Source organism: Leptonotus elevatus, chromosome 1 (assembly GCF_054856555.1).
Source record: "Leptonotus elevatus isolate MCC_2025b chromosome 1, RoL_Lele_1.0, whole genome shotgun sequence".
Taxonomy (NCBI): domain Eukaryota; kingdom Metazoa; phylum Chordata; class Actinopteri; order Syngnathiformes; family Syngnathidae; genus Leptonotus; species Leptonotus elevatus.
This window is the reverse complement of record NC_141239.1, coordinates 33,207,421-33,325,366: the sequence shown is the minus strand read 5'-3', so window position 1 is coordinate 33,325,366 and position 117,946 is coordinate 33,207,421. Positions and strand designations below refer to the sequence as shown.

General features: G+C 39.3%; 10 protein-coding genes, 1 long non-coding RNA gene and 2 pseudogenes across 21 annotated transcripts; 5 read left to right on the top strand and 8 right to left on the bottom strand.

Annotated features, from left to right (window-relative positions):
• Positions 1–422: 422 nt before the first annotated feature.
• Positions 423–30,333, bottom strand: depdc5 (DEP domain containing 5, GATOR1 subcomplex subunit). 5 transcript variants are annotated; one of them, XM_086093602.1, is made up of 44 exons: positions 28,835–30,333; positions 27,828–27,895; positions 27,663–27,750; positions 27,495–27,541; positions 26,272–26,357; positions 25,322–25,405; positions 25,200–25,249; positions 24,220–24,289; positions 22,761–22,839; positions 22,611–22,672; positions 22,439–22,508; positions 22,293–22,365; positions 22,116–22,219; positions 21,959–22,033; positions 21,660–21,794; positions 20,727–20,788; positions 20,575–20,645; positions 20,411–20,480; positions 20,288–20,324; positions 20,094–20,214; positions 19,790–20,013; positions 19,510–19,710; positions 18,850–18,985; positions 17,342–17,430; positions 17,125–17,178; positions 16,889–16,954; positions 16,659–16,697; positions 16,126–16,282; positions 15,797–15,957; positions 13,114–13,234; positions 12,797–12,964; positions 11,722–11,944; positions 10,917–11,041; positions 10,421–10,499; positions 9,892–10,004; positions 9,294–9,389; positions 8,806–8,938; positions 7,352–7,451; positions 7,036–7,275; positions 2,115–2,284; positions 1,618–1,789; positions 1,467–1,527; positions 1,201–1,283; positions 423–1,121 (listed from the first exon to the last, which is right to left on the bottom strand). In XM_086093602.1, exons 2-44 carry the CDS (start codon positions 27,883–27,885, stop codon positions 823–825), a joined length of 4,752 nt encoding a protein of 1,583 aa, XP_085949728.1. In that variant the 5' UTR covers positions 27,886–27,895; positions 28,835–30,333; the 3' UTR covers positions 423–822. The 5 variants fall into 5 exon arrangements, with proteins under 5 accessions (XP_085949728.1, XP_085949720.1, XP_085949737.1 ...); XM_086093594.1 differs by having other exon boundaries at positions 7,036–7,278; positions 28,835–30,328; XM_086093611.1 differs by lacking the exon at positions 16,659–16,697 and having other exon boundaries at positions 7,036–7,278; positions 28,835–30,327.
• A 422-nt stretch (positions 30,334–30,755) lies between these two features.
• mrpl37 (mitochondrial ribosomal protein L37) lies at positions 30,756–39,384 on the bottom strand. Its single transcript, XM_086093521.1, has 8 exons — positions 38,920–39,384; positions 38,248–38,425; positions 35,403–35,518; positions 33,087–33,275; positions 32,752–32,906; positions 32,393–32,524; positions 31,982–32,056; positions 30,756–31,261 (listed from the first exon to the last, which is right to left on the bottom strand). The coding sequence occupies exons 1-8, from the start codon at positions 39,305–39,307 to the stop codon at positions 31,178–31,180; spliced, it is 1,317 nt and encodes a 438-aa protein (XP_085949647.1). The 5' UTR covers positions 39,308–39,384; the 3' UTR covers positions 30,756–31,177.
• A 311-nt stretch (positions 39,385–39,695) lies between these two features.
• Positions 39,696–44,028, top strand: LOC147181769 (uncharacterized). Of its 2 annotated transcripts, none has more exons than XM_086093564.1 (2): positions 39,696–40,003; positions 41,214–44,028. In XM_086093564.1, the coding sequence occupies exons 1-2, from the start codon at positions 39,835–39,837 to the stop codon at positions 42,020–42,022; spliced, it is 978 nt and encodes a 325-aa protein (XP_085949690.1). In that variant the 5' UTR covers positions 39,696–39,834; the 3' UTR covers positions 42,023–44,028. The 2 variants fall into 2 exon arrangements, with proteins under 2 accessions (XP_085949690.1, XP_085949681.1); XM_086093555.1 differs by having other exon boundaries at positions 39,706–40,003; positions 41,211–44,028.
• A 3,501-nt stretch (positions 44,029–47,529) lies between these two features.
• On the bottom strand, positions 47,530–59,005 carry LOC147181768 (glycosyltransferase family 92 protein BAH-4-like). 2 transcript variants are annotated; one of them, XM_086093512.1, is made up of 6 exons: positions 58,841–59,005; positions 55,510–55,681; positions 55,055–55,356; positions 51,047–51,377; positions 50,796–50,971; positions 47,530–49,800 (listed from the first exon to the last, which is right to left on the bottom strand). In XM_086093512.1, the coding sequence occupies exons 2-6, from the start codon at positions 55,678–55,680 to the stop codon at positions 49,581–49,583; spliced, it is 1,200 nt and encodes a 399-aa protein (XP_085949638.1). In that variant the 5' UTR covers position 55,681; positions 58,841–59,005; the 3' UTR covers positions 47,530–49,580. The 2 variants fall into 2 exon arrangements, with proteins under 2 accessions (XP_085949638.1, XP_085949630.1); XM_086093504.1 differs by having other exon boundaries at positions 55,055–55,681.
• Positions 59,006–67,800: 8,795 nt separating this feature from the next.
• Positions 67,801–70,016, bottom strand: LOC147181767 (uncharacterized). The gene is made up of 2 exons (XR_015096949.1): positions 69,339–70,016; positions 67,801–68,872 (listed from the first exon to the last, which is right to left on the bottom strand). It is a non-coding gene; the product is annotated as an uncharacterized LOC147181767 (long non-coding RNA).
• Positions 70,017–71,356: 1,340 nt separating this feature from the next.
• On the top strand, positions 71,357–74,166 carry LOC147181766 (E3 ubiquitin-protein ligase TRIM35-like). 2 transcript variants are annotated; one of them, XM_086093492.1, is made up of 2 exons: positions 71,357–71,371; positions 71,626–74,166. In XM_086093492.1, exon 2 carries the CDS (start codon positions 71,696–71,698, stop codon positions 73,073–73,075), a length of 1,380 nt encoding a protein of 459 aa, XP_085949618.1. In that variant the 5' UTR covers positions 71,357–71,371; positions 71,626–71,695; the 3' UTR covers positions 73,076–74,166. The 2 variants fall into 2 exon arrangements, with proteins under 2 accessions (XP_085949618.1, XP_085949613.1); XM_086093487.1 differs by having other exon boundaries at positions 71,363–71,504.
• Positions 74,167–74,822: 656 nt separating this feature from the next.
• On the bottom strand, positions 74,823–77,789 carry LOC147181765 (uncharacterized; annotated as a pseudogene). Its single transcript, XR_015096944.1, has 2 exons — positions 77,378–77,789; positions 74,823–76,080 (listed from the first exon to the last, which is right to left on the bottom strand). The product of XR_015096944.1 is annotated as an uncharacterized LOC147181765 (transcript).
• Positions 77,790–78,603: 814 nt separating this feature from the next.
• On the top strand, positions 78,604–83,470 carry LOC147181764 (uncharacterized). Its single transcript, XM_086093474.1, has 2 exons — positions 78,604–78,939; positions 81,046–83,470. The coding sequence occupies exons 1-2, from the start codon at positions 78,909–78,911 to the stop codon at positions 82,464–82,466; spliced, it is 1,452 nt and encodes a 483-aa protein (XP_085949600.1). The 5' UTR covers positions 78,604–78,908; the 3' UTR covers positions 82,467–83,470.
• A 3,297-nt stretch (positions 83,471–86,767) lies between these two features.
• On the bottom strand, positions 86,768–93,301 carry LOC147181762 (uncharacterized). Of its 2 annotated transcripts, none has more exons than XM_086093462.1 (2): positions 93,186–93,301; positions 86,768–88,969 (listed from the first exon to the last, which is right to left on the bottom strand). In XM_086093462.1, exons 1-2 carry the CDS (start codon positions 93,199–93,201, stop codon positions 87,558–87,560), a joined length of 1,428 nt encoding a protein of 475 aa, XP_085949588.1. In that variant the 5' UTR covers positions 93,202–93,301; the 3' UTR covers positions 86,768–87,557. The 2 variants fall into 2 exon arrangements, with proteins under 2 accessions (XP_085949588.1, XP_085949579.1); XM_086093453.1 differs by lacking the exon at positions 93,186–93,301 and adding an exon at positions 90,047–90,420.
• On the top strand, positions 90,670–93,066 carry LOC147181763 (uncharacterized; annotated as a pseudogene). The gene is made up of 2 exons (XR_015096945.1): positions 90,670–91,074; positions 91,836–93,066. The product of XR_015096945.1 is annotated as an uncharacterized LOC147181763 (transcript).
• Positions 93,302–96,197: 2,896 nt separating the features above from the next.
• Positions 96,198–101,998, bottom strand: LOC147181761 (ER lumen protein-retaining receptor 2). The gene is made up of 5 exons (XM_086093578.1): positions 101,730–101,998; positions 100,406–100,506; positions 100,021–100,179; positions 99,250–99,502; positions 96,198–96,332 (listed from the first exon to the last, which is right to left on the bottom strand). Exons 1-5 carry the CDS (start codon positions 101,818–101,820, stop codon positions 96,298–96,300), a joined length of 639 nt encoding a protein of 212 aa, XP_085949704.1. The 5' UTR covers positions 101,821–101,998; the 3' UTR covers positions 96,198–96,297.
• A 2,476-nt stretch (positions 101,999–104,474) lies between these two features.
• LOC147181760 (immunoglobulin superfamily member 6-like) lies at positions 104,475–108,285 on the top strand. The gene is made up of 6 exons (XM_086094302.1): positions 104,475–104,706; positions 104,783–105,109; positions 106,453–106,553; positions 106,635–106,682; positions 107,527–107,637; positions 107,717–108,285. The coding sequence occupies exons 1-6, from the start codon at positions 104,652–104,654 to the stop codon at positions 107,765–107,767; spliced, it is 693 nt and encodes a 230-aa protein (XP_085950428.1). The 5' UTR covers positions 104,475–104,651; the 3' UTR covers positions 107,768–108,285.
• On the bottom strand, positions 107,660–116,604 carry mfsd13al (major facilitator superfamily domain containing 13a-like). The gene is made up of 7 exons (XM_086094291.1): positions 116,149–116,604; positions 115,579–115,893; positions 114,890–115,306; positions 114,634–114,788; positions 114,462–114,545; positions 111,298–111,441; positions 107,660–109,085 (listed from the first exon to the last, which is right to left on the bottom strand). The coding sequence occupies exons 1-7, from the start codon at positions 116,347–116,349 to the stop codon at positions 108,944–108,946; spliced, it is 1,458 nt and encodes a 485-aa protein (XP_085950417.1). The 5' UTR covers positions 116,350–116,604; the 3' UTR covers positions 107,660–108,943.
• Positions 116,605–117,946: the final 1,342 nt, after the last annotated feature.

The following is a 117,946-nucleotide window of genomic DNA, read 5'->3' as shown; positions in this document are numbered from 1 at the left end:
TATGGCAACACTGGCAACAGCAGAACACTGTATTCTGCTACTGCTATCTTTTGCAGTTTAAACGTATATGCCATCCACTGGTTAACGGCATTACATAATTATGTTTTCGACAGTTCTTAATATTGTTGAATATCCAGTAATCCTTTGACATACAAAATAAATGCTTTTGAATTCAGAATTGTTTGTGGAACCCCCATTAGCCAAGCAAAACTTGGAACTGACAGCAATTGCCATTGTGATCAGGAAAAATAAAAAAAAATATGATTGTTAATTAAATGTGTTGGTATGTTGAGCAATTACCGAGGCATGGAAGCAGTCTATTCCAAAGTGTGGCAAATACTGTACAAGAAAAATATTGTGCCATGGTGGACACATGAATGTAATACAGTAATTAAATCCAAAAATAAAGATTCCAAGAGAGATCAGTTTCCAGAATTTAATTATTGGAGAGAGCGGCGTAAGATGCCCCCTTAAGAAAAATGCCTTTAATTTGAACATGTAAATTGTACTTCTGTTCTGGACAATATGTGACGGCATATATACAATAAGTGAGCAAACCTCAAAGGCTATACGTAATATCGTAATAAATCAGGCTTTGCTGGATGTTTAAAACGTTACACGATCATTAGGAAATTATACACTTATATGGGTTCAAAGTGATAACCAGCTCTCAGAGAGCAACCATAATTTAGTATGGCCCACATGTGCCTAGCGTCATCAGTGATTCCAAAGAAATGATTGTTTGGAACTACTATGATGCAAGCAAATGTAGCAACCAGGCACTTAAATTACACAAAAATATGAAATTAGTAGTTATTGCCTTTAGGGGGCGCTGGTATTAATTTTCTCCAGGCAACTGTCCCAGAAGTTCAGCAGTCTGTTGTCTTTATTGGCACAGAAGTCTGTTAAGTCTTTGAGCAGGCGGTCGACCAGCCTCTCGTCACCCAGAACACCAGTCCTCCAGGCCTTTGTCAACATGGTGTTGTAGGCCCAATAGTAGCCAATCCGATCTTCACCACTGAATGACCCCTGGTTGTTAGATGTGGTGGAGTTCCTGCGTCGACGCTGTTGTCCACTGGTATACTTTCGTTTTGAGTATGGCAGTTGGAGCAGAACAGTGCCTGAAAGGAAAGGGGTAGAATGACGCTTTACACTTACAATATATACATTCTGCATGTCTAAGTTGTGAGACCAATCAACCTGTTACGTGGATGTACTGGGGCCTGTTCTCAGATGGGAAATTAAAGGCTGATGCAGAAAACTTGTCCAGTACGAACCCAAATCTGTAAGAAGATTTATGTTGTAATGTCAGACATTTAATTAGGAAGTTCAGAAAAAAATACTTATTTTTAATGGCTAATATACATCAGAATTGGAATGCCTTTTATCGTCATTGCACGTGTTAAAAAATGAACATTTAGGAGAACGGTATATAGACATTGAGAGAAGAGAGAGAAAAAAACAACCTGCTCAATATGGCCTCTTGAAAGAGCTGCATCCTGTCCCAGTAGGTCTCTGGTTCAAAACCTGTTTGATGAACAAATATGACAAAGGTTAAAAATAAAAATAAAAAAAATATGAAGAAAAACAAACCTGTCATCCATTAGGACTGTGTACCTTCAAACAGGTTTTCGCTACCATTCTTCATCAAACAATTAATATTAAGACTAATGAAGAGTTGAGCTCTCAGAGGATCTCCATACAGGTGTGATGTCAGTGCGAATGGACCCTCCAACACCGGAACCAATAAGAAACCACAGGATGCTGCTTTCCTGTGCCAACCTTGAACCTAATAAAAATAAAGAGAGACTTGAAAAAGGGACAATACTGTCTCACCGATAAATGGATTACAGAGATTACAGTAGATAGCTAGCTAGCAGGCTAGCAATTAAACAAAATGTGCTGTCCTCGTTGACTAAACACATCTAGATGTAAATAAGCTGGAATTCTGAACTTTTGTCTCATATTCATCTTTTGATCTGAATCGTAATATTTTAAGTGAATAGTACAACAAAATGAATTGACCATGCTGTTCCAGTACTTTTGGAGGGGACAATTGGACAGTAAACAGAAATGCTAGAGGACATCATGAAGAAACAAAAAACAAGAGTTACAATCTCAAAGAGAACTGCCGCAGTGATAGCCATCCAATGAAGTTTGATCTCAAAGGCAGAATTCATGGAGAAGTTGCCGTGGTAGTAACAGGTGCACCATTCATTTCGACCCCGGCGATTACTAGCATCCACATCCAGAGTGACTGTCTTCTGCTCCGGAACTGTGGTAGCTAGAGGATAAACAAAGAGAATAAGTGACACAGCATCACTTACAAGAGAGACACTGAGCATAAACAAATGAGATGAAACAATTCCCCATAGGATACCGCATCCTACAAATACATCGTAGCATAAAGTTGCAACAGTTTTGTCAGTGGATAGTGGACCTTTCTTCTTTACACACACGCACACAGTATGTAAATTCTGTGTCAAGATACTTGATAAAATAAATAAGGACAAATGAGATTGGGACTAAATTCACCAGATTGGCACTGTTCGCTACTTGAGTTGACAAAACTTTGAGGCTTCGCTTTGATTTGGGTGTTATTGACCTTTTGCACGTGACGTCACAGCCCTCATGGGAACGCTCCCTCGGGGTCACTGGACGGCAAAAGAACCACTTGCCTGTATTGTAACCATTGAATCTCATACAGCGTTAAGTCCTTTATTTAATCGATTATCTTATAAAATGGTAATTTCTTGCTTTGTGGTCGGTTGTACAGACAGACAAAGGAGTAAACCAAATGTTGCTTTTTTCGCATACCTACTAATGAAGACAAAAGACGTGGATGGATAGCAGCAATCAACAGAAAGGACTGGCAGCCCCCAAAGTATTCGCGGCAATAATTTTTTTGCAAGGTTAGTAGATAAATGTTTATACATTTTACTAGTAAACGTACACTGTAACAAAGATTGTAGCAGAGGTGTCGAATTGCGTGTTTCAAATCACATTAACGAGCAAGATAGTTAGCGTCCACTCCAACTGCACGAACACACAGCTTAGTTTTAAAATGCACCTTCTTCAAAACTATTAAGTGCATTTGACTGTTTAATAATGGGGTATTTGTCTTTGTAGTTTTTCACTCTGGAGCCGGAGTCATATTCATGAAATGACTGCATAGCTTGCCGCTAGTCATTTGTTCCATGCTAGTAAACATAGTAACATAACATCATCACAGCGTTTCAATAAAGAACGGACTGTGTAAAAAATAAGTCTGTTAGCATGATAAACAAGTTTTACCTTTACAGGGCTAACAGACACAGAGCGTGGAGCTCCCCCCACCCGCTTAGCGGATGCAACTGCTTGCAGAAACGCCGCTTTACGAGACAACAACTAACTTTGGTCAGTGGCTCAAAAGGGGACCTGCAAAGCGCATCAAGCACCAAGTGAAGGACCCAAGCGGGGGCGGGTTCTTGGAACAAAGACGAGGGAGGAGGAAGGAGGCCACAAGTCTGTGGCATCCTACAAATTTTCCATCCACAGCAACAAGGTGAGCCGAAATGGCCGCCACGTAAACCTTGAGCGTAGAAGGGGTACGGCCCTTATTCAAAACAGACTGAAGGAACTCCAAAACAGCAGTAACTGTGCACGCTACGGGGTCCAACCCGCAGCCGGCACACCATTCCGCAAACAACTTCCACCTGTTAGCATACTGCAAAAGAGTGGAAGTAGCCCTGGCATTAAGGATCATATGCCTGACAAGAGGACGAGCACTCTGTCAGTAAAGGGTTGTGACATTCAGCAGCCAAGCTCACAGGCGAAAATCCGACCCTGCCGCTGGGACACCAGATCCAATCAAACGGGCAGAGGCCACGGGTTGGAGGAGCAGAGACTGTGGAAGAGGGAAACACGTTCGGGCTGGGCAAAAAGGGGCCACCAACAGCATTGTGTGGTTCTCCGGAAGGACCCTCTGAAGGGTCAGGTGACTGAGGGGGAGAGGCGGAAAGGCATACAGAAGACACCCCGGCCAAGGGTGAGCCAGAGCACCATGGGAGAGAGTAACAAGCCGAACGGGAGCGTCCGGAATTGCCAGTGACGGCCCCGGTAGGCAAAGCAAAGAAACCGCCTGTGATGAGGAGCAATAGGCACGTGGAAGTAAGCGTCTTTCAGATCGTGCGATCGTTTGCAACATGTCGGACGTAGTCAGCATGCGTAAGGATAACAATCCGAGGGAACGGTTGAGACCCCTCAGATCTAGGATAGTGCGGAATCCCCGTCTTTTTTTGGAACTTGGCAAGGAGGGTCGTTAGCTCTTGATCTAGAGCCAGTACTCTCTCCGGGTTGTCAATGACGGTCTCTCTGACCCGGTTGGAAAGAGGGGGCCGGCGTCGGAACTGACTCCTGTACCCATGGGTTAAGGTCGAGATCACCCATGGGTCCAAAGCAAGAGCAGCCCACTAGTTAAGCTGCTGACAGGAGAAGTATCCGCCGGCCGGCCGAACGGCCTCAATTCCTAGAACTCAGAGATTTAGGAGTACAGGAGGGAAGATGTGTAGAGTGGGGAGCCCAAGGCTGCCCGTGAGGCACGCGGACAGATGGACGGACGTCTTGGGCGTCCGCAATAGATCTCCGCGAGGGTCGACAAGCCCCAGAGCCCCAAGTGGGCCGAAAGTGCTGCACAGTATGCGACCGAGGGGCAGCCGGGAGAGCATCTCCCGTAGAGCTTGGAGGAGCAGAGGGCCTGAGAAGGCTAGCGAACTTCAAACTCATGTCATTAGCACGGACTGTACGTTCTAGCACCGCTATCGCGGCTGAACTAAAAAGTTGCCCGGGAATCACAGGGAGGATACGCAGTTGCCTCTGGGAAGTCTCTACCAAGGGGGACTGAGACAGCCAGACCTGACGGCGCGCCTGGATCAGAAATGACATACACCGGTCATGCTCCCGAGACAAGAGGGCAAAGTCCCTCAAAGCTATGTTACCAAAGGACAAAGCCTCCTCCACATCGTTATACTGCAAAGCTGCGGAGAGTGCAAGCAGAAGATGAGACAGTGAGTTGCCCAGGCGCGCTGCAACCGCCCCTGCATTATACGACCTAGTGAGCAGGTTGCCCGTCAAGCGACACTGAGTGCGAGGACACCTCACAGACTGTCTAAGGGCTTCCTCAGGGAAGACGATGAGGGATGCCACAGCGGCCTCCACATTAGGCATACGGTCTAAACAGATAGCCCGCAGCACCCCACATGGATGCCAGGGCACGGCCATCGGCCGGGAGCCGATAAAGAGACCCTGAATCAAACCAGCAGGAATGAAGGTCCGCCAAATAGTGACGAGACTCAGGGACCAAAAAAGGAGAGTGAAGAGAGGCCACACTCAGGAGGAGGCTGAGAAAGGTCAGACGATTCCAACCGTAAACGCCGGAAAGCACTAAGCAAAACAGCTTGCAACAAATCCACTCCAACTGAACCAAAGTCAGAGGGAGCAGAAGGCGTGGCAGAGGAAGGAGAGCCTGTTTTCGAAGGCGCAGCAGCACACACAGGCCCTGAGTCACAACCAGACTCGCAGGAAGAGCGCACAGGCCGACAGGAGGGAGAGGATGAGGCCACAAGCACCTTCACCAGCGAAGCTTTGTGTGGAGAGGAGGCGGCAACCACCAGCGAGTCAAAACAAAGCCTATAAAGCAATCAAGGGCGTAACATGCTTGATGCCACAAGCTAGTAGAGGGTACAAGAAAACAATACCATAGCTAGTAAGGGCTCATCAAGACAACTGCTGACAAAAGGGCAGCACCAGCAGCTTATGTTGCGTGTCGCTACAATCTAGGAGAGGGTACGAATAACAGTACCGTTGCTAGCAAGTTTTCATGCGTCGCGGTTGACACCATAAGCTAGGAGAGGGTACGAGGCACAATACCATCACTAGCAAAAATTAAGTCAATGCAACCGCTGGCAAGATGGCAACGATTGCTGACGTACACAATACGCACCATCAAACGTGAAGCGGCACTCAGGACAAGGCACTGTAAATCGGGAAGAGGGAGAGGGAGCTCTAGCGTCCACATAACCAAGTCCAACAAAACAAAAAAACACAGCACCATCACAGCGGGGGGCGGAGAATTAACCTGACGATAGCCAGATTGATAATTGTGATTCACTCAAGAGGAACTGCTCCACAGTGATTTGCTTGGGAAAGGTGGGACATTCTGTACAATACTTCGAGCAGATTGGACGATGCATCTTATTCACGTTTGTTTTGACCAATCACGGCAATGGATGAAAACATTGTCTTTGGTCTCGTCGCAAGAACATCTTTACCAGATAAAAATGCACAAAGCACCACTGTTCAACGATCAGCAAGGAAACTGTGAGTAATTCTGCAAGAACAGAATGAATTGCAGCATCCATCCGTCCATGTTAGATTAGTTTGTTTCCCACGGTGTCGGTGCTTCCTGGTTTTGTCACAGCTGCATATCCAGCCCCCCAAACACAATGTCGCTCTGTGATTGGTCATTACCATCGATGCAAATCAACGGGCTTGGTACTAAATGTATTCTCCGGAGTTTGAGAACTCACAAATACCGCGAGAAGGTTAGCGGAGGAAACCCGCAACCGCGATCGACAAGATCACAGGCCACCAGCGACGGACAAGAAGAGTAGCGGTATGCAAAACACAAGTAAACCAAGCGCACGAGAAGGTTCAAAGAGACTTTTTTCCGGGTTCCATGCCCTTTTTATACACAGGGCATTCGTCACTCGGATTAAAGGTATGCATTTTGGTATGCAGACTCGTTTTCTCGTGTGCAAAGTCTATTTCCATGCTGTTTCAGCGCCGCCACCTGGCGGTCGAGAGGTACGAAATAGAACTCATCATCATTTGTCTTGGCAAAGAGCACGTTGCCACGGCAACAGCGTTCAACCAGATAAAGAGCTTTGCTCAACTTTTCATCTTAAATTTAGGATTAAGTTGACAAAGATAGTCTGCATCAACTAAATTAGAGAAAAGACTCTTAAAAGCAACATGGGCTGAATTGGCTGGATGTACCTAGCATTGCAGCTGATTGGCTGCGTCCTCCAAAGCTGCGACTGAAGGAGCTATGCCTGCTTGCATAAGAGGCTGGTCGGCTAGGCAACCAGGGCAGGAGGAACGCCGGGAGGTCGGATGGTTGTTGCTCCTCCAACACAAAGGCCACCTCAAACCATTTTCTCTGAAACAGGGCAAAGTCTTCCAAGCCGGCAGTGGACCAGCCACAAGCCACTGTTGGGGGGAGCTGTGAGGTCTGGCCTGCTGAATGAGAAAGGAAATGATGTAACCTATTTAATTGTGGACCACTTTTGAAAGTGATTTTTAACCCATTTACCATCTTTCTCTGCCACAATTCTATAGATGTAGAACCCATAAACAAAGGTCCGCATAGCATCTCCTGATGCATGGGCTACCAAACCTTCCTCCAGCATTTTCTAAAAAGACAAATAGAAAAAAAGTTTCAGCAGATGTACACTTCAGAAGGAATCTCCAATTTTTTCTATCAGCTCTTAATAACTAAAGATGGCAGACAGTTATTATTAAATCAATGTTAATGTTTTACAGTTCCCTGAAACTAAACTGTTAAATCATCTCTCTGTCATCACTATCAATCATCACTCTATATTTAAGGATGTGAGCCCTCTGTTTATTAACAAAAAGTAACCCACAGCCAACTTTAAAAATCACATAGTATTGACTCTACATGGGCAGTTATGGCATTAATATCAGATTAAAATGGCCAATAAGCTTGTCATTATTGACGTGTGCAAGCAACATAATTGGAGGACACTAATAGTCATAGCTACTGTACCTCAAAGGATAACAATTCTTCAATGGTCTATGTCTTCAAATGATCTTCAATTGTTAGCCAAGTGCCACAATTTCATTAAAGGGGAAGTCCACCTTAAACATTTCTTGACAATAATGTTATATGTGACCTCACTAGTCTAAATATGGCATTGTGATTAATATTACATTTGTGGAATATGAGTTACGAAGCAAAATCTAGCCGTTTTTAGTCATCTCGGGGCAGCCATTTTGCCACTTGCTGTAGACTAAAGATGACATCACAGCTGCTCAGGGCTCAGGCAAGGACCAATCACAGCTCACCTGTTTTCTCAAGCTGAGCTATGATTGGTTGTTACCTCAGACCTGAGCAACTGTGATGTAATTTTCACTCAATAGCAAGTGGCAAAATGGCCGCCTTCTGATATTGATGGCTGCATAGAACATATTGCCAAGAATTTTTTTGGGGGGTGGGGGTGGGGGGTGGACTTTCCCTTAAACTCATTCACTGCCATTGACGGCTGTAGACGTCAAAAATTCATTTGAACTAGTCATATTAGTTTTTTAATTTTTTTTAATTTTTTTCCACTTTTGTTAAGAGTATGAAAACCTAGAAAAAAAATTGTACATTTAGAACAGATATAAAATGTGTGATTAAGCGTGAGTTAACTATTGAAGTCATGTGATTAATTACAATTAAAAATTTAAATTTTTAGTAATCTTTTGGTTTAAATTTTTTTATTAAAAAATGTCTAGGTTTTCATATTCTTGTTAATAAAAGTGGGGAAAAATGTTAAACTAATAGAAATAGTTAAAAATAATTTTTGACGTTTATAGGCGTCAATGAGTTAATTTACTTTCTAATATAATTTCCTAAACACACCGTCTAAAACATGATACCACTCTTACACCACACAGCTGGGGAAATATTGGTACTTGGCGAAGGGATTTCGGCACAGACAACAACCAAAACCTTTTAGGCCACAGACGGACAACTTTTACCTGCATAACATCAACAGCCATGCTCTGCGTGGTGACACCCTCAACATTGGTGACTAACCAGTGGATGACCTCAGCGCTTATGAAGCAGTTGATTGGCAGGCCCCTCTGTTCTGGGAGCAGGAGTACACCTGTCCTATGTTATCAGAGACCACACAAATCGTTCACATAAAAACAAGACGCATGACCGAGGCATTTTGTCAGTCATTTGCCATGCACATACATCGCTGGGCACATAAAGCAGCCTTGCGGCCAGTTGAGTAGAAGCACCTGTGGCTCAAGCCAAATTGTGGCAGGCTTTTTTACTTTCTGGACTTGGAATTGCCATCTCTGCATAACTTATTCATGATGGAGTGTAATGTTGCTACCCTCGTTTTGTCTCAAGAGCTGTCAGTTTCAGTTGCCATTTTAGGGGGGAAACGTTGGCCGATTATAATAACAAGATTACTGTGCATGCTCCCACGTCAACAGTTTTATACAAACACACTTACGTGGGATTTTTAATGGCCTCCAGGAGTTCCGAGAGTGTTGACGAAGAGGACAGAGAAAAGTCATCCACTGCTAACTGCCTATTGCATAGCGCTAATCTGCAAAAGATAATCAATTGATAAGAGATAGTTTGACATGGTGAGAACATAGAACGTTTGAAAAGTAATCATTCAATCTTTAGTTTATACAGCACATTTCACCAAAAACCAAACACACACACACACAAACTGCTTGCTAAATTCCGAATCAATTTGTTAGGTTTTGTTAGCGTGGTTTTGGTGTTAAAGAGGTGAATTTGAGTATGATTACAGTTTAGGTTCAGAACATTGGACGAGGATGTGGATTCACACATGCACTCTCCACTATATCAGTCTTCAGATACAGTATCTTGCAGTGTATTCATTTGGACCCTCAGAAGATTTTCAATATGCATTTATTAAACAATTTAAGGTGGAAAACACAAATGTTTGTTATGTTTTTATTTCAAACACTCGACAAAAAAAATCCTAACAGAAAATGCAGTTATGAACCAGATCGTTAAAAAAGAAAAAAGAAAAGATACAGCTGTCAAAAATATCACAGCATTGAATTGAGTGTTACCTGGGATCAATGCTAACACCAGTTGCAGTATCTCCTGCAGACTGTACTGACGTTCCAGCTGTCAGTCCCACTTGGAATCCCTTGTCCACAGCTTCAATGCATTCAGCAGCGAACTATACAAACAAAAACATCAGTAATATCATCATCATAATCATCATCAATTGCATCAATGTCATTTCTCCCACTGTTGTGCGCCAAAATAAAATAATGATTATACAGTGAACCAGGACAAACAGGTCCTAAACAGTGTTTTTTCTCGGCCGGATGCAAGTCATCGGGACCCCACTCTGGAGTGGGGCTCAATGGTGAGTGCCCGGTGGACAGGTCTGCACCCATGAGACGTGGACAGGCATAGCCCGGTTTAACAATATGGGTCACCCTTCCCATGGGCTCATCACCTGTGCGAGGAGCCACGACGGTGGACTTGGCGATCCAATGCCCCTACAAGTGCTTGCATGCTGATGCCAAAACGTGTTCACAAGCAGGTGCTGGGGTGTGAACTTTCAGACATTGGGGGAAGACATTTTACCTTGCGTGGACTTTCTGCACTTGAGAGTTCAGAAACAGGTGTTATGGGCTTGACCTTTTGCTGTTGCTCCTCCAATGTCCTTAAAGAAGTAAACAAAAATAAAATAAAAAGAGCCCCAACTCATCAAGATGAAAATCCCCGACTATAGTGTGAATATGTTTGGTTACATGTCCACTTTAATATAGAGTTGTTATGATCTATTTCTACAAATGTTATGGGATCGTTTCAAAAATTATTTTATTTTCACAGACCCACTGCAATTACACCATGGACCACAGTTGAGATACATTGCTTTCAGACACTTGGGAATTGTTTAATTTTGTGACAAATGTTGCGCAGTATTGTTTGTCTTTTGATTTAAAGTCAAAAGCTACATATGCATTCATGTCAAATCAATTGCGCTAGTTTATAAAAGCAAAATAATTTTAAAAAAATGCCATTGTCCAAATGCTTCTACAGCTAAATTTGTGTGACCACATGCACCGAGCGCACTTACCTATGGTTTTGATCCATCTCCAGTAAAGCTGATAAAGCTGATGTTCCTTTTTTGCCTTGCAGCGGCACCATTGGTTCGGAAGGATATGAAAGGAGAGAATTCATGGCCTTCAGTGGAGTTCCTTTCTGTGGTGTAAAAATATGAATACAGACACCAAGGTCAAGGTTAGCGCATACACACATAGTAAACATTTTCCAATTTTAGTTTTTTGCACATTTTCAACTTAAAATACCACTAATTGTCACACCCACCTAAGTGGGGTGATATTCGCTCTCTGCATTTGACCCATCCCTTGAGGGAGCAGTGAGCAGTAGCACGGGCCGCGCTCGGGAATCATTTGGTGATCTAACCCCCCAGCCCTTAATGCTGAGTGTCAAGCAGGGAGGAAAATGGGTCCCATTTTTTATAGCCTTTGGTATGACATAGCCAGGGATTGAACCCATGACCTCCCAGTCTCTGTGCGGACACTAGTCCACTGAGCTGCTACTTATCAGAGTGCTGAAAATTTACCATTTAAAAGAAGTATCAAATTTTCTTAATTTGCTTATTATTATTATCATCATCATCATCATCATCATCATCATCACAATCACATAATTATTATCATTATCACCATCATCATCATTATTATTATTATTATTATTACGTGAGATTTATCTCCTAGTAGCCCCGTATGCATAAGAGGTTGGGTAGATGGCAGAAGAGGAGTAATCAACTGGTTCTTCTGGTTGGGGGTTGAGCACAGGGCTAACAACTACAGTACCTCTGAAGCAATTGTGAGGCACACACAGACACACACACTCACTCTGATAATCCTGTCGGAACGATGACGTCGTCGAATGCGGTTGACTCCCTCAAGGAAGCGGATGAAGCCATCCAGCAGAACCCAGTCCCCGCTAGCGCCCACTCCTGTATTTGTTCCATCTCCATAAACATCCCAGTGCCCATCTCCATCAGCCACACGCCGAGACCCTCCAGCTGGAAGCAAGAGGAACCTTGTCCTCCAGAACTTAAGTGAGTCGATCAAACTGGCACGCATAGGCAGAGGAGAGGAAAGTCCATACTCAACATAAGATGGTGATCACATATGGAGTTTGAATACAATCAAATTAATTACAATTATTTCCCCCCAAATGTTTGTACAATTAAATGATAAACTCCAGTGACTGTCCTAGGCTATGTTTAAAATAAAACTAAACATTTTATAATTTTAAGGTTATCTGACTTTAGAGTGTCCACTGTTGGAATCTTAGTAAATCAGGCCCATAACTTTGCATTTAGGGAGAAAAATTGAAAAATGGCAAACGTCATTGTTGTGACAAAGCTTTGAAGGAAAATGGTTGCAACTAGATTTTATATAAGGGTATAAGAGTACAGTAATTTCTGGACTATAAGGTGCACCTGACTATAAGTCGCGCTAGCTAAATTTATGGAATACTTGAGTATGTTACACATATAAGCCGCACCCGACTGTATGCCGCAGGTGTTTTAATGTTACCGCACCGGGTTCCCCTCGGTTTTCTTTTCCATAATGAGGGCGCAAATTGTCTCGCTCTCGTTCCGTCTCTCCTACCGTATTTGGGCTCCCTTGTGATCTGATGGATAAGCCGCACCTTTGTATTAGCCGCAGGGTCGAATGCAAGTGAAAAAAGTAGCGGCTTGCAGTCCAGAAATTACTGTAATGCAGACTGAACACTTTTGCATACCACACATTATGTTTAGTGAAACAACGTTAGACAACCATATTTTTAACAATATTATTTGTGTGACTGAAATGAAAATAAAATAGATTTTTGCTTTTGGTTTTAACCCCCCCAAAAAAAAGTGTATGAATACTTTTGCAAGCCACTGTATATTTATGGTACATAAATGAAATATACCTGAAGTCCTCCGAGCCTGCAGAGCAGATATACTGGTCCAGGTAATTCCATTTATATTCCTCTGGTCTTTCATGGCCAAACTCAACCCAACAGGACACAAACTGAGCATCCACATGTGGAGGACAAAGGCTGTAGCTGTACTGGATATGACGTGACTCATATGGGTACCTGAAACACACAATCATTTCTTTTGTGCCATTTTAAAATAAATAAATAAATAAATAAATTATATATATATATATATATATATACTGCATATATGCTGTAATGCTGATTCTAATTATGATATAGCGTACAATATTTGCCAATGAACTCACTTTGGCAAATAACGAGTAACAGTGAGCATCTTGTCTTTGAGGCAAACTTTATGGAAGGTCCTTCCCATACTGATCCAATAAACTGTCTCTTCTTCCTCTCCTCGTCGCATTGATATCAAACCTGAAAAAAAGAAAACAAATTGTTTCAATATATAAAACAATATTTAGAAGACAAATGAACACTATTGGTTTCTTCTATACCCAAGAGGACAACTGTGCCAGGCATTGAACAATTGTGTTCGGAAAAAGGTATTAACAGTTATATTGGTTTGTGGTAAGAAGCTATAGTTAATCACTCCAACTCGATAGTCTGAACCGAAACCACCCTTTCCAATGTTGACACCTTCATCCTCACAATCGATAATTCGTCAATCACCTCTTCCCTTCAGGTTAAGAATCTGGGTGTCATTCTCAACAGCTCTATTTCGTCCCATGCTTATACAAATAACATTATCCGGTCATCATAATATCCCCTTCGCAACATCAATCGGCTTTGTGCCTCCCTCATCCCCCACACTGCCACTATTCTTGGCCAGTTTCATCCCTTCCCACATCCACGTTTGTAACTCTCTTCTGTTTCAAAAGTTCTTTCCTGAACTGTAGCTGGTTCTGCAGCCTGTCTGATTACCAAAACCTCCCAGTACCAGTAACATTTTACAGAAACTTTATTGGCCCACAGTTTCATACAGAAGACATTCATGGCAATACACAAAATAGGTCTTCCTAATTTGTTCATTCTTCCACATATTGCCACTCCTGTTTGCTACCTCTGATCCTCCTCGATGTGTGTATTATGTTAGTGTCTTTTCTTTCTTTCTTTTTTGTTAGTTTAGTTGACCTCTTTTGGTGTTATCTGTGGATTAGGCAATAAACAATGTGCATAACGTATTAAGAACTATTGTGTATCGTGGGTGTTTGAAAGATTTCAGCCTCTATATTGGAGAACAAATTCAAAGTGTAGCAAACCATACAAATAAGACTGATTTGAAGATTTTGTTTTACCACCTTATCTTAAAACGGCAATGTTGCCCCCTTTTAACTGGCAGTAGCCGAGGATAATGCCAGCATTATCCTTCTAGCTCACAAATAACTAATTACTCTCGTTACGCGAAGTGATACTTGCGACACTTCTACATACAATGCAGTTCAAAAGTTTGTGAACCCTGCAGGCATGGTCAGATTTTTTGTATAAAATATTAAAATAACCTTATTAGATGTTTAGCCATACCCCAATCTACAATGCTGACATTGAAAATAATGGACTTGAACAAAAAGAATGATAATATTGTCATTCATTAGTGAGTAAAAGTTGTTGATTTAAGAAAAACTCAGATTTCATGGGTGCAAAAGTATGTGAACCTCTCACCCCCTCACCAATCAGACATTGCACCTCCTTTTTTGCAATGAGAACTTCATCCAAAAACTTTCTTTAGTGACTTATCAGTCTTTCTTTCATCTAATTTGGGGGATTTTTTCCACTCTTCCTTGCAAAATGCAGCCAGTTGAGAGAGGTTGGATGGGCGTCTAGCATAAGCTTCCCGCTTCAGGTCCCGCCACAGTATTTTGAAAAAAATTAAGTCAGGATTTTAACTGGGCACATCCAGAATATGAATCTTGTTGTTCTTCAGCCATTCCTTGGTTGTATTGCTGAGATGCTTTGGATGATTGTCATGTTGCATGATCCATCTTCTACCAGGCTGTAACTTCACAAAGGACTGCTTCAGGTTATGATCCAGGTTTTAACAATATTCCTCTGAATTCATGATTCCCTGGATTATGTGGAGTTGTCCAGGTCCTGAGGATGAAAAGCCAGCCCAGAATAGAACATACTCACCCCCATGCTTCACTCTAGGGTGAAGGTTATTTTGCTGGTATGCAGCGTTGACTTATTAGTTGTGACCAAACAGTTCAATTTTGGACTCATATGTTCACAGAAGGGACTTCCAAAAAGCTTCAGGTTTGTCCAGGTACTCGCTGGCAAAGTTGAGAAGGGCAGTTTTGATCTTTTTTTGTGAGCAGAGGCTTCTACCTAGCAAGCCTTCCATGAAAGCCTTGTCGATTGACTTTTTTTCTGATTGTTGAAGCATGCACGTGTTCCCGACGCAGCAAATCCTTCGATGTTATGCACAGGTTGTCTTTCACCTGAATTATCATTTTTCTTGTGGTTCTTGCTGATATTTTAGAAGGTCATCCAGTTCTAGGATGGATTGTCGTCATTTTCAGTGTTCTCTAGTTGCAGATGATCTGCTTCACAGTGGAATGATGAAGCTATTTTTTTTTTTAGATGACTTTATAGCTTTCCCCAGACAGATGTGCTGTCACTATGTGCTGGTTCAGATTGAACAACAAAATCAGGTTGAAACAATTGGAAAATCCATAATTGCTCAAAAGGTTCACAAACTTTTGAGCAGGACTGTATATAATTTGGAACACAGTATACCTGTAGTCAAAGTACAAAAACAGAGAAATGGCAATAAGAGAGCATAAACATCCACTAGCAAAAGATGTTCGTTGTACAGTAACTGATAAATTACTGATATGATAAAAAATACAGTAAGCCAGTAATATCTTGTTACTAATCATTAACGGTCATGTGGCAAACTGATATTAATAACAGACACTAATTGTGACTAGCCTATACAAGTTTATTTTAATGGACAACATTTATGAAACTGGGAATTACCTCTGGTGTATAAAGGACTGCTACCAAGGGTAGTAGGCACAGAGGGTTGCCGTCTCCTCTTATTAGACTGGACAATGATTTGGTAGCCTTGCATCAACCTCTGACAGATAAATTCTTCAAACACTTGAGTAGCATTCATCCCCGGCGATTCATCTTCTCGCCTAAAAAGAATTGAGTCTTATAATAACAGTCACATACGATATTCGTACTGTATAAAAGTACATTTGTAAAATGTATGAAATTGTTCTCATTCATTGAACTTTTGCACACAAATAGTAAGTAACGGTGTTTTATGTATGATTGGACCCCCAAAAAAGTCGTGCAAACACCTCTCAAGGTCACTGTGTGGCAGTAAGTAATAGCATCCTTCCGTGTAGTCATTTTGCAGCATTTGCTGGTCAGGGAAGTAATCAGTGGTGAGGGGCAAGCAGGCCGGTGTGGTCAGAGATTTCCAGTCAACCCCCACAGCACAGCAGAAGCTGGGAACTGTCAGGCATACAGAAAGTATCAATATCATTATATAAAAACAAAAAATAAGCAGATGAACCCAGCAACACACACATAAAAAATCAAGAAAGTTGAAGAAAATAAATGTATAGACAGTTGAATAGGGTAATTTCATAAACAATGAGTATGAAAGCATGGAAAGGAAAGAATACTGTATGAATTATTGTCTAAAAGTGCGGCCACACCACACGGCAAGACAAAGAATGAGCCCCAGGAGGTGGTGGACCGGAACGGTCCTCGGGTACAGCACCCACTTGACCATTCCCAACGACAACCAGGCACCACTAGCACACAAAACATCATCTAGAGAGAACTACCCATGGGACGAGTGTACTTTCCATCAGGTTTCACATACCAAGTCCCAGATTGGCAAAAATGTCCTTTGGCAATCTTCCTGTGAGTACCACAGAAAAAGTGTATGTATACGATAAATGAATAGATTAAAAAATATCACGGCACACAGCTTCCCCGCAACAACACCACCACCACCACCACCACCACCACCACCACCACCACCAACCCACCGCCCAAACCTGAAGTAAAAGCTAATGTTTTTTTGCGTATTGGCTTGAAAAGCTGCTTTACTCTGTTGTCTGTTGTCTCTTGGACGGCTTGTCATTGCAAATGAGAATCTGCTCTCAAATGCCTTACCTGGTTAAATAGAATAAATTATGAACATTTTTGAGGGGCAACATACTCAAACATTTATTTTTTTTAACAATATTTTTATTACAATTTTACACTTTAATACACCCACAAATTCTGTCCCCCTCAAACCACAAAAAGGGGTTCAATGTACTTAATTTAGTTGAATAACTTACTTGGATTGACACCATTTCGGGATGAGTCATCAAATTCAGAAGCATTGCTGGTCCCTATACAAATGACAAATTTTAGGCCAGATGACACAGCACCGTTATATAAATGAAAGACCAGGCACATTTGATGATTAACTGAGGCAAAGCACTGTGGAATGTTTTTGGAAAAAAAAAATTAAAAGTCGTTTTTCCATCATGGCAGGATTTTGAGTAAGCTTACCACCACTGTTGCCTGGACTTGAAGTGCATTCTTCCATCCCTCCGCTAATGTAAAGAACATTCTCATCTGCTTGCGGGTAGTTTGTTTTCCTGAAACAGAAGGCATTCAGTGTTGTCATGTACGTGTGTGTTTTTTCCCAGTGTTCTGAAAATTCTCTCTTTCAGATCCGTCTTTAGGAATAAATTCATTGCTATTAGCTGATTACAGACTGCTTTTCCATTGGTGCATTAGAGGTGTAACAATAGAGCTGCCATTCACTGTATTTACTTACATTCTATATTGCACATAGCTGATTTGACTCTACGCATTCAGACAATTCAAATCAATTTTATTCCAGACGCAGGGTCCAATCTTAAAAAATACATAAATTGATACTATTGCTATCAATATAAAACTGTGTGGGGGCAATGATTACATCAGAAGCTTGCAAATTCACATACAGTGGAACATCAGAGTTTGAACGTCTCGGAACTCGTACAATTCGGACTTCAACCAAAAAAATCTGAGTAAAAAATGCAGCCCCACTCGACTAAACACGGTCTTTTGATTAATATTGTGTTTGTGGAAAATGAATAAAGCAGCAAAATCCAGCCGTTTTTATTCATCTCAGGGGGCGGCCATTTTGCCACTTGCTGTCAACTGAAAATGGCATCACAGTAGCTCAGGGCTAATGCTGCATTTGAGGATGGTCTGAAGTCGGATTTATCCCAGTTGGCTTTTCCCAATTCCGACCTGAAAGCATTTGAGGTAAACAACCAAAATGGCGGATACTGCATAGTAATAAATTGTTTTTTATTTTGTTCCTCAAAACACATTTTGACCTACAGCAAACTTGCCTTCTTGCAATTTAGCTTCATTTATTGTTTTTATCTAATTTCATAAGCATTCTATTCAGTTGAGTAGTTCACCGTATAATTTCATGCAGGAAGATAGCGGCATCCTGTCACGTACGTTGCGCTGCGTGAAGTTATGGCAAATATTTATGAATGAAGAAAGCCATTTAGTTATATACTCGAGTAAATTGTGTTACACCATTCACGGTCTGTTTCCAAATGAGTTGCCATTGTAGAGTGATGTCACATCAAAGTCAGTCAGTGAAGTCGGGGTACTTTTTTTCTTCCGACTTCGCAAGTGGGATTTCCAAGTTCTTGTACACACTTTCTGGTTTGAAGTCGTAAAAGTCAGACTTTCCGCTTTCCTCGAATGCAGCATAAGGTAATGACCAATCACGGCTCAGCTTGCGAACATCACATGACAAAACTCACAAAACACCTGCTTCCTTGTTTTTTGTCTCTGGAGAATGGTCCGGTAGATTACATGAACCAGTTACTATTGAGTGAGAATAGTCCCTGCTGAGTTTCACATACTATGCATGTGAAAAGTGAACACCAATCATTCTGAATAAGTTTGTGTCTTAAAACAGGTAATTATTTACATTACAGTATTTAATTTTAAGACATTACCCTCAACTGTGATTTAGTGTATGCCAATTTGCAAGTGTATCTAACCTTCCTGTGGCCTCCTGATATGCGAGTTCCAGCAGCTCAGCTGAGGTGTGGGCATGATCTCTCTGGTAGCTGTCTTGCAAATCAGCAATGTTTTGCCTGGTCTGGTGATGAATTTGAATAGCTTCTCCAAAAGGATCTGAAGATCAAAATAGGAATTCTTAGACATACAGTGGATACAAAATGTCTCCACAAACCTGTGCAACGGCTAGGTTTTTGTGATACAAAAAAAAGAAAACCAGGTAAATAATTTCAATTTTTTTTCTACCATTAATATCATTCCTTGAATTTTTACAACTCAACTGAAAATAAAAATAATTGAATGTTTTTTTAGAGGGGAAGTAAACACCTGAGATAATGTTGCACAAGTGGGCACACCTTCTTACAAATAGGTTAAGGTTATTATTATTTGCGAAATGCAACAACAATGGGAGTGGGATGGCAATATTTGAGATCATTAGAGCTACACCTGTGAATGTGTATCTAAACTTAAGGGCACACATGAACCACACTTCATGGCAAAATAAATGGACTTCTGAAGTCTGGTTCATACTTTTCAGAGAAGTCAGAAAATACTCAAGGGCAGAGATATTTAAATAATGACAACAGAGTGATGAGCAATTTAAAACTAAATTTGAGTATGCTAAAGAAAGTACAGCTCACCAACAGGGAATGTGTGCATCCAGCGCCTGCGGTTGGATGTGAGCTTCATGGGCATCCTGGTTGGTGTGAAGGGATTTATAAGCGCTCTATGCGGTGTATAACCTCCCGGCTGTATGTACAGGGTGGACTCAGCACTTCCCACTGTGAACCTAGCAGGGGCACTTGAGTCTCGCTGTGAATCTGCCGTCTTCTCAAACAACTCTGAATAAAGAATAAGCATTAAAGGGAAGGAAATTGTCAATTACAGAGTTGTGTGTTCCCTCTATAATATGCAACCTACCTTTGGCACTTGTGTATCCTAGAGAGCTACTGACTTCATAAGCCATAAAGGGCATCCGAGGTATCAGAAACATGTTGGATACAGGGCCCAGACTATCATCAGACGCCAGGCTATGCTGTTCATCACCACCAGCAAAACACAAAGTTGGAGATGTGCCCACGCCAGATGCAACATCCACTGATCCACAGCTTTTCTTCACGCTTCTTTCTTTACCTCGAGCCACCCTGCAGGATAGACTTGCAGTATTTCTGGCAAACATGGATGCAAGAGTTGAATCTAAATTGACAAACATCGATTAACACACCTCGAACTGGGACTTTTCTGAATCAGTGAAGGACCAGGGAGTCTAAAAACCTGAGAATCATATGCATCATAGTCCACCTGTATTGGCAGGCCGTTGTCACACTCCTTTTGTATACATAAAGCTATATCAAATAATAAAAAGAGGGTTTGAGCACAAGAAAAAAAAAAGTAAATTGATGCATTTTTACAACTTACTTTGTTCTGTGCCTTTCTTTAGTTTCTCACAATGGCGCTAAAGGAAAAAAATATGTAGATAAGATTTGGAGACTTGTTTTAATTGATAATTTTACATTGCACAACATAAATGCATGATCTCACCTTGTGACTGGCAAGTTTCATTCGGGGAATGAAGGTATTACAAGAATTTTGACTTTTGGAAGTGTAGAAGCTGAAAAGGCACAAAACATACATAAGCAAAATTATTTCAGTCCATTTTTAAAGTTTACAAACAATTTGATGAATTGATCAAAATACATTCTTGCCTGTGGTTGATCCAGTGAGGTAGATTATAGTCATTCCCAGCAGAAGAGTCAGGTGCCGATTTATTGTGCAACTACGGAGTAAATGTGAAACTCATCATTAATAAATACTTTATTTTATGCAGCTGCAGTGACTTTGTGGGTTTGCGTTTTACCTTAAAGAGCGGTACTACATGTAATGGCTGTTCTCCCATACACACCAAGTCAACACCAATACCTAAGAATAATATTTGGGGGATTTGTAAGATACTTTACATTGTAGTACCAACAAGAGCGTTAAATGATTTAAAGAGAAACATTGAAAATCAGATAGTTTGGAAAAGAAGACAAATTGTAAAACGTTACCTTTAATGAGGATTCATTGATAATGTATAACAACATTATCAATGAATCCTCATTAAGGGTAATTAAAGAAAGAGGCCAGCTATATATATATATATATATATATATATATAGCTATTACATGTCTGTACATGTAAATATGCGTTATTTGATGGGATATAAATCCCGGAAGTGAGTGTCAATTTCCATTAGCATTTCAGTGGGATTTTACATTGACTTTAGCATTAGCACAGGCAATGTTTCTAAATAGAAACATATCTTGTATTTGAATATGCAATGTTTGTAACTGTTTATGTTGCATGTTTAGTTTTGCTGTAAACTTCAACTGGGGTGTCATTAAAAAGCTTAAATACGATCAGGGAGGGCAGAGTAACATATACGTAACACGCTTGCTGAAAACACGATGCTTTCAAAAAGTAGGAACTTCAAAACATTGACGTTTATCATCTATTATAACGTTTTTATGATTGCGAGAAGCCAAAACATTTGAAATCAAGATTCAATTTCGATTAATTTCCCTGCCCTAATGGATTGGAAATTTTCTTTAAAATATATTGGAATCATACATAAGAATGCAGCAACCGCAAAGAATAATTTTGCTTGCGCAATTTTCCATCATGTCCCTCCAATCAGCAGAGTATTTAGTTTTTATTTATTTATTCAACTTGGTTTTAGGCATCTAATTCAATAATTGAAAATGTGACAGAATCGCAACCAAGTATGTTTGCTTGCACATTTGCACTTACCATTGTCAATCATTCGTTGCTTGGTCAAAATCATTAGCAGGCGGTCAACTTCAAACACCCCCACATCCGGCGTGATGACAACGGACATCTGACCGGTCCGGTCAAAGTTACGATTGATATAATGCTTGTCAAAAACTAAAAGAAAATGGAAGAACATTAGCTTTGTAGATCTGAAAGCTTGACAAATCTTTCAAAAGAACCGTCAAGAGTCAAACAGCCACCATCATAGTCCCATGTTAATTGAATGGTCATTGGTCAATATTCCGGTACTTCTGTTATTCTCTATTTAAACTACTAACCATTAAAAGAAAGGTTGATGGCTTCCAAGTAGTTTCCCTGAGCAGAAGTTGAATTATATCCAACAGGAAAGCCATCTGCCATGAGAAAAGACAAAGTTCCGATTAAATACACAACATCCAGAACAAAGTTCCAGCCAAAGTCATCCAAAAGTTGCACCTGCTTCTTTAAGTCGCACCAGGACAGGATACTGAATGAAGAGATTCTTGACAGTGACTAATAAGCCAGTCCACTCATCACGCCTTTCATTCTGAGCCACGACTCTAATCACAAAAGAAAACAGAATTTTCTGTGCTATTTTGCCACCACCTCATTGAATTGAACTGTGTAAAATACCTATAGAAGTCCTCATAAAAACGTCCTTCGTGATCTTGTTGGATTGATGCTCTCAGACTCTCGGGGAATTCATCTGTAAAAGATGATTACTCATAATCCGTTAATGCAATATTGATGTGCAAACATTAAGATGATGAATGGTTCACCTTTTGATTTGGCATTGTAGAATGTACGCGAAAAAAGCACAACTGTCACTTCATGACTGCAATTCTTATCCTATTCAAAACAGAAATAAATTACAAATGATTAAATTTTCCATAAAGTTATATACAACATATTATGGATGAAAATGGCCAAACCACAAGACAATTCACAAACCTTCCACTTTCCAAACAGGTCGGAAAGGAAACCATTCACAGCCTTTTCAAAGTATAGATCACCTATAAGAGAAATTCTGAGATGAGACCAAAAAAAAAAAATCGATAAAAAAAAACATGTGACGTGTATGGGAAAAGTTGACTAACTAACCATAAATGTCAAAGTCCCACATCTCACAGCTCATTTGGATGAAGATGTAAACCATTGCAGATGTGGACCTGAACACAACCTGCATCACAAGGTTACAATGTTTAATGTATAAAGATTTGCTGTGTTGAATGTGCTTGTATTAAACATGAAATTTATGAGAACAAATAGAAACAGTGAGTTGTAGAATCATTTGATTTATTTACACATCAACACGATTACGCCCGGCCTCTAATTTGAGTACAAGTCACACCTGAGTATAAGTCGCAGGATCAGCCAAAAATGTAAACAATTGTAACTTCCCAAAAAATTTAAATAATAAAACAGGAGGTCGTTTTGGCTCAATGACATGCATACAACACATTTGGGTTTTCATTTTCTACAGTTTACGCATTTTAAATTACAATACAGTAATCAATCATTTGAAATTTGATTCTATATACGAAATTGGATCAAACATTTGAAAATGAAGACAATGGTTGGGGAGACAAATGCTATTTGATTTCTTTTTTTAAGCGTATGTATTGTAAATTACTGATAAAGGGAAGGCCCAATATAAACGCCGGATAGGTAAAAAGTGTCTGTATAAAGTGGCCTTCACTTGCCCAAAGTTAATATGTGATTCCAGTGGATCCCTTAAATAACGACAAATTGTTAGTTACTTATAAAAATAACCACTGTAATAACTAATTTCTATTAAGGCTAAACAATTTTGGAAAATAAGGATTACGACTTAATTTGCAATAATTTTTTCTATGTCTTTTTGTAGTATATTCTCCAGCAAACAAGCAATTAATCTTTATTACAACAAACAATATCTGATCTATCAAGATAAAGGCAAATGAAGCAATAATTAATATGAAAGACAGTTTATCTATTACAGTTACTGAACATAAGTATAACTTCTGCCCTGCGACAGCTTTACAGACGACACTGACATTGTTTGTTGTCTTAATTAAAAAGATGCTACAATTCAATAAATAATATACTAAACAGTATTTTCTGAGTAAAATAAAATGGTTTTTGGACTTCTTTTAAGCTACCACGTCAATAATTTGTGATTGGATGATCGAGGATGTCGAGGCGGAACTTCCCCCTACAATGTGCTTTCCCACCTTACATTGCGGAGGGACGCAACTCGTTTCCAGTTTATAACGACGCCTCATGCACAGAGCCAATAATGGTTACAAACTGCAGGAACAAGCACAACATCCGTGCATCCGTGCCAAGACTGTTCGTACATAGAAAATAGTACGTAAATAGAGGTATTGTTTCTACAAAAATGTTGTGAGTGACCCGAATAGTTCGTAAGCTCGTTCATAACTCGAGGTTCCGCTGTACTTGATCATGAACATATTTGTCCTCAGAAGTACCTATCTATTAAATCGGTGGAGCTCCATCCATTTCGTTTCTTAATTACATACGGTGTCCTGTTTTATCTTAAATTGAGCCTCTGTCTTACCCTGGTGTCTTCACTGATGTATCCACAGGTCACTTTCTCTCCCTTCACCCACAGTTCACTTGCCTGGGATCTAGCACAACAAACACACATGTGGAAACAACTATTAGCACACTTCCCTGAAAGAAAGAAAAACACAGTGGTCAGTTTTTTTTTTTTTAACAAATCCCCAAGATTCTTCAAAATTGCTATGTTATTCATGACCCAGCTCAATTTTTCACTGAGCTTGGGCTCAGAGAAGGCGGTGGTGTTTCTAGGTGTTGAATTTTCAGGAGACCCCAAAACAGCATGTTTGTTCAACCATTAACATTGCATCGTCAAAATGATTTTCAACACTTTAGATTGGTTAATAATTTGTAAAAATAACACCCATATGTGTTGAACAAGGTTATAGTAGTTTTGGAATTTTCATCAAGCCTCCATCACACTGAATGGCGAACGTTTGCGTGGGTAGCGGATGTTAATTTTTTGTCACGATTTGTTCAAAGTCGCAAATGGTCGCAAAGACATTCGCCAAGTTTCAATGATCGTAAACAGTTTTTCTTGTCGCCAAGACATTTTGAACATGTTTAAAACGTGCAGAAGATTTCAGCCTGACGCCTGCGATATGATCTTGCCCCACTTCTGCCGGGTGCCTCAGGTCAGCTAACCAGCTGCTCCTGGGCATGCCGAAGTCAGAGCAGAAGCTCAGAGTTGATAGAAAATGTTCGGTTGCTGAATCCAAACTTGAGAATGACCTCAAAGTGCATTATTTTTCAACTCTTCATAAAACCAAATGTTCTTCCTTACTTTGAACTTGGCATGAGGGCCCATCCTTGTTTTTAGTGTTTTACTCATTTCAACATTGTTGTTGTATGTTTATGTTCGATATTTACTATGTACAGCACTTTTTCCAGCTTTGGTTGAATTTTAAAGTGCTCTACAAATAAAATTGAATTGAAATCAACACATTTGAAATCATGAAATATATAGGATTAACATACCTGATTCCAGCATACTCCACTTTTTGTGACAAATAGGCACAGGTCCTCACCTACAATAAAAAGAAAACTAAATAAAATGCACCAAGGACCGAAAACCAGATGAATATTTTTGCAACCCTTACCAAACTCTTTTTTAGTCTCCACATGTCACCCCTGCCGATGTACTGGTCCTTAAATGTCAGTTCTATCAAGTCCAGGGTGACGTCCTTTTAATGGAAAAAATACTTGGCATAGATTATACAGCGGTTTCCAAAATACAGCACCAATACCCCTTGAAGTTTTTTGTATTATGCCACATTACACTCACAAATACGAATGTTATTTTATTGGAATTGAATGTGGTAGACCAATAGGAATAGGACTTTTGTGGCCACACTTGAGAGATTTTCATTTGTCAAAATAAAGTTCCAGACCACCTCCCCAATAAGTGAAATCTGCAATATAGAAATACCCTATTTTTATATACTCCCTAGTCCCATGTTTTTATAGCATTTTTTATACTTATTTTTTCAAGGGTTTTAAACGCACGGTAAAATAATAAAAACTGATTAAAAAACATTTAATAAATTGTTAGAGACAAAAAAATATTGTAACAGTGTAACAATCCCTATGTTAACAATTAGCAAATTTGTTTTTTCTAAATTAAACTTAACTCATCTCACAATGCCTAAGGACATACATTTTAAAATAAACCTACAGCGCTTGCTTTCTGTATGCTTAAAATGCAGGATGAGAGAGGATTGAGGCATTCAATAATCTCTTTCTAAAATCTTCAGCAAAGATTTTTTAGGCTGGCATTTCTCTTTTCTCTTCTTTCAAAATATACACAATTAATACATGATACTGTGCCGCCACCTAGTGGTCCAACGTGGCAATACACTCCAAAATAGAGAAGAAAAAAAGGCAATAAAAGAAAGTGTAAGAGAAAATAAAGGATAAAAGTAAGTGAGACACCAGGACAACAAAAAAATTCTGAAATAGCGGGACTGTGAACCCGGAACCCTTGATGGAGTAGGGTCGACAGTACTGCAATACTGAAGCTATCGTAGATTGAGAAAATAAGTTAACAAACCTTTGGATCAACAATGTTAACAACGACATCTTGGTATGCACGGAGTCTGAAGGCTTGTGCCACAGCCTGATCCACACTGATAGTCTCTAAAGAGAAATGGAAAAGGAAGAAGCATAAGGAATTGGAATTTGGAACGTTAGACTTTGAAAATGAAATTTAGGATACCTCCTGCTCCTTTGGCATTTTGTTTGTCTCCCTTTTATATTAATTGGTTGAGCCCTTTTTTGGTGGAGGTTGATGGGGCATTATATTACTGACAGTCTAATTTCCCCCAAACGATGAATACATAAATCTGTATCAATTCATTATTCTTTCTATTTACAACCCAAAAGTTAGATGCAGCATTAATGTTAAAAGGGAAATAGGGAAAATTGACTTGTATAGTAATAGTGGGGGATCTCTGGGGTGCCTGCCGACCCATCAAGTGTGAAATTACACAAGTAAATCTTATCTAGCTGTTTCTGAAAATATCTGTGTGCCATTTGTTTTTCTCTTGCACCACAGATTCTACGGGTGCTTCGATAAGGGTTTTATTCTGCTGATTCTGATACCGATCATCAACAAGTGAGATTGGTCAGTACTGAATCTGAAAGCAATCACATGGATTAGCTGCATATTTATAATTATAGAACAGCTGTCTAACGACTATTTATTTAATAATCTGTCAATTATATTTTCGATTAAGTGATCAATCTGATTTACAAAAAACAACAACATTTCATCTAAATTCCCATCACTTTAATATACAAAAACAGGGCATTATTTTAAAACAGACAATAAATAATATCATGACTCCATTTCTAGATTGATCTTTCTTTGTTAAAGTTAAGGGAAGGGGGAGGGGGCACTAAACCGCAGACAACCTGATGTCTTGTTGGCTGCAGGCTGCAAGGTACAAGTTCCAGGTGATTGTTTTTTGTTTTTGTTTTTTTTAAAGGCATTGACGACATGCCGATCACGTACATTTCCACAGAAATTGGCTGATTGTTCGGAGCACTACTAATTGATTCTATGATTTATTTTGTAACTTGAATTGTTTATTTGTTCAGTGCTTTCGTTTCAGAGTACAATGAGACAATGAACTGCTTGAATTTCAACTTTAAAAAGCTGGGGGGGAATTGGGGTGTTCTAAACCTTTTTAAACTGACAGCATACAAACACACATACTTTTTTTCCCCCTGCTCCACATGAATTGCAGAAAAGGGTTGATAAGATAGACATACCTTTCTGAAGATCTTCTTTTAAGCTCTTCACTTGCAGCAAAAGGGGACTGTATATTTTAAGCACGTGAAAGGGGGTAAGAATAAGTTAATTTAAAATATGTTGAATAATAGCAAATAAACACCGCCTACTCTCTCTATAGTAACTTTCTTCCTATGGTACAAGCTCACCTGAACTCATCTGTGGGATGTGCAATTTCAATTACATCTCCAAGGCAGATTTGAGGGAAAACTTTTGGATTGACCACCACCTCATCATCTAAACAAAATAAAAGATTTATTACAAAATGATTTCAAAGAAAAAATATTGAAATTTATGTGACGTTTTTAACTTACCATTTCCACCAAAACCTTTTTTGTGCAGCACAAGCTTATAAGATTTATTGGTCTTCATTATGTAACAGCTAATAAGACAACCATCACAAGTAAATTAGTAATTTATTTTTAGCACATTACATCACATACATACAAAAACGTGATTCCACTAAGCCGCGAGGGAGAGAATATCAGTCATAACAAAAATTGATAAACCACAGTGCCCCATCTTTTTTCAACACTGCAATACATTTTGAAAAACATACCAGGTTCTAGATGCCCTATTCCTATTGGCTCTCGAGAGCCCCTATCCAGCTTGTTTGAAATGTTTCCCCCCTCCAACACACTTGATTCATTTGATCAGGATCGTTATCGGGCTTCTGCAAAACTTGCTGATGAGTTGATCATTTGATTCAGGTGTGTTGGAGGAGGGAGATATCTAAAATAGTCTACTCTAGATAGGGACTCTCAAACACCGAGCTTGGGCACGTCTGTTCTAGATGAAAGCTGTGATGATAGAAAAATAAAAACTTAATTAATGGCGTCGGATTTAAAAATGTCGTACTTCCTTTATTTGTTGACAGATTATAATGCTGTGCAATTCACATTTCGATTCGACCATTCGGACATTGATTTAGAGTGGACAGAGAACACTTGCATTGTAAACAATAGTCCGCTAGCCTTCAAATAATACCCCTCTTCATTAAAGTGTTGGGAGTGCAATATGCTTTTGTTACCTCTGCATAGACTTGTTTGCCAATGGTGTTAAAATGACTGAAAATGTTGTACAGTTGACAACGATTTCATGAAGGTGACAGGTTGCCTACGTGAACTTCGAAACGATTCAAGGTAGCCTACAATTAATCTGAAAAGGCAATGTACAGTATATGACATGCAAGGAAGGCATACACAACACAGTGCTACCTGTTCAGAATAGATCACGTGTTTGAGTCAGCGCAAAGGCAATCTGCGTAATATTGTACTCAAAAACATATAATTGAGGATAACGTGATTATTTGATAGCTTACCAGTTGTTACACGTACTCAAAGTCAAGTCTTTAGTCGCTTTTTAAAACCTTGGCAAGTTGCAAGAATAAATAATGCTTCCTCTTCATCTTCTTCTGGTGTTTTATGGCAGTTGCAAGAAATGTGTAGCTGCATTACCGCCATCTACTGGTAATAAGTGTGAACCCGAGATGCCTACTAAACTATTTCCCAGCAAAATATAACGGGGAAAAATAACACATGCTAGTCATACTGTACACCCTGACACAAAATTTCCAATATTCTTGACTTGAAGTGTATTGTTGATGCCTGTGTCCAAATCTAATCTTGATTTTAGCGCTTGTTTTCTGTCACTTCCAATCCAATCACTCCTCTCCAACTTTTCTTGTGATTCTGTAAAAGTGTCTTTCTTTTTTTTCCATTATTGATTCCTTAATACTTCTGTCACTGATACCAACATTTACCGGTAGCCTACATGTCCTTCTGCAAACCCGACCGAGCATTTCGTTACTTTTTTTGTTTGTTTGTTGCTATTCCATCTGGCCTCCGATTTTCCAACATGAGCCACCCAAAGCCAAAAAAAAAAACGATTTAATCTAATCGTTTGTATTGTATTTTATACATGTATACATGTTGAATTTCAAGTACTGTACTACAGTATATCTGGTCTGCTTTCTGACTGCTTTTAATTTTTTTAAACTAGTAACTAGTATATTATTCTACTAGGTGGAGCTATATGCATAACAAAATGTTGTCATTTATAGATTGTTACTGTACATCAGATGTAGGCTACATGCGAAGTTAGGGATTCTTTGAGCATATACACTGAAGTTAAGCATTTTTTCTCTTTTGAGGCAAAAGAAATATGAAACGCAAAATGTGATGCCCCGTCATGTCAAAAACTTGAGATTTTTACCCGTTATTGTCCTAGTCCTAAAATGGGCCATTGAGAACAGATTATCATTTACAATGCTAATCTGTCTGCCGACATCTGATTAAAAAAAAAAATTTAAAAAAAAAAATAAGCCAGCACAAATAAAACAAACAGCAAACAGAACAATGTGATGTAAACAACTGTTCACATAAGCATTCAACATAAAACGTACAATACCATCACAAATAATCAGATAAAATCTTCCTCGTCAATCAAAACATAGTCTTACTGCTGAAAGTTGAATAGTCATGGCCAACTCTCCCTAAAAGCACAACACGTATGTGTTGGGCCTCATCGACCAGCGCGCTTTGCGCTCCCAAAGCAGAGGCTCGGGTTCGATCCCCAAATTAGGTCAACGTCGCAAGAGTAGAAAGTGAAAACGCCCCCACATGTGAAATGGTTGTCCGTGTTTGTTACCACAAAATCTTGGTATTAAACAGGGATCTGTAGATTTGTTGTAGCCACTGTAAGTAAGCATTTCTCATATCTCAAGTGAGCTAATTACGGAAGCGTGGAGCTGTCAATGTGGAGTAAACATTTTTGGCTGGCGAGTACGTTCGAACGTGCTTGCAAGTATGTTAAAACATACTCGCAAATACGTTCGAACGTATTTCAATACGTTCAAACGTACTCGTAAATACGTTCAAACACTTAGTAGCATTTAGCCTACAAGTATGTTCGAACGTATTTGTGAGTACGTTCGAACGTATTTCCGAGTACGTTTGAACATATTTAAATATGTTTGAATGTATTTGTGAGTACATTCTAACATATTCGCAAGTACGTTCGAACGTACTCACCAGCCAAAAATGTTTACTCCACTTGGCAGCTCTACGCTTTCGTATTTAATAGTCATGCATGCAACATAAAAAATAAAACATGTTGTCCCCCATGCAATCTAATCAAATTGGACAGAAAGTGTTACCGCGATTCAAATTTTTTCTGCTGTTGATTTTTTTCAGTGATGTATTGTAAACTACCTGTGACTAAAACTCTACTGGGACAGGTGCAACCCTTGATTGAAACAGTCATTTATTTAAACAAGTTGATGTTACATAACTTGGTGAAGGGGGGAAAAAAAATCAAAACAAATAAGCATAGCGCTGGTGTTAGGCCAAAACCTTGTATTTCCAAAATTGTCACTTTTCAAGAGACCCCAAAATTGCCATGTTTGTTCAACCATTAACATTGCATCATCAAAATTCAGCAGGCCATTTTCAACACTTTAAAATAACACCCACACGTGTGGACTAATCAACAGATTTTTGAAAAAAATATTAAAATTTACCAAATTGTGACTTAAGAGGTTTTGGCCCGACAACAGCTTTTTTCACTTAACATTAAGGGAGTCTTGAAACGTAATTTCCCCCAACCTTTCTCAAACTTGCACACAGAATCACTGATTTGTAGTTCACAAGAATGCATTGGGTCTTTAGTGCTCCACAGCGCCGTGAAGGTATAGGGCTAGGAATTTGCTGAATGTCTCTGGCTTGTATCCTGCAAGACCAGCTGGTACCTAGACAGAAATATGAAAAATACAAAACTTTAAACATTTTAGTTACACCACGACTACTACAACAACAAAATCACCTGGGATTGTACATCAAATCATGTGTGCCACAATTATTAGCACCCCCGATGTTAATACTTTGTACAACATGCCCTTTGCCAACAAAACAGCACCTAATCTTCTTCTGTAATGTTTGATATATGGTTGCCCCTTGCCTATGTGAGTGAAATGAAGAGGGAACTGGTGAGAGAGCTGAACCATTTAGCTTAGCATGCTAGTGTTAGCAGTATGCTTGTAGCCACAAATGAGCGATATTGGGAATGGGATTTAGTAGCCGTTGTAGTGCTACCGCTAACAACACTTGTTGTAGAGTATTGATCTATTTCGGATTCCTACATGTTAATTATCAAGTGCCATTTTCATGTTCCAAATTATTGTGACGAATTGTCATTGAATAAAGGCACCCTGATTTTGCTGTTATCCAATTAAGCAGTCATTTATTTATTTACTAGCTATTTAGCACTTGAAATGAACATACACTTTTACTGTTACAAAAAAAAAGAAAAAAAGTACGGTAGAACCATCAGAAATGTTTTATTTTCTTTGATTGATGCCATTCTAATTATTACTTTTGTTGTGTGGTAAGCACGAGCCAGTGTAAATAAATATCTATTAAATTCTACCTCCTTTAAAACAGACTCAACAAAATAGTTAGGGAGCAGTTACCTTCACTTCCTTCCGGTACATGATTGGTTTGAGGTTTGCAGAATCGTAGAGCTCAGCGTCTTCAACCAACCACACCTAAAACAAGTGAATTTAATAGCGCTGACTTACAAAAAGCATATACAATGTATGAATTAATTGGTAGAATATTTGCACATAGGTCTATCCCACACTGGAGCACATTAAAAGGCCCGAAAAACCTTGACATTTATGAAATCAAATACCAGATTTTTCCATACTTATTTTTAGATCTGGCCCTGGGTGGAGTTGAAATAAAAATAAAAATAAAAATAACGCAGTTTGTTTGCAAGCTGATGGAGCTATACCTCAAAGTTATTTTAGTCTTTTCAAACTTTGAGGTTCTAGTGCATCATTACCCCTTACAGAAAGACTACAAATCATCAGATTAAAAACCTGGTTTTTGATGCCATCGTTTCCACTAAGATCTGTGGTGTTGAGTTGAAAAACAATGAACTGGAAAAGTCTGCCGTTGGTCCCGACTGCCTGTATCGTGATAGGATGATCCAAGACACTGTTTGTCTTGGCCTGGGCGTATGCATGCATGCATGTATGAACAGATCCAGAAATGATGATGAGAGGATGAGGGGGAAAAAAAGAGAAGAAAATGGAAAGCAATTAGTCAAATTCACAAAGATCCGACAAAAGCAATTTTGGCGAATGGTTTTCTTTCAAAAAAGATCAAACAAATGTTATAACACTACTGTATCACCAAATGACTGACTGAAGAAACAAGCTCACGCACACACACTTACCCCAGAGAGCATATGTGCGCGTGCCAGAGCATTTCCGAAAAGGAACATGATCATCTTGGCTCTGAACTGCTCTGGGCGAAGTTTGCAGGAACTCTCCTCTCCCTCCACAAAGTAAAGTGTGTGGGCATGAGGGTAATAGTGCTGCCCTCTGAAACCTGATTGAAAACAATTGAAAACAGTCTCAACAAAAAAAGGCAGTAAAAATGTAATTAATAATGTTGTGTGTGATACGTGATCATGTACTTCATACTCAAGATGAAGTACTGTAATAATGATTTGATCCTGTTCTAAATTTGAAGGTTCATAGAACTATAGACACAAAAGACATTCCTCACCTGTGCAGTTCACCTCCTCCTTATACACATTAAGTTTCTGCAGGTCCACCAGAGGAGACACAGGATAAAATGTTTCAAGAATATGATCTGCGGTTTCTGACACTTGCTGTTTCCCAGAAAGCCTCGGGAGAGGATCCATGCTGCTATATAATAAGCCATTTTGACCCCGAATCTGTAACAAGTTATTGTCTGGAAAAGAAACAACAAAAACAAAAACAACAAAAAACACTTTCAGTGCACAAATTATATTCAGAAGCATGAATCAAATGTTTAGATTAACTCTTGACCAAGTATGGAATAAATGTTTATAGCTATTGTGTGTCATTTTTGGACTATACTATAAGTCACATGCTGCATCTCATGCTCAGGTGCAACTTAACTCATTCACTGCCATTGACGGTTAAACACGTCAAAAAATCATTTTAACTATTTCTATTAGGTTAACTTTTTTTCTACTTTTGTTAACAAGAGTATGAAAACCTAGAATAATATTATTGTACATTTAGACCAGATATACATTTTGTGATTCATCGTGAATTAACTAGTGAAGTCATGCGATTAATTACAATAACAAATTTTAATTGCCTGACACCCCTAATTTTTAATAATCATCTTAAAATGTTTATTTTGTAATTAATCGCATGACTTCACTAGTTAATTCACGATGAATCACAAATTTTATATCTGTTCTAAATGCACGATAAAAGTTTTTTTCTAGGTTTTCATACTTTTGTTAACAAAAGTGGGAAAAAAAGTTAAACTAATAGAATTTTTTTACGTTTATAGCTGTCAATGGCAGAGTTAAAATTACAGCTTGGAATTGCACCCAAAATCCTCCTCTTAATCATGTTGACGGCAGAGGACAAGTTCTGTTTGCATTCGAATTTCTGCTCCTTAACTCCAGCAAAGATCCGCTCCCTGATGTGAGACCAAACTCTTTGAGAAAGTGGAACCCCTCAGAGATAAACATTGGCATAAACGATATCTGTGGACACACCCCTACATTTTCATGAACACACACACACAAAAACGATGGTTGGTAAAAATATTTGCAGAATGAAGCTCGTCAGCCTGTAAAAATCCATGAATTAACCGCGCCATTGTTTAAGCCGCAAAATTCAAAGTGTGTGGAAAATGTACAGGCTTGTAGACCAGAAAATATGGTACTCAAGTTGCTCTCATACATAAATTATATGCGAAGACTATGAATTCAAACATTAAATGCACACATACTGTGTAAAAAGGCTTCACAGCTGTGAAAAAAATACAATTTAAATGTGTGGTGCTAAAACTATTTAAGAACAGAGCTGACTTCGACCAAGTGTTCTCAGTTTTAAAATTATAGGACACTGGGCACGCGCGCAAAATAGACTACTGCATAGCTTCTATCCACAAGTAGTGGATAGAATGCATAAAACCTCCTTAACTTATTCACTGCCATTGACGGTTATAAACATCAAAAATCATTTTAACTATTTCTATTAGTTTAACATTTGATTTCTACTTTTGTTAACAAGAGTATGAAAACCTAGAATTGTTTATATTGTACATTTAGAACAGATGTAATATGTGTGATTAATTGTGAATTAACTATTGAAGTCGTGCGATTAATTACAATTAAAAATTGTAATCAGCTGACGCCCCTAATTTTTAATAATCATCTCGTCGGCGATTACATTTTTTTATTGTAATTAATCGCATGACTTCACTAGTTAACTCACGATTAATCACAAATTTTATATCTATTCTAAATGTACACAAAAAATATATAAGTTTTTATACTCTTGTTAACGAAAGTGGGAAAAAAATGTAACTAATAAAAATAGTTCAAATGAATTTTTGACGTTTATAGCCGTCAATGGCAGTGAATGAGTTAATAGTAAAAAATATATATTTTACGAGAAATTCTTTGTTAAATGACTAATGTTTTTGTTCTACTTTTAAATGGACTTTATTATGGCATTTGGGCTTATTTTATTATTTGTTGTGTATAAGTATGTCATTGTTGATCATTTATGTTTTTATGATGTAGTGCCGAAGGCAAGGATGCTGCTGAAATAAGTTTCATTGTGTACACAATGACAAATAAAGTTATATTCTATTCTATTCACTATGGATATGTCCGTTTGTTTATCCATCCGGTCTGTTAGTTAGCACGCAACTCCCTGGTTCATGGTAATGGCATACTGATTCCGTTCATATTGTGTTGATGTTGAACATAAATTCCGGTGTCTGCACCTTTATTCAAATCCCAATCAAAATTAAACCGCACTTGCTCATAACAGAATGCATTTGGTAATCATTTCGACAGCATACCTCTTTTCCATGAAGTTGCCAATGAGTATTTCTCGGATAGCATTCTCCTTCCAATCAACGGATGGCTGGACTGAAGCGTGGCACAAAGATGGAGCAGGTTGAAGAGGAGTGTGCTCCTAAGAAAGATACAAAAATAAACATGTTCAGCAAATCTAGAGTGAAGTTATGACTTGGTAGTACCTTAGTAGTAGTGTTTCATCAAGAAGGTGGGACTACGAGACCCAATGTTAACCAATGTTTTCGCACAAGTCATTATTTGGCTCATAACTGGAGGCAGAGTTAGTCTGGATAAAAGCATAGACAATTTGATACAAATAAATACTTTATATAAAGTTCCAGTGGTGCCTGGATATACAGATTTAATTTGATCATGCTTTTTTCTCAAAACCGATTTCTCCATTAACTCTTTGACTGCCATAAACGTTATAAAACGTTTAGCATAAACCTAGGGAAGGGCGCCGAGGACGTTAAAAGACGTCCCCTATGTTTTTTTTTTTTTTTTTCAAAAACGGGTGCAGGAAAGCCTTGGGCAGCTGTGCTGAAAGTATCAGGCATATCTGAATAGTAAAAGACTCGTTTTGGCCCCTAGAGGGCAGCGATAACTCTCTTTGCACAAGGTTGGATGGGCCGTGAGGCGGAGCTAGAGTGTTGAGGAGACAATGGCTGATCCAAGCCACAATGGCTTGACCAAGCAACCGGTTACAAGCAGCTCACGCTTGAGCATTTTTTTCAAAGACGGAAAGCATCAATCAATACTAAAAAGCGCATTGATGTCGACGATGATGATGACTCCGAGCTTGACGCCAAAGTTGGAAGCTTTGACGTGACTGTTATGATCACGTAGTAAGCCTCACCGGCTAAGCGCGGCTAGCGCGGCTAGCGCTGCTAAGGCCGGAAAACGCGCACAATAGCCGGCCGGGTACTTCTACACAATCGGACATTCGATCGGGCGATGGAGAGTTGGCATCGACCAATGCAGATTGATGATGATGATGATGATGACTCCGAGCTTGACGCCAAAGTTGGAAGCCTTGACGTGTTTACGATCACGTAGTAAGCCTCACCGGCTAAGCGCGGCTAGCGCTGCTAAGGCCGGAAAACGCGCACAATAGCCGGCCGGGTACTTCTGCACAAGCGGACATTCGATCGGACGATGGAGAGTAGTCGAAAAGCATCGACCAATGCACATTGATGATGATGATGATGGTCACTCCCGAGGTTGACGCCGGAGTTGGAAGCATTGACGCGGCCGTTATTCTCTCGTCATAAAGCCTCACCGGCTAGCGCTGCTAACGCCGGAAAACGCGGAGCTGCACAAGCGGACATTCGATCGGACAATGAAGAGTACCCCGAGTCCAATGCATATTCATCGGAGGAGCGGGTACAGTCTGATCACGGAGAAGACACTGTTTCTGGACTACGATGCCACCATGAATGGAGTGGATAAAATGGATCAGAACATCTACCACTCGGTATAGCAACCGAAGGACATGAGGAAGCCACAACGTAACATCACCGTAACGTAACCGTAGCATGATCCTGATATTAGACTTTATGGCAACACACACTGCAGCATATACTTGCTATTCCCCGGAAAAAACGGCCTGCAAGAAAGTGGAGCTTTTGCACGCGAAGAGGCAATCTGTTGTGCAAATGCTGTTGCGTCTCTTTGCACGCAGGAGAGTGTTACAAAAAGAAAAACTGTCGTTGAAACATCCACATATTTGTAAATAGCACCACAGTTGCACACATTTGTAAATAGTTTGCCAAATTGTTGTCAAATTGTTACACTGTTGAATGTAAATAAACGTATTTTGCTATCAAAAAACACTTTTTCATTCTTGGTGGTAGTGTTTTATAGAAGTAAAGCACTATTTAGGTGTTTGTGGCATCATTCATGGACAAAAAGAAGTGTAAAATTCACTAGAATGCATGAAATAATATTGTTTCACTAAAAGCTTGATTTCTCCGTATTTTGGTCCAAAACAGGCGAAATTGGGTCAAACTAACCATTTTCTATTGTTGATTACTAAAGAACGGAATAAGGTAGAAACAAACTTTTTTTTCTGATGAAAGATGAAAGTCCAATCTTTCCTTTGGTAGTACGTGTGTTTCCATAGTCCAAACAGAACATTTTCTGTGGACCTTGAAAGATCAGTCAAAATGCTTAAATCGGCTGGCACTGACGGCATCCCTTTTCTGAAAACGTCTGGCAGTCAAAGAGTTAATATGAATGAATCTGTTCCTGTCCTCACAAAACCACCATACTGTTTTAAAAGTTTTAATAAAGGAAAGTAGTGGTGTATTGCACAATATGAATAAAATCATAATACAAGAAAAAGTAAAGGAATTTCACATTAAAGGCTACGCAAAAGTCACTCGCTTACAGAGAGGAATTTGTCGATGTGTTTCGACTCAGTCTTTATCAAGGGATCACACTTAAAGCAAAAAAAGCAGTTGTGACGTGTATCACGTGAGCAATGCCATCATGAGGGAAAAAACATGCATTTGACTATATACACACACAAAAAGACAAACACATTATGCAAAAAGGTCTTATGAAATATTAATATATTGAAATATAATTTATATACAGATCAAGGAAACTATTAAAAATATTATTTTTGAATGTTATCTTAGGTGGAAAAAATCCCCAGCAGCCTATAAACTCTAAAAAAAATATATATATATAGCAAATATCTGACCAAAAATGGCCACCATGAATGCAGCGTGAAAAAAACACATGTACCCAATATCATAAAATAAGGCAGACACTCGCCCATCCTTATTTGTAACCACAAGCTCTACAGTTCTACTGATATCAGGGTATAAATTGAAAAAATACCTGTATTTTTCTGGTTGCTCCTCTGTTGTGGCCCAGAAGCGAGCATGTTTGATGGCATTCTGAACACGGTTTTCCTGATTTGGTAACTGATTGGCGGGACTCTCCGCCAGAGATTGAAGCTGAGGTGGCAAACCAGAGATTGCCATGCTTTTGGTTAACCAAAGGGCCTGTCGAACACCTGAGGGGAGAGTACAATGTCATTCTGTTATCTCCTTGTCCACTTTTGGCGATTGGCCATTTATGGCCAATAAATCAGAGCCTCTCATGGCAAAAAGCGCTAGCAGGAGCGTTGCCGGTCACGGTAAAATATCCACTGCCCGTTATTAAATTAGTAATTCATTTTACAAATAATTTAGCAGTACACTCACTGTGAAATGACAGAAATATTTTTTGTTCTAAACTGTAATAAATGAATAGAAGCAACATCAAAATCGAGGAGCCTCTTGGGAGCCTAAATTCCCGTCTGAAAGAATACGGGTGGTAACTTAATCGACTTTTATTCTGAATAAATTATTCTACAGGTTTGGATATTTCAATCGACACTTTGGACTCGAGGGCATGACAGGGTCAGCCTTTTCGGGGGTAGTTTGTTTAGAATCTGTCTTCGCATGCTTTAAGTAACCGTTTTGAAAGATGTTGAAAATCGAAGCTCATATTGAAAACTGACGATACCTTCCAGTATGCTGGTCCTCTGGTTGAATACATAACACGGTGTCTCTTGATACAACGGCATCTCATGTTTTGGGGGAGACCTGTAATGATAGGGATCCTTTAATTCCCTTTTCCACTGTGGGGGAACAGGTTTAGCTAGCCCCGGGACAAAGTGCATCTTTTCCGCATAAGTGATCTTTTCTAGTCCTGGGATATGCACATCTTCTATGGGCCGCTTTCCTACATTCGAAGCCTTCCTTGCAGAAACCCGGCTGCCAGAGAAATGTCTGGCCTGTAATCGGCTTCTGCCTCCATATGCAGAGAACCAGCTCAAGTCTCTGTTGTATACCGATTTCGAAAAACGCAAAGCCGCTGCCCCAACACAAGTCGTCTCTGGAAACATTGACATTCCTGATAGTTGCGGACCAAGCTTGAAACACACGACAATGACAAACGTGCTTCAGCTGCTTGACACTTTCTTCTTCGCCGTCTTTTACTTCTTCGTTGTGTTGAACGGCGGTTTGCAAATTGAAATGACGCATTACCGCCACCCATCGATCTGTGATTATTACTGCTTTGATTACAATCTATAATAAATTGTTTGCTTACGAAGGGGGCTGAAAAATAATTTATGCATGTATTTTGAAATATAAAATAAAATACTGAGGGGCTACAAAGATGTCTGACAGTGCTATAGCACTCCCTAGCCCCTTCTTGTGTGCGGGGCCCACAATGTCATACATATTGCGTTTTCAATACCGCTGCAAGATGGCGGCTGCATGACGTGCCTGACGTCCTTCAATTTCAACTGCCGTAAAGCAGGCGTCTGAGCCGATGAAGACGGAAGTTAGCGTGGTTTTCTTCCACGGACACCACTGAACCGAAGATTTGGAGAATTTTTGCGAGTGCGAGTGAAATCGTACGAATAGAGCTGAAATGTTGAAAGAGTTGGTGAGGGAGCGACTCATGGCGGCCGCCGACGAAATCTTCGGACTCTTTGAAAGAACAATCGCTTCGTATGAGGAGCAACTTTGCCGAGCGAGAGACGAGACCGAGCGACTCCGACGACAAGCTGAAGCTTTTTCCAGCAATACTCACTTCCAAGGTCGCTTTTCTAAGCTTCCACTTTAACAGTCAACACTGTTTCATTTCTCTAACAAACTCATGTCCACCGCGGTGTAAATAATTGTGATAAAAAATCGCTTATCGTTAAACTCATGTCGGGTTTCGATGCCCACCGTTAATGACATGATGTACACAAAGCAATGAGACGCCAACCATGCCCAGTTGAACATTCATATCTGTACAGTGCTGTGAAAAAGTAGTTGCCCCAAAACCAAAGTGGCTGGGCCGCCCTTGGCAGCAACACCAGAAATCAAGCGTTATCTACAACCGTGTGGAAAAAAATTCACATTAAACCGTGACACTTATCACGCTAAACCGTGAAACGTATTTGTGTTGTATCAAAATAAGACATTTGCAAACATCAGCTACTTTGGAAAAGACTGATCAACATTTTTGCCCATTTTTTTGACTGATGTTATAGACAAAATAAACTGGATTATAATTAGCTTGCTTGTGCATTTTCTGTACTGTTAATTTTAAACAATGTATTATTTTTTAACAAAGGTATAGATTTTTTAAAAATCGGATTCATCGATTAATTGATAAAATAATTGACAGAATAATCAATTATTATAATAATTTGCTGTTGCACTTCTAATAATGTTGAAACGTGAAAAATACCACGTTAAAGTTATGGTCCTGCGGATTTCTGTTGCTGTTTGTAAACACAACATTCAAAACTGACGCTTGAGAAAGCCGAGGACAGCAGCCAACCAGGAAGCAGGAACGAGCGTGAAACAAGTCCACCAACCAGGAGCAGTTGTTTGCACAGCTGAATTTGCATATGTAGACAAGACACAGGCATCAAACTCCTAACATTGTCTGCGGAATGAGTCCACCAATCGTGAGCAGGGGTTCGCACAGCGATATTTGCATATGCCACTGATAGTCGCCTGCTTCTGCGGCTTGGCTGAACGGAAAACGTTTAGTCTCTGTCCAGAAACGTACCTGACAAACTAAAGCAAATCCGCCGGACTATTCCTATAAAACATGAATTTATATAGTTATAACGTGAAACTTATCACATTAAAACGAGGAACTTGTCGCGTTTTAATGTGAAGCTTAAAGCGTAACGTGGCGATTTTCACGTTAAAACGTGATATCGAACAAAAAATGTTTTCTGGCATGGCAGAAATTTCCAATAATCCAATTTGCGTAAGCTAACGTCTGTGACTTGTATCCAACAGAAGACCGCCCCCCTCGGCCGCATGGGGGGCCCTCCATTTTGGAGCGTGGACAGCCCTGCCACGTTAAACAAGAGGAGGACGTCCGCAAGTTGCCGCTCACTCTCATCGTCATGAAGAGCGACGAGGACAACAACGAGGATAACGATGACTATGATGCACCCCAGTTGTCCCAACTTCATCATCATCTTCACGATCCAAGCAAAGACCCCCTCGGAAGACCCCGCCCACCACCGGACGATGTCATTGCGCCACTGTCTGACAGCGATGACAATGAAATAACCCCCGACAGCGACACCGACTGGTCCGCCGGCAACAAACCCTCGAAGAGCTCGCGGCCGGCTGGCGACCGGACCAACTCGTTCACCTGCAGCGTGTGTGCCAAAAGCTTCACGTACAAGTGCAACCTGAACACGCACATGCGTACGCACAACGCGGAGAAACCTTTCGTTTGCGCCGTTTGCGGCAAGCGCTTCTCTCAGAAGGCGCACATGTTGTCGCACATGCGGACGCACACGGGAGAGAAGCCATTCACGTGCTCCGTGTGCGGCGTCAGCTATCCGTATAAGCTGAGTCTGACCGTGCACATGCGCACGCACACGGGAGAGAAACCCTTCTTCTGCTCTGTGTGCGGCAAGCGCTTCTCTCTCAAGTCCACCATGGTGTCGCACATGAGGATACACACGGGGGAAAAACCCTTTCGCTGCGCCGTGTGCGGGAACAGTTTCTCGCGGAAGTCGTCCATGGTGTCGCACATGAGGACGCACACAGGAGAAAAAGGTTTCACTTGCTCAGACAACACTTTAGGGAAGTAATACTGTTATTCCTGGAGTATAATGTTTTTTTTCTTCTTCAAGAAAAAAAAATCCCCTTCATCTACTGATTAGCATGGGCCTTAAACGTAGGTGGCCAAAACATGACTAATTACAATTAAACGGCACTAATAAATTAAACACCAGAGGGCGCTGGAACTGCACGAATGGAAAACAACATGGTCTTTTTAACTGATGTGCTGCTGTTAATATCGTAACATGATAACAATATTGTGGCAATTTTAATACTCCGATATTGACATTTAACGTGACATCCGTAGTATAACATATATAACAGTATTACGATAACACAATTTTTGTTTCAATGGGTGCCAGGTTGAGGCAAATGCCGCACACAAAAAAAGTCTTCCGCCAATTTGTTTTTTTCCTTTGGAAAAATGGCATGCTGTGTTCAAGATGCAGATTTGTTGATACGGAAGTTGGTATCACCTTTCCCAAAATGGATGTTAACGCCGCCATTTTGGCAGTGTAAAAAAAAAACACATCCACTACTTTGAGTAAACGGCAAACGGCATACTTTAACAATGATAGACAGCTGTTTTGAACCGAGTGCCACAAGGTGAAGAGGCAAAAGAAGGAAAATTTATGTTTAAATTATGCTTGATGATTGATGCGTCTTATAGAATTCTGGGGACGGGAATCAATAAGCCATGGAATCAAAGAATAATCCGTCGACCCTTCTTTCGGATGTTGTAATTGATGTGATCGGTTGTAATGTCCGAAAGAAAAAAAAAAAAGAAAAAAAATATATATATATATATATATATATATACTACTCACAAAAAGTTGAGGATATTTGGCTTTCAGGTGAAATGTATGGAAAATGTAAAAAGTTCACTCTAGGACATTTATGTAGAATGATGCATTGGTGATTTTGTCATCTCAAACAATTAATTGAAAGAAAAGTTAACAACAATGGTGGATACACCACAACAAAAAATGTCAACGTCTCAATAACTCGTCATGTGCCCTTGAGCATCAATTACGGTTTGACAACGACGTCTCGTGCTGTTCACAAGTCGACTCATTATCTGCTGAGGCATGGCATCCCACTCTTCTTGAAGGGCAGCCCTCAGGTCATTGAGGTTCTGGGGTGCAGAGTTTCCAGCCTCTACACGGCCACTCAGCTGATCCCACAGCTTTTCAATAGGATTCAGGTCTGGAGAAAGTGCAGGCCATTCCATTTGAGGTGCACCAGTCTCTAACAGCCGTTCCCTGATGATGCCACCTCCATGAGCCCGGAGCATTGTTGTTTGTGAATTTTGCCGTTAAGCGCATCGTTAGAGAACAGCAACTTGTGCAAAAAGTACTGAAACATTTAACAGTTGGACATGTGCATTGAAAAGCTGAGAGGAGGTCACATTAAGTTCACCTGTAAAGATTTGAATGCATTTTAGGCTCGTTCTGAAATTTCACCTGAAAGCCAAATATCCCGAACTTTTTGGAGTAGTGTATAGGACTGAGAATATTTCATGTCATCAGACTAAAAACAGGATTTGGAGAATTTGAAGTTAAACTAGGTGTCGAAACAATTCATTGATTATCAAAATAGTTGTCAATTATGCTTGATAATCAATTGCAATTAATTTTTGTGCCTCTATTTCTGAACCATAAGAAATTTGCTGTGTCATTAAAAGAGGAATAGCAGCAAATTCCGTAAGCTTCCTTATGAGTCTGAAATTGTTTTGTGAGGAAACCTTTGTTTCCTCAAAAAAAAGGCAGTAAATTCTGTTTTTGTAATAGGGAAAACTCCAGAAAATGAGTCAGACTTGTTTTGTGAGGAATTGGTCGTGACGAAACATAGGGACTTCTGTTTTCGTGATGGAGACAAATCCAGAAAATGTGTCTGACTCAAAACATTTGCGGTGAGCAAAGCAGTAAAATGAAATTTGCCAGAGCCAGCCTAATGATGAACTTGACATTTTCAGTGTTTCAGCTGTATACCAATAACTTGTTAGTGTCCAAACTTGCACAATAAAATGTGAATTTTAAAAGCTTTGTAGTTTCTGCGTTTTATTGCCAAAGTATTTCTATTTTTTGGCATCCAGCTATTACTATTCGCGATTTGTTGCCGTGGGAAGAAAGTGCACACAGCGGCCGGCGACATGCGGCAATTAATATTTATCGACTGGGGCGAATGGCCACTGGCTGGAAAATGGACTGGACATGACATATTTACACTTAATAATGATCAACCGACTTCCATTTCTAGATAATCAACTTTTTTTCTTTTTTTTTTACTTAAATTGAAATGTTCTTTTCTCGAAACATTAGTGAGATTTTAGACAAATCTCTCCTCATAGATTTTGGAATGATCTTCCTTTAAATATTAGGCAGGCAGACAACCTCCCTCTCTATCCAATTTAAAACCTCTCTTCAAACACATCTTTGTTCTTTGGCATTTGACTCAGCATGAGACTTACCGTTGTTTCAATGTTTTATGTAGCCTGCTTTTGTGTTATTTATTGATATTTATTTACTTACCTACTTGTGTTATTTTATTTACTTACCCACTTATATCATGACGGATCTTTACTCCATGTGCAGCCTGTACTGTACAGCGCACTTTGTCTGCAGCGATGGCTGTTGAAAATTTGAGTGCACAATTAAGTAAGCCCAGTTTGTTAAACTGATCAGTTAGCCGCCCTTAGGCAATGGGTCACATTTTTAAAGTCTTTGATATCGGTACTCAACTCCATCCATCCATCCATCCATTTTCTGTACCGCTTGTCCTCACAAGGGTCGCGGGGTTGCTGGAGCCTATCCCAGCTGGCTTCGGGCAGTAGGCGGGGTACACCCTGTACTGGTTGCCAGCCAATCGCAGGGCACACAGAGACGAACAACCATACTCACAATCACACCTATGGACAATTTGGAGTGTCCAATTCACCTGCCATGCATGTTTTTGGAATGTGGGAGGTACCCAGAGAAAACCCACGCAAGCACGGGGAGAACATGCAAACTCCACCCAGGAAGGCCGAAGCCCGGACTTGATCTCACAACCTTTGCTGCTAATTATTGATGGATTGTGAGTAAATTATGGTTGGGGTTTTTTTACACAATAAAAAAGCGGGATTTGTTTAGTGTGATCAGTATCGCATAGGGATCGGTATGCTGTCAAGTGTGGTTAAAGATCTTTAAAAATATATAAGTACCCTAAAAAAACGTGCCTAAAGAGTACAGTATTTAATATTTTATTTAATATAGAACAATTTTATAAAATAAATACGTGGCGTTATTAATTTTACTTTTGACTCAATTTGATGCTTCGCTTGACTCCGTCCGTCGTCCATATAGTCGGTGGAGGAATTGCATATTTACGGCTCAACTAGTTTTCCCTGTAACCAGCCTGCCACGTTCAACACAGTTGATTTATATTTAAGCTCATCAGCAAGCTCTACGGGAGCCTGATAAATTTCCCTGATTATTGAATCAAGTGTGTTGGAGAAACAAAAACACGCAGGACTCATGTGAAGGAATCTTCGATACTCGCAGAGCAATGGTGCCATCTGGTGGCAGTTCATGCGTGTTAAAAAAAATGTCATCCTTGATATTTTTGAGTTTTTATTATTTAATTATTTTCCATTTCTTTTTCCAAGCTAACGGACTTATCAACTCACAATAGTCCTATATAGCAATCCCCTCTCCGTCAGGGGTTACCCTGGCATTAAGTGACATCCGCAATATATAGAACTATCTCTATATGCTCAAGACAATAGTTTGCACCGCAAGTTTGGTGCATGTACAGACAGAGTGAAGGTGGCTTTGTTCAGAGCACACTGCACCCCACTCTATACTGCACATCTGTGGTCAAATTACACCAAAACAAGCCTGCAAAAACTTCAGGTAGCTTATAATGAAGCTTTTATAATTCTGCTGAGGAGACCACGTTGGTGTATAAATGTATATGTCGGCTAAACAAATCAGAGAATCATTAAATCATGGCTTTGACTCGCATCGAGTTGAGCACTCATATTTGTCCAAGTTTTGGAAGCATTGGTAGTCTCCTCTGAGGACTTTTGATTATTATTATTATTTTTAAATCTGTGTGTGTAAGTGGTTGTCACTAATTGCAATGTAAATATGATATGTTGTGAACGGTTCTTTTGTGACTTACATGCTTTTTATGTAATGTTTTTTTTTTTACCTGAACCTTTTTTTTTTTGTCTGTAATAAAGTTTATTATTATAGGATAGCTTTAAGCTTGCAAGCCTGATGTCCGTTTTTGCTCGCAAGATAAATGTTAATTCATTACGTTTCCACCTTACAAGGCCCTCAAAGCGCTTGATATTCACGTACTCAATCACCAACTGATGACACAGCACCAGGAGGAGGGTTCATTCAGTATGTTGCTCAAGGACACTTCGACATGGTCATAATGGCATGGGATCGAATCCACAACCTCTGGGTTGGGATCGAGACAACCGCTCTATCACTGATCCACGCCGCCCACAGATAACGGTATGAACAAAATATATTTTGAGACATAAAGTTGATCAGAACTTATAAATTGCGTCACTCAGCTCATAATTATGGCCATTGTTAAGTACGGTCTTTTTTCCTCTTTGCTGCAATTCCATCGGCTATTGGTGCATTTTAATAGACAGTGGATATATGTGACCAGCAGCAGCTCACCACCAAGCGCTATTTTGACCGTGAATCGCTCGAGAACAACAAGTACATGCACTAGTGAACGTGAAACAGCGCGATTGAATTAAATTGATGCCTCTGTAGTTGTTGATGACTAAGTTTACAGTGGCATTTTCATTCATTACTTTTCATGTTGGCAGATGTTGATCTGTTTTGTGCTCACAATGTTTTCCTTCCACATCTAATAGAGGCCCTTCACGCCTTCTCAGGAATCTCGGGCAAAAATCTCGTCTGAATCGTGAACTCTTTGGGCACCAGGTTTTGGGTAACAAAGAACTCATGACCAGAACAAAGATTTGCAGGTTTGGTTAAAAAAGTTCATCTGGTCTTCAAATTTATACAGTCCTTTGATTTTTGTTTAAGACAAAAAGGTCTTTCCGTTTACCTTGACTAGTTTCGGCGTAGACTACCGCCTTCCGGATTTTCGTCTATCACAGGGTTTTTGGAAGATAAGTTTGGACAACGAACGAGGGGCGGCTGTACCAAGGCCTCGGGGAAGTTTGACTCTGCTCGAGAATGAGTGTAGGCTAAAAATATTGAAATCTAGTTTTCAGATTCACTACAAAAGTGCACAAACAGAAAAGGTTGAGTTTAGAACCACCAGACTCAAAAGTAGCTTCTACCAACAAATTGCAAAATACATATGATACTCACCCCCATCACCAAAATAAATTACAATCAGGGGCAAAATAAAAACAATTCTGCAAATCGTTTGAGTATATTTTAAACACCATATATACTGCAATGGAAATCATATTTATTAAAATATAGATTAAACATGCAACCAATATACTGTAATTAGAAGTGTACAGAACACCAGGATCATACCTTGACACTATTAATGACAAAGTAGCTGCCATGTTTAGCAATTTAAATCAAGTGCAAAAAAAAACTGTGGTGTGTATAGACTTATTAAACCCAAATGGACACCAGAAAAATAGCAGACTTTATCTACATGATGCATACAGTACAACATCACCTGATTGAAAAAAGCATTTGATACTTAATGTTGTGATAGATCAGTGGTCCCCAACTACCGGGCTGCGGAGGGCCGCAGTTGAAAGAATAAAAAACTGACTTTACTTCCGGTTAATTGATTAGCCGAGGCTTAAAAATATTTTATTTTGAAAAGTGACCGGATTCTCTTTTTACAACGGACTCCTGACGCATGTCAAGATGCTAATTATCTCAGTCGCGTAGCACTTACGCTAATCACAAGTTAGCAAAATGGGTAAAAACAGACATATTTGGAAAGTTTCTTTTACAACAGCGATACGACAACACAGGAGCCTATGACCAAGAAGAAGAAAAAAAGCTGCATGGACTTCCAGCTACAGGTGATTCCCACGCATGATGGGCTCTGCGGCGAGCGGCTCTTAATTTAGCGTTATGATCAGTGAGTTAATCATGGACTTAATATTTGTTTTGTGGTTCCTTATGTTGGCGGCACCAACATGACATTCCCTCCTTAAATCCATCTCTCTCTTAAATGCGCCAACTTGGCGCATTTAAGGAGGGCGCTGCTAATATAGTTACATAAAAATGTTGCTTCACATTTATTGTTATATCTACAAAATACCCCAGTTTTTGTGTTGCTCATGTCATTCATAAGCATTACCATAGTGACCTCACCATATTAAAGCGTTGTTACCCTTGTTATGGTGTTTCTTTGTGCTGCTAGTACAGGTACATAAAAATACATAGTGGATTTTTGTTTGTTGTTGCAGCCATTTATTAATCAGCCGCCAAACAGCCAAGCACCCCCAACCCACTGGGTTGCCGGTCCGCGAAAGTTGTGGACTTGTATGAACCGGTCCATGGTGGAAAAAAGGTTGGAGATCTCGAGATCATGATATACAAATTGAAAATTTTGAGTATAAGAGCACATAAAGGAATGAAAAGATGCATGGATGACCAATATCAATAAGTGTTCGACAATACAAAAAACATACTATTAAAGGTCACTTATGGGGTACCTCAAGGGCCTGTACAAGGTCCTAAATCATTCATATTATTTATTAATGTTTGTGATGTAATGTTTTTAAAATACTGAAATGTTATGATACAACTCTATACTGTGCTGGCAAAAAGAAGAAGAAAAAGAACAGCTTCTGAATTCTGCTGAAAGTGAAATTAATAGACCGAAAAACTGGTAAAATAAATTACAGTGGCTACATTTGAACAAGTTGTGAATTACTTTTAACTTAAATTATTATAAAACTAGGCATGTCTTAAATAACAAATCATTATATATAATTTATAGCTCACTATTACTTCCATAGATTTAGAGCAATGCATTTAAAGAGAATAATTAATTATTAGCCGAGCTAAATACAGTATATAGAACCAATTCATTATTTATGAAATTATTTCAAAACAGTGCAAATAATGCGCAATGTATACATAAAAAAATAGTAATATATAGAAAATAAAGATGTACTTTGTCAAAGTATCCATAAAGCTATTTGAAAGCTATCGGAGTAGACAATTTCTGTGTTTTGTTTACAAAAAAATATTTTTGCTTTTGGTGGAGAAAGCGCTAACTAAGCTCAAACCATTTCCCGTTTTACAATTCTTTCCATGATGTAATTTCAGTCTATGAGCTGGTAAACTTTGTGTTGGCGCGTTGATGGTTTTCTCTGTTGAAATGAAGTATGCAAATGCATTGTCTTGATAAGCTGCGTTTCAGTACCACGCCTTTACAGTTGCCTTTGTTTTCCTGTACAATTCTCAAACACCTTTCTTTCCTTGACTGATTAAATAAAATCAATCCATCAATCGGTCAGTCAATCAATCAGGCATCAGATCTGCAGCTTTAAAAACAAATACTGTACTTGCAATACAACTGATGAGTTTTTCAGGATTCCAGCTACACTGAATAAGTAATAAGTTAAGTTCTGAGCAGCCCCACTCTCTTTAAAGCGCGATCCACATTGGGGATCAGTTTTTGATGGAAGTCCCACAGTCTCACGTCCACGTGGAGGTCCTCCAGCTTCAGGGAGAGCTGCAAGGGGGAGCGCACGTGAATGATTCGGCACAGTTCCCGTGGGACTTTGTAGCTTTTCCCAAATTGCCGCAGTACTTCGTGCACCGACGTCTGCTCCACCAACCTGGCAAAAGCACAAACAACAGGCAGTGTTAGTCATTTGGCTCGTGGCGTAGTGGCTGCATCTTGAAGCAGTTTCCGTCACTCACAAAAAATGTTTCAGACAGATGCGGCAAATTCTCATTGCACTTTTAGTGGTAGGGATAGTTTTGAGAACACCCCCTTTGCACCAGTCATCTTGAAACCAAAATGGCAGACATCCTGTGTGTCTTCGTGCATGGCTACTTTCGATTTTTTTTTGTGGGTCTTCTTGTAAGATGAGCCTACCAAATTTCATGTTGCCAAGTGAAATGGTCTTTCAGGGCTGAACTTTTTAAAATAACATTTTAGAGAACAAAACCAAAACAAGAATTTTAAAAACAATTCTTCAGGAAACTACTGAGCAAAAATTGTTGCTGAAAATTCAGAATGCCCTTGTGATTAGTCACAGCACTAAGCAAAGTGCGCGTTACGTTTGTGCATGCGTGAGATAAAAAGAGAGGCTACCAACGAACAGTCATTTGAATAGCCGAGATTAGAATGGTGACAGTCTTTGCGTAACTGTACACCTTAAAGTCAATCCCCCAAGTCAGTAAACCACATGCTAAGCATGTTTAAAATACATTAAATAAAAAACAGCAACTTTCCAGCGGTTGAAATGTTAGAAATCAGAGCTCATTCCATTGGATCCAATTCATTTTCAATAACCGCTACCCATAATGCACCGTGCAGTCGAGATGCGCACTTCGCTTATTATGTCCCGCCTCCTGGAGACAAACTTTATCTTGGCTAATTTTTTCTTCTTGTTAGTTGAACAAGCCTCCAGATCAGATATTGGATTCCGCTTGAATGGAGATGGCCAAACCCATGCCTAGAACCAAGAACTGTGATCTGAGAGAAAAAAAAATCTTCTTGAGGCCTTCTCCTCTTGTTAAAAGCATTACGGGCTAACCGTTCAAACTGTCACAGAGGAGACCTTCTACGAAATGTGCAAAAAGAACCGACTTAAAAGAGGTGTACCTTGGCCGAATGATCATCTTGTATGGGTGATAACCATGCCTGTTTGGCTCCTCTCTGTAGATGTGCTGCAAGATATTTAATCCTGGCACACCTTCCCACTGAGGTAGTTTGAACCTGCCACTGGGCTCCGTGTGCGTCTTAGGGAATATGTGGTTTTCAATGCGGAACTCGCTGGTCTGGAGGATGCAATGAGATCAAAAATGAGTTACAACGTTGACACTACACTGGCGACAGTATACAAAAGACTGTACGTCAGGATGCTGCCGTTGGAGATCGCTCATTAGAGATGGCAGGTCATCGTGTTGGTATGGCATTATGATTTCATCCAAGTCGTTGAGCAGGACGTAGCGCGACCGTTGCATGGACCTGTAGATGCACTCGTTCAGCGTGGTCAGCTGGCCAAAATAGTGCAGATCGCCGCCGCTCTCGGAGTGAAGCCAGCCACTAGAGGGCGTCAGATGCCGGTCAATGGGCCATGGGACGATCTCCAGGAAGCCATCCTGGCTGTAGCTAAGCAGCAGGCGATCAAGTTCCAGGCCACTGCTGGTGTTGTAGATCACCACCTTGTTCACACCGAGCAACCTGAGGGAGCAGGGACAGGTACGACAATCCGATCAGGAATTTGAGGGCTTGGGTAGAGGACAATACTTGGAGTGGTGGTATCTATACGGGAGCAGGGAAGAAAGGCCTAGACCGAGTCAAGCCAAATAATTTGATTCTCAAGACCGAGTCTTGACAGAGAAATCGAGGAGGCGATGGTCAAAAGTCAAGACTAAGGGTTATATTTTCATGCTCAGCACATTTGTGCCATTATGGGATGGAAAGTAGCTGAGTCCCAACCAGGCTTGGGAAGTAACGGAATACATGTACCGCCGTTATGTAATCAGATTACAATTTTTTAAAAACTATTCCATTACAGTTACATGAAAAAACATGTAATCAGATTACAGGTACATTTATTAAAAATGGGAATTGCTTCGAGGCATTACAATTTCTACGATGAGAGTGCGAAAGAAAGGCGAGAGAGAGGACAGTGCAAGAGAGAGAGAGAGAGAGGGACAGCGCGACAGAGCAATAGAGAGCCCGTGCCCGCCCGCGTGAGTGGGACCGTTGCTACATGTCGGGGAGGTGGGAACAAACTAACTGACTCGTCGTGTCCTCCACACGCTGGCAGTTTGAAAAAGCTTCACGGACGGGAGGAGGAAATGGCGACCGGCATTCACTAGAACTTACTCGGAGCAAAAGTTTGAGCCAAGAGTCCAGCGGCATGCTACGCGCTGTAGCTTCTTGCTAGCTAGCCCGCTGGCCTACAACCATAATGTGAGTTACACCTTCCAAACAAATCTTCCTCCCACCAATTCACTATTTAAACATCATGCACAACATATTCACGGCTCAACTTGTGACTGGGATAAAAGTTCATTATGCAGTTCATTGGATGACTATCTATCTATCTATCTATCTATCTATCTATCAAACTGTGAGGTGTGGTTGCTTTCAGTGACAGTTCGAAAACAGCATATGGCCTTCAATCAATCAATCAATAGTCTACATGCTTTTTAATTACACAAGGATTTTTGCTATTTGTAGGCTGCCCGGGTCCCTATCACCCGCAAATAACAGGGGCACATTGTATAGAATATATATTGTGGTGATATTTATTTTTATTTTGTCTTCATGAGCATACTCAATATTGGAGTAATCCAGTTACATTACTTTAATATTATGGTACTTGGATTACGTTACTAACAAAAAAAAAATTAGCAGGTAACTGTAACGGATTACATTTTAAAAGTAACCCTCCCAACCAATAGTAGCGGCTTCCGTCATTTGCATTAAAATCAAGGCAGTCGAAGAAACAGATTCGCTGGTGTCCGTGCATGAGGCACATTGATATTGATGAGGAAAAAATAAATAAAAAATCCAGCCACGCTTGCCTGCCCTATATTTATTTTTTGTTCACATTTCTCACAATAATCACAACATTTACACACTCGATCACAGCTTAGTGATGTGTTTATAGAACAAGCTATGCTAAGCTAAGTTAGCTGGAGAAGCTTTGACATGCACCTTGACAAGTTGAACTGGTCACAACATAGTGGAAGATGGTTTGCTCCCATGAAGTACTGTGATGCTAGTTTACTTAAAAAGCACCAAAGTTGAGTTATTCCCTATAGTAGCATTGTAGGTGTCCACCAATCAGCCGGTCAACTAATTGTCACATGTACACATTCTCGTGTTCTCGTCTCCAGAGTTTTTCTGACCTCATTTGAAGTTATGTCTTCTTTTGTCAACTAACTGTGGTTGTCGCTTTAAGATCGCACTATTTCATACTATTAATTTTGACCGCAGATTATCCTTCAGCTGACAGCAGAGGATTATGTAGCACAGGTTGTGTTTGAACAATAAACATAACTACATGCATTAAAGTAAAGCATTTAATAAATGTTTGCATATGACAATATTTGTTCATGTCAAACTATTGGGCTATTTTTTTCCCCATTTTAAATTATGCAAGTAATTAACTGATTAGAAAAAGAGTATCAAAAATGTTGTAGATTAAATGTCTAAAAAATGAACACATAATAGGTGCTCTTTAAATTTGGTGGGTAAAAAAATTTATTTAAAAAAAGAAGCCTTTTTAATTAAGTGATTAATCAAAATTCTAAGATGTGATTAATCTGATTAAACAATTAATCATTTGACAGTTCTTATATACAGTGCTGCTCAAAAGTTTGTGAACCTCTTGAGCAATTTGGACTTTCCAATTGTTTCAACCTGATTTTGTTGTTCAATCTGAACCATTAAATATTATATGAAATAACAGGTGTAGGTTTATCAATTCATTGCATTGTTCTTTTTTTAAATCAATTGTGTCATCAAAACTTAATTAAAAAGAGTTTTGGGTCAATTCATGTAGGTGCAAAAGTAAGTGAACCCTGAGCTGCACTGCTTAAAACAATCAGTCAAGTCGGACCAGGTAGGACAAATTGGTGGCTAAACTAACCACTGAAATGGACCAATGAAATAAGAGGCTTAGCAAAGAAATTGTGCATCACTGACTGAAACAGAGACAAAACCACGTCACTTTAGTCTTACCCAGGTGAACCCATACAGGTCAGTCATGCTGAGAGGAAGAGAAATCTCAGGGGACCGCAGGAAGTGAATAGTGACAGCATATCTGTCTGGGGAATGCTATAAAGTCATCTAAAAAAAATTGAGCTTCATCATTCCACGGTGAAGCAGATCATCTGCAACTAGAGAACACTAAAAATTACAACAATCCTGCCTAGAAGTGGACGACCTTCTAAAATATCAGTAAGAACCACAAGAAAAATTATAAATCGGGTGAAAGACAACCTGTGCATTACATCGAGGGATTTGCAGACCTCTTTTGCTGCGTCGGGAACACGTGCATGCTTCAACAATCAGAAGAAAAGTCAATCGACAAGGCTTTCATGGAAGACTTGCTAGGTAGAAGGTTGATGTGTCTCCTCGCCTTTGGGTCCACCCTCTCCTACGCGCACCATTTCATGACAACAATATTATCATTGTTTTTGTTCAAGTCCATTATTTTCAATGTCAGCATTGTAGATTGGGGTATGACTAAACATTTAATAAGGTTATTTTCATATTTTATACAAAATATCTGACCATGCCTGCAGGGTTCACAAACTTTTGAGCAGCACGGACTATGACGACCGAACCGTGACGCTTGATGTATACGGATCATGGCTCAAAGATGAGCACTCATTAAAACATGTACTCGCGCCACAGGCTGTAAAGTTGGCAGCATTTGCGTGTGAATTGGTCGCAGCCCTGCATCGTAATGCCATGGGGTTATTTGTATCATAAATTGTGTTTCGAATAGTAATGTGTAATAATTGGAGTGTATTGTATCATAATATTGTACAGTAATTGCATCATACTGTAATTTGAATTGTATTACAGCTGTAGTAAACTGCATATCATAATTGTAGTGAATTAAATTGTAATGACTGAATTGTATAATTGTATTGGATTGTAGTTTTACTGAATTCTATCATAATTGTATTGAGTCTTTTAATTTGAGAAATCGGCATTCTAGCCTATTGCAATTGCATTGAATCACATTAACGGTGTCAACTGCAATGGAATTGTCATTCAATATCCTTTTTAATCGAATCGCAATCGTGTCATAATTGTATCAAATGTCATATCGTAATGGAGTGACCCCCTAACCGCCAAGGCCCCAAGAACCCCAAGTGCGAAATGCTGACCTGTACATCTCCAAGGTCTGCGCAGCCTGCAGGACATTGTTGAGCTTTCCGAACAGGACGGAGATGCACACTGTCAAGTTGAACGGCAGGCTTGTCTCCTCCCGTCCCGCTTCTTTCTGGTTCCTCACAAGCAGCCACGTCAGGTTTTCCATGGTACCATAATGTGGGAACGGCACCAGGGCCACGTGTGACCCTCGGCAGCCGGCCGGTGTCTGACACAGGACATCGGTGGTGACATAGGGGTAGCCGAAGTTGTCGGAATGCGGTAGAACTGTCGCTGGGCGCCGACGGGACAAGGAACCCTGGCAGCAGAAGACGCAATGCAGCTCCTGCGCCGAATTCCTCTGGAAGATGCTGATAATGCGTACGTCTTTGCCGGACACCCTATCGTCCGCGTAGGCCGACACCAGTAGATGCTTGGTGCCAGGCAGACGGGTGATGGTCTCCTCGCTTACCTGCGCAAGGCACGTGGTGGGAGGCCTCTTGAACTCGGGGAGGCCAAGCACACCAATTCCAATCCTGCTCGACCAGAAAACAAAGACGCCAACCAAAGTGGCCAAGGCGAAGAGGAACAATTTTCTTTTGAGAGTTTTGCCATTTTTCATCCAACTGTGTAGTGGACACATCCTAAGGAGAGGCACACATTGTATAGGAAACAGTTAGATTCGTTCAAATCTTTTTAATATATATATATATATATATATATATATATATATATATATATATATATATATATATATATTCTATTGTGGTCCAGGATTGCGCGGGCCAAAACAGGCACTTCAGGAGCTCCAATCTGGCACGTGGCGTAAAACAACACATTAACTGCAATCTTTCCATTGAATTAACTGTTTGTTGCTAAATTTGTCCACTGGAGGACGCTCTGACAACCACTTAAAGGACACTAGAATTGGCTGTTACTCAGGATTTGACAGCTGATATTGATTGGCTTGTTAAGGTTAAAAGATACCAAGTTTCAGGAGCAAAGGAAATGTTCTATGAGGAAGACTTCCTTTGCTCAACTCTACTCAACTTTAAAAATAACTCACTTTAAAAAGAAAGCGCTGTACTTGAAGTCAAAATCAAACATAAACATAGCTAAAACCAGAGATTAAATTTTTTTTTAAAAAACTATTCGCGCGTCACAAGCCAACTCCAAATGCCTGTGGCAAAAATATGAGGGGGGCAGGGGGGGGGGGGCAGGGGGGGGGGCACATTAGTATTGTAATTTGTAAATGATAACTGTGTATGTGCAACAATAGGCAAATGAGACAACCAAAAAACAAAATGCGTGTTACCTGAGGGCAAAGAGAGATGATTGCAAGGAGGAGCACACAGATACTGTATAGTAAATGAGCCAGGTTGCTCTAATCAACCCAATCAAGAGGGCCCTCCCCTGCTTGCCTGAGAAACAACAACATCCCCCAACTCAGCAACCCCCAGCACCTGGGAAGCAATTTAAGAGGAGGAGGAATAGAAGGCGGCCGACGGGAGCACAGAAACAACTAACGTTAACGCAATGGGACACGAGAAAGAGCTTCAGCAATAATATTGTGCTTTCAACTGATGTGTTTGATGTCAAGGTTTTAAGGCTGTAAAAAGAGCCAATAAGTTGCTCGCAGTTTAAAAAAAAGTTCCTTAGCGAGTGAGTACATCACTCCCTCTTGGGTACTTCATGCTTTTGTTTCAACATTCAACAATACTAAATAAACAGTAATAGTTTAGTTCCAATTTTGGAAAAAAAATCTATTGAGTTAGATTTCTATGCTGATTAGAACTAAAATTGGCATGCTGATTCAAAAATTGCAGCCATGTTTTTATTTTAGAACGTCAAGTTTTTCTCCACATCTTACCCTCCAGATAAGCAAAATTCTGACGAATAGCTGTAGTAAGATTAGAGCTGCTAACAATTGGGCTTATCTACAGCTACGTTGCAACTTATCACAATTGGTGTATGCAGCTCCCAATAGGTCTGTACAATCAGTATCTGCAAACAGAAAGTTAGCACGTAGTAGCAGTTAAGAGAATTAACGCTGACTTTTCTCTTAACCTTGTAACCATACTGTTGTGTAAGTTCTATTTCGATTTATGCCGTTATTTAGTTTTCAAAATTTGTAAGTTGTAACTATCCCATCTTAGTGTTTTTTATGTATTTATTTTAAAAATAAAACAGGGAACCATTTGCTCAAAAACCTGACGTGATCGTGAGAAACTGAGATCAGTTTTGGAATCGGCACCCATATATTTATTAAAAACAGCTGTCAGACCTACCTCAACAAAAATTGGGTTCCCCAGTGTAATCAGTTCTTAAGGAAGAAGAAAAAAAACATTCCCAATAAACTTTCAAAATAAAAAATAACAATTAACAAAATAATTATTCCATCAATGGAATAATCGATAGCATAATTGATTTTAAAAATTATTGATAGTTGCGATTGAGACCCACGAAGCTGAAGCTGAATTTCCGCTTTTATGAAGGTGATTGAATTCGTTGTACATCATGTAAGAATACAAATAAAAAATAAAAGCAAAAAAAGGAAATGTGAGAATTAAAACGTGTTATAATTGCATAAATTATATGCATATGGGATATTAAAAAACTTGATGGATTTTAGTTTTCCTTTCTTATTGTGTTTACAGTGGTAACAAATACAGTGTGTGTGTGGGGGGGGGGGGGACTCCACATCCTTTTGTCTTCCAATTTAATATTTTATGACATCATAAATTCAAAAAAGTTTGGATAAGCCTTCAAATGTTTATGATGATGAAGATTTGACTAGTTCTATTTCATTACTTCCTTCGGTATTTTCTTTTATTTTAATTTTTTTACATCTTTGTAGTAAGTGCATGCACAAGAATCAAAACAGCTTTGTTTAATTGGATGATCCTCAAAGTGTGGTACACTTTAGTGGCACATGAAAGAATTGCTGAATAAAATGGAAATCAGTTTGTCAGTATCTCCAGTTTGAAATGATTTCAAACATGACAATCAACCGGAATGAAGCTTATACCTATGCATACAGCCTGTTAGAACAGTTCCTTTGTTTTTAACCTTTCAGAATTGTTTGTTGTTAATTTTATATTTAGGTAAAATGTTTATATAACTCTTCTATGCCATACACTTAAGTGAATAATCTTCTTCTCTGTGATAATCTTCAAATGGCGTATGAGTGGGTTACATTAATGGACCAAGTACGCTGCTCTAGTTTAAAGCTGGTCATTATGGTGGCACTTGGGAGAGTTTAGTAAAAACAAATTAGGTGTGGGGTCAAAAGCTTGAGAACGAGTGAAAATTTTATTTATTTTTTGTTGTTTTTTAACGGTTGCATTTGCCGTTTTTGCCGTTGAGGAAGTGTTAAGTGGGTAAACAGATGCAGAGACGTTGCTTGCTTCCTGTCTCAACCCAAAACGAAAAGCACCCACCCGACTTGTTCTCCTAAACACCTAAAGCACTTTGTTTCTGGTTTTTTTTGTTTGGTTTGTTCTCGCCATTCATTCCTATATGCAAAGCCTTTGGATTGGTTCACTCTTCAAAAAAACTAAAAACTAAAGAAAAACTAACAAAATGAATAAATGGTTACTTAGCTGTCAGCCTATACAAAGGCAAATAATTCATGTTTCAAAACAATAGTGAAAAGAAGAAATCTAATTTCTGATTCATGAAAATCAGCAGTGAACAGTCAGCTTGTCAGAAACAGAAGTGTACAACTACAAAACTGACAATTTGCCATTTTCAGCGTATGTTTGGGGAATGTGTGAGGAATTCACAATAGGAGGAAAACATACCAATCTGTCGCAAAGTCTTTCGCTATAGAAATGAAACAAAGTGAACTTCAGAGTGGTCGTCCGTCAGGCAGGCTAAAAGTTGGCTGTCCTGCTCTTGTCGTCATTCCACCGTGTGTGAATGTGTCTGTGCGTGTGCATCCCCCATGTCAAGTGTCTCGCACTCCCACCGACCCTTTTACTCAAAGTGCGGGTGGGCTGGTGGGCTGGTGGGCTGGTGGGTGGGGCGTTTCTCGCGTGCGTGCGCGCTTGCATATGCATTACTGCCGTCATAAATTAATGTCACACCCCAACGACTCAATGACTATGGATGACCTACTGTAGCCTACATCAATACGTTTGCATGGAACTGTCACTCTGAACGTTCAAAAATTACGTTCAAACAAACCGTACAACTATATTTGAAAGAAAAACGGTGCTAAACCTGAACCTAATTAATGTAAATGTAGGTGCCTTTTAATTTATTTATTTTGGGTGTGTCAGACAAATTGCACATATTTCCCCCACGATCCACTCGTTTACCTGTCAAATGTTGCTCAAGCTAGGTGATGATTAACAAAAGTGGACCAGGAAGTCAGCCCTAGCAATCTTTAAAAGAGCAAATCTCACTGTGGTGCAACGTCAGCCAATTCAACGACAATATGAAAAACACCACTGAAAGGGAACACATGACGGTAATCGAAATCCAATTGGAAAAGAAAACGTCCACAACAATATCTTTCATTTAGGCTATTTGAAATGGAAAGTCACATTGAGATTAAGTGAATTACAGCGTTTGGATTTGTTCTGTAACCAACACACTTTTATCTCAAATCATCTTGCCCCACTGGAAAGAATGTAAATGAGTGACGTTAATCACTGCCAGCCTCTTCCCCCAAAACAATAATTGTTGTCATGTCAACATGAGGAAAATATAAATTAGTGGTATCCATTTTGTATTCACACAATAGCAGACAGCAAAATCATTGTTTTTTTTCCTGAGCTAGTGTATACATTTATGAAATCGTCAGATGTCGAATAGCTCTTCACTGTCATTACAAATGTATAGAGGCAAGAGTGTAATGGGTTTCATGAGGGTTTGGGATCATTTACGCACTTGCAGCCGCAGCGTTTGAAGGGCAGTGTTTCAATGTTGAAGCTGTTTTATCTTTACTGTTGTGCCAGAAGTGTATTTGAGTAAAGGTCACCGCCATTTTCTGGGGAAAGGGTTCTTTCAACAAAGCCGTGGCAAAACTGAATTCATTATCATGTGTTTTGGACCTCCCCCCCCCCCCCCCATTTTCTTATCAGACTGTCTTTTAAAAAGGTCATTTTTTGTTCTCAGTTGAGATTTATCTTTCAAGGTTTATCTTCAAAGGACAAAAGGTCACAATAAACAAAAATAAATGCAATGCTGGTGCTTACTAAATAATTAATTTCCACTACAGCACTATTGCCTATTCCTCAGTTTATCATGTATTTTTGCTCCTAGTTATTCCTTTGATACCAAGATATTTCCTGGTACTATTCACAGTCTTTCTGACATTGTTGCAATTGATCACATCTACAGTAACGCATAAAAAATGTGCATTAATTACAATCCCCAATTTTTTTTTTTACTTTGCTATAATGTTTTCATTATTTCCTGACCTTGCTCATTACTTAGCTTTTTTTTTTTTTAAAGGGAAATCAGCCTTAAACATTTCTTGACATTATGTTATATGTCACCTCACTAGTCTAAACATGACGTTCTGATTGTTACATTTGTGGAATATGAGTTAAGCAGCAAAATCCAGCATTTTTTATCCATATCATTTTGCCACTTGCTGTCAAGTGTAAATGACATCACAGCTGCTCAGTGAACAACAGTGACGTCATCTTCAGTCAACAGCAAGTGGCAAAATGACCACCTTCTGATATGGATAAAAAATGCTGGATTTTGTTGCTTAACTCATATTCCACTAATGCAATATTAACCAGAATACCATATTTACACTCGTGGAGCCATTGTTGTCAATATTCATTTCTTTTTTGGGGGGTTGACATCCCCATTAATTTCGCAACCTTTGCCGATGATACTTTTATTCCAACTTTAGCTCCACCACGATTTGCACATCTGCCTTCCTTGGCCATAGGCTGCAATATGGCCATATTTCTGACATTTGTAGCATCTTTACATTGTTGGAATATGTTATGTGACATTGCTTGTTGTTCTCTTTCATCCATTTAACTATTACCTCAGTCACTTCTCTTTTGCATACTCTTTTGTAATGGCATTGCTTTTCCACATTGTTCCTCATTTTTACGAATGACAACATGTTCCCATTATGTTGAGTGTTGTATTTTTGCCTTCATAATTTCTACAAGTTTTCCACATATACAGGATGCAGGTATCTTTATTGAACACCTGGCTTCGATATGATCCAACAACTAACATCTGGAATTCTTCCTCATTCATTTTTTTGCCTCTTATACTCGTCTTCAATACCTTGCTCAATTTCGTTATCCTGACACGTCTATAGAGCGCCAGACGTTGACATCACGCATCCCACAATGCACTGCGTACCAATGTAAAATGTAACCAACACCACTTCGGCAGGATAGGAAATGTATTGCTACTTTGAGTAAACACATACACCTCTTTTTTTCTTTTCTTTTTACAATGGTAGACAGCAGTTGTGCACCAGGGTGCCACAACAGGAGGCAAAAGATCAAGGCTAAGGTTGATTTATATAGCACATTTAAATACAGTAACACTGCCGAGTGACAGGGCGTGGCAGATTTAGGACTCAGGCGCAGAGATAGGAGTTTGCCGCTAAGGCAGATATTTATTCAACATAAAACTCCTCGTTTATAGAGAGGAAAACAAGGGCTATAAAATGTTAAACTAAAGGCGCTCTAATCTACAAACAAAACAAAATCACTCCTAAACTAAAACTATACTGTGGCTAGTGATGGCAGTGCGACACTGAAGCTTCGATACAAGCTTCAAACCCTGAACTACAATTCCATAGAACCACTGCTTCAAAGCTTGCTTTGGTGCGGAAAAAATCACGTGACATATGACGTCCGAAGCAGCGACTGATTCGTTGTCCGAATGAATCACTTGCCTGGTTCGCGGTCCAATCATGTGATTCTCGATTCTGACAGGTGACAGGTTGAAACAGTTTTGAATTTGAGCGTCAACCCTTTATAACCGCTCTAAACAATGTACTATTCGTGGGTTGTCGGTGTGTTGTTGGTGCTGTTGAATTGCCATTGCCTTGCGTTGTTACATTTGGTCATTCATGGAGTCAGCCAGGAAGAGAGGTCGTTCTGAAATGTGGGAACACTTCAATCTGATCACTCCTGATCAGGTCGGTGTGCTGGCTGTTTAAAGTTATGTATATAGATCAGAATCAGAAAAAAACTTTAATTATCCCCGGGGGACAATTATTTATTGATTTATTTTTTCAAAGGGCTTTTTTTTTTCGTGGCGCAAATTAAATAAAAAAACGTTTTGACTTGGACAGGAATGGAACCCGAGTTACCCGAGTGGCAGGTGATAATTTTAACACTGAACAACCAATGTTTGGTTGTAAAGCTTATATAAATAGGCTTTACCTTTTTTACTTTCTTCAATTGGTTTGACCTCAGTCAGGTGCACGTGTAGAAACAGTATATGTAATATGATTAGTGTACCCATTTGGCTATAGCTTTATACAATCAAATTGCATTTTTATTTAAAAATGCTTTCTCTACAGGTCCAGTCCAGTGCTTATCTTCTTATCTTTGAGTGACCATGACGCCCTGTCAGTTACACAAGCACACCCAACCTATGCCATATCTTACCAGCACTTTCTCCTCAATAACAAAATACACACATTCATCAGTCTTTATTTGTCAATGGAACATGCTATTCGGTCTTAGTGTGAGTCCATCAAAGAATTTTCAAAGCAAAGATGCTTTAAATCCACTGCAGACTTGCAGTTTACCAGTAGAGGTCACTGTAACTGAAGCTTCGAGTAATGAACCTATTTTCAAAACAATTGGCTCAAGTGGTTCAGTGCTTCACAAAAGCTTCATTTGCCCATCACTAACTGTGGCTATACAAAGTTACAAACAAAACTTCACACAGAAGACAGGAGTATGGAGGTAAATTTGGTGCAAAACTAACTTGTGCAAAAAATGTGTACCTGTAGAAAAAAGTCTAAATTTGTATCTGTAAAAGTCGTGATTTGTATCTGTAAAAAAAATGTGTGCCTGTAAAAAAAAAAATTGTGTCTGTAAAAGAAATGTGTACCTGTAAAAAAAAAAATTGTGTCTGTAAAATAAATTTGTACCTGTAAAAAGAAAAATGTGTATGTGTAAAACAAATTTGTATCTGTAAAAACAAATTTGTACCTGTAAAAGTCATGATTTGTATCTGTACAAAAATTTTTTTGTACCTGTACAAAAACTATAAATTTGTATCTGTAAAAGTTGTGATTTGTACCTGTAGAAATGACAACTTGTAGTCAAAGAAGTCGCCACTAGGAGTCACAAGTGGGTTTTCTGCTGCTGTCCAGTGACGTGAGTTTTGCCCCATTTATCTCGCTACAAAAGGTGCAAAACTGATTCGTACTTGTAGAGCGCCGTGATTTGTACTTGTAAAGAAGGGGGCGGGCTCTGGTGTAATGAAGGGTTGTTTTGACCAATCAAGTGAGAAGGATTTGAGCGGATTGGAGCGCAACCTCATTGGTTTAGCGAACGACGGTGGCGGGACTCGCGGAAGGATACAAGCAGGACACATCGTCGCCAACCAACATACATATTAAGAATACTTCTTAATATATATGTTGAGGAAGAATACTTCAGTATTCTTAATATGTATGTTGAGGAAGAATACTTCAGTCGACTGAAGTATTCTTAATATGTATGTTGGTTGGCGACGATGTGTCCTGCTTGTATCCTTCCGCGAGTCCCGTCGTTCGCTAAACCAATGAGGTTGCGCTCCAATCCGCTCAAATCCTTCTCACTTGATTGGTCAAAACAACCCTTCATTACACCAGAGCCCGCCCCCTTCTTTACAAGTACAAATCACGGCGCTCTACAAGTACAAATTAGTTTTGCTCCATTTGTAGCGCAACAAATGGGGCAAAACTCACGTCACAGAACAGCAGCAGAAAACCCACTTGTGACTCCTAGTGGCGACTTCTTTGACTACAAGTTGTCATTTCTACAGGTACAAATCACAACTTTTACAGATACAAATTTATAGTTTTTGTACAGGTACAATTTTTTTTTTGTACAGATACAAATCATGACTTTTACAGGTACAAATTTGTTTTTACAGATACAAATTTGTTTTACACATACACATTTTTTTTTTTACAGGTACAAATTTATTTTACAGACACAATTTTTTTTTTTACAGGTACACATTTCTTTTACAGACACAAATATTTTTTTTACAGGCACACATTTTTTTTACAGATACAAATCACGACTTTTACAGATACAAATTTAGACTTTTTTCTACAGGTACACATATTTTGCACAAGTTAGTTTTGCACCAAATTTACCTCCATAGTTATATATTAAAAAAAACGGAGCGCAACACACAAGAGATGTGAGCGCATGACTACGGCGCCGGTAATGTTGCAAATAAGGACGGATTCATTTATGTAGGTTATGGACTGTGAAACAAAAAGATAACTGTCCAGAAATGCCAGCGTATCTATGCATGCCCGGTCTGATAACAATCTCACAACGAATATTTAATTCTCTGCGCAATAATGCAGCACCTTCATCAATAAGGTCATTGTCAAAAGGACATGCCATGTTCGTGACAAAAGTGGACTTTACGCTATAGACTATAGGCGTATTTACGCACAAAAGTCGCCACAGCGGACTTTATGGATGAGGAAATGAAATGTCAGAATGCGGCTGAAAGGAGGCAGGGACAGAGAAAACTTCGAGGTTCATTGTGAAAAACCTGCGAACGACCAGGTTTGGTTCATGGAACATGTTACTACGGTAACCGACCTAGAGCTTAAAGGTACCGAACGTAGAATATTCCATTTTGAATCGCTACTGCCACCTGCTGACGAAAAATGAAACTGCACATATCGTTCTTCACATACACACCACGCACATTACGTCACATCCGCAGACAGGGCACGGGAAATTCTAACTTGGATCCAGTCTGAAAACTATCGGCCAGAGGCTTGCAGGAGTGCCCATTGTGAACAGCTAATGTGTTAATCTACTAATTATAAGGCATTTCACTCATAAATAAAAATCTTATTGTAAAGTTATTTTGGGGAAAAAAGTTCCATATTGCAACTTTAAATTACCTCTTTTTATGAAACAGGGTAGAGTTACTGCTTTTTCTCTAGTTTCAGTTACATCCCTTTCTGAAATGGATGACGCAGAGTTTCCCACTTTTTTGTCACTTTTTTTTTTTTTAATGCGCATGCGGAAGCTCTCAAGCTCATCCGGGGGAAATGCCTATTGAATGTCGGGAACGTGCGAGATCATCTTCATCATCTTCATCGATCTCTGCAGACTTTCATAGACGGATGTCCTCTTGCAGCTCTCAGGCATTTTCAAAGTATGCAGTGAGATCGGTGGGGTTACAACGATAAATGGCGGAATCTGAAGCTCAGCGGCTACATGCTACAAACACTCAAAGTGCACATGCGCAGCTAGGAACGAGCACGCACGACGTCGGTACGACAGATTGATTGACGGGATCGAGAACCAATCGTTAAGATGATCCATCCGGAAGACGCAGCGACAAAAGATCCTTGAATACATCTTTAAGTTGGATGTAATTCTACTTTCGACCATTAGATGGCCTCTCAGTTTGAAACAGGGTATTTTTTATTTTTTTATTTTAAAGAAGAACGAAACAGGAAATCGGTCCCAAGTCCCAGTGGATTTAGCAAGCCCCATTGTTTAGTTACACTTTTACGCAGGTCCCATCCCGGTGTCTCAGTTTTTAAGCCAATTGTTTGGGTCATGTGTATGTCAATCATACAGTTGCCATAGCAATTTATACAATAAACCAATTAAAAAGGAATTTAACGGTTATATTCCTTCCTAGTATTTACTTTCACATTCACATTTGCGTTCCTATTGCCATCCGTTAGCATGCATGTTATTGTCATACCGAACTAGAATTACTTCCAAGTTCCTGCTTCTGTGTCAACGAATCATGGGAAATATAGTCCTACTAGTCTACTACTGTATACTTGTTTAGCACTGTTGAACTGTCAACCAATAGAGCATTAGCTAAAGTAATAACACAACCACCAGTCACCAGATTGACTAGCGATTAATTAGTTTCTTATAAATAGTTCCTACCTCCTGGTGAGAATTTACTGTATATTTGATTTTCAGCAAAATTGTAATGTCCCAGTTTTTAATTTGAAAATCTGGTCACCCTGGGCATACATCACTTCCCCAAATCAAAGACAAAACTCAATTGATTGCTGCCGTCATGGCAGAAGCTGCAAAAAAAAAAAACGAATTGTTTTGTCTGAGGAGACAAAATTAAAAAAGAACAACAACAATAAATGTTCATGCAAAACTTTACTGCTTTTGTCCATATGGTGCCACTATAATTGATGAAACCTGAAAGTTCCTTTGTGTTGTTTTAATTCTACTTTTCCAGTATTGTTTTTATTTATTTTGTTTGTTTGTTTGTATTTGTTCATTTTTCCTTTCGGACAATCATTGTGACAATTTTCAACAAACAATTTACAACATACATAATTACATTACGGGATGAAGCCAAAGCTTGTTAAAGCTTATTTTGACACTCGTATGAAAGTCTAAAATGATCTAACGCCTCGTAACTAAAATACATTGAATGTTGTATTAATAAAAATTCTATGACTAAATCTCGACAACTTCCAGTGCTAATAAACGACTGTTTGACTGACTAGCTGCACCCTTACAAGCTGACTTGTGATTAAACATTAATTTTTAAGAGGACACTGCAGTAGAGTGTAATATTTGTTTTATGGCATTTATTGTGGGGGAAAAGCCATAAAGCTAACTGCTGCAGGTAATATACAGCCATGATTTGTGGCGGAAATAGGAGACCTTATCGCAAACGTCAATCATTTTCCCTTCCACAAACATGTGCTGCTTGTTTTATGGGGATAAAGTTCCTCATTCCTCTCAAGGGATTAAAACACTTCAGTGATTCGCAACCACTGAATAATTAGCAGAAATACAATACAATGTTCCACGCCCACCCGCAATAGGTGAATTTCCGCAAAGTAGAGGATGTCAAAAAAAAAGTTTTTTTTGGGGGGGGGGGGGGTGAGTTACACTTTTACTGAGCCATAATAACGCCACCACACAATTCCCACCCTTCTACTGTAAACACTTGTTAACTTTGACAATATAATAGAAAATAGCAGCATAAATAAAGAATACAGTAAATCCGGGAGGGGTTGGGGAGCGGCGTGAGTGGGATATAGTGAAGCCGCGATAAGTAAACCGCAAATTAGCGAGGGATCACTGTATATAAAGAGGCCCTTTTCACACAAAAAATTTAATGTCATGGAAAAGTTAGTTAATTTCCATAATTCCATTCAAAAAGTCAAACATTCATAGATTATAGATTCAGGGCCCACAATTTAAGTGATTTCAAGTATTTATATGTTTATTTTTACATATTTTGGGCTGCCAACTCATAAAACCCATAAAAAGAGGATTTAAAAAAAAGAAAATACTGGGGGTCCTGGAAGCCCAGACTTTATTGATGCTTGCTGTCAGCTCTTTGTTTTTGGGTCTGGTGGCCCTAATTTTCCTCTTGAAAATACTACCTACCGTGGCTCTCATTTTACTCTTGTAATACTGGCTCAAAAGTAGCTTCTACCAACAAGTTGCAAAATATCTGCCCCCAACCACCCCCATCATCACAATACATTTAAAAACAGGTGAAAAATATTGTAATGAACACAATTCTGCACGCAAATATAGTATATTTCAAAAACCATAGAAACTGCAAAGGAAAGAATATTTATTAAAATATATATTAAACAACATGCAACCAATGTACTGTAATTATAAATTTACAGAACACCAGGATTATACCTTAACAGTGCAAATAATCTGTGTTTTTAGTGCAGACTTGTTAAACCGAAATGGGCACTAAAAAAAACCTGCATACTTTATCTATACAGTCCTAACTCCTTTATAAAGCCAAGTAGAATCTCAACTGATACAGCTGTTTTTATGGATAAGAGTCTCAAAGGGCTTTACAGACCCACAGTTGACAAGTATTAACGACATCCCCTGATCTAAGATCTGAAAACTACATTTGATACGCTTAATCATATTATACTAGTGAAAAAAAATGGAGTGATGTGGTAATAGAGGGTAGGCACATTCAGTGTCAATATTGTGGAAAACACTTTACACACAAGAAAATATGAAATCTTGTGGAAAACTTTATATACACACACACAAGTTTGTTTTGCTATCTTTGTGGGGCCATCTCATTGACATAATGCATCTCCTAGCCCCTCCCCCTAACCCCAAACATAAAAAAATATTGCCTACCCCTATTCCTTACCCTAACCTCAACCATAACCCAATTCAAACCTAAACTCTAAAAGCAAGTATTGACCCTCAAAAAGAGGTCTAAACTTGTGGGGCCCAGCAAAATGGCCCCACAAGGACGGGTGGGCCCCACAACTCTGTGAAATCCTGATATATTTCAATATGTAACAAAAACAAGACCACACACACGTATACACACATTTTAAACAACCCTATTATATTCCCCCTGTTTTTCTTCCTCAAGATGCCCTTTGTAGCTGGAGCACCCCAAAAAAGGCCATGTTCCCCAGAGGAACACCAGCTTCTTCAAGTTGCCGCTGGCCAGGGTGTCGCCAGCTGTTGAGAACATCCTCTCCACGGCTAGGAAGCGGGGTGTTGTATTTTAGGAGCCACGCCTCTCTGAGGTCCCACGAGAGAGATTCCCGTCTGGGCTTCCAGACCTCGATGCTGGCCCTTAGCACCTGTTACACATTCTGGCCCGCCACTTCCTGGTTGTCATCGCCAAACATCTCCCTGTAATTAGCATTCACTGTTCAGTCTTTTTTATTTTTATTTTATTTTTTGAATAAAAGGGAATGCATAGAATGGATTAAAAAAAAACACTAGTTGTGAGGAACAGACATGTTTGAAGTAGGGGTGTCAAAATCAATCTTAATTTTGAAGACTGATATATATATATATATATATATATATATATATATATATATATATATATATATATATATATATATATATAGAGAGAGAGAGAGAGAAAGAGAGAGAGAGTTAGCCATATTGTATTACGTTAAAAAAAATGTTTACTTTAATATATTATTTAGCATATAAAATATTGAAAGTTTAAAACAAATGTAAAATATGTGATTCGTTTGTGACTAATCACGAGTTCACTATGTAAAACATGGGAATAAATAAGATTTTAAAAAATTTAATCAACTAACAGCCCTAGTTTTAAGGTTCGAATATAAACATGAATCCTTACTTGAAAACCTTGTCCTGGTGGATCTCGATGTCAAGCTGGACCTGGGTTGCCTGTTGCTCCTGCCTAAACTGGCATAAAAAAACGAAAAGAAAGAATTTAAAGAATAGTTCATGCTTCACATAATACGTGATGAACTGGTGAGTGGTGAAATAAATGTTTGCATATAAACTAAATTATGATTTTTTTTTTATCAGTAAGGCCATTAATGTCACTGAAAATAGCTTTAAAAACAAGCACACTGTTTAAATATTGCCAGTATGTTACAACTGAAAGACGTTAGGCCATTTTGAAGACTTCAGAAAGCGGGCAAATTGAGTCCTTTAGTTTCAAACTCAAAACAATACAATAACATGTGACTATTAACATTAGGAAAACCTAAGCCGGCAATCTCCCCTGCATCTACAGACCAAGTTAACTAATTTAGCAATTAGCGAAGTGTGCATTACGTTTGCGCATGCGTGGGGGGAAAAAAGCGAATGGCGCAAATTAGAGTGGTGACAGTCTTTGCGTAACTGTACACCTTAAAGCGTGCAAGTCAACCCCCCAAATCAGTAAGCCATATGCTATGCATGTTTAAAATACATTAAATAAAAAACAGCAACTTTCCAGCGGTTGAAATGTTAGAAATCGGAGCTCATTCCATTGGATCCAATTCATTTTCAATGACCGTATGGTAGTTTAGCCTACCCACAATGCACCACGCTGCTACCCATAATGCACCACGCCGCTACCCATAATGCACCGTGCAGTCGAGATGCGCACTTCGCTTATAGTTGCAGGGATATTTATGTGTTTGTTTCAATGTGTTTATTCCAGGCAGGTGGTTAGGGGACTCCGCCCACCATTTAGCCAAGGCAGACTGAGAAAAAACAAACAAAATAACATTACCAGTAAATTACCAAAATGTAGAATATGAAGTGTAGTGTGGAGACATCATTGCTCAAGCGGATGCTCATCTTTCATTTTGCTCGTGAGCCAGCTGTGTTTGAGTGGTCAAGTGTGTTTGGTGCCTTCCCCCCCCCTAATTTCTGGGGCCACTATTTCAAAACATTTAAATCCAGATTAAATTGATCCAGATTTCCAAATCCCATTTTCCTGATCCATGGATTAGAATTTTCTATCGCGGCATTTCAAAACGTTGCTGGATTGGATCAGAATAATGTTGATCGTCTCGGATTGAGATTTTCAAATCCATCCCAACCCCAGAATCACAGACAGTGGACAGAAAATGTGTTCTATAGACCTCAAGGTTTTGATCAATCAATAAACCAAATACAAAAGGAGCGGCCATTTTGTTTAGACTCGTGGAGGCACATACAACATATTGTTAAGAAAACATTTGAGTTGACTTCCACTTTAAATTTTGTGTTGAAGCAATTTATTTTTTCGTTATTTGTCTTTTTTATTTTTATTTGTCTTTTTTTCTTCTTTTTTTTTACATTTGTGGAATTTTTCAGTTAAAAACAAGTACATAATGAGGTTTTATTTATTAAGAATATCTCTTTACACTATAAATTCTGGGAAATGCAAGATATACTTTATTTATTGATGAGTATATGTGAAAGTAATACATGGGATCTGCTACCCCGAGGTGGTATTCATTTAATGTTATTTCAAATTGATGCAGATTTGGGAATGACGTTTTGAAATTCCCACCATAGGGTCAAATCTAGATTACAGGCAGGATTGGATTTCCAAATCTGGATTAGAATTTTCAAGATTAAATGTCTTTTGAAATACCCAATTTGAGATCAGATCTGGTTTTAATCTAATCCATCCAATTTAATTTTGGTGGATTATGTTTGAAATACTGGGCCGTGGTGATCTCTTTTTGTGGTGGTGTGTTTTTGTTGTTGTTGAAGTTCACATTCCTGTATTTCTATTTTTAATATCTGCTTCCAAGCATAATATCCATTTAATAGAAACGGAGTTTTGTAATGTGGTGAAGCGAGTTTGGCGGGTTTGTCTGCCGTTCAGGTGAACTCTTTGTGTTCATTTGTTGCTCCCTGCACATTGAGCACCAAGCAGGAAGTGTAAGCAGTCTTATCCTTTGAACCCCTTTTCTCCTTGTTTTCTTTCTTTCTTGCAGACTCCTCTTTTTATAATCTGAGAAAGTTTGCTCTGAGGACTACATTTTGCTTTTGTTTTCTTTCACGGTGGCTTCAGGTGAAACTTTGATTTATTCTCGTTTATTTTTATTTCACTCGGTTTTACTTGGTGTGAGTTGTTGGATAGAAATGTTCTTTTTTTCTGCAAGTGGTAATAAATTGCTTTTGTGTGATCCCAGATAACGGCGCGGTTCGCTGCTCTCTTGAGAGTGACTGTTGGAAGAGCGAGTCGGTGTCTTCACAAGAACCATGGCTAGAAGAATTGAGGATGACCTCAAATGTCCGGCCTGTTTGGAGATCTTTAGTGATCCCGTCGTGCTGCCGTGCAGTCACAGCTTCTGTCGTGTGTGTGTGCAGCAATGGTGGGAGCAGAAAGAAGATCAAACGTGTCCAGTCTGTAGGAGGAAGTGTCGATTGATCGATGTACCTTCAAACCTGGTACTGAGGAATGTGTGCGAGAACCTTTCACAAGCCTCGGTGGAGTTGAATCACATGTGCAGCTTGCACGAGGAGAAACTGAAACTCTTCTGCTTGGACCACCAGGAGCTTGTGTGCCTCATCTGCAGAGATGCAGAACTCCACGCTGGCCACAAGTTCCGTCCCGTCGATGAAGCTGTGAAAGGTCGCAAGGAGAAACTCCAGGAAGCCCTGCTGGATGCAAAGCAAAGACTGAGCGATTACAATGAGGTAAAAGACAACTGCAATGATCAGGCGGCGTACATCAAGGTCCAGAGTAAGCAGGTGGAAAGCAAGATTCAGAAGGATTTCAAGTGGCTTCATCGCTTGCTCCAGGCTGATAAGGTGGCCAGGTTGTTTGCTGTGAGGGAGGATGAGCAGAAGAAGACTCGGATGATGAAGGAGAAGATTGAGGCTCTGGACAGAGACATGGCCGCCCTCTCAGACGTGATCACAATCACAGAGGGGGAGTTGACGTCTGACCCCGTTTCCTTCATGAAGAACTTCCACACTGCGATGACAAGGATCCAAGAGCTGCCTGACAAGCCCGAGCGGCTCCCAGGAGCTCTGCTGGATGAAGCCAAGCATGTGGGCAACCTCAAGATCAACGTGTGCGAACGAATGAAGCAGGAGTTTTCCTACAGTCCCGTCATTCTGGACCCCAACACGGCCGATCCGGAACTCAGTCTGTCTGAAGATCTGACCAATGTGAGCTGTCGAGAAGGACAGGAGCGTCCAAAAAATTCTGAGAGGTTGGATTGTAACGTCGTGCTGGGTTCTGCTTTGGCCTCTGGAACACACACGTGGGATGTTGAGGTGGGAGACAACACTGACTGGGGAGTGGGGATGGCGTGGGGGGACCCTTGTTTGCCAGATACAATGTTGCAATGGAGCATCGCTTTTCGGGACGAGAAATACAGAAAGTTTTCTGACCCACTTGGATTGTGGAATCCGCCAGTGAAACTGCAGAGGATCCAAATTTATGTGGACTCTAACGAAAGATCAGTTTCGTTCTCTGAATCTCTTACAAACACTCAATTGTGCAAAAAGAATCCTCCCGCTTGGCCACATTTGTCTGGTAATATGAAATTGTTTCCGTACTTTTGGACATACGATGAAATTCCCCTGCAAATAATTCCACTTGCACGTCATATTACGACTCAGAGTCAGTGATGATGTTGGAGTTGTTTTGCTACCATAAATTTTGTTTTGAATCAGCCCTTCTCCCCCATTTTACATTGATTGAACTGTTCAATAAATATGAAATATATAAATATGAAATTAATATTGTTGATTTAGATAACTAAAAAATAAAGAAAACAATCTATCTGAACAAAATATCATTTTGTGTTTGAATTGTCTGCCGACTTGTATTGTTTTCTGTTCATCGATGACTCCATGCATAATCCTTTGTGACTCTGATTTCCAAGAGTAGATTTTGCTGTGTGCAATGGTCACCACAAGGTGTCAGAAATGATCCAGCCAACACAGAGCCGTATATGGCTTGTGTCCAAATTCACAAGGCTGTGTCCTCCGAAAGCCGAATTTGTCGGCTGCATGACGTCACTGATGGCGCGATGTGACAGCACGCACGGATTTACATACGAATGGATTGTCATTACTGCTTGTCGGTAGCACATTGACCGACAATCCATTCATGTGTAAATCAGTCATAAATCCGTGCGCGCCAGAAGTGACGTCAAATCACGCACGACAAATCCGGCCTTCGGAGGACCCAGCCTTGTGAATTTGATGATGGACCATACAAACGATGTAATATAATAGTCCCCAACCCCTCTCATTTTCCAAATGTTGGAAATCCGTCACCAAGTGGGACAACTTTAATCCATGGCATACAGACAAAATGGCATATACGCAAAAGTTTTTATACTAATTCTGAAACACTCTTTTGCATTTTTGAAAATGAAGTCCAAATCAGAAAAAATAATTTTCCATGTTGGGGATTTTAATATTGATTTGCTGAATACTCAAGAACTAATTTCTGTTTCTGAGTTTATAATTTGTAGACATCTAGTGATGGGGAAATGACAACTGTATCTTACTGAACCACTTGTGATATTTTTGTTACTCTTCTAAATGGCGCTCTTGGCCTAAAAATGAATGTAATCAAAAAGCTTGGCATCAATGATCATTCCAAGGAATTTGGTATTCTACACTCTTTCTATTGCAATAGAACGTACAGCAATGTTCATTTGTTTTGTTATGTTTTTAGTACCGAAGAAAATAAACTTAGTTTTTGTTTTTCTTCAAAATGTAGCAATCATTTATTAACCACATTTTCAGTGTGTTCAATTCACTTCAACAGTATTCAGAAGCTGTTCAAGATTTTTGCCAGCACAGTAAAGAGTGGTATCATCCGCAAAGAAGACATTTTTTCTATAATTTTTTTAGCATTGTGGGAATAAGGATGTTGGTCCGTAATAAATATTTTATATTATTTGATATGCACATCACAAAAAAACCATCGGACAAAGCAGATGTATTGCTGAGAGTTTTAGCACAAGTGCTAATTCTTAACACTTGTTCCCAGGAAGCTTTTTAAAAAGTGCAAGAGTGTAGATTTCAGACTTATAGTCATTAGTTTCACAATGAAATATTTTGACTTTGTGAATCTTCTTATTCATCCAGGTCATTTCATTGTCAGGGCATTGAATCAATCACAATCAAACTCATCTGGTTGTCTTAGAAGCTGTTGCACGTGCCTTGGGCTTGAGCTGTCCTGGACGTAGTGAATGAACTTGGGAATCCTCAGATGGAAGAGAAAGGAACACTCTTTTGAGAGGCAAGACAGATGGTTTAAGAGGAGTGAGAGAGGGCCATCTTTCATACCTGTATACCTATATTTCATAGCCTACCTGATCGAAGACATACCAGTCAAGTTGCGATCCATTCAATGCACTGAGAATGAAATGACCTGCATGGTTGGGAACAAGCATGCTCCTCGGATGACTGGGGAGATATTCATTGATCACTGCCATTCTCACCAACACACTTGTGTCTCTTAGCGGTATCCCTCCAAGAGAATCTTTGACCACAAACTGAGCAGGCAAAAGGTTTTTCACCAGTGTGGATTCTTGTGTGGGTTAATAAGTGTCCTTTCTGAGAGAATCTTTGACCACAAGCAGTGCAGGAAAAGGGTTTCTCTCCGGTGTGTTTTCTTGAGTGACTTATTAAGTATCTCTTCTGAGCAAATCGTTGACCACAAACTGAGCAGGCGAAAGGTTTCTCTCCAGTGTGTGTTTTTGTGTGTGTTGTCAAATAACTTACACAAGCAAATCTTTTGGCACAAACTGAGCAGGTAAAAGGTTTCTCTTCCGTGTGCTTTCTTAAGTGTCTTCTTAAGCTTCCCTTCTGACTGAATCTTTCATCACAAATGGAGCAGGGAAAAGGTTTCTCTCCGGTGTGACTCATCATGTGCCTTTTCAGATGAGAATTGTAGAAAAAAGTTTTGCAACAGTGAGAACATTTCCAGCGTTTGTTGTCAGTGTGACCTGTCATATCACCTTCCACCGCCTGTTCATCATCCTCATCATCATCATCGGTGTCATTATCACTGTCAGGAGAGTGTGATGTTGGGTCAGCACTATCTGACAGTGGAGGTATGAGGACGTCTGCTTTTGATCCTCCATGGGGGTCTCCATCACATGTTGTCATGTGTTGACTTGAGCTGCGACTGCCTGGAGGCTCTGCCCCTCTGCTTTCCTCACTTGGAACATCATTTTCATCTTCGCTCGTCAGAAGGACACCAGTCAATGGGACCTTGATGATTTCCTCCTCCTCTTCCACTTTAATTTGTAGGAACTCTTCCTCCTCTTTTATTATGTAGGGGGTGTGTGGTTCCTCTTCCTTTTTAATGTGGGGGGGCCGCCCATGTTGCTCTTCCTCTTTGATGTGTGGTAACTCATCTTTCTCCTCTTTGATGTTTTGAAGCCTTTTGTCTTCTTCCACTTTAATTTGTAGGACTTCTTCTTCCTTTATTTTTCTGCAAGGGGAGAGTTGTTCCTCTTCCTTATTAAGAGGGGAGAACTGTCCATGCTGCTCTTCCTCTCTGATGTGTTGTAACTTATACTTCTCCTCTTTGATGTGGTGTGGCTTTTTGTCTTCTTCCTCAATGTATGGGGACTCTGGCTGCTCAGGATGTAGCACTTTACTGAAACCTGCAAGACACAAGAAGACAAAGACAAACGGGCTAAATTTCATTTATCTCAATGCAGCCTCCTTAGTCCTCAATTTTATTTACGACAGTGCCTCCCACCAGAGATCCCTTCAAGGTGCCGAGAGTAGCAGAGGTGCTCAGAGCAAGGAGGGAAAACAATTATAGAAATGTGGTCCAACGATCGCAAAACACAGAACACCTCAGAGAAGAGAAGATTTTTTTTCAAGTCGCAGGCATGGCTTGATGGCTAACTGTATGCTGTAGTGGTAGAAATGAGGAAAGTGCGAGACAAATGCGACAGCCGATTGATTGTTGGTCACACTGGCCAATGACGGATTGGCGTATTCATCCATACAAGTCAGTGGATTTGGGTAAAAAAAGAAAGAAAAAGATCTGAACTGGACTAGAAGTAACTGAACTGGACTTGCCATGATGTGGCTTGCCGTGACGTGACTTGACTTTACTGGACAGGATGTGGCTTGGCTACGAGACGTGACTTGGCTACGAGACGCGACTTGGCTACGATACGTGGCTTGGCTTGGCTTGAACGCAGCAGGATGTGGGGAGAACAAGACGCAACACACAACAATGCACCGACGTGGACTGATCAAACAAAGGCTTTTTATTTAGCTGAAGATTGAAAGTACCGTTGAGCTGCTGATACAAAAAGTGTTTATTGCTTAGTGAGACAAATAGAAATGTGTGTTGTGAAAAAGTGCATCAATATACATCAATGAAAAATGCATAATCATTTTATAATCGAATCATAGCCCCTGATTCATAAGGTGCTCAAAGAGTCACACCCCATTTGTGATATACTTAACTTCCATATCGACACATCTTAAAAAACAACATGAGAACTTAAAAACTTTTTTTTGCGATTATTTGAGAGGTTTTTCAAAATTTCGATGTATCCACATTACCCAATTGGCAGCTATTGCTCAATTTTCATTTTGTGCATTTCTGAGGGAAATGGAAACCCAGCTACTGTTGTACTTCCTGCTGTTTTTTGTTTTTGTTTTTTGAAATCACTAGCGCAGTTTCAGTTCTTGGGTTGAGTTGGACTTGCACAAGGACATGAAAGGATGAAAACCAGTTGGTCGTTCATTATGAAGTGAAATGTTCTTCTGTATTCATAATTGTTCTTCAACAAAGGAAAACAAGTGTGTGTGTGTGTGTGTGTGCGTGTGCGTGTGTGAGAGAGAGAGAGAGAGAGAGAGAGAGAGAGAGAGAGAGAGAGAGAGAGAGAGAGAGAGAGAGAGAGAGAGAGAGAGAGAGAGAATAAAAAGTGTACAAACTTGCTGTGGGTAACACTCGGTGCTTCTTGCAATCCACATCCAGTGGTTGACGTTGTCGCTCGTTGTCCTCTTCCGCTACATAAAGTCCCTCCTCGTAATCTGCCGTCCTCCTTGCGCACATCTTCACAAAACAATCACAACACTTTTACACTCACACTTGATCTCCGCTGCGCTTTGTGTTGATCACAACGCGTCTGTGTTAGCGGTTAAAGCTAAACCACAAGCCGAGAAGCTTCCACGCACACCGCAAACGATTTACCGGCCACGAAAATTTAATGAATGCTTGTTTTGGTCCAGTAAAGTAGTGATGGACGTACTATATATCAAAGATTCGTGCGTGTACTTGTACCTTCGGTACAAACTCAAGAAGAAAGAAACACCCGTGATAGATGTGCCGAGGTAGCTCTGCGGACTCAAATGTACGGCAACTTCAGTTGGACAAACTTGTAAAACAAAAAAAAATCTTAAACAGAAGAACGGAATTATTTTTACACTTCACAAATACGTACATAATTGAACGCGTTAATGGGATTGCTTTACATAGTAACAAGATTCGTTTTATAAATACAACAAGTGTTTGTACTCCGTCAATTCGATTGACGTTTGTCCTGGTGGCGTTGCCGTAAGAATGTTATCTGCATCGGGGATTAAAAAAAAAATACATTCAAAATAAATTTGGACCAAAAAAAAAACGTATTCAACACAAGCAGAAACCTGTTTTGAGTTGGAAAAAATAACAATAAATAAATAAATAAATCACTCTTACTTTGTTCTTACTAGAAGATTTGGAGTGACATTCTTTACCTACAATTGTACGTATTAGAGATAACAAGGACGATTTCTGGACATCAAGCCCAGATCAGTTAGGATTTAAAACGCAAGCCCCAGAACAGCAGATAATATCACCATTCTGACAAAAAAAAATCTTCACAGCAAAAAAAAAAAGAAGGTACTTTTCCATCTTTAAATACTGTACCTGATCCACCCATACAATATTATTAACCAAATTGTTTATGTTTATAGAGAATGTCCTTGTTATTCCATAAGGGGAACGTGTTATTGTAAGAGATATGAGAGCAAAATAAGCTACCCAATTTGTGGTCTTGTTACAGACAATATATTTTTAAATATTGTATTCTACAAAATAATTCAGGAAATTCCTAACCAGGAGGTGGCGCAAATGCACCATTACGTTGTTTGCCAACGGCTACAAATGTACAAGAAGAAGAACAGTAAGACAACGAAAAGCGAGACGCTACTACGACGAAAGACAAATGCGCTTTGCCAATTTTTCCTGTCATTTGTAGCCATCGCGCAAAACTTCGACTTGGACCGTGATCTTTGATGCACTGGACTAAAGAATAAGTTGATGCATTCTGTGTCCGCTTAAAGCTTTGTGGGCCTAGCATGTCTTAGCTTAGCTTGCTAGCTGCTAACAACAAGACGCGTTTGTGATCAACACGCTGCAAGTGTGAGGAGGAACTTTGTGGCGCAAAAGAGGACAACGACAACTACTGGGCGTCATTGCAAGATGAAGCCAAGATTTGCGCTTCACAGAGCAGGTTGGGTCACTTAGTATCACTTGTTGATTAAATACTTTTCGTTATGCCGTCTCTGTCTCCGCTCATTGAATAGCATTGGACTTTGGATCGTTGTAATTCGATTTGTGAGGATTATTTTGTTTTGAAAATGTGATGAAATGTTGTTTGACTACTATAACAATCTGCCTGGTTTGTATGATAATCACAGGCAAAAGCAGTACAATACACCGTTTGTTTTCATTTCATAAAGGAAGCATTGCATTGCATTGTGGAAATATCAGAAATGCCTGGATGTGAGGAATTTTCAGTTATCGGCAAAAGCACACACGAGTAATTTTGATAACTTACAAGTATACAAAATGAACAACATGGGCCTGACAATTGATCCATGTGAAACTCCACGTCACTTTAAAAATGCTCATTTAACTTAATTTAACTTCTGTACATAATGTGGTAGATGCCACGGACTTCCGGGTTTCACAGATCAGCGTTGTTTCCGGCCACTGATGGCCACGTTCCAACAATCGCACCCCCACCCCTAACCCGAACCCTGCCGGTTCACGTGAAGGCAACATTATCAGTCCACATTCACTATTATGGCACCAAAGAAGTTGAAAATGCTTATGGATCACCTAAGTCGCATGTTTAGGAGTATTTTGGCAATTAGGGATGAAACAAGACGTCAAATTAATGATACAGGATTTTTTTTCTGCCTGCAGGAAACATATTCTAAGTAACACACCACCAACGCTAAGGCTAACTTCAAAATAAAGCTTACCAAATAATACATTGACGCCAATGCAATAGCCTTAGCTGACTTTTACTTTGAAGTTGACCCTCGTGGGGGCATGACGGCTAGCTTGACTTCCCATTTCGAAGTGTAGGATTTTTTTTAATCGTAGTTTTTATTGACATTACAGTTGCAACAAATATCAACACAACACTATCCTAAATTCATATTTAATCGCTAATTTAGGATGGTGGAAACTGCACAAGTCATTGGTGGCGAGCAGTTAGCTGCTAGCATTAGCAAGGAGTGGCTGGCAGACAACAGTTATTTCAGACTATTAAAAGCTGTTGTTCCTATGTTCTATTACATCCAAATGTTATTGCGAGTTGTAATTTTGCTAACTATGAATGTTAAGTTTATGTCAAAAGTGATTTAGAATTAGTATACATTATTTTTGCCTGAACATTTTACGCAGGAATTATTTTTGAATAAATGAAACCTTTAAAAATGTACATGCGCAAGACCACCTTACCTGCTCTACTGCTCCTCCCCGAGGAAACGCCTATCAAATGTCGGGAGCATGCAAAGTACGCTGTGAGACTGGTGGAGCTACAATGAATGGATGAAACCGAAGCTGACCGGCTACATAAACACTCAAAGTGCGTAAGAGCACGCACGGCCGCGTTACGTAAACATTTCTCCAGATTGATTGACAGAATGGAGGACGAACAGTTAAGATGATCCACACGGAAAACGCAGCCAAAACACATCCTACACTATACCTTTAAGTTTAAATAAGTAAATAAATGTTGACATGCTTCTTCTGTTTAAATTTTTCTTAACAAGACAGTGTCCCATCACTGGTGAGCTTTTTTTTTAAATTATTATTTAGAAAAGACTCCAGTTAGTAGTATGTACCCTTCTTTTTTTTTTATAAGGACACTGCAAACAAACTGCAAATGCACCTGTTTGTCCACCCAATTCTTTAATGTGTTACATACAACTAGGGCTGGGTGACATGGCTGAAAAATGTATCATGATATAAGTATTTCATGTCAGTCGATATTGATAATAATTATTTTTTTAACCTATTTAAAATGGAAAAAAAACCATAACCAAAACAAAATAAAACACACAACTATCCAAAGGGAAAATAGCATATTATCAGATAGGAAAACAAATTTTCAAGGATACTGCTTGTGTATACAGTACATTGTAACTAGTGATCAAATTGCATTTTTCATCTGTTGGACTTTAAAGTGCAAAGGATATGTATCAATTTGAAACTCATTCTCCAACGTCAACACAAATGGCTAATCGGGATTTTGGCTGCAAATCTGATCTCTGCTAAATATAAACCATAATACCATGTGTGTTTGTTTTCTTGTGACACGCAGACATCAGTGAAGATGTTCGTCCTGTGTGGCAGGACTCAGAGCCCCTTCACATTAAAGAGGAAGAGGAGGACGAAGAGGTCGCCCTCTTTAAAGAGGAAGAGGAGGAGCAGTCTCCTTATATCAAAAAAGAGGTGGAGGAGGAGCCAGAGCACCCGTGCACAGAGGAGAAAGTCGTCGAGCACCCCTATATCAAAGAGGAGGACGAGGAGGAGTTGCCATCAACTTGTGTCCGTTTGACTAGTGACGATGAAGGTCCAAGTGAGGCGAGCAGAGGGGTGGAGCCTCCAAGTGGCAGCTCATATCAACACATGACAACAGAAGGTGATGGAGACCACCAGGGGGGATCACAAGCAGACGACCTCTTGGCTCCACTGTCAGATAGTGACGACACATTGTCACATGGCGATGATGATGATAAGGAGGAGGAGTCTGAACGTGATATGGCATCTCACAACGACAAGCGCTGGAAATGTCCTCAGTGTGGGAAAGCTTACGTTTATAAGAGTTGTTTCAGACAACACATGAGAATACACACTGGAGAGAATCCTTTTGTCTGCTCCGTTTGTGGCAAACGATTCTTAGAGAAGGGAAGCTTAACAAAACACACAAGAACGCACACTGGTGAGAAACCTTTTGCCTGCACGGACTGTGGCCAACGATTCTCTCGAAAGGGAAGCTTAAGAAGGCACACAAGAACCCACACTGGTGAGAAACCTTTCGCCTGCTCAGTTTGTGATCAAAGATTCTCTCAGAAGGGAAGCTTAAGGAAGCACACGATAATTCACACTGGTGACAAACCTTTTACCTGTTCAGTCTGTGGCCAACGATTCTCTCAGAAGGGAAACTTGATTAATCATACTCGAACCCACACGGGTGAGAAACCTTTCGCCTGTTCATCTTGTGACCAAAAATTCTATGAGAAGGGAAGCTTAACAAGGCACACAAGAACCCACACGGGTGAGAAACCTTTTACCTGCACCGATTGTGGCCAAAGATTCTCTGAGAAGGGAAGCTTAACAAAACACACAAGAACCCACACTGGCGAGAAACCTTTTACCTGCACCGATTGTGGCCAAAGATTCTCTCGGAAGGGACACTTAAGAACTCACACAAGAACCCACACTGGTGAGAAACCCTTTGTGTGCTCAGTTTGTGGCGAAAGGTTCTCTTGGAAGGGAAGCTTAATTTATCACACAAGAACACACACTGGTGAGAAACCTTTTGTCTGCTTAGTTTGTGGCCAACGATTCTCTGACAAGAGCATTTTATTAAGACACACAAGAACACACACTGGTGAGAAACCATTTGACTGCTCAGTTTGTAGCCAAAGATTCTCCCAGAAGTATAATGTCAAGAGACACAAGTGTGCTGGTGAGGAACGTCGTAACGAAGAAGCTTTAAATGAAAATGGAAAGGTTTAATACCTAAAATAGTTACTAAGATAATTATTAACCAAAAAATGACATGATTCTATGTCTCATCGGTTATTTTATGTTGTACTTTTTGTGTTTTCTAAAAGCGTGTTGTGGCCAAGTGTTGACTATTAGCTAATTTAGCTTCACAGCTAGCGTAGCTGCATCTGACAGATAAAATCATCACATCATAGATGTGTCGTCTGTCTTCCCGTTTCAAACCTTGCCTGTCGGAATTTCGTTTGATCTGGTTTCATCAAAATCATCATCCTTGAATCCAAATGTCTTCCTCTTTAGTGACACTTTCTCACTCAGCCCTGATTTGTGGCCGGGCAAAATGGTAATTTAATTGTTGGCGCTTATTTTCTACCACACTGAAGGGAATATGCAAGTTTATAGGTGCAATCACATTTAAAAAGTCAGGGCTATTTGTACTCACCTGGGCATTGGTGGAGCATGCATGATGTAGAAAAGCTTTGATATTAACATTTTAAACTCCAGATGCATCCGTAAGCACAGTTTACATGTTCAAAAGGGAATAGGAAGAACGAAGAAGCAAAAAAGTTCTCTCGTCCTATCTTGTATATTTTGACTACGTGATCTGTAATATAACCTCTGTATTACCTAATAAACTCTGAATAATTGATGGAGACGACAGTGAAGTTCATTCTTTTGAGAGGCTCTCATTACTTCTTACAGAGATCATGACGTAAAACACGCACTGATGAGTGCTTTTAGTGAAAATCGCATTGAAGTTGTAAGAGTGCAAACGTAAAATGGCTGCCGCGAGGGGCCAATTGATAAGTCCATTCTCTCCTCCCCTCTCTCCTTACTTTGACAATATGAGTGCAGTATTTCTCTTACCTTATTTGCTGTCAATACAGTTCTTTTAATTTGAGCTTTCTAAATGACTTAAGAAACGAAATCTCTTTATTGTTCCTAGTGTTGCAGCAGAAACACAATGACAATATCAACGGTCAAGATAAGACAGACAGACACAATATAAAATTAAAAAAAGAACACATAATGTTACTAGAGTAAATCTTCTCGTGTACCTACAAATGGCACGTTTGTCAGCGTTATATGTAATTTGTTAGTTGGCTAACTGTTCTCACAAATTATTTGAACCAACACGGACTAGCGCACACATTTTAGGCCTACATATACAGTACAAGTCAAAAGTTTCTACACACTTTCTTATTCAATGCATTTCCTTGTAGATTATCACTTAATGCATCAAAACTATGAATTGGAGTTATGTACTTAACGGATTTTTTTTTTTGAAAACATGTTTTATATTATATATTTTTCGAAATAAATTTGCATACTCTTAGCGTTCTTATCTGTGGGAAATCCTTAAAAACTGTTGGAAAACCCTTTTAGGTGACTACCTCGGGAGAATGTCAAAAATGTGTGTGTGGGGGGGGGGGGAGTAATCAAAGAAAAGGATGGATATTTATTTATGTATTTATGTTATTATTTTCACCTTTTTTTGTTAAGTACATAACTCCACATGTGTGCGTTAGTTGTCTTAGTTTTGAAGCCTTCAGTGAGAATCTACGATGTCCATCCAGCCGTCTTCTGACACTTTACAATGTACATAGTCATGAAAATAAAGCAAATGTATTGAACGAGAAGGTGTGTCCAAACTTTTGGCCTGTACTGTATACATAGCATATACACTGCTTAAAACAATTAAGGGAACACTTTGTTCCTTTAATTTTTTTTTACCAGCATATGTTGTACATCACAAAACAATTAAGACAAAAACAAGCCCTGTTGTCAATCATTTCATGGAGCTGAAGCGCCCGGAAGCGGTTGCCAAGACGACACTAAGGCCCAGACATCGTCCTGACATCAGTGGCAGCCAAATAGGTCATCCTTCGAGTGAGGAGAGGTGTGGTGCTACCTGGGCACAAACTGAGGCCTGATCAACCTCGACTGGGTTGCCTGGGGGTCTGATAGTCGAAAGATCCGTTAAAAGTTGCCTTTTTACTGTTGTGTTCCATTTATTCTTTTTTTTCTACTGTTTAAAAAAAATATATATTGCTTTTCTCTGGCACAAGCAACATAGGAAGTCGTGAAAACTGTAGCCGTAGAATAGTAGCGTAAACTAGCGTGTGGTTTGCACACTGCCCACTATTAACTGGAGGTGTCATGTGATCATCTACCGGAACACAGCCGGAGTCAACAACAAAAAACAATTACACCTGTAGAGGGAGACAAAACACCACAAAAAAGGCAACTCCAACAGGTCACGACAACATACCTTGCAACACCAATAATTTAGTTAATTCCTCGAAAGTGTTCCACAATTTTGTTATGACATTAGTCTCTTTTTGGCCCACAAGAGCCCATTTGAATTTAACTGAATTATAAACCAAGAACTCTGTAATATTGACCAATTGTTTAAATGTAGGCTTATAAACACGATTATGCCAAACATATACATACTGAAATAAATGGACAGACAATTTCACAAGTAAGCGCTATTAAATTATTGGGAATATACCTTGATGAATCACAAAATTTTAAAAAACATATTAATTCTCTTGTTAAACAAAAAGTGTGCCTCTTCACTAAACTGAGACATTTTCTTCCAGCTCCGACACTTCTTACATTATACAAAACGTTATTAGACCCCCAGTCCATTACTGCAATGTAATTTAGTACAACACTTTTACCAGGTTTACAACAACAACAACAACTCCAAGCTCTGCAAAACAAAGTAATATGTATTTTTTCCTGGTCAGAATACAATGCGCAACTTTTTCATCATCGTGGACTATTAACTCATTCACTGCCATTGACGGCTATAGATGTCAAAAATTCACTTTATTTCTATAAATTTAACATTTTTTTCCCACTTTTGTTAACAAAAGTATGAAAACCTTGAGAAAATAATGTTTTATTGTACATTTAGAACAAGTCATCCGATTAATTATGATTAAAAAATGTAATCGCCGGACGCCCCTAATTTTTAATAACCTTTTTTTTAAAAGAAAAAATATATATTTTTTAATTATTCTTTTAAAAGAAAAGATTACAAATAAAAAATATATATTATTATTTTTTTAAATAGAAAAGATTGAAAATTAAAGAAAAAACATATCTATTTTTTAAAAGAAAAGATGATTACAAATAAAAAAATTATAATTCAAATAATAATAACAAAATAATCCAAGTAATAAAAAAGAGATAAAAAATATAAAAAAAATAATTACAATTACTTTTTTAAAAGAAAAGATTATTATTATTTTAAATAATTAAAATATTTTGTTAAATAGAAAATGTATATATATATATTTTTTTTTTTATAAATATTTTTTTTAATAGAAAAGATTATTAAAAATGAGGGGCGTCAGGCGATTACAATTTGTAATCGTAAATAATTGCATGATTTTACTAGTTAACTCACGATTAATCACAAATTTTATATCTGTTCTAAATGTACAATAAAAAAATCTAGGTTTTCATACTTTTGTTATCAAAAGTGGATTTTTTTTAAACTAATCAAAATAGTTAAAATGAATTTTGACGTCCATAACCGTCAATGGCAGTGAATGAGTTAAGAGATCAGTATGTACCATAACGCATGTCTAATGTATCAAGTCGTCAAAAATTTGAGCCCTAAACTCACTTAGCTCATTCCACCTGCTCCTCCCAACATGGACATACAGATCAGTAGCACCAGGAATAAAGGCGTCATCACTATGAAAATGTGAAGGCTCAAGACAACCATTTTAAACAGGGCTGGGCACACTTGGTCCTCGAGGACCAGAGACCTGCAGGTTTTGGATGTGTCCCTTCTCCAACACAGCTGATAATATGATCAGATCATCAGCAAGCTCTGCATAAGCTTGGTAACGATCCTGTTGCTTGGAATCAGATGCATGCTTGTACAAACGTGATTTGATTTCTATGATCGAGGACAGAGGATGGTAAACCGTAGAATGTTCCAGCCAATGGTTAAGCGAGAAGCAAGTCCTCCCATCAGACGCAACCCTGACCGGTGTGGATGATGCTGATGCTGATGATGAGAGGAAGTTATCTCGTCCTCAGCAACAAATCAACTTGACCACACCACTTGACTACAAAAAGCCAGAATTGGAAGGAAGCTGCGCTCTTCCCTTGTTGTCTTAGTGTGTGGCTTTATGGGCCGGCAAGAGAAAGTCGATTAACTGTACTATTGCTGAACTTTGGAATAAAAAATAGACAAAATGCCAAAAGTCTATGCGAGTCTTTTTTATTTGGTTTTCTTGTTGAAAAATATAATATAACGCAATTGGATGAGTTTTGGCGATAACTGGCGGTATAATATAGACCTTGAGAATAACAGATAAAGAATGCCCCCTTCCCTTCCCCCAACACACACACACACAATAACAATTCATACATTCATGTCTGGTGGCTGGCATAAGCAAAAACCTCCTAAGTCACAATTTGTAATAATAATAATAATGCATCAGATTTATATAGCGCTTTTTCTGGACACTATGGATATATCATTCATGAACACACAAATTCCCCATCTGGTGGCAGTAGTTTTTTATTTTTTATTATTATTATTTATATATATTTTTTAAATTATTAACCAATCAAAAGTGTTGAAAATGGCCCGTTCCCTTTGATGATGAAATGTTAACGGTAGAATAAACATGCTGTTTTTGGAGTCTCCTGAAAAGTGATGATTTTAAAGGTACAGCCGTACAAGATTATAAATGGAGAGAGAGAGAGAGAGAGAGAGACAGAGAGAGAGAGAGAGAGAGAGAGAGAGAGAGAGAGAGAGAGAGAGAGAGAGAGAGAGAGAGAGAGAGAGAGAGGTAAGGCAACAGAACAGATTAAAACAATTCAACTTCACTGACAAGACACGGTACAGTATAGATTATATAGTTACATTACATTACAAAATGTAAATTTTTTTCAGGATCCCATATGCTATTTTCCATTAGACAACATTAGACAAAGCAGAAGTATGTAGCATGTGTTTTAGCATGCATGCTAATTCTCAACACTCACAGCAAGTAATTAAGTCAGAGACAAAGTCACAAGTTTCAAACTTGTCTTTGAAGATGACGTGACAGATGACAGGTGGGACCATCATTGATCACCGCTATTCTCCCCAACACACTTGTGCGTCTTGACCTTTCCTTTCTGAGAGAATGTTTTGCTACAAACTAAACAGGAAAAAGGTTTCTCCCCCGTGTGTGTTCTTCTGTGACTTTTTAAGGTTCCCTTCTGAGAGAAACTTTGACCACAAACTGTGCAGGAAAAAGGTTTCTCTCCAGTGTGTCTTCTCGTGTGTGTGGTCAAATGGCTTTTATGAGTAAATCCTTGACCACAAAATGAGCAGGCAAAAGGTTTCTCACCAGTGTGTGTTCTTTTGTGTATTTTTAGGGTTCCGTTCTGAGAGAATTTTTTGCCACAAACTGAACAGCAAAAAGGTTTCTCGCCAGTGTGTGTTCTTGTGTGTGTTGTCAGCTGTCCCTTCGTACAGAATCTTTTACCACACACTGAGCAGGCGAAGGGTTTTTGGCCATCGTGTGTTCTTGTGTGTATTTTTAAACACTGCTTCTCAGAGAATTTTTGACCACAAACTGAGCAGGAAAAAGGTTTCTCTCCTGTGTGTTTTCTTGTGTGTCTTGATAAGTTTCTCTTTTCCGAGAATTTTTCATCACAAACTGAGCAGGAGAATGGTTTCTCTCCGGTGTGTTTTCTTGTGTGATTTGATAAGTTTCTCTTTTCAGAAAATCTTTGGCCACAAACTGAGCAGGCAAAAGATTTCTCACCAGTGTGTTTTCTTGTGTGATTTCTTAAGCTTCCCTTTTGAGTGAATCTTTCGCCACAAACTGAGCAGACAAAAGGTTTCTCTCCAGTGTGTTTTCTTGTGTGATTTCTTAAGCTTTTCTTTTGAGTAAATCTTTTACCACAAACCGAGCAGATGAATGGTTTCTCTCCAGTGTGCACTCTCATATGCCTTTTCATTTGAGACTTGAAAACAAAAGTTTTCCCACATTGAGAACATTTCCAGTGTTTGTTGTCACTGTGACATGTCATACCACGTTTAGAATGTTCATCATCATCATCATCATCATCATCCTCATCTTCAGTGCGAGGGGAGTGTGATGTGTGGTCACTATCCGATAGTGGAGCTATGAGGCTGTCTGCTTGTGATGGTCCAAAGTGTGCTCCATCACCTTCTGCCATGTTGCTTGGAGGCTCCGCCCCTCTGCTCTCCTCACTTGGATCGTCATCTTCCTCTTCATTCTTCAAAGGGACACCAGTCAATCGAACCTTGATGATTTCCTCTTGCTTTTCCTCTTTAATGTGTAGGAACTCCTCTTCTTCTTTCATGTAAGAATAGCATGACTCCTCCTCTTTTTTAAAGCGGGATGATCCTTCAGGTAGAAACGCTTCCCCCTCCTCTTTGATGTGAGCTTTTTTGTCCTCTTCTTCTTTAATGAATGGAGATTCTGGGTCCTGCTGCCCGAGATGAAGTTCTTCACAGATGTCTGAAAGACACAAGAAAATAAATCTCACTGGTTTATTTTTAGCCTCCTTAGTACTCCATCCTGTTTTCATGTTAGCGCAAATTCAACCCTGGCACATAGTTTCTAAAAATTAAAAGAATTCAAGCCTTTTAAAATGTATTGCTCAAATGCAAGTACTTGAATCCTAACTCACAATTAAGTAACCTATTCCTAACTTTTTATTTAGGTGTAAACAAATGAATAACGCGTTACATGCGTCATATTGAAAACAAGTTTGAGGATCACACCCAGTGGCGATATAGTGCATTAATACAGAAACAATTTGACATTTTTAGAGAAAATTAACCGACTCCCCCCCTTATTAATTAAAAAAAACTGCATCCAGTCTTTCTCCATATAACATGAGAATTGCAAACTGTGCGCACAACACAACATAGAACTGTACATTTGAACAAGACAAAGGCAAAAGAAAACTTAAAAGAGGTATTTTCAGACAATAAATTCTTCAAATTATGAAATACCAATGAGGCTTGCTTTGTTTTAACCCTCCTCAATGTCCTTTAAAAACTTTCGTTTTCCTTAAAATAAATAAATAAACAAAGGTCGACATTTAAATCACGGTTGATTTGAGGACGTTGTACATGCTTCGTTCAGAGGCAACTCGTTTCCGATGGAGTTGTGTTGTTGATATTGTATACATTGTTTATATTCAAATTTTGTACATGTTTCGTATACTGTTTTGTTCAAATTAACTAAATTGTTACTTTATAAAGTTGTTTATTTGTTTAAAAAAAATATTTGCGTAAAAAAAAGAGCTCGAAGTAACGTGTTTCCGGTAGAGGTCACGTGTTTCCGGTGAGGCTTCACTCGCCGAGCGTCTGCAGAATGGCGAATACGCACACGATTACGTCAATTATCATGATGACGCACCTTGCATGCAGGGCTCTATTTATTTATTTATTTTTTATGCAGGGCTCTCATGGTCGCAGAATAGTACCTGGCCCACATAAGCTACATTCAGCGTTAGGGTAATCATCACAAGAATATTGTTGAAGATTGGGAGTTTTTTTCCCAGGTGAGAGTAATAAAAGACCAAACCTGCTGTGTGTAACGCAACTCGAGGCTTCTTGCGAACAGCCTCCACTGGTTGACGTTCACATTCGTTGTCCTCTTTTGCTCCACAAAGTTCCTCCTCGCGCTCTGCTATCCTTCTTGCACACATTTTCACGTGACAATCATCTCACACTTGATAGGTGCTGAGCGAGGTCTCACAAATGCGCCTCCTTGTTAGCGGTCCAGAAAACTAAACCATGCGGACGACGGAAGGATAATAAATGATGTTTTAGTCCAGTAAGGTAGTAATGGGCATACTGCATCGAAGAATCAGAACGTTCGATACAAATTTAAGAAAACATGTTTTGTGGTGCAGATATGGTGGTTGGTGTGCCGAGGTAGCTGACAATGTACGGCAATTCCACTTGGACAATTTTGTGTTAAACCGTTAAGAGATTTCGAACAAAAAAGGAAGAGGCATGGCAAAATTAAAAAAAAACAATGAATTGGCTTGTAAATTACTTGAACGTGTTAAGTTAATTATTGTTGAATAGACGGGAGCTCATTTCAATTATTTACTTTTTATACTGTATATTCTCTTTGCTCGTTTGCCGAGTCACGTTCCTGACACAAAGTTTGTCCTAGTGGCTTTGCCGTATATTATCAGCGACAGTGCAAACGTCTTTTTTGACGAAATACTGTACTACAGTTTATTTAGCACCAAACGTATTGAAAACTCAACGCATTACGCCCATCAATAAATCACTGGACAACATGCATTTAATCTTCGTCTCCGTTTTAAATCGTCTCGGTTCACGTTGAATTTCTCGGCCTTGCTGAGCTTAGTTTAGTTTAGCTTGCTAACCGCTAACAAAGAGACGCATTGGGATCCACACGTCGCTCAGCAGAGATCAAGTGTGAGCGTAAAATGTTTTGATTATCGTGTGAAATGTGCGCAAAGAGGACAGCAGAGTACGAGGAGAAACTTTGTGACGCCAAAGAGAACGAGCCACAACGGCGACTACTGGACGCTGTTTGCAAGGAGCAGCCTCCAGATGTGCTGCAAAGAGCAGGTTTGTTCACTACTTAAACCCACTTTTTTTAATCACTCGCTTTCTGTTATTAACAAAAGTCCTGTTTATTTTTTATTTTTAATGAACCCAGACCTTCAGCTAAAAAATATGCTTCTAGTGGCGCAGCCAAATTAGACTTTAGGTAGTGCAGGGGCGCAGGTGGGTTTGTGGAACTTTGGGGGCAGATATCAAGCGTCTAAAAAATTTTAATAGACATTTTATATACGGATATGATATGGCCATGGGCGCATATTGTGGGACGGGTTACGTCCCACACCATCACGATGATCACACTATTGTCACCAATGTAGGAATGGCCGGGCGCTGAACTAAATACACTAGTAGTAAGCGAACAATAATGCAATAAGAGGGTGGATAAACAAGTCTGCGTAAAGTGTGATCCTGTCTGTAATAGACTACAGCAAAGCAAGATTGCAAGTAGAAACCATGTTTTACACCTACCAGTATTCATTTATTTCTAAAAAATTATGATATCGTAAAAGTCCTAGTCCATATATAACAAAAACTTAAATGTCTAAATAAATAAATGTGGAAGCGTGTGTACAATATGCAGGGTTTACTGTCTTACCATTCTTGATATATATTGTTTTACACACTTTATTTTCAACTCCCATCTACTGAATCGTTCACACATCTGGCTTGCCTGGTAACCTCAAACAACGATTACACAATATCAGATTCCCAACATGAGAATTGACTTGACCAAACCAAACGTGTGTTTGTCTTCTTGTGTCCTGTAGGCGTCAGTGAAGATGATTGTGCTGAACAGCAGGAGCTAGAGTCCTTTCACATTAAACAGGAAGTGGAGGACAAAGATTCCCCAGAGCCACTTGACATTAAAAGGAAAGAGAAGCCAGAACCCTCCCACATAAAAGAGGAAGCGCACGAGCCACCATCTGTTAAAGAAGAGAACGATATTCTCACGTTACCTTCGACTGGTGTCCGTTTGAATAGTGATGATGAAATTCAAAGTGAAGCGAGCGGAGGGACGGAACCTCCAAGCAGCAGCAGCTCAAGTCAACACCTGACAACAGAAGGTGATGATGACCACCGAGGAGGATCACAAGCCGGCGGCCTCTTAGCGCCACTATCAGATAGTGATGACACAACGTCACACACTCCTGACACTGATGATGATGATGAAGAGTCTGAAGGAGATGTGACGTGTCGCACTGACGACAAACGCTGGAAATGTTCTCAATGTGGGAAAACATTTGCTTATAAGTGGGGTCTGAAACAACACTTAAGAATACACACTGGGGAAAAACCCTTTGCTTGCTCAGTTTGCGGTAAGCGATTCACTCAGAAGGGTTACCTAAAAGTACACAGAAGAACACACACAGGGGAGAAACCTTTTGTTTGCTCAATTTGCGGTCAAAGATATTCTCAAAAAACCAATTTGATTACACACACGAGAACACACACGGGGGAGAAACCTTTTGTCTGCCCAGTTTGTGGGCAAAGATTCTCTGAGAGCGGAAGCTTAACAACCCACACAAGAATACACACTGGAGAGAAACCTTTCGAATGCTCGGTTTGTAGTCAAAGATTCTCTGATAAGGGAAATTTAACAACACACACGAGAACACACACTGGCGAGAAACCGTTTGCCTGTTCAGCTTGTAGTCAGACATTCTCCACGAAAATACAGTTAACAAATCACACGAGAACACACACTGGAGAGAAACCTTTTGCCTGCTCAGCTTGTGGCCAAAGATTCTCTCAGAAGGGAAACTTAAAAGCACACATGAGAACGCACTCGGGTGAGAAACCTTTTGCCTGCTCAGTTTGTGGTCAAAGATTCTCAGAGAACGGGAGCTTGAGAAGACACTCAAGAATACACACTGGCGAGAAAAAATGTGCTTGCTCAGTTTGTAGTCAAAAATTATTTGATCAGGGAAGCTTACGGAAACACACAAAAAAGCATAATGGGGAGAAATCTTTTGCTGGCTCAACTTGTGACCAAAACTTTTCTCGCAACGGCCAGGTTAGGAGGTACAAGTGTGCTGGTGAGAAGAGCAGCGATCCAATAAGCTTGAAATGAAAATATGTATGTCTGCAACTAAAATTAGTTGCTATGACTAAAGTACCTTGTGTTCTATGCATCTTCTTCGAAGTCTCTTGTGGACGGACATCACTGAAAACGATGCATCTGGTGTGTCCAGCAGTTTTTTGTGTCGACTGTATTGACAATTTCAATCTTACGTCACAAGTCAAAATGGTGGCTTTATGCTGCATTCGAGGAGGGTTTGAATTTAGTCGGATTTATCCCACTAGAGGTGTCACAGTTCTGCCCTCTAAGCATTTGAGGCAAATGTAAAGAACAAAAATGGTTAATTCTGATAAATTATTTGTTGTTCCGGTAAAACAGTCATTCCAAATCACGTTGTGTCATGTGAACACGTCGCTTTGAAGTCGAAGGTGACACAATCCGAGTAGGATTAGTCTGATTTCCCACTATCCTCAAATGCAACATTTATCTTCGGTGAAATGGTCCTCTGTGTCCTTTGAAAAGTATTTGACTTTGGATCATATTTGATTTGTGAGGATTCTTTTGATTATAAAATTTGATAAAATGTTGTTTGACTACTATAACAGCATGCCTTGTTTGTTTGTATGCTAGTCACAGGCAAAAGCAATTCAATACGCAGTGGAAATGAAGAGTTGCATTGTGGAAACATAAAAAATGCTCGGAATTGTCAATTAGTTGAAATAGACTGTGAAGGAAATCTTATTCTTTGTGATTATGAATAAAAATACAACTCTTGAAACAAGCAAAGGTTGGCTCTGAGTCCTCTTTGAAGAGCAAACTATTTCCAACGTCTTTTCCGGACTCAGGCAACCGAAGCAACGGTCAGACATGTCAAGATAGCTCAACGGATGCTACATGTTGCATGATTTATTTGTAATAGAGTGTCACAACAGGCTTTCCACTAGCGTTTTATTAGCCCCGCCCCCTTCGCAGGAGAGGAATATTATTTATTTTATGATACTTTACTTGTGGCGTTTTTAACAGGAAGCCCCGTTGCAGTTGCTGTCTAAAGGGGGATTTGACCGAAGGCTGAGAATATAATTTGTAAATATATAATACCACTCCTTCATTTCCTGTCTTTCATGATTGGGCAAAGTGATTAATCCAGGTGTGTCTGGCCATTGTCGTTGTGGTTACTGAGGTCAGGCACACCTGGATTAATCAATTTGGCCAATCATGAAAGACAGGAAATGAAGTAGTGGATTTGTGCAAAGAGCTCATAGGGCCACACAAATTTCTGATGGCGCTATAGCCACCAACCCGGCCCCGGTGTAGCACCATACCTGCTTGAAACCACAAAATAGTGACCTGAACTTTTTCCACCTCTTTGAAATTTATCACTAATCTCCATAAGGATGGGGTCAATGACCTGGAAACACAGAATGTAGTGTATAGGATTAAATGTGTGCTGTCACTGCAGTGTCAACCCCTGTATAACAGAGAATGCAGCAAAATGGCACATAAAACAACACATCAAATTCTGAAAGGGGAATCGAATGGACTTAATTTAGCAACATTTTGGCTTACACAAAAAACATTGAGAATTTAGATTTTGGATTGGCAACCAATGCCCGTTGGACCAAGGCCAACCACCGCCAGAGGGTGTAAAGGTGAATTGTGGGAGTGGGATGTTGAGGTGTTTTACAAAATTCTGATTTTTAAAAGTAGCGTAGCTAAAACTGTGGGGAGCGTTGGCGCAAAAAATAAAATAGTAATAATTGAAAAAATATAGTAAAAAACACCTCCTGGTGTTCCGCGGAGGGAGAGCAGATACCTCTGCAAACGTCACTCTTCATAAGGAAAAGGTCTCTGCCGCTATCTAGTGGGAACTTTTTATATTGCATTCTCCTAATTGTCCTTTTTTTTTTTTTACCCTAAACGTTTTTGTATTTTTATTTCAGTCACTTCATACTAGATTCCCTAAATCCGACCAAAAATATTTGTCTTTTCACCTGTTTTTTTTTCTTTCCTAATCTAAACCATGCCTTATTTTCTATTCCTACCCCTTTTGTAACTCTATACTTTTCCTTCCTAACCCGGTAAATTATTTTCACTCACCCTTCTAATTTTGGGTTTTTAGTTTTAGCAGATATTCCAATTTCAGCCCTCATAATCAGAGCCTGCTATTTACATTGATTGAAATTGGGTTTTAAAAAGGCACAGCCAGTTTTGATGTTTTTCACAAGGATACCTTTTTTGCAAGTACTGAAATAAAAACGAATGAGTTACAAAGCTGTAACGTTACAAGCAAATTTTTTTGGGAAGGAGCAAAGTTCCTTTTAATAAAATTGTTCATTTACATTTTATTTCCAAGTGCTGAATGCACATTTGTATTCTTGTGACAGCAATGACTCCACTGAAACACGCAATGGCGATTCTCATAAAATCTTTAATGGAGGTGATATCATGCAAAAACAAACAAAAAAAAAAATATAGAAAAATTAAGTAAAACCATAACAACCCTTTAGGAGCACCCTACTTATTTCTACATTGAGATTAATTCTACTCAAGTGTTCAAATTGATGACACAATTTGACACTTTAAATGAAAAGAGAACGATAGCCGATATTTAGGCAATTATTAACTGTCATCGTAAAAATATTTTTAATTTTTAATGAATTGGAAATGTATTTTTTGTCTTTAAAATTTTTCTCAGAGAGGATACATATGAAATAATATGCATACAAAAAGAGAATTAAAAAAAAACAAAGAAAATACTGTGAAAAGTAGGACATGGCTGTCATGAGGCACTCAGATACACATTTTGTTTTTAATAAGACTGTACATTTGTGCATTAACTTATCAAGAGTCGCCCTATTTGTGACTTTGTTAAAAAAAATGGCAAAAATAAAAAGTGTATGAACCTCAGGTGTGTGAAAAAAAAGAAGCCTTTTCTCTTACCAGGACAGCAATGAAAAATAAGTTTAAGGCAAGAATGCTGAACATAGAAATCTGATGGTGGACTTGGAATGACTTTTGTTCAGCTGCGGCGTTGGTTGCCGTGTGCCGCCGTGGACCATCCGTCGGCGATCATCCATCAACAAGACTCAAGTGTTTGTTTGTTTCCCCCCCCCCCCCCCCCCCCCGTTAGATGCGGTCAGCTCTCTGGTTCGCTGGAAGGTGACGACATTCCGGCGGCCTGATTCCGCTGTCTGGGACTCCACGTCGGCCTACGCCGGCAGGCTCAATTTCTTGCCTTTCAACACTGAAAACAAGGCATAAAGTACTTTGGCGTTAGTGGCTATGTTACCTTGCTAGGAAATAACGCAAATAAGCATTTTGAAAAAGTTAAGATGATTACCATGTCATGTGAGGAAAATATTCAGTACCTTGACTTGTGAGTGACCCCAAAAAAAAAAAAAAAATGTTGTCGAGTTTGGAATCGATGTCCAGTTTCAGAGCTTTCCTTTTTAATAAATATGTAAGTACTGTACCAATTACAATACTTCAGTATCAGTGCATCCCTACTCATTTGTATTTTGCGACATTACAACTTCATTTTCGCAAAATAACTTTATTCGCTTAATATACTTCGTTTTTGTTATATTCCAACTTTACTGTAACAATATGAATGTGTTGTCTTTATTCCTGTATTAACTTTGAAAAGATGCAACTTTTATTTACTACTTTGTCAAAACAATAGGATTTTATTCAGGCATGAAAACGGGTCGGGGTGAAAAAAGTGAGAAGCAAGGGGGGTGGGGACAAATTCAATGCACAAAAGTATACAACTTTTATGGAGTTAAGTAAATGTAAACTCTTTGCAAACTTCTTTGCAACCTACAGTGTTGGGAAAGTTAATTTTTTACGCAAACTACTTCAAAGTTTGGCTTTCATGGTTCATATTGCAAGCCTTTTGCCCCCTACCCCATTTTCAGTCTTAAGCATTACATTAACCTCATCTCTCAATCATATTTATTTGATCTTATGTTCACAAGTCTTGGGACTTAGTGGGCTAACCTGGGACTTTAGGGATTGTACTTTGTGAAATGCGTTAGTATATTTGGATATTGGATATTTGTACCCGTGAATTTTGCGGATAGGAAAATTATTTGAATTCTTTAAATTCAACTATAAGTATAACTTAAAAGGACAAGGAGAAATTAAATTTGTAAGAGAGTAAAATAAAAATACTTTATACTAGAATGTCAACTTAAAATAAATAACAACTGTTCCTGAGCGTGTTGGCCTCTTAGGGAAGTGCTGAGCATGGATCCAGTAAACACACAACTCGTTTTTTACAGATTGGGATTAAATGCGGCAGTGAGTAGTGTTATTTTACGTTATTTTATGTGTCCACAACGTTTGTGTGTAAATATTCGTTATTTGCAGGAAGATCATTCTCGAAGTCGATGCTAATTTCCCCAATAGCATTTGAATGGGATCGACCAATCACTTAGCATTTTGTATTTAAACATGTTTGTCAAAAAATTTGAAAATATTCAAAAAGTTGCATAATTTCCGTAATTCCATTCAAAAAGTCAAACTTTCATAGATTCAAGTGATTTTAGGTATTTATTTTATTATTTTGGCTTCCAGCCGTTAAAACCCATGAAAACAGGATATTAAAAAATTTGAATAATGTGAAGAATTCACCATGCATACTTCCCAGTGTTTTTAATGGGGGGGGAAATGAATGGATTATATTTTCAAAACGATATGTCAATCTTCAATAGTTGGTTGGATTCCTTTTGCCTTAACCACTGCCTCGATGCGCCGTGGCATTGCCTGGGGCTTTATTGGTGCTTGCTGTCAGCTCTTTGTTTTTGGGTGTGTCATTTTCCTCTTGTAATACAGTAACTATCAAGAGGAAAATGAGGGCCACAAGACCCAAAGAGTTTCTCCAAAACTGACCACCAAAGCCTTAATAAGTGGGGACTGTGAGCTCCCAAAGTTTAGAACAACTTTTATACAGTCTAGCTTCTGCCAAGTCTGGCCAAAAACTGCTCTCATTGAATGAGAGAGATTAGTTAGCACTATCAACTGTACAGGAGATGTATTCGTGTAATATTATTGTATATTGTTGGAAATTGATTTGTGATTTTAATGACTCATTTTAGGCTGTCTTTTACATCCGCCCAAGGGAGTGCCAATGAAAATTAGCTTGACTTGGCTAACTTGGGCATATTTACATTGTAAAATGTTGATTAATGTGCATTGTCACTTCCAAATAAATAAATTAAAATTAAATTCTTCGTGTCGTGTTTTTAGTTGTACAGTAAACGTCAAATTGGGGGTTCATTAAACAACTTAAAAGACGCTTAGAGACGGCAGAATTACAATTGCAATGCAAGCAACATAAGGCAACCACGCGGCACATTTTGATGACGTAATCGCCTTAGACTGTTGTTGGCAGACGGGTTGCCAGATAATGGCCTTTTCAGCCCAATCAAGGCTAGTTTGCGATGCGTTTACCCGGGGTTTCTCCTTGTAGCCTAACAAGAGGAAACCGGGCACCTTTGAACAAAAAAAATAACCGCGGTCAAAATGGTTCATTACTTAGCCCCACAATGAGCTCATTCCACAGACAACACGAAACACCCCCGAAATATTTCACGCAGGTTACCTATATGAGGTTCAAAACTGCGAATTTCGCCGAAAGGTGATTATTATTTTTCCTCTAGTCATACCTGTTTATTACAGGAACATGATAACTTTTTTTTTCTCACAATATTACGCATTTATTCTTGGACCAGTGTTGCCACGATTATGGCTCAATAGTGCCGTCAATAGTGCACAATAGTGTGTATATATACACAAATTGTGTCTCATTGGACGTAACATGGATGTACTCGTGTGTTTAACATGTTGCCTTAAAAATGAAATACTGTATATTAATATAGAGGTGTATTTTTCAGCTCTCATGTATTTTTCCAAGCCAAACTAATTAATTACTAACAATCAATCCAAATATTTTGGAGGCAATTCTTTGAGAATGATAAGCTTTTCAAATTATGGAAGAAAAAAAGAAGAAAACTACTGTTACGGGCTGTCATGTCCCCCCCCACCCAGATATATAATTATTTTATTTTATTTTTATAAATTTCCACAATCAAACCCTTGATCTAATACCCAGTCACTGCTGCACCTAACATTGAGGGCGCTCAGGGCGGGAAACCAACCTTTGGTGACGTAAAGATAGAAGAAGTCACAGTAGAGGATCGTCTGGACCACGCCAGCGACGATGGCAATCATGTCGAAGAAGCCTTCGAAGTAGAAGCGCCAGATCCAGTTGAAGAGGTAGAGCGCTCGGTACAGGCCCAGGCAGAACAAGTAGTGGGTGGTGATGGTCTCCGCCTCGCCCGTCTTGCTGATCATGAAGAGCTGGGGCAGGATGGCCACCGACTCCAGGTAGATGGAGAACGTCCACAGGATCTGAAAAGGCAGGCAGCAAAAACTATGTTGATGTGAGGTGATGAGCTTCCTCTAGTCAGGCCAATGCAGTGCTTTACCGTCATCTTGTGGAATCTACAGTCTACAATCTATAAATAAGCAGCTCCGAATTTTGGGGGGGAGGCGTGTCACTTACTTGCAGGGCTCTGTCCAGTATGCTTGTTTGGACATAACAATCTACATACTAGTCATAATCCAAAGAATACCACATCACCCATCCATCCAATGTACTGCATACTAGTCATAATCCAAAGAATACCACATCACCCATCCATCCAATGTACTGCATAATCTATATACCATGTTTTTAAATCTATCTATCATCTATGGAAAGGAAAATAGTCAAAGCATACCACATCATGTGCCATCTAAAGTATCCAGGCCAGCTGGAATATGAAATAAAATTAACAAAAATGGGAACCCCCCCCCCTCCAAAAAAACACAATTTATTCTGCAGGTGGCTTGTTTAAAAAAGGTATTCTACTTCCAACAAAACGCACCTCAAGGGGGGAAAAGTCGTGGTTGATGAGCACAGCCAGACCCCCAACGGGGACCACCAGGAACTCCACCCTGAAGCTGTCGTGGTTACCGTCGTATGTGGCCCGGAACTTGGCATAGATCAGGTAGACGGTGGCGTACGCACAGCCGATGTAGATCACCTAGAGAGGTAGAAACGTAGCGTTAGCATCAGTGCACGCTATACGGTGAGATTGCTGGAGACCGGTTCACCATGACGTCACGCTGACATTCAAGAGGCAAAACACAACAAGTTTTTGTCATTGTTTCCAGTTCACGTCAGAAGTAGTTAAACACTTTCTGCCACCCGTAAAAACCTTGACACCCATTGTTTGCAAAATTTATGAGAAGGTCTATTTGCGTGCTTACCTTCATGCCCGTGTTGTAGAGCGAGATGAAGGAGGTGAGCAAGTCCAAGTAGCGTGTGGTGAACACAATCGCAAAGAGGATTTGACTCTTTCCGGAGATACCTTTGAAAACATGCAGGGAAATGTTGACTACCAAAACTAATACTGGCGTAAACACAAGTTAACTGTAGAATTGGAATTTTCAAACATTGTTCAAACACTTATCGAACAGCGCCAGCTCATTGATTCATGAATAATGAATATAAATAATAATGACCATAATTCAGAAACCCCGGCGCATCCTTGCATGGAGCATGAGTTTGGAACTTAAATAGATATACACAATGTTTTAAGAAGGGCTGAAAACGGAGCTGGGATGTGTTGTCATGCCTAATCGTATTTGTGGTGTTGCATGTCTGTTCTATCCTGGGTCCATAGAAAGGCAACACCCATGTTAAAAGGACCTGCAAGAACCCAGGCTTAAAGCCAGCTGATGATGTTCAGGGTGACCTGAAGAGAGATGCTGAAAAGACACGTGCCTTGAAGAAGGCAAAGGTAATAAATAAATTGGGTTTAATATATATTGTGTTATGCGTCTTTAAAATAAACCACTTTCACCTATTTCCTTTTTAAAGTTGCCACTCAAATAGTAAATTAAAAAAGGCATTAGTTCTACACACCATCTAAATTCTTAGGTCAGAAACCAGTTCATTTTTATATAACAAAACATGTTCTCATGCAGTTTGTTGTTAGCTACTTTGAATGTTTACAATGACCGTCGTTGGTTTATTGACAACAACGTAAAATGCGATGTGACGTGTTAGCATGCTACCTTCTTCCGTAGCGCTTTCTAGAACGCCACGTCAGACGCCAGACAGAAAAAATGGAACATCGAACGTCAAAAGACGGGCGTGCGTAGAGAATTAATGCGATTGGGGTTACAACAGCTTCACCACATTCAATATTCGCAAATGCAGATCTATAACTTATGCAGTTATGCATACTTTTGACTTAAAAATATATCCACACAGTAATCATTGGTTAGCAAGTTTGCTAACTCTAGCGATTCCAACGCTCGTTATTAACCAATATACCTAAAGTATATATACATTAACATCCCCAAAACAGCGACTAAAGTGAATTTCGAATTTTTATGGTGATATTATTGTTAATTTGTTATCGTCGTGCATGCTTGTGATTTTCTCCCATGAATGAATGGGGGGTCGCTAGCTTAGTTAGCAGCTAACTCAGCTAGTGAATAAAGTAGGCGGTCATTTTTTACTATAACCAAACAATATGCAGAATTTTATGACATATTAGACGGCGCTAATGTGGCCTGAACTCACCTGCGCACGACCTGCTTTTCCATATCTTCAGTAGCAGGATGATGATGGCTGCCAAGTGAGAAAGGTCTCCCGTCAGGCGGAACACGTTCATGGTGGCAAAGTACTCGACTGAAACGCCAACTTCGATATACTTCCAACTCTAAAAAGTCTACGATCTCCTTTTAATGACCTCTGGCGAGATCTAATTGTCCGGTTTCACTTATCAAGCAAACGGAGCCGCGCGGTCCTCTCCGGCTTGAAAATATGGCGAGTGTGCAGGTCGACGTGGAAGGGGGAGTGAACACAACACATGAACGGATTGCGATTGGGCATGAAGTTTGATTGACAACGAAACAAGCCACTCCCAAAAAATGGCTGCGTGACAAGTCACTAGGGTGGAACCATGGACCACTCATAAAGAAAGTAAACTATATTTTACTCATATAAACAAACAGATATAAACAGACTCATATACCGGACCTTTAAAGCTACACAGAATTTAAGTTTAATGACAAACTAAATATAAAACAATGAGAATTACACATTGGGTATGTAAAACAAGCACATAGCTTTGCCTGTGCACTTAGCTTAATGCTAACAATTGATGCAAAATGCCATAGACGGGATAACAAATAGCATCGTGTCATGGTGTTATCACCTTTGAAGCAAGTGATATCTGAAAACAAAACATCCAATACGCTCACAGCCTAGTGATGGGCAAATTAAGCTTGTGTGAAGCACTTAACCACTTGGATGAATTGTTTTGAAAATGTATTCAGTTCATGAACTGGCCAACTGGAAACACGGACGCCGTGTTGTTACCCTCGGCCACAGGAGGGGGCTGTGCTCAAGCGTGTAGCCCATGAGCATGCCTATCGTTTTGCACGCAAAACACTAGATAACTTTCTTTCACAAACTATAGGTGTACAGTTTATTTTATATTTTGCCCTTGTTTTATTTTTAACCTTTGAGGTATTTGACAAGCCAACATTATAATGAATACTGTACACTGCATATATAATAAATTATTACCCTCTCAAAATGGATTGGTTAAAAGAAAACTACCAATCTAGTAGGTTAAGGTCATATGGGCTTGATTAACCAATCAGTTTTTAGGGTGTACTAGTATAATATGGTATATTTTTATTGTACATGGATTTTGATTTTCAACGTTAAGAATGCTGGAAATGTATCAGTGTGTTCATACATGACACATAATATATTCAATTAAGAGATCTGATTACATGTATTTGCTTTAGCTCCTTTCTTTGGCTCCTGACATAACAAGCAAGATACTTGATAATAAAGCCCATTTTTCATGGTACCAATGAATGTATTATATCAGGTTCTTCTGTGATTTGTTTGTCATAATGACTAAATGGTCCTAAATTTGAATTTAAACGTGATTTCAGTGTAACTGACAACCAAATGTCATATTTTATTTTTAATTTTTATCAATGGCTTTCAATTGTTCATGTACAATATTTAGAACTTTTATATACAACACAAAATCCACAATAAGTCATTTCCATATTATGGGCCCTGTTTTATCAAGAGTTAAAATCTATATTAATTTTAAGTCCATTCACTTTCTACAGGCTTATAATTCAAATCAATTGTATTTTTAATTTTTAATTAGAACTCTTGATAAAAGGTCGAAGGCTGCATTGTGCAGTCCCACCTACTTCACACAAGAACGATGTGTTATTGGCTTTCCAGCCCTCTCGTTTTACTTTAACTTCCCACAATTTCCTCCTTTGTGGGTCTCTAGGAAACCGATGCATCATAACGCCACTGCCTGGTCGTTGTGAACAACGCCATGCTGAGCAACACGGCATAATTGCAATATGTAAGTGATAAGAACAATAGAAACACTCACGGCTCTGGAAGTTCCATTACAAAATCGCAGCGGCTGGGTAACAACATGGCGTTCGTATGTCATGTGACCAGCAGTTGACCAATCACAGCGTAGTAGCTCTGAAACCGAGTTGGCCAAACAAACTCTATCAACGGCTCTAATGAAGCTTTAGTTGCAGCGACATCTCCGGGCGAAAAGCAAGACTGCAGTATGTTTAAAACGAGCTAAATAAAACGATACAACAAGATGCATTTAATAAATAAAGTGATGAATGTGTGTTTTGTTTTAAGTTCTGGTGAAATATGTCATTTTTTGGGTGTGCCTGTGTTACTATGGGCATTAAGTGGGAGACATTGGATTTGATTGGTTTCAGAGAATGAATGGATGGATCATGGTATCCTAACCCTATATTAATAAGTATTAACAGGAGAACCAAAACAATTATTTTGGGGTATCGAAACTAAGGCTACAAGAGAAATGCTGGACCGACCGAGCTAGCCAGAGACTGAGAGACAGCGGTGGCGTATCAGCACCGACAGAACCCACACGCTAACCACTCATATTATCGACCAACTGCACCGTGAGCCAGTCAAGTTGTACGTTCGTAACGATGCAGTTGAACTTGCTGCTTCACACGTCAAATGTCAAATAATTTGAAGCACATATTGAAACTTCAGTGTCAAACTGCCACCGCTAACTTATTTAGTATAAAGAACAATAAATTACACACAACATCTTTCTGTGTGTTTTTTGACAGATGAATGGCATTTACATTTATTTCAATGGGGAATGATCATTTGTGATACATATTGTATATATATTTTTCACATTCCATATTAGGAAATAAAATATATTTGACTGTTTTAATTGGACAATCTCTTCTTTATGCTTCCGAGAGCAGGTGAATGAGTTTGCACGTAAAATGTTAGCTGCTGAGTTCCAACATCATGTCAGTTATAATGTTGCAAAGGCATGCTGGCTGCAGGAAAGAGGAAGGAACCCAGCAGTGTTGAGTAAGTGGAATTTACCCATTTCCATCATCTCGTGCACGCTATCATGAGATCATTCACTGTTAATCCGCGGACATGGTGCCATTGTTTTGGCTTTCTCTCCTTTCTCTCACCTGGCTGCCATCAAAAGGTACACGCTTGCTTGACCTTTGCACACACACGCGTCTGTTTTATTTACGAAGCTTTGTGTCCATGTATTCCATCAGGAATGGCCCAACCTCAGAGCTGCCTGTCACAACCAAATCGCGTCATTTGGCGTGGACCGGGACAAGATGCCGTGATCCGGTGCAGCGTCCGTCCTGAATGCTCGGCCGAAAGGTTCCTCTACAAGTGGTTCGCGTTCGAGCGCAGATCGCACGGTTCTCTTAACCTGGACCACAACCATCACAAGTACAGTCTACAAGGGGCCACTTTACATATTATGTCCCTTAACAGCAATGACAGCGGGATTTACTACTGCGCCTCCACGTCTTTGGGAAACCCGACACCCGGGGCTCAGCATGTTGGGCTGGGAACAACTCTTGTTGTAAAAGGTAAAGAACTAACAAACATGAACTCCTGAGCACTCACAGTAACCGATATCATTTAAACATTTTGTACATAACCTGACTACTGTGCATGTTTTGGGAATGTGGGAGGAAACCGGGGGACCCGGAAAAACCCCAAGCAGGCATAGGGAGGACATACAAACTCAACGCAGGACGGCTGGAGCCCAAATTTGAACTCAGGGCCTCTGAACTGTGAGACAGATGCGTTAATAATAACATATTGAAAATGAAAAAAATGTGAAATGGATTAAAATACAATAAAACACAACCATTTAGATGTTTTCCTGTAAGCTGCCTCGACTTTTAAAAGAAAAATTGAGATGTTGCCTGGGCTAAAGCTGATTGGTCGAGATTTAGATGTCTTAAGAATCCTTGTACCTCCCTTATTAAAAAGGCTAAAATCTGAATGCTACTTGTCGAATACTGCCAATGATCGAAATAGCCCAAAGAAAGTCTGGAGAGCAATAAAATCAGTTTATAAAAACAAACAAAGAAATGCTGTTCACATTACAGCTGACATTCTAAATTGCTTTAAAGAACGCTCGGTCTCATCAAGCTGCTGATTGAAGTCGTCTACAAAGAGAGCCATAAAGCAATTAGAAACTAGCAAATCATTTTCTTAAATGATCAGTTGATTTCATTACAGCACACCTGACATATGTATCTTTTTAATCTCGGTCTCTCAAATAATACCTTTCCTTCTGTGTGGAACTTCATACGTTTGTCCTTTCAAGTCAAGTTCATTTGAATAGCCCGTAATGACAAAAAGTCTCAAGGCCTTTACACACCCACAATTGACAAATATTAACAACATCCCCTGACCTTAACCCCACGGGAGGGCAAGGAAAGACTTAAAAAAAAAAACAACATATGAGGAAAAATAAGAAGAGGTCAGAAGGGGCCACAGATGTGGGAATCCCCCCTCCAGTATGACCAGGCTGCAATGGATGCGAGTTCCTTTATTAAAAAGAGGTTATTCCTCAGTTCTCGATAATTAAAGGCCAATATTGAAGCTCTGCAGTTCTGAAGTTCATGACATTTTCAAAAGTGACATAGCACAATAACTGCTGCTGCTATGAAGGTGGTAATAATTACATTTTGCATTACATGGGGTTCAATCCGATTCAAGGACGGTACATTTTAAAGTGGATCGATTTGAATCAATACACTCACATTTTTAAAACCAAAACTAATTGTCCAATTCAAATCGCTTTTGGGTACATTCCGAAGATGTTGAAACACTGATCCATCCAGCATCTTGCCAAAGGTTGGTTTTCCCCCGTATGCAGAAGTGACAAAAAAAATAAAAAGTTTCCTTATGTTTGCAGAAAAGACACAACTCATGGTGGGTCATGTTCTCTTGTGGTTAACATTCGTCGTCTTGGCCCTCTACAGCTCGGCAACAGTGACGCTAATTATTCAAAAGAAGGTAAATTATGGAAAGTATCTTTTTATGTTTTGAGAGAACAAGTGCACTTTGTAACTTAATGTTTCTGTGTGTATATTTCAGTACGGCCTCAATATATGCAACTGTAGACGAATACACAAAAACAACAAGGTCAGTTAGTTTCTATTTTTATGAGTTTGTAATTTTGGGCCTTCATGTGTGAACAATTCAGAGTAAAGGTCTAAAGAAAAACAGAACAGGAAGCAATGTTTGCGTTATGCTACCACCAGCAGTTACTCACTTCTTTTCACTAAGGCAATGTTTGCACTACGTTCGCGCCGGTCACTCATGAAAAAAAAATGGGATGATCGTGAGACATTTTGAAGGGGAAGGAGTGAGGAAACGTGACATGTGATTGCCGTGGATACCCGATAGCGTTAGTAATATTAAGCCACAGCGGCTACATAGTTAGCATGAATCATTTGTAATAGTCTTACTATAACATTAAATGCTATCAATTTGAAACTTGAACATTTCGAATGTACTGTACAATCAAATAAAAATCCAAAAGAAGTGATACTGTTAATCAGAAATTTTGGGGTTAGGGTTATTATCCGTAAACCAGAGGTGGGCATTTCATCAGTTTCAGCAAAAAGCCCCCAGGTGTTAGCAGCCACGGCCGATGATTGCAAAACCTGAAAACTAACAGTGAAAATCAATGGCCAAGCTCTCACGTCACTGGAGCCTATCCCAGCTGGCTTCCGGCAGCAGGCGGGGTACACCCTGAACTGGTTGCCAGCCAATCGCAGTCTATTTATTAGGTGGGTAATTAGAGACAGGTGGAAGCAATCAGGAACTGGAACCGGGACTGAGCATGGCAGGAGGAAGGGCAAGTGACTTGGAGTGAAAGTGGTGGTTAGTTCTTTCAAAATAAAACCAGAAATAGATGAACCAAAATAAGAGCAACACAGGCCCGCTTACTGCGACGTGACAATTCCACTTTGGTTGTTAACAGAAAAACACAAACAAAACAAGAATATTCCGCGATGTGCTGCAAGAGATGGACCACAGACGGGGCGTGAAAAGAAGCAAGCAGACGGCGAAAAGAAACCCTGCGCCTCCAGAGGTACACTTCATTGAGTCAAGTCTGCAAGTTATGCACATTACCTTTATTGACACTTTTTTCATGCTCATCTCTTTCACAGGTAACTGCTGCCGAGTTCAACACACCTGATGACATCTATCAAAATGTGTAAAAAGGCGCTGAATGCTGTATTTAGCTTTTAATTTCACTTCGATCTCATTCAATTGGAAAGAACAACATTGAATATCGTATTTCTGAGACATGTCAAAACAATTAGTGAACGTGGACACTTTTTATTGTTTTGACTGATTTATCCAGGCGTGCCTGACCTGACACACCTGGATTCATCAGTTTGTCCAATCATGAAAGACAGGAAATGAGGACAAATGTTTCTTTTGCCCTGATATTTTGCTACAAATGAGAAATTCTGCAACAATACTATATATGATACCAATACATGCATACAAAGATATATATATATAATACATATATATATATATATAATAAATATATATATATATATATATATATATATATATATATATATATATATATATATATATAATACATATATATTATAGCCAACGCTTCAATCACTTTTTGATTGTTCCTTTTAAAAACCTCGTCCCTTATTGTACATACATACGTCAGGGAGAAATACCAGCAAAGACATGAAGGGTAACATATTTTTTAATAAAAGACTAAACCCAACTTGTGCTTGTCATTTGGGCTGTTGATCATTATACATGTCAAACAAGGCACATTAGGTTCGATGATCCATTACGGAACTGGACAGCAATGGAGTTAAGTGTGCAAGGTACACTCGGAAACTCTAATTATACTCAAAACCATGACATAGGAAAATAACACCAACATTTGCCAATATTACTTATTAAAATGGAATCATTTCTTACTTCAAAATACAGTAGTGTATAGTCGCATCATTTTGGCACACAGAAGTAAATGGATACATGATTTATAAAGTTGTGCAAAAAAAAAAAACGGACACATGGAACCAGTCATTAAATGTAGGCGATTCAGAGTTGAAGACACACACAAAATGACCTTCCCCTTACAATGGAACAATGAAACTTGAGGTCAGTGAGCATGTAACAAATCAACTCACTTTCACTTTCCTTTTGAATGTGTTCTTCTCAAACATTTGAACTTGGTAAAATTGTTGGATGTGTATCTGCTTAGAGTCGCACATCTTCACAAGAAGATCAAATTACCCCACCATTACAAACCCTGGATCATCTTGAAAATACACTCATTTACAAGGTACCATCCATCTCTGCAATTATTTCCCCAAATTGAGGAAGGTCAGCTGTCTTCCTCTGCATTGCTTCTAGCTGTCAGTGTACTTGCTGTCCACGGTGTGACTGCTCCGTATGGAAAAAGGCCTCCAAGCCACGACTTGAACAGCAGCCACACACATGGGCACCGCACACACCAAGTAGAACATGACGCTGTGGAGGCTCTCCAAGGCACTGCAAAGGACACAGGCTTGCATTTAGGTGCATTCAAGTGGGGGAAAAAATAGTTTGTTATACACATTTGTTGTTTCTCAGTTCTCTCACTCTAAACGCGCAAGTAAATCCATTATTACATAATTATATTTACTGTCCAATTCTAAAATAGTTTAAACGCACATTTTGCATAATCTAAATGTTAATTTCGTCCTTTAGTACGATTTTCTGTGCTCAAAAGGGGAGACATAGTGAATGTGATTTAGTTTTATGGCCAACTGGACTGAAAGTTTGAAACGGGCTTGCGACCTGCTGATTTTGTTTTGTACCGGATGTGGAAAGTTTGAGGTTCATCACTTGCCGCGTGAGTGCTGCTTTCAAATGTTGAGATCAATAATGGAGTCCTCATCAGGTCAAATTCTGCCGTTTGTAGAGAACGACTTGTGGGAGAAATTTCAAGTCATTTGCTTTTATGGAGTGTGGGGACTGAATACATTGTCAAACTTTTTATTTTTTTTTAGGCTAAAACCCATGTCATCATCTGATGATGGAATTATATATTTCTAGAAGACATTGATTAAAACCTGTGTAAGAAGTTTCACGTATATTTGGTCAAGGTTACAGCTAGGGATACTTAACTCATTGAGCATTTTTGATAACTTCATTAATACCTTTAAAACACATTTTTCCACTTGCAGTCGACTGAAGATGACATCACCTGTGCTGAGGAAATATGTAGGGAGCGGTGAGCAGCAGCAGGGGCCACGCTCGGGAATCATTTAGTGATCTAACCCACGATTTCAACCTTTAATGCTGAGTGACAAGCAGGAGTGCAAATGGGTCCCATTTTTTATAGTCTTTGGTATGACCCGGCCAGGGACGAACCCTCAACCTTCCAGTCTCAGGGCGGACACTCTGCCACTAGGTCATTGAGCTGATGACAGGTGAAAAATAATGACGTTATCACATTAATTAAAAACATTATCTTCTTACTTTTGAAAATGGCTTAATAAGTGAAGTGGCAAAATGGCAATATTTCACACACAACAGGATTCATTTATTTTTTAGAGACGTGTGAGAAATTTAAGAAGTGTCTTTGCCTTTACAATTTTTACATTTCTGGCCTCATAAATTTTACATGCACAATATTATTTGTAGATGACATTTAGCTAGAATTGTGTGAGACATTTCAAGTCAATTGGATTTATGGAGTGAGGGCTTTGGGCTGGCAAACTTAACTGTAATTGCAACTCCATTACCAGCATCTGATTACAAAATATATATATTTTGTGTTTTTTTGTGTGTGTAGAAGACACTGAGCTAGACTCATGTGAAAAGTTTCAAGTCAATTACAACTGGTAAAAGGCCTTTATTAACTCATTCACTGCCATTGAAGGCTATAGACATCAAAAATTCATTTGAACTATTTCTATTAGTTTACATTTTTTTCCACTTTTGTTAACAAGAGTACGAAAACCTAGAAAAAAAATACTGTACATTTAGAACAGATATAAAATTTGTGATTAATCGTGAGTTAACTAGTAAAGTCATGCAATTAATTACGGAAAAATTTAATCGCCTGACGCTCCTAATTCTTAAAAATCTTTTCTTCTTTTTTTTTTTTAAATTATAATAATTTTTTTTATAATCTTTTTTTTAAGAAAAGATTACAAATTAGGGGCGTCAGGCGATTACAATTTGTAATCATAATTAATTGCATGACTTCACTAATCAATCAATTTATTTCATTAATTTTTAAAAGAAAAAAGACAATAAAAAGCAATATTCAAATTCCAAGTAAAGCAAAAGAACGAAAGGGGACAGAAAGAAGTCAAACTTGCTTTGTCTGCCCCGATCTACTAAAAAACAAAACAAAACGAAAAAGTCACGATTAATCAAAAATTTTGTATCTGTTCTAAATGTACAATAAAAAAATGTTTTCTAGGTTTTCATACTCTTGTTAACAAAAGTCGGAAAAAATGTCAAACTAAAAGAAATAGTTCAAATTAATTTTTGACGTATATAGCCGTCAATGGCAGTGAATGAGTTAAACATTTGAGCTCGATTTATTAAAAAAAAAAAAAACATATTTTCCTGTCAAGCACCCCCCAAAAAAACCCACAGCACATTTATCATTAAATACACAACAAAAGTACTTCATGGAAAAACACAAACATTCTTATTTGCTTTAAAGTGTTTGTTTGAAACTTTAGGGGCAAAAGTCTGTATTTACCTTGGGTCTGCGCCACTTCCAGCATCCTTCAGTTGCGCATAGCCAAACTGGTTGAGAATTTTAATCACCAACATTGGAGCCAAAGATTGAGCAGGCTTGGTGAACAAGGCGTTGGTTCCAAACACCATGGAGGATAATGGAGAGCTGCAAACACATCATGCCTACTGTCAGTCATTCTCAATCGACTGTAGAGCATATTAGCCTGCATATGGGAGGGAGCATGTCATCAAACAAAACATTCTTCGTTTAGTATCAATAATCATAGACACAATACTATGTGCCAATTTGCAATTATTTAATTGGCTTTCCAAGCTAAACACGTTGGCATGTAAAATAAGTATATTTTGCAAAATATATTATGAAAATGTATAATTCGGCTCTAAACTTTCCTAGCCAAGTGCTTTACTGAAAATATAGACAGTTAGTAGGAAATAATAAAAATATTTAATAATTCCAAAAACAAACAACCAAACATACAAACAGGAATTCTAAATAAATACGTTTAAAGTAATCAGAATCTTTATTCTCTGAAGGTCTTTCTGAAAAGTGCAGCATTTGACAAAAAAATACATTACAAGAATAAATGTTTTACTAGTAAGTTCCACCAAAGTCAACATATTCACCTGAGTTTTTATTTTAACTTTGCAAACCATCAACGTGAGGATTCTCAAAGGTAAACAATTATAATAAGCGAGTCTAGTACAGACGGTTCCAGACCCTTTAAAGCAGTCATTCCCAACACCGTGCCAGAGGAAAACATCCAATTTCATTTGGATTCAGGTTGAGGTTATTGGTTTCACTACAAATGATGTGATGAGGTTTTTTTCTAATGTAAAATAAATCAATGCTATCTTGCTGATACCAAAAAAACACATAGTTCATGTTGCCTAAAAGCAACAAATGTGGTTGTTACATCGTCTCCTTTTCAAAAATAATACTGTCGATCCATGTGTGACTACATAAATAAAATGATGTGCTGACTAAGCAGTGCAATAGGTGGAAACGAATCTGCACACAAATGTACTTTTGTGGCCGATCACCAGCTACTTCTGCACAGTAGCATTAAGCCCTTTTCACTCTGCATTTAGCAAGACACAGTGCGTCGTAGTCAAACACAGTCATTGTGCATGTGGTTTAGTTTTGTTTGGCGGATTTATTCAGAGGTAAACGGCATGATCAAACTATCCAAGTTTCAGCCAAGCCTTTATTTTTTTCTGTGATTCTAGTCTCCTCCACACCTCCTCTTTTTTTAAATGAGCAAAGTCAGGGCTTTCTTTTACAATAATGAAAGATACGCCTTGCCAAGATGCGCTCTTACCTGTATCAAAATATCACTTGTTATTTCCGGATCGACTGTCGTGTCAATACTTCCAAATATGGCCACGCTGGCAACCGAGGTGCTGTTGTCACCACTGTGTTGTCACGCAATTCTTTCACAGTAGCAAGTGCAGTGTGAAAAGGGCTTTACTGTGAGTTTTTTTCCCCCTATATAAAATAGGCTTATTCAAATGTATTTAACTATATGCGTTTGCTTTTGTCTAAAAGACATCCAGACTTTCAATCTTAAAGGTGCTGGAGTGGCCTCGTTTTTTTTTCTTTCAGTTTCCATCCAAATAGATCTTTTGCAAACCACGTCCCCTAACAGCTAAGGTCCGTTAAGCTCGTATCCGCTGCATTGAAATCCACTGTAAAGTCGATCCACAAAACATTTATCAGCTTCAATAAAACCATACCAAAAAAAGTTCCAACAATCTGTGGACCTCCAGCAAGCAAAATAGTGAAGAGATGTGCCCATGGATTGTGTAAATCGGACATGAGGAATTCCAAGAGTTTGTCAGGTGCAGTCATATTCTTTTCATTACCAAAGCTACATGTCCACAGCTAAATGTCTCCAATGTAAACGAGCAGTCCTACGTTTGCTCCAAGGTTAGAAGAGCCTGTAAAGTAGCTATAATGGGCTCGGCTAAAGCTAACTAGCAACTGAACGAGATAAAAAGTCAAATGTACTTTAGCTCTAGAGGTAAGATCATCCACAAAACTGGACACTTAAGTTATACTTATGATTATTAATATTGTACATTATCAGTATATCATTATCCTCACCAAAATTGGCAAGTGCTTTCCCATTTCAGGCGAGTTCTTTATAACGCGATGCCACGCTTGTAAAAATACACGGAGTGAGAAAGACCATCTTTACTTGATCCAGTCGACGGACGTAAACCTGTTTCAGTCTGTGCTCAGTGCATGTATTTTTACGAATCTTTGCATCGTAAACAACTCGCTAAGTTTATCTTGATCTTTGCTATTAATATTAGCTGGGTAACTTGGAACCTAGTAGTACTCGATTGGGCATTGGTGGAGCATGCATAATGTAGAAAAAGCTTTCATATTAACATTTTAAACTCCACAATGCACCTTTAAAGGATCTTTGTGCAGTTTGTCACTTTTTTACTCGCGACTGCCACCTCTGGCCCAAAGCATAACTGCAGCATCTGTGTCAGGCTCGTTCATGGTGCGCGTGCGAGTACATGCACCATCTTAAAGCGACAGCCACAGTTGACAAACCAAGACATGCCTTCAAAAAGGCTCAGAAAAACTCCGCCCCTCCCCTCCTCAAAGAAACTGTACTATAAAGGGAAGATAAAAGCTGATAGGTGCAGTCAGAGTAAAACAGTCAGGGCTCTTCGTACTCATCTGGGCATTGGCGGAGCATGCATGATGTAGAAAAAGCTTTAATATATTACCTTTTTAAAATGACACAATGTACTTTTAATGTGACAAAATGCTGCAAAGCGCTCGCAGAGTAAGGAAGAGGCGGAGCTTCACAACACTTGTCAGACAGTTCAAGCACTGAAAAGAGTAATAGATTTGTTATCAAGCTATTTTTAAAACTTTAAATTGAAAGAATTGAAAAAAAAAAGTCAATAACTTGTAAAAACAACAAGCAATGTGAGGACAAACGAATAGTATTGATTTGTGAAAATGTGAAAAAACAAGAAATTGACCATATTTGGTCATATAAGCATTCCGCCCGACAGTGAGGTTGGGAAACACTGCTTTAAAGTATAAAAAAAATAAACTAGAATCAATTAAAATGTAAAAAGAAAATGAAAAGTGACAGCTGGTTTAACACGCTACTGTGCGTATAGCAGCCTCTTGCTCACCTGCGCTTGTACTTCTGCATGTCAGTGTCAATAATATCAGCGAGAGGCAAGCTGAACAGACTGAAGGTGGCCTGCACGATGACCCTGCAGAGGATGAGAACAGTTAGCAGGCAGGCAATGCATTTTCATTGATTAAAAAAATAAAAGTTAGAAAACTGATCGAATCTCTTACATGCTCAGAGTGATGAATAATGCCATGACACGATAGTTCTCAGCACCAAGCGCGAGCATAAAAGCCCCCATTAAGACCTCCAAGTAGAAGGAGTACAAAATTATTCTGTAGTAGCCAAGGCTGTGAAGAAGTCTGTCACAGCTCAACACCAACAGCTGGGGTGGACATAAAATAATATTACAATTAAAATATTAGGATTTTAAAAAATAATAAAAAAGTATTATACGTGCTATGCACTTAAAATTCAAGCCACTACCTGAGGACAAATGAATCCCGCGCCGTACATGACGCTTCTGGCCAGTGACGAAAGCACATGAGGAGGAATCAGGTGCTCGGTAAATATTAGAGTAAAATTACTAAAGAAAGCCAGCATGAAGACCTGGAAAAAGTTCATGAGCACAAACAGCCGGAAGTCCCTGTTGATGAGGATTTGCCACGTCAGCGTTTTCACCGTGGAGGCGGAAGACTTCAAGCTGTGGGAGGCGGGGTCAGTGGAATCGTTGGACGCTTCGGCGTCGAACTGGCTGTGGCTGTAGAGGCCCGTGTAGAGCATGCAGCCGCAGCTCAGGATGGCGACGATCACGGCGAACGCCTGGAAGGCTGTGAAGTCCTCCATGTTTTTGGACAGCATGCCGCAGAAGAGCACGCTTGACGAGCCCAGCAGCGACGCCACCTGGAAAATCAGAAACAAGACACGGTCCGGTTTCAAGGAATACCGTGACTGTTTCAAAGCAGCTGGAACTTGCCATCAGCAGTATGAGCTGTATTTTCTTAGGTTGCTAATACAGGCAAAGTGACACGAGAATAAAACGTAAAAATGTGAATTTGTAAGTGTATTTTTTTTGTTTACATTGGCAGAATGTGTTTCTACAAGTTTTTCCTTCTTCCACATCAATGATTGTCTCAAAATCGCTGTCATGATACTGTCACTGGCAAAATATTTACCTGGTTGTACTTGATGAGTCTGAGTCGGTTCTGATGGTGGCTGGAAATCTCCGCGAACAGTGCGCACTGAGCCAGCAGCACAAATGTGAGCAAGCCGTCAAAGGCACACAACGCCACAATCAAGTGGACGCCGCATAGCCAGTCGCCGGGGACGTAGGACCTCCACGGGAACCAGGCAATGAGGAACGCCAACGAGTAGAACGGGGCGCCGTACAGGATGGAGAGACGACGCTGAGAGCAGCACGGCATCTTCGAGTTGTCTTGCAGGTAACCGAAGAGAGGATCGTTGATGGCGTTCCACAGCATGTAAACCACCTGTGAGAAGTCACAACACACATTTAGAATACCATCAAGATGATTTGGGGGTGGGGATCAAAGTTACTTAAAAGGTGTACAACTTGGAAGTCACAAAAAAACATCTCAGTAATTTTGGACAAACATTCTACTATGACAACTATAACAATAACAGTGTATTTATAAAGTGCTTGTTATCATAAATACACGACAACCACGAAAATAAACATTGACAAAGGGCGTGCATATTGGCATAACGTAACTTTTGACACTCACTTGTGACTTGTGGAAAGCTCCCTCGGATATCTGGTACTTGTTGATGAAAAGCTTCACGTAGTAGAAGTTGAATATGTTGTTGATCATGGCAGCTCCCAACGTAGTCATGGCATAGGCCAGAGCCGCCGGGTTGACTTCCAGGTTGAGCAAATGTCGCGGTAGCTTCATAATGCCTCGCACACCTTTTGCATCCGCGGCCATGACAAGCCAGGTAACGCTCTCCAAACTGTCAAATATCGGCCAATCTCACCTTTTGTTCAGCATGTTTCAGTTGTTAGCGATACAAAGCGCTGAAAGGTGGATGAAACGGTGCCTTGCGTTCGTGAATGATTGTCAGATGGTGCCACCGCCCTTGTAAAGTTTATTAATAAGCAACAATGCATTCTGGACAAAACAGTGTTTTGTTAAAAGGGCGGTACTTAAACTTAGCAAGCATGTTGATAGGTCGAAACGCGATGCTTGTTTTACTTCCGGAATGGTCCTCATGAATTGCGAACGTGGACTCAATGCCCGTCATGGAGTCAAGCCACCGGCTGCCATCTTGCGTTGCCACAAGCGCGCCTTCTTTTCACTTTCTTTTTCAGCGGCGAAAATGCAAATGTGTGTGTATCATGTATATATCGATCCTTTCACTTTTCTGATGTTAAATCATATTTGGATTGATTTGTTATCTGATGTTCCTTCTGGAAATCTCCCTATGTTGTTTTCATACATGCAAAGAATAACTTCACTTTTGCCATGTTTGATTTGTAAATTCCAATAATGTTAAAATAATAATAACAATACAAACCCAAGGAAAAAAAGGTGTGTGCATCATATGGTTGTACCAATAAGATTGTAGGGAAGTGCTTACATCCACATTTCATCTGTAGGAATGCGATTATATATTTTTCTCTTATTAAGGTATATTTCTGAGTGCTGCTCAAATATTCGTCTGCAACATGTTTTCCATGAACAATGGAATGAAATCAAAGCTCATCCTGAAAAAAAATTGCTGTGAAATATAAGCCTAACCTCTGTAAATCATGATTCACGATAATGAGAGGATAATACATATACTGTGTCTGAATGGTCGAAGCAAACACGGAAGTTCGTCATTTGAGAGCCTCTCATGTATTTGGCACAAATCTGATTCCATATCATATACTGGATTTTGGCGTAAAAAAACGCACTGATAAGTGTTTCAGCGAAAATCGAACAGCAAAAGTGGCAACGCAAGATGGCTGCATTCTGGCTTCAAGTCACAAGTGGTTCGTGTCATGAATACCGGAAACCCGGAAGTTAACAACAACTTGTTAATTTAAAATATACACAACTTCTATAACGAACTGTTCTCTCAGAATTGGGAAAAGAAAAACATAAGCGCGTAGTTCACAATAAAATGTTGACTCTGGAGTTTTTACATTTATTTTATTACAGCTGACAAACTTTGCAGAAGGGGGCAGGGTTTATAGCTCAGCAGCATGTTGATTGGCCAAAACGCTCCGTAGGAAACGCGGAAGTTACAAACAAGTTATTTAATTTGAAAATATAAATGTACGCTACTTTTATACATTTATAACTCATAGTTAACGTTTAAGAGCGTGGTTTTCATTAAAATACGGACTCTGGATTTGAGCAGCATGTTGATGTCTGAAACGCGTCTTGTACGTCCTTTATTATATATATATATATATATATATATATATATATATATATATATATATATATATATATATATATATATATTATTATTTGCGTCGTGTATGTCCTGATTGAGCTGGAAAGATATATATATATATATATATATATACATACT

What these genes read in the sequence shown, in the direction of transcription:
- mfsd13al (XM_086094291.1), bottom strand. Translation starts at nt 116,349, where the DNA reads ATGGCCGCGGATGCAAAAGGTGTGCGAGGCATTATGAAGCTACCGCGA. An exon ending in ATGCAGAAGTACAAGCGCAG is followed by an intron (nt 111,442 to 114,461) that starts GTGAGCAAGAGG and finishes ATGTGTTTGCAG; the next exon opens with CTCTCCATTATCCTCCATGG. An exon ending in GGAAGTGGCGCAGACCCAAG is followed by an intron (nt 109,086 to 111,297) that starts GTAAATACAGAC and finishes TGTCCTTTGCAG; the next exon opens with TGCCTTGGAGAGCCTCCACA.
- LOC147181769 (XM_086093555.1), top strand. Translation starts at nt 39,835, where the DNA reads ATGTTGAAAGAGTTGGTGAGGGAGCGACTCATGGCGGCCGCCGACGAA. An exon ending in CAGCAATACTCACTTCCAAG is followed by an intron (nt 40,004 to 41,210) that starts GTCGCTTTTCTA and finishes TGTATCCAACAG; the next exon opens with AAGACCGCCCCCCTCGGCCG.
- LOC147181761 (XM_086093578.1), bottom strand. Translation starts at nt 101,820, where the DNA reads ATGAACGTGTTCCGCCTGACGGGAGACCTTTCTCACTTGGCAGCCATC. An exon ending in GAAAAGCAGGTCGTGCGCAG is followed by an intron (nt 100,507 to 101,729) that starts GTGAGTTCAGGC and finishes ATGTTTTCAAAG; the next exon opens with GTATCTCCGGAAAGAGTCAA. An exon ending in TCTACAACACGGGCATGAAG is followed by an intron (nt 100,180 to 100,405) that starts GTAAGCACGCAA and finishes CTACCTCTCTAG; the next exon opens with GTGATCTACATCGGCTGTGC.
- LOC147181764 (XM_086093474.1), top strand. Translation starts at nt 78,909, where the DNA reads ATGAAGCCAAGATTTGCGCTTCACAGAGCAG. An exon ending in ATTTGCGCTTCACAGAGCAG is followed by an intron (nt 78,940 to 81,045) that starts GTTGGGTCACTT and finishes TGTGACACGCAG; the next exon opens with ACATCAGTGAAGATGTTCGT.
- LOC147181762 (XM_086093453.1), bottom strand. Translation starts at nt 90,170, where the DNA reads ATGTGTGCAAGAAGGATAGCAGAGCGCGAGGAGGAACTTTGTGGAGCA. An exon ending in AGTTGCGTTACACACAGCAG is followed by an intron (nt 88,970 to 90,046) that starts GTTTGGTCTTTT and finishes TGTGTCTTTCAG; the next exon opens with ACATCTGTGAAGAACTTCAT.
- depdc5 (XM_086093594.1), bottom strand. Translation starts at nt 27,885, where the DNA reads ATGAAGACCAATAAATCTTATAAGCTTGTGCTGCACAAAAAAGGTTTT. An exon ending in CTACAATGCCAAATCAAAAG is followed by an intron (nt 22,366 to 22,438) that starts GTGAACCATTCA and finishes CATCTTTTACAG; the next exon opens with ATGAATTCCCCGAGAGTCTG. An exon ending in TTTTATGAGGACTTCTATAG is followed by an intron (nt 22,220 to 22,292) that starts GTATTTTACACA and finishes TTTTGTGATTAG; the next exon opens with AGTCGTGGCTCAGAATGAAA.
- mrpl37 (XM_086093521.1), bottom strand. Translation starts at nt 39,307, where the DNA reads ATGTCAATGTTTCCAGAGACGACTTGTGTTGGGGCAGCGGCTTTGCGT. An exon ending in GAGCAACCAGAAAAATACAG is followed by an intron (nt 35,519 to 38,247) that starts GTATTTTTTCAA and finishes TATCTTTCTTAG; the next exon opens with GAGCACACTCCTCTTCAACC. An exon ending in TGTACCGGAAGGAAGTGAAG is followed by an intron (nt 31,262 to 31,981) that starts GTAACTGCTCCC and finishes ATTTCTGTCTAG; the next exon opens with GTACCAGCTGGTCTTGCAGG.
- LOC147181768 (XM_086093504.1), bottom strand. Translation starts at nt 55,680, where the DNA reads ATGTGTCCACTACACAGTTGGATGAAAAATGGCAAAACTCTCAAAAGA. An exon ending in CAGACCTTGGAGATGTACAG is followed by an intron (nt 51,378 to 55,054) that starts GTCAGCATTTCG and finishes CTGCTCCCTCAG; the next exon opens with GTTGCTCGGTGTGAACAAGG. An exon ending in AAGATGATCATTCGGCCAAG is followed by an intron (nt 49,801 to 50,795) that starts GTACACCTCTTT and finishes TGCTTTTGCCAG; the next exon opens with GTTGGTGGAGCAGACGTCGG.
- LOC147181760 (XM_086094302.1), top strand. Translation starts at nt 104,652, where the DNA reads ATGGTGCCATTGTTTTGGCTTTCTCTCCTTTCTCTCACCTGGCTGCCA. An exon ending in AACAACTCTTGTTGTAAAAG is followed by an intron (nt 105,110 to 106,452) that starts GTAAAGAACTAA and finishes TTATGTTTGCAG; the next exon opens with AAAAGACACAACTCATGGTG. An exon ending in GAAACCCTGCGCCTCCAGAG is followed by an intron (nt 107,638 to 107,716) that starts GTACACTTCATT and finishes TCTCTTTCACAG; the next exon opens with GTAACTGCTGCCGAGTTCAA.
- LOC147181766 (XM_086093492.1), top strand. Translation starts at nt 71,696, where the DNA reads ATGGCTAGAAGAATTGAGGATGACCTCAAATGTCCGGCCTGTTTGGAG.